The 142,916-nt window shown below is 45.1% G+C and overlaps 4 protein-coding genes across 10 annotated transcripts in view; 3 read left to right on the top strand and 1 right to left on the bottom strand.

The window, feature by feature from the left end:
- The first annotated feature begins 21,915 nt into the window (after positions 1 to 21,915).
- LOC105468808 (NADH:ubiquinone oxidoreductase subunit C2) lies at positions 21,916 to 32,157 on the top strand. The gene is made up of 3 exons (XM_011719186.2): positions 21,916 to 22,226; positions 28,890 to 29,033; positions 31,975 to 32,157. The coding sequence occupies exons 1-3, from the start codon at positions 22,061 to 22,063 to the stop codon at positions 32,022 to 32,024; spliced, it is 360 nt and encodes a 119-aa protein (XP_011717488.1). The 5' UTR covers positions 21,916 to 22,060; the 3' UTR covers positions 32,025 to 32,157.
- Positions 32,158 to 33,943: 1,786 nt separating this feature from the next.
- On the bottom strand, positions 33,944 to 38,853 carry THRS (thyroid hormone responsive). The gene is made up of 2 exons (XM_011719185.3): positions 38,291 to 38,853; positions 33,944 to 34,630 (listed from the first exon to the last, which is right to left on the bottom strand). The coding sequence occupies exon 1, from the start codon at positions 38,760 to 38,762 to the stop codon at positions 38,310 to 38,312; it is 453 nt and encodes a 150-aa protein (XP_011717487.2). The 5' UTR covers positions 38,763 to 38,853; the 3' UTR covers positions 33,944 to 34,630; positions 38,291 to 38,309.
- Positions 38,854 to 61,324: 22,471 nt separating this feature from the next.
- On the top strand, positions 61,325 to 93,838 carry LOC105468805 (potassium channel tetramerization domain containing 14). 4 transcript variants are annotated; one of them, XM_071075351.1, is made up of 6 exons: positions 66,489 to 66,600; positions 66,753 to 66,831; positions 76,841 to 76,938; positions 77,655 to 77,814; positions 85,556 to 85,752; positions 92,315 to 93,838. In XM_071075351.1, the coding sequence occupies exons 5-6, from the start codon at positions 85,663 to 85,665 to the stop codon at positions 92,990 to 92,992; spliced, it is 768 nt and encodes a 255-aa protein (XP_070931452.1). In that variant the 5' UTR covers positions 66,489 to 66,600; positions 66,753 to 66,831; positions 76,841 to 76,938; positions 77,655 to 77,814; positions 85,556 to 85,662; the 3' UTR covers positions 92,993 to 93,838. The 4 variants fall into 4 exon arrangements, with proteins under 4 accessions (XP_070931453.1, XP_070931451.1, XP_011717486.1 ...); XM_071075352.1 differs by lacking the exons at positions 66,489 to 66,600; positions 66,753 to 66,831; positions 76,841 to 76,938 and adding an exon at positions 61,325 to 61,367; XM_071075350.1 differs by lacking the exons at positions 66,753 to 66,831; positions 76,841 to 76,938 and having other exon boundaries at positions 66,449 to 66,600.
- Positions 93,839 to 115,459: 21,621 nt separating this feature from the next.
- LOC105468804 (integrator complex subunit 4) overlaps positions 115,460 to 142,916 on the top strand; it is a 111,774-nt gene continuing 84,317 nt past the window's right edge. Inside the window, exons 1-4 of one of the 4 annotated variants that reach the window (XM_011719181.2) lie at positions 115,460 to 115,648; positions 119,542 to 119,736; positions 128,321 to 128,438; positions 131,091 to 131,197. In XM_011719181.2, the coding sequence (XP_011717483.2) occupies positions 115,595 to 115,648; positions 119,542 to 119,736; positions 128,321 to 128,438; positions 131,091 to 131,197 (474 nt within the window). In that variant the 5' untranslated portion in view covers positions 115,460 to 115,594. Of the gene's footprint in view, positions 115,649 to 115,989; positions 116,268 to 119,541; positions 119,737 to 123,463; positions 123,534 to 126,402; positions 126,421 to 128,320; positions 128,439 to 131,090; positions 131,198 to 142,916 lie in introns of those variants that run through there. The other 3 variants (XM_011719182.3, XM_071075347.1, XM_071075346.1) reach the window with 3 other exon arrangements.

The raw sequence follows: 142,916 nt of genomic DNA, 5'->3' as shown, positions 1-142,916 counted from the left end.
CCAGACTGAAGAATACCTTGTTGTTACCAACACAGACTAGAATCTAGACTTCTTGTCTACAGCCCAGGATTCTTTTATTCTTTTCCAAGCACTATACTTTGTAATCATATTTTAAAACTTTACAGAGATATGGGTGGTTTTCAACAACAAATTCCTAAATTTCAGCAGTCAATAAAGGAACTGCTGGTGGCGTCTGGTGGCTCATAGCACTTTGGGATACCAAGGCAGGAGGATCACTGGAGTCCAGGAGTTCAAGACCAGCCTGGGCGACATAGTGAGACCGATCTCTACAAAAATAAAAATTAGCCAGGCGTGGTGGCCTGTGCCTGTAGTCTCAGCTACTCAGGACGCTGAAGTGGGAGAATCACTTGAGCCCAGGCAGTTGAGGCTGCAGTGAGCCATGATCCTGCCAATGCACTCCAGCCTGGGTGACAGAGCGAGACCCCATCTTAAAAAAAAAAAAGGAAATGCTGTTTCAAAATATTTTGAAATCTGGAATTAAGCAAAATTTAAGAACAAGATAATGTTATCAAAATGTAAACAAATAAGATACATAACTCATTTCTTACCTACTACTTAATGTATATGCAATGTGCCACAATTTAAGAAGATAAAAGAATAGGTGGTAGGACTTTGTGTTCTTGATCACTGTATCTTTCCTCAGGTGGAGGCATAGAGCCAGAACTGGGCAGGAACTATTGGGAGGATGTGCTGTCTTTCTAGCCCAACTCTGGTATAGTGTTTCTTGTTAATGACTTCCACCCTGAAACTTTGTGAAGGAAGCACTCAGTATCAGAATTGCCCCCTAGGCATAGCCCATGTGGCTTCTGTTTGCAGTTAATAGGAAAGAAAACATGCCAATAAAATAATGACCTTTGAAAAAGATGTGTTTATTTTTGATTAAAATGTCAATTTTGTGCACATATTTGATTTTAATTGCATCATGAGTCATCTGTTAAAAAGAGTTCGAACATTTGTTTTTAGATATATTTCTCTTTAAGATGTAATTACACTTATAGCATGCTGTTGGTTTTTTTAAAAATCCATCTATCCCTTTGTTTGTTCTCCAAAGAAATTGGCTACTGTGCTAATGGCAGCTGAGATTGGAACAATCATATAAACCTTAAAAAATTGAAGCAGTATAGCCATTCATTTCTCACAATGAAGTCCCATATTCAGCATCTCCATTTTATACAAAGGTCAATAAAGGTACTAATTTTTTTTTCAAACTATGGAGTCAGAAACAAAAACAATATACGTCGGGTGTGGTGGCTCATGCCTGTAATCCCAGTACTTTGGGAGGCTGAGGCGGGTGGATCACTTGAGATCAGGACCTTGAGACCAGCCTGGCCACTTGGTGAAACTCTATCTCTACTAAAAACACAAAAATTAGCCAGGTGAGGTAGTGGGTACCTGTAATCCCAGCTACTCAGGAGGCTGAGGCAGGAGAATTGCTTCAACCCGGAAGGCAGAGGTTGGAGTGAACTGAGATTGCACCACTGCACTCCAGCCTGGGTGACAGAGCTAGACTCTGTCTTTAAAAAGAAAAACAACAAAAATATTTGTACTGATAAAGTGACTATGAAAGGGACAACACTCAGTATACCTCTGTACAATACTCTCAAAAGAGACTTTATAAGAATTTCAGAGTCCTAGAAAGGCTTTCAGAAGAACATTCCACATATTTATTATTATTATTATTATTGTTTGAAGATGGAGTCTCACTCTGCAGCCCAGGCTGGAGTGCAGTGGCACAATCTCGGCTCACTGCAACCTCTGCCTCCTGGGTTCAAGCCTCAGCCTCCTGAGTAGCCGCCACGCCCAACTAATTTTTTGTATTTTAGTAGAGATGGGGTTTCACCATGTTGCCCAAGCTGGTCTCGAACTCCTGAGCCCAGGCAATCCACCTGCCTTGGCCCCCCAAACTGCTGGGATTACAGGCATGAGTCACCACACCTGGCCAGATTTATTAATTTTTTTGGTGATTTTCTGAAAAAGATAGTTGATTAAAGCAGGATGGGAGTGCTCACCTCTCAAAGCAGCCCCTCCCATATGTGCAGCTGTTTGTTAGGGCATTTTTAATGACGAATTAATATTTTTCCTTCTCTGACTTTGTCCTATCGGTTTCTGGAGCAGGACATACTGGGGGTCTACTCATATTTAAATAACAGCCCTTCAAGTGATACAGAAGGTAAACCCCATACTGTTATGTGCCAAGTACAGTACTAGACATTACATCTCTTAATCCCTACTAAAACTGCAAATGAAATCCATTATCACTTCACAAAAATATTTAATGAATTTTTATTGAGTGTTATGCATTGTGCTTAATGCTGGAGATCAAAAAGTGGACAAGAAAACCATATTGCTGTCCACAAGGAATTTATATTCTAGTGGCTCGAGGGTCCTAAGAGCAAAGAAGAGTGGAGAAATTGAAGTTGGAGAAGTAGGCAGCGCCCAAATCATGTGGGAATTTGATTTTAAGTCAAATGGGAACAAATGGGTTTCAGATTTTCTGAGTTATACTTTCATGTAGATGGAGCAAAATTCATGAGGTCCCCAGCTACCCAGTTCCCCTACCAAGAGGCAACCATTGTTACCAATGTTCTAATGTATCATTCCAGAGATGCCAGAGATATTCAATGCATAGACAAGTATTTTTATGTACATAAATAAAAACATTATACACACTTTTGACCTCACATTTTTTATTCTTTATTTTTTGACAGGGTCCTGCTTTGTTGCCCAAGCTAGTGTGCAGTGGTACAGTCTCGGTTCACTGCAGCCTCCACCTCACCCTCCCAAGTAGCTGGGATTACAGGAGGCATGACCAGGACCAGATAATTTTTGTATTTTTTGTAGAGATGGGCTTTCACCATTTTGCCCAGGCTAGTCTTGAGCTCCTGGCTCAAGCAGTCCACCCCTCCTCAGCCTCCCCAAGTGCTGGGATTACAGGTGTGAGCCACTGTGCCCGCTGACCTCACTTGTGTGTGTGTGTGTGTGTGTGTGTGTGTGCATGCTTAGTATGGAGTTTATTCTATTATCAGTACATACAGAACTGCATCATTCTTTTAAGAGCTACATATTATCTGTATTAGTTATCTATTGCTGTGTAACAACATAGTGGCTGAAAAAAACACATTTACTGTCTCACAGTTTCTGTAAGTCAGGAGTCTAGGCACAGCTTATCTAGGTCCTCTGCTTCAGGATCTCTCACAAGGCTGCAATCAAGGTGCCACCCAGAGTTGTGGTCTCATCCCAAGGTTTGACTGAGAAAAGATCTGTTTCCATGTTCACATGGTTATTGGCAGAATTCAATTCTCTATGGGTTATAGGACTGAGGGCCTCAGTTTCTTGTTGGCTTTTGGGTGGAAACCAACCCTCAATTCCTTGCCAATTGACCCTCTCCCTGGGGTAGTCAAAACATGGCAGCTAGCTTCATCAAAGACATCAAGGAAGGAAATTGGCTATCAAGATAGCTGTCATGATCTTGGCCAGGCGCAGTGACTAACGCCTATAATCCCAGCAATTTGGGAGACTGAGGCAGATGGATCCCTTGAGCTCATGAGTTTGAGACCAGCATGGGCAACATGGCAAAACACTGTTGCTACAGAATATACAAAAATTAGCCGGTCATGATAGTCCCAGCTACTCAGGAGGTTGAGGTGAGATGATGACTTGAAACTGGGAGGCGGAGGTTACAGTAAGCCAACATCGCACCACTGCACTCCAGCCTCGGCAATAGAGCCAGACCTTGTCTCAAAAAATAATAATAATATGTCATGATCTTGTGTAATATAATCATGAAAGTGACATCCTGTCACCTTTGCCACGTTGTGTTAGAAGAAGTTACATGTCCAACCCACACCTAATGGGAGGGGATTACTAGCATGAGTTCCAGGAAGCAGAGATAATTGGGACCATCTTAGAGTCTGTTCATTACAGTGTCTATTGTATAGATGGACCAGAATTTATTTAACAAGATTTCTCTTAATGGACATTTAAGTTGTTTAAATTTTTGACAGTATGAATAACACTGCAATCAATATCAGTATTCCATTCTGCATGTGTGCTAGGACTGCACATGTTGTTGAATTAAATTTCTAGAACTAGAATTTCTCTTTTTTTTTCACTCTCAGAATATGCTTAATAGAACTAGAATTTCTATGTTGAAGGCTATGCTCAGTTGTACTTTCGATAAATGTTGCCAAATTGGTGATAGAAGTTGCATCAGTTTATGTTTCACAGGTGGTGTATAAGGATGCCTATTCACACATTCGCCAACTTACTGTGTCATCAAGTTTTGCCAGTGACGTCTGTTATCTTCATTTGTATTTCTCTTATGAGAGAGGTTAGAAACTTCTTATATGTTTAAGAGCTATTTGTATTTTATTGATTGATTGAGACGGAGTCTTACTCCTCAAGTGGCACGATCTCAGCACACTGCAACCTCCACATCCCAGATTTTTCAAAAGATTCTCCTGCCTCAGCCACCTGAGTAGCTGGAACTACAGGCGTGCGCCATCACGCCCGGCTACTTTTTGTATTTTTAGTAGAGACAGGGTTCTACCATGTTGGCTAGGCTGGTCTTGAACTCTTGACCTCTGGTGATCCACCTGCCTTGGCCTCCCAAAGTGCTGGGATTACAGGCATGAGCTACCACACCTGGCCCTATTTTCATTATTTTTAAAATATAAATGGTTTACTAGATTGCCGAGGTTGGTCTTGAACTCCTGGGCTCAAACGATCCTTTCACCTCACCTCCCAAAGTGCTGGGATTACAGGTGTGAGCCACTGTGCTCAGCTTAGCCATTGTGTTTTCTCTTCTGAAAACTGTTGATATTCTTTGCCACCTTTTTTTTTTTTTTTTTTTTTTTTGAGATGGAATCTCGCTCTGTCAGCCACGCTGGAGTGCAGTGGTGCGGTCTCGGCTCACTGCAACCTCCACCTTCCAGGTTCAAGCAATTCTTCTGCCTCAGCTTCCCAAGTTGCTTGGATTACAGGCACAAGTCCTCACGCCCAGCTAATTTTTATATTTTTAGTAGAGACAGAGTTTCACCATGTTGGCCAGGTTGGTTCTGAACTCCTGACCTGAAGTGATCCACCTGCCTTGTCCTCCCAAAGTGCTGGGGTTACAAGCGTGAGCCACCAGGCCAGCCAGAAAGAATTTTTAAAGACACAGTATAAACCATAAAGAATAAGATTGGGGCCGGGCGCGGTGGCTCATGCCTGTAATCCCAGCACTTTTGGAGGTGGAGGCAGGTGGATCACAAGGTCAGGAGATCGAGACCATCCTGGCTAACATGGTGAAACCCCATCTCTACTAAAACTGCAAAAAATTAGCTGGGCGTGGTGGCGGGCACCTGTATTCCCAGCTACTAGGGAGGCTGAGGCAGGAGAATGGCGTGAACCCAGGAGGCGGAGCTTGCAGTGAGCCGAGATTGCGCCACTGCACTCCAGCCTGGGCGACTGAGCGAGACTCTGTCTCAAAAAAAAAAAAAAGAGTAAAATTGGCTGGGCATGGTGGCTGATTCCTGTAATCCCAGCACTTTGGGAGACTGAGGCGGTTGAATTGCTTGAGCCCAGGAGTTTGAGACCAGCCTAGGCAACATGGTGAAATCCCATCTCTACAAAAAAAATTAAAACATTTTTAAAAAATGGGTAAAAGATGAACAATGAATTCATTCATGGAAGAGGAAACTAGAAGAATCAATAAATATGAAAATATATTCAGCTTCACTAATAATAAAGGAAAAGCAAAACCATAATGAAGTAACATTTCTACTAGAAGACTGGCAAAAATTAAAGTTTGGCAATGGCAACAGACAACAGGCAAAGGTTGCCAAGGATATGGGGAAACCCAACAGAATCAAGTGGAAAACCATTGGAACTAATAGGAAAGTGTAGCAAAATTGCTGAATACAAGAGCAGCATTCTAATTAAGCAATTAGAAAAGATAATAGAATATAAAGATATTTGCAACAGTAACAAAAACTATAAATACCTAGAGACATACTAATTAAAATGTTCAAGAATTTTGTAGAGAAAATGCTAATGTTTTATTGAGGAATATAAAAGGAAATTTGAATAAATGCATAAATACATACCATGTTCATAGATCAGAAGACTCAGCATTTTAAATGTATCAGTTCTTTCCATTGGAGTCTATAAATTTAATGAAATTCTAATCAATACCCTAATGAGATTTTTCAAATAACTTGACGAGGTGATTTTAAAATCATAAGGAAGTCTAAAGATGTACAAATAGTAATAATAATAATTGCTAACATTTATTAGCTTTGAAAAAAAGTAGATGATACACCCTATCAGATATTAAAGAACACTTCAACACTATGATTATTAGATTGTATGCTATGGGTATAGTAATTGGTAAAAAGAACTGTGGAACAAAATAGATTTCAGAAGTAGACCATGGCATTTGTGAGAACGTGATATGTATTAAAGGAGGCATTAAATACTAGTGGGGAAAAGATGGACTTTAATAATAAATGATGTTGGGCCAGTTTTCATGTGTAATATTCCTCACACTCAACACAAAAACAAAAATTTGAATGGACTAAACATGGAAAGGTAAAACTTGGGAAGAAAATATCTGAGCATATCTTTATGATCTTAGAAAAAACAAAGCTTCTTAATAATATTAAAAACATAGACAACAAAGAAGAAATTGATACATTTTACTAAAACAATAGTTTACACTTTATGACAACCACCCCAGACTCCATAAATAACATTCAAATGCAAGCAGAATAGTTGGAAAAGCTATCTGCCATATATTTAACAAAAGGTTAGCATCAGAGTATATACATAAGGCCAGCACAGCGGCTCACACCTGTAATCCCAACGCTTTGGGAGGCCGAGGTGAAAGGATCGCTTGAGCCTAGGCGCTCAAGACCAGTCTGGACAACATAGCGAGGCCCCATCTCTACAAAAAATTTTAAAAATTAGCCAGCTGAAGGCCAGGCATGGTGGCTCACGCCTGTAATCCCAGCACTTTGGGAGTCTGAGGCAGGAGAATGGCATGAACCCGGGAGGCGGATCTTGCAGTGAGCCGAGATCACACCACTGCACTCCAGCCTGGGCGACAAAGTGAGACTCTGTCTCAAAAAAAAAACAAAAAAGTTAGGCAGCTGGGGTGGTGTAGGCCTGTAGCCCCAGCTACTTAGGAGGCTGAGGTAGGAGGATCTCTTGAGCCCAGGAGGTTGAGGCTGCAGTGAGCCACGATCATGCCACTGGACTCCAGTCTGCGCCAAAGAGTAAGACTGACTCAGAGAAAAAAAAAAAAAAAAGGCCAGGTGTGGTGACTCATGCCTGTAATCCTAGTACTTTGGCAGGCTGAGGGGTGGATCACTGTAGGAGTTTAGTCAGGGTGGCAGGAAAAGTTGTAAGAAAAAGTTATAGGGAAAGACGCAAACCTTCTTGGAAGGCCGGGAGGTTTTCCCAAAGCTTTGGAAGGTAATTATGGCTGAAGGCAGTCAAATTCTCTTATCTGGAGCCTGAGAGCAAAGGGCAGATAACAAGGGAATGTAAAGAAACTTACCTAGATAAATTTGTTTACTCCTATCTCCAGAAACCAACCTTTGATCATTTGAGCACAGGACTGCTCTCTACTTGGGGGGTCAACAATGTTTATTACCCACAAATTGTGTTTGCTCCAACCCTTTGTCATTAAATATGTACTAAATAAGCATGAGCAGGGCCAGCTTATTGGGACTGCACTCTCTCAGCGGCTGCTGCACTCTCTTGTCAGTGGTGCTGAGCCATGAGGTACCCTAGCTGTGCTGTCAGGCAAAATACCTGTGTCAGTGTACTTCTTTCATCCGTTGCTCAGCCAGAGTCTGCGGGACAGACTCAGCATATCACCAGGTCAGGAGATCGAGACCATCATCGCTAACACAGAGAAAACCCGCTTCTACTAAAATTACAAAAAAATTAGCCGGGTGTAGTCACACGCACCTGTAGTCCCAGCTACTTGGGAGGCTGAGGCAGGAGAATCGCTTGAACCGGGAGGTGGAGGTTGCAGTGAGCCAAGATCACACCACTGCACTCCAGCCTGGACAACAGAGCAGGACTCCATCTCAAAAAGGAAAAAAAAGAAAGATGGTATGGTACTGGTATACACACATAGATAAACCATTGTGTATATGGCCAAATGATCTTCATCAAGAGTGCCAAGACCACACATGGGGGAAAGGATAGTCTTTGTTGGGAAAACTGAATATCCACATGCAAAAGATGAAGTTGGAACCTTACCGTATACCCCATACAAAAATTAACTCAAAATGTTCAGGCGTGGTGGCTCATGCCTGTAATCCCAGCACTTTGGGAGGCCAAGGTGGGTGCATCACCTGAGGTCAGGAGTTCGTGACCAGCCTGGCCAACATGGTGAAAGAAACCCTGTCTTTATTAAAAATACAAAAATTAATCAGGCATGGTGGCAAGCACCTGTAATCTCAGCTACTTGGGAGGCTGAGGCAGGAGAATTGCTTGAACCCAGGAGGTGGAGGTTGCAGTGAACCGAGATTGTACCACTGCACTCCAGCCTGGGTGACAGAGTAAGACTCCGTCTCAAAAAAAAGAAAAGAAAAAAAAACCTCAAAATGGATTAAAGTCCTAACTATAAGGATCTAAAACTCCTAGAAGAAAATATAACTTCAGGCCAGGCGTGGTGGCTCATGCCTGTAATCCCAGCATTTTGAGAGGCCGAGGCAGGTGGATCACTTGAGGCCAGGAGTTTGAGACCAACCTGGCCAACATGGCAAAACCCTGTCTCTACTAAAAATACAAAAAAATTAACTGATGCGATCTCTCATGCCTATAATCGCACCTACTTGGGAAGCTGAGGTGAGAGAATCACTTGAACCTGGGAGGCAGATGTTGTAGTCAGCCAAGATTGTGCCATTGCACTCCAGCCTGGGCAACAGCGAGACCCTGTCTCGAAAAGAAAAAAAAAAAAGAAAAGAAAACATAGTTTCAGAACACTGGATTTTGCAATGATTTCTTGAATATGACACCAAAAATATACGCAACAAAAGCAACACTAGACAAATGGGAGTACATCAAACTTTTTTTTTTTTTTTTTTTGAGATGGAGTCTTGCTCTGTTGCCCAGGTTGGAGTGCAATGGCATGATCGCGGCTCACTGCAACCTCTGCCTCCTGGGTTCAAGTGATTCTCCTGCCTCAACCTCCTGAGTAGCTGGGATTACAGGCGCCCACCACCATGCCTGGCTAATTTTTTGTATTTTAGTAGAGACGGTGTTTCACCGCGTTGCCCAGGCTGGTCCCGACCTCCTGAGCTCAGGCAATCCACCTCCCTCAGCCTCCCAAAGTGCTAGAAGCATGAGCCACTGTGCCTGGCCAGGAATACATCAAACTTTAAAACTGTACATCAAAGGAAACACAGTGAAAATGCAGCTTACAGAATGGAAGAAAATATTTGCACATCATATATCTGGGCTGAGCGTGGTGGCTCACACCTGTAATCCCAGCACTTTGGGAGGCCAAGGCAGGTGGATCACTTGAGTTCAGGAGTTCGAGACCAGTCTGAAGAACATGGCAAACCCCATCTCTACAAAAAAATACAAAAATTAGCCTAGTGTGGTGGCATGTGCCTGTTGTCCCAGCTACTTGGGTAACTGAGGGTGAGAGGATTGCTTGAGCCTGGGAGGTGGAGGTTGCAGTGAGTTGTGATTGTGCCACTGCACTCCAGCTGGGGCAACAGAGCCATACCTTGTCTCAAAGAGGGAAAAAAAATTATATATATATGGGGTTAATATCCAGAATACATAAGGAACTTCCAGAACTCTACAACAGTAACAAAAACAATCCAGTTTAATAATGGACAAAATAACTTGAATAGACAATTTTCCAAAGAAGACATACAAATAACCAGCAAGCATGTAAAAAGATGCTCAAAAAAACTAATTGTAAGAGAAATGCAAACCGAAACCACAATAAGGTATCACCTCACACCTATTAGGATGGCAGTTATCAAAAGAACAAAAAAAAACATTGGTGAGGACATGGAGAAATTGGAATCTTTATATACTGCTAGTAGGAATTTAAAATAGTGAAGCTGGGCCGGGTGTGGTGGCTCATGCCTGTAATCCCAGCACTTTGGGAGGCCACAGCAGGCAGATCACAAGGTCAGGAGTTTGAGACCAGCTTGACCAACATGGTGAAACCCCCTCTCTACTAAAAATACAAAACTTAGCTGAGCATGGTGGCATGCGTCTGTAATCCTAGCTACTCAGGAGGCTGAGGCAGGAGAATCGCTTGAACCCGGGAGGCGGAGGTTGCAGTGAGCCGAGATCATGCCACTGCACTCCATCCTGGGTGACAGAGCAAGACTCCATCTCAAATAAATAAATTAATTAATTAAATTAAACGGTGCAGCTATTATGGAGAATAGTATGGAGGTTCCTCAAAAAATTAAAAATAGAATTACAGTATGATCCAGCAATCCCACTTCCGTGTATGTAACCAAAAGGATTCAAAGCAAGATCTTGAAGAGACATTTGAACTTATGTTCATTCCAGCATTATTCACAATAGCCAAGAGGTGAAAGAATCCGAATGTCCGTAAAAAATGAATAGATAAAGAAAATGTGGTATATACATACAGTGGAATATTATGCAGCTGTAAAAGGGAAGGAATTCCTGTCACAAGCTACAATCTGGATGAACCTTGAGGACATTAAGGTAAGTGAAATAAGCCAGTCACAAGAGGAAAAAGACTGTATGATTCTACTTATGTGAGGTATCTAAAATAGTCAAAATCATAGAAACAAAATGAAAAGGTGGTTGCCAAGGACTAGGGGAGAGGAAAGGCTGAATTAGTGTTTAACGAGTATAAAGTTTCAGTTCTTCAAGATAAAAAGTTCTAGAGATCTGTTGTACAACAATGTGAATATGGCCCGGCGTAGTGGCTCACACCTGTAATCCCAGCACTTTAGGAGGCCGAGGAGAGCAGATCACAAGGTCAGGAGATTGAGACCATCCTGGCTAACATGGTGAAACCCTGTACTGAAAATACAAAAAGTTAGCCGGGAATGGTGGCAGGCACCTGTAGTCCCAGCTACTCAGGAGGCTGAGGCAGGAGGATGGCGTGAACCCAGGAGGCGGAGCTTGCAGTGAGCTGAGATAGCGCTGCTGCACTCTAGCCCTGGCTACAGAGCAATAGTCTGTCTCAATAAATAAATAAATAAACAAATATTTAAAAATTGAATATACTTAACACTACCAAACTCTAAGGTAGGTTTGTTTTGTTTTGTTTTGTTGTTTGTTTTTCTGAGACAGTCTTGCTCTGTCGGCCAGGCTGGAGTGCAGTGGCATTAATCTCAGCTCACTGCAACCTCCGCCTCCAAGGCTCAAATGATCCTCCCACCTCAGCCTCCTGAGTAGCTGGGACTACAGGTGCACACCACTATGCCCAGCTAATTCCTTTGTATTTTTTTGGTAGAGACGGGGTTTCGTCATGTTGCCCAAGCTTGTCTCAAAATCCTTGGCTAAAGTGATCCTCTTCCCTCAGCCTCCCAAAGCGCTGGGATTACAGGCATGAGCTACCGTGCCCAGCCCCAAACTATATGCTTAAACATAGCTCAGATGGTAAATTTAATGTTCTGGTTTTTTACCACAATAAAAAGGTAATACTTTAATTTATCTAAAAATTATTATTGCATATATCATAAATCCAAAATTGTATAAAATGTATATGCATAAATAATAAAATATATATCCCTATACCCACCACGTAGCTTCACAATTGAATATCATTAATACCTTAGAGGTCTTATGCCTCTTCCTTTCCAGAGGTAACTATCCTGAACATTTGCCTTTAATTTTTCTGTTACTTTTCTTTAGGGTTTTATCACTAACATGTGTCTCTAAAAATATATTTTTGCCTAATATTGAATTCTGTATCAATGGAATCATAGTATGTTCTCTTGTAACTTGTCTCTTTTTCTTAAAGTTATGTTTTTAAGATTCATTGGCCAGACGTGGTGGGCACACCTCTAGACCCAGCTACTTGGGAGGTCGAGGTGGGAGGATTACCCAAGCCAGAGGAGATGGAGGCTGCAGTGAGCTGAGATTGCACTACTGCACTGCAACCTGGTGACATAGTAAGACCCTGTCTTAAAAAAAAAAAAAAAATTTTTTGGCCGGGTGCAGTGGCTCACACCACCGCACTTTGGAAGGCTGAGGCAGGCAGATCACCTGAGGTTGGGAGTTCGAGACCAGCCTGACCAACATGGAGAAACCCTGTCTCTACTAAAACACAAAATCAGCCAGGCGTGGTGGTGCATGCCTGTAATCCCAGCTACTCCCAAGTACACCCAGCTACTTGGGAGGCTGAGGCAGGAGAATCGCTTGTACCCAGGAGGTAGAGATTGTGGTGAGCCGAGATCACACCATTGCACTCTAGCCTAGGCAACAAGAACGAAACTCTGTCTCAAAAAAAACAAAACAAACAGCCGGGCACAGTGGCAGACGCCTGTAATCCCAGCACTTTGGGAGGCCGAGGAGGGCAGATCACAAGGTCAGGAGATGGAGACCATCCTGGCCAACACAGTGAAACCCCGTCTCTACTAAAAATACAAAAACAAAATTAGCTGGGTGTGGTGGTGGGCACCAGCTACTCAGAAGGCTGAGGCGGGAGATTGGCATGAACCCGAGGTGGAGCTTGCAGTGAGCTGATATCGTGCCACTGGACTCCAGCCTGGGCGACAGAGTGAGACTCCATCTTAAAAAAAAAAAAAAAATCCACGAAGCTAAACAAAAAAGGGCCGGATGCAGTAGCCCAAGCCTGTAATCCCAGCACTTTGGGAAGCCAAGGTGGGCATATCATTTGAGGTCAGAAGTTCGAGACCAGTCTGGCCAACAGGGTGACACTCCATCTTTATTAAAAATACAAAAATGAGCAGGGCATGGTGGCACACACCTGTAATCCCAGCTACTGGGGAGTCTGAGGCAGGAGAATTGCTTGAACCAGGGAGGCAGAGTTGCAGTTAACTGAGATCGCGCCACTGCACTCTAGCCTGGGCAACAGAGTGAACCTCTGTCTCATAAAAAAACAGACAAAAAACAGGCCCAGAAGATTGTGGGGGGTTATGTGTAGGGGAGCAGTGGGCTAGGCTTCTGTTATGGATCCCCTTACTCTGAGTTAGATTTTTTTTATAGAAGCTGAGCCTTGGCTGGGCGCGGTGGCTCAAGCCTGTAATCCCAGCACTTTGGGAGGCCGAGACGGGCGGATCACGAGGTCAGGAGGTCGAGACCATCCTGGCTAACACGGTGAAACCCCGTCTCTACTAAAAAATACAAAAAACTAGCCGGGCGAGGTGGCGGGCGCCTATAGTCCCAGCTACTCGGGAGGCTGAGGCAGGAGAATGGCGTAAACCCGGGGGGCGGAGCTTGCAGTGAGCTGAGATCCAGCCACTGCACTCCAGCCTGGGCAAAAGAGCGAGACTCCGTCTCAAAAAAAAAAAAAAAAAAGAAGCTGAGCCTTTGAATATCCAATGAATACACAAGTATTTCATCATGTTTTAAGAAAATCTGTAAACTTCATTTTAAGTGTTTGCCTAGTAGTTTATCTGGTATTCAGAATTTACATATTGCTTCTGAGGAACATTTTTGGTTGTTTTTATTCTTTTGATAACATTTTAAAAGAAACGTGGTTAAAAAAACAAACAAAAATTTGTGCAAAAAAGGTTTTTCATCCTATACTATTTTCAGAGGATAAGATTCCTAGATGTGTAATTATTGAGTTAAAGGGTGTGAACTTTTGAAACATTTGCTGCCTTTGAGGAAAGTTCTAATATACACTCCAGAAAAATCCTAATTTGGGCTGGGCAAGGTGGCTCACACCTGTAATCCCAGCACTTTGGGAGGCCAAGGCAGGAGGATCCCTTAAGCCCAGGAGCTCCAGACCGACCTGGGCAATATAGCAAGACCTTGTCTCTACAAAAAATTTAAAACCTAGCTGGCATGATCGCACCACTGCACTCCAGTCTGTGTGACAAATGAGACCCTGACTTGAGGGAAAAAAAAGCAAAATTCTAACTTGAAATATTGTCAGGTAGTGTTTTTTTCTGTAGAGATAAAAGGTCCATGCTTTATGTAATGACTCTTAGCTGGTATTTAAGTCTTCCACTCAGGAAATCACTATCTTTGATGCATATACCTTTGCATAAACCTCTGGTTTAATCAGCCTCGTTTGGATAAAATGTTGATTCTACTAATGAACGGACATGACAGGAAGACATTTTAGCTCAACATCAGGAACGGCTTTCTAAAGGGAACTGTTCAATCTGCAGTATTAGAGATGGGTGAGCAGATGTCACGCGTGTCCGTGTTAAGAGACCACCAACAGGCTTTGTGTGAACAAACGGCTGTTTATTCACTGCGTGCAAGTGGGCTGAGTCTGAAAAGAGAGTCAGCAAAGGGAAATAGGGAAGGGGTTGCTTTATAGGAGTTGGGTAGGTAATGAAAAATTACAGTAAAAGGTGATTATCTATTGTTAGCAGAGGAGGGGGTCACAAGATACATGGTGGGGAGATCATAAGACTCATTGTCCAGAAGAAGAATGTCACAAGGTCGATTGATCAGTTAAGGTAGGGCAGGGACAAGTCACAATGGTGGAATGGTGGAATGCTGGTTAATCCGTTAAGGCAGGAACTGGCTGTTTTACTTCTTTTGTGGTTTTTCAGCTGCCCCAGACTTCTTGGCTCCTGCAGGCCGTCTGGACACATATGTGCAAGTCACAGGGGTTACAATGGCTGAGCTTCGGCTCAGAAGCCTGACATTCATGTCTTTTTATTTATAAAATATAAAGTTATAAGAAAAGATAAAGAAAATAAAAGTTTTTACTGGGGATTATTGGGACAGGGGCGATGTTTTTCAGGGCTGCTTCAGGCATGACTTAGGGGCTGCATGAACACCTAAAGAAAATTTAATTTTATAGTGAGTTGGTCTAGAAAGTTTTTGGGTACAATTTTGTGTGGCTAACAAGGCATCAGTTAGCATATTTTTGAGCTTGGAATTGTCCTAATAGAATAAATTATCTAAAAATAGCAATTAAGCATAATAGCTTTAAGGTAGGTGGCAGTGAGTTTTTAGGCCAAGGTAGGAATAATGTTTTATATACCAAGGTCTTTTGTCCCCATTTTCCATCATGGACAAATAGGATCCCCTGGCATCGAGCCAAAAGTCTATTATATTACCTTTTTCCCAAAGGTGTGAGTGGTGTTTTGAATGGAAGAGTTCAATAGTCCTTATTGCAGACCTTATACAGGAAAAATAATAAGTACAATAGTCCCTGTCTCCTGAAATAAGTTGGGACTGGCCAAGAGAGAAATGTCCAAGGCCTTCTAACAACCAATGACAGACCATGTGTTGTCCTGGATGTTGACCTGAGTGCCAGATATGTGGAACTGGTTCTGTATATGCATATTGCTGGTCATTTCTATAACAGTAGGCCTGAGGACACCGTGAGCATGGATTTGACAGTGTTTTAGATTTTTAATTCAGAGGTCTTTGATTTTGGAGGTGGGGAAAATTTTGGAGGACAAGGCCTGAAGTAAGTTGTTTTTATAGACAGCAGGTCCTAAGAGATTATGGTTTAGAGGAACGGGTGAAGCAGGCCTGGAAGTATGTTTAGACAGCCGTTTGGAGGGGGTGCTGCATGGAAGGTTGGTCTTGTCCGGATGTTGCCAGGAGTTCATCATTGGCTTAGTCCTAAAGGTGAGAAGGAGTATAATAGGATGAGGAATAGAAGTTTAGGCTATAGGGAGATTTGGGGGCACAAGATAGTACCATGGGGTTGTTAGAAGCAGCAACTGCCATATGGAATGACTGGTGACGGCCTGGATGCGGTTTTGTATGAATTGAGAGGCTAAACGAAAGACAAAAGGCCTGAATAAGAGAAGGAGAAAAACAGGTACCAGGGGACTAAGAATAGGGAGGAGCCAAGACACCCGGTTAGAAAGTGCCCAGGTAGATCCAGCATAATTATTTGCCTGGCTGGTGAGTGTTTGGGTCCTATCTTTAAGCTTTTTTATGTCGTCATATACCAGGCTGGATTGATTTAAATAAAAACAACACTCTTCATTTAAAAATATGCAGAGTCCTCCTTTTTCAGCAGTGAGTGGTCAAGGCCTCGGTGATTTTGGAGGACAACTGCGGCTAAGGAATCGACCTGGTCCCAAAGGACTGATAAAGTTTGTGATAGATATGTAATGCTAGCAGGAAAGTCATTAGAAAGACTATGGAAGGTTGTGACAGAAGTTGAAATGCCAGGTGGATCACAGAGATACAGTCATGGGGGTCAGGTGTAGTATCAGGAATAATGTGGGTGGCTGGATTGAAGTCTGGGCCAGGAACAATGGTAATTGTGGGAGACTCAACAAAGAGTGAGTATAGCTGAAGGAGCTGGGGGAGGGGGCAGAGAGTGTATGTATCAGGTGTGAGGAAGAAAATAGATTTTGAAAGTTATGAGAACTGTAGAGAGTGAGTTGAGCATAGTTTGTGATTTTAAGGGCCTCTAAAAGTATTAGAGCAGTGGCAGGTGCCACACGCAAACAAGAGGGTCAGCATAAACAGTAACGTCAAGTTCTGACAAAAAGGCTACAGGGTGCAGTCCCAGTCCTTGTGTAAGAATTCCGACCATACAGCCCTGCACTTCGGCTGTGTATAATGAAAAGTATTGGGATGAGTCAGGGAGAGCTAGTGTGGGAGCAGTTTCTAGAGCTGTTTTCAAGGAACGGAAAGAGGAGTGGGGAAAGGATTTAGGATCTATGGGGTCAGCTAGGTTTCCCTTTGTGAGTTTATATAATGGTTTCAAGAATAAATGTTGAAGGAGTGGGAGGGTGTCTTGTTGAGAAGATTTAAAGGAGAGGCTACAAAGTAGAAAGTCATCAATATATTGAATAAGGTGAGAAGCAGAGGGGTGGAAAGAAAGTAAATCATGAGAAAGAGCTTGGCTGAAAGAATGAGGGCTGTCCCTGAAGCCTCGTGGCCGTACAGCCCAGGTAAGTCGCTGGGACTGATGGGTATCAGGGTCAGTCTAGGTAAAAGCAAAGAGAGGCTGGGACAAGGGGTGCAGGGGAATAGTGAAAAAAAGCATCTTTAAGATCAAGAACAGAATACTGAGTTGTGGAGGAAGGTACTGAGGACAAAAGAGTATATGGGTTGGGCACCACAGAGTGGATAGGCAAAACAATTTGGTTGATAAGGCACAGATCCTGAACTAACCTGTAAGACTTGTCCGGTTTTTGGACAGGTAAAATGGGGGAATGTTAAGAAGAGTTTGGAGGCTTTAGAAGCCCATACTGTAGCAGATGAGAGATAATAGGCTTTAGTCCCCTCAAAGCCTGTTGTGGGATGGGACACTGGTGCTGAGCGGGGTAAGGGTGATTAGGTTTTAATGGGATAGTAATGGGTGTGTGATCGGTTGCTAAGGAGGGAGTAGAGATATCCCATACTTGTGGGTTAAGGTTGGGGGATACAAGAGGAAGACGTGAAGGAGGCTTTGGGTTGGGAAGAAGGGTGGCGATGAGATGTGGCTCATCCAGGAATAGTCAGGGTGGCGGATAATTTTGTTAAAACATCTCAACCTAATAAGGGAACTGGGCAGGTGGGGATAACTAAAAAGGAGTGCTTATTAGCCAGGCAAGGAGGCGGGTGCCTGTAGTCCCAGCTACTTGGGAGGCTGAGGTGGGAGAATGGCATGAACCTCGGAGGCAGAGCTTGCAGTGAACCAAGATCATGCCACTGCACTCCAGCCTGGGTGACAGAGTGAGACTCCGTCTCAAAAAAAAAAAAAAAAAGTCCAAGTTGGCACCAAATTTGGAGAGTTTTAAGAGGTTTAGAAGCCTGGCCATCAATACCCACCATGGTTATGGGGGAAAGGGAAACAAGTGCTTGAAAATAAGGTAATGTGGAGTGGGGACAGACTTACCCTCCACTGTGAGAGTTACCCGAAGCTCGGCATCCATGATGGTCTAGGAGGCTTCCAAGGTGATCGGGCAACGTCAGTCTTCAGCTGCTAAGCTTAGCAGGTCTGATAAGGAGTCAGTCAGAGACCCTTGGGCCAGAGCTTTAGGGGCTCTGGGAGTGGCTGCCAGGTGAGCTGGGTAGTCTGATTTCCAGTGGGTCCCTGCTCAGATGGGACATGACTTGGGAGGAATCCTGGGCTGCAGGCATTCCTTGGCCCACTGGCCAGATTTCTGGCACTTGAAGCAAGATCCTGAGGGAGGAGGTCCTGTAGGAATGCCTGACCACTGCAGTTTAGGCGTTTTGAAGTTCTTGTGTGCTGGAGGTGCGGCTGGATTTTGTCTCACAGCAGAGGCAAATAACTCAGAAATGTGTTGCTGCTTGGCTGTCTGTTCTCTATTACTGTACACATTGAAGGCGAGGTTGATTAATTCCTGTTGTGGGGTTTGAGGGCCAGATTCAAATTTTTGAAGCCTTTTTCTAATGTCAGGAGCTGACCGGGTGATAAAAAGCATATTAAGAATAAGACAGCCTTCTGGCCCTTCAAGGTCTAGGGCTGTAAAGCGTCTAAGGGTTGCCGCCAAACAGGCCATGAACTGGGCTGGGTTTTTGTCTTTACCTTGGGTAGTTTCTTTAAGTTTGTCATAAATAACAGATTTGTATGCTGTCTTCTTAAGCCCTTCAACTAGGCAGGAAATCATGTAATGTCACCTAGCTATAACTGAGGAACCTGCCTGATAGTGCCATTGGGGATCTTCTTGGGGAACCACTCTAATGCCTTCCTGAAGGCCTGGCTCATGATGCCGGCGGGTGTCTGTGTGGGACTGGGCTAGAGAAAAAACTCTTTCCCTTTCATCTGGGGAGAGGGTAGAAATTAGAATGACATTTAAGTCACTCCAGGTTAAATTGTAAGACTGGATTAAATACTGGAATTCATGTATATATTTGGTGGGGGTCTGACGAGAAGGAGCCTAAGTGTTGATTAATTTGGGAAAGATCTGATAGAGAAAATTGAACATGCACTCTGACGATGCCCTCAGCTCCAGCCACCTCTTGAAGAGGAAATTATTGGGCAGATGGGGGAGTATTTGCCGCAGAACAAAACTGTAAGCCTGACCGGATGTGGGGAGGGGAGATGACAGAAGGGTTGTAGGGTGGGGAAGTGGAGGCTGAGGAAGAGTTGGAGCCTGATTCAGCCTGGCAGGGAGCGACCTGAGGAGGAGCAGTCTGGGGAGGAGGGGAGAAGTCAGATGGGTCGGTAGAAAAGGAATATTCAAAAGACTCACCGGTGCTTGGGATTGGGACTGAAGGGACAGGTGGGAGGGAAAGAAGGAAGATTTGGGATGAGTCGCACTGGGAACAGAGATTAGGGAGGGAATGAAGTGTGAAAAATGCCTGGATGTAGGGCACCTCAGACCATTTGCCCATTTTATGACAAAAATTATCTAGATCTTGTAGGATGGAGAAATCAAAAGTGCTCTTTTCTGGCCATTTAGAGCCATTATTAAGTTTGTATTGGGGCCAAGCGGTATTGCAGAAGAAAATAAGATGCTTAGGTTTTAGGTCAGGTGAGAGTTGAAGAGGTTTTAAGTTTTTAAGAACACAGGCTAAGGGGGAAGAAGAAGGAATGGAGGGCAGAAGGTTGCCCATAGTAAAAAGGTAAGTTTAAAGAAAAGAGATAGAGACATGGGGGGAGGGGGTGCGGTACTTGCCACCCAGGGGAAGTGGTACTTGCCACCAAGGTGGAAGATCAAGGCAGGCATCCCCGCAGTGATAGAACACCTCTGAAATGTGGGTGAATAATCAGGCAGGCATTCCTGCAGTGATTAAACACAAGGGAAGACTGTCTTCCAGAGTCCATGAGCAGCGCCGAAGTTTTGGGTCCACAGATAAAACGTGTCTCCTCTGTCTCTACCAGAAAGGGAACCAAAATTAAGGGAAAGGAGAGATTGAAGGGTGGCACCGAAATTGAAAGGAGAAAGACGTTGAGGGATAGCGAGAGAGGTTGGAGAAGAGAGTAGAAAGAGGTCACTTACCAGATTTAAAATTGATGAGATGGCCGGGCGCGGTGGCTCAAGCCTGTAATCCCAGCACTTTGGGAGGCCGAGACGGGTGGATCATGAGGTCAGGAGATCGAGACCATCCTGATAACACGGTGAAACCCCGTCTCTACTAAAAAATACAAAAAAACTAGCCGGGTGAGTTGGCGGGCGCCTGTAGTCCCAGCTACTCGGGAGGCTGAGGCAGGAGAATGGCGTAAACCCGGGAGGCGGAGCTTGCAGTGAGCTGAGATCTGGCCACTGCACTCCAGCCCGGGTGACAGAGCGAGACTCCGTCTCAAAAAAAAAAATAAATAAATAAAATAAAATAAAATTGATGAGATGTTCCTTGGGCTGATCTGAGGACTTGAGGTAGTAGGCGGATCCTCCTCACAGAGCAAAAAGTGGGAGGACAGGGGATTGATCTCCCAAGGGAGGTCCCCCGATCCAAGTCACAGCACCAAATGTCAAGTGCATCCATGTGAAGAGACCACCAACAGGCTTTGTGGGAGCAACAAGGTTGTTTATTCACTTGGGTGCAAGTGGGCTGAGTCCAAAAAGAGAATCAATGAAGAGAGATGGGGAAGGGGTTGCTTTGTAGGATTTGGGTAGGTAAAGGAAAATTACAGTAAAAGGAGGTTATCTACTGTTAGCAGAGGAGGGGGTCACAAGGTACATGGTGGGGAAATCATAAGACTTATTATCCAGAAGAAGAATGTCACAATGACTATTGATCAGTTAAGGTAGGGCAGGGACAAGTCACAATGGTGGAATGGTGTAATGTTGGTTAATCAGTTAAGGCCGGAACTGGCTGTTTTACTTCTTTTGTGGGTTTTTGGCTGCCCCAGACTTCTTGGCTCCTGCAGGCCATCTGAACGCATATGTGCAAATCACAGGGGTTACAATGGCTGAGCTTCATTCGGCTCAGAGGCCTGACAGCAGAGACTGGAAAATTGCTTAACAGAATTGTAAATTCCTTCTTTCATTTCTCAAACCTCTTTTTTTTTTTTTTTTTTTTTTTTGAGATGGAGTATTGCTCTGTTGCCCAGGCTGGAGTGCAGTGGCTGATCTCGGCTCACTGCAAGCTCCACCTCCCGGGTTCACACCATTCTCCTGCCTCAGCCTCCCGAGTAGCTGGGACTACAGGCATCTGCCACCACGCCCAGCTAATTTTTTGTATTTTTCATAAAGATGGGGTTTCACCATGTTGGCCAAGCTGGTCTTGAACTCCTGACCTTCAGGTGATCCACCAGCCTCCACCTTCCAAAGTGATGGGATTACAGGCCTGAGTGACGGCACCTGGCCTCATTACTCAAACCTTTAGGGAACACCTCCTCACTCAGCCATGTGCAAGGACGTGAAGACCCAGAGGTGAAACATTTTAGGGTGCTGCCTCCAAATCTGAATTTCAAGAAAAGACTACAACGATCCAGTCCTGGGCTTCTCTAAATTCTTTTGTTGCTGACCAGACCTTAATTTTAGCCTCTGGAGGATGTGTCTATGCGAATGAACGCCTGAAAACTCAGAAAACGAAAACTAGCTTTTATGGAATTTCAAGTAATTACGTTGTTCAAAACTATGCATCATGCTCATTTGTGGGCATTGGATGAAAAGATAAATCTTTCCAGAAAGGGCAGGGGAGGGAGAGGAAATTCTGGGTGCGGAAGTTGGCAGAAAAGAAAATCAGTGTCTCCTAGACTTTGCCCAGTTTGGCTCGTTTGGGGTACTCCTCCACCAAGCGTTACCAGGCCCGTGAAACCCACTCCCACCAGAGAATTAGCGCGGGCGGACGAGCGAATTGACACCTAGCAGTCCGGAACTTTGCGTGCGGGGTTCCGGCAGCAGCACGCATCGGGAAGCTTTTGGGCGCTGCACCGCACTGCGCCGTGGCCTTGAGTCCGGCGCGCAGAGGAGGAGGAGAAAGCTGACTCCTTAGTCCAGGGTAGTGGTCGTGGTGGTTTTCTTTGTAGTTCGTGGTCTGAGACCAGGCCTCGAGTGGGAACGGCGTCACCATGGTCCCACGGCGGAACCCAGAGCCCTTAAGGTTTCTGCCGGATGAGTCCCGGAGCCTGCCCCCGCCCAAGCTGACCGACCCGCGGCTTCTCTACGTCGGCTTCTTGGGATACTGCGCTGGCCTGGTTGATAACTTCATCCACCGGAGGCCGATCCGGTCGGCTGGTGAGTGCTGCGCGGTCGGGATCGGCTGGGAGGAGAGGGGGTCGCAGGGCTGCAGACCTGCCCCGCCGTAGGCCCTCCTGAGGTGCTCTGTTTTTCCGTGCCTTGTTGCCTAGCTGACCCCAGCTCGCCTTCCCGGGCGGTCCGCGCCCCGTTAGCTCTTTAGAATCGAGCAGAGCCAGTGTGTCATTTGGCACTTGAAGAAATTGAGGTGCAGTGAAGCCCGAACTGAGTCTGTGAAGGACCCGGGACTACTCTTCTCAGTTCGTGTTGTACTGTGTGCACAACTGAGCCGTGACTCCATGCCACGAGCTACTCACACTATGGGCATTATTGATAGCATGTAGGCCTTAAAACACTTTGTTAGGGATGTATTATTCACAACGAGGAAACCGAGCCTAACAGGTTAACAGCAGCTTGCCCAAGGTCATATGGCTATTACGTAGCAGAGCTTTTTTTTTTTTTTTTTTTTTTTTGACCTCTGAATGGATATGGGACACCGGTGCTTCTCAAACTTAATGTGCATACGAATAGCATAGGTGTCTTGTTAAAATCGGATTCTAGACTGGGCGCGGTGGCTCACACCTGTAATCCCAGCGCCTTGGGAGGCCGTGGCGGGCGGATCGCTTGAGCTCAGGAACTGTATACCAGTCTCGGCAACAGGGCGAAAGCCGGTCTCTACAAAAAACTAAAAAAGTTAGCCGGGCGTGGTGGTGCACGCCTGTGGTCCCAGGCTGAGGGAGGCTGAGGCAGGAGGGTCGTTTGAGCCTGGAAGGCAGAGGTTGCAGTAACCCGAGATTGCTCCATTGCACCCCAGCCTGGGCAACAAAGTGAGACCCTGTCTCAAAAAAAAAAAAAATTGCGGATTCTGATTCATGAGGTCTGGGGAGGAACTTGATGTTACCAACAAGTGCTCAAATACTGCTGCTGCTGGTCTGAGGACCACAGTTTGAATAGGAGGCTTTGAACCAGTGTGCTGTAATCCCATCAGAGACAGTGACTATTCTGATAATAACCACCACAGTAGCTTTGCTAAGCCCTATGGATTTCCAGAGGGAAAAGAGGAGAGGAACTTTGGAAGAGGGGCCTTTGAAGTTAACTTTGATTATCGGGCAGGACTGAGAGACAGACAGCTTTCTAGGCCCATGGGGCTAGTGGGAGCCAATGAGGGCAAGGACCTCTGAATGGAAGGTGTTTAATGATTGAGTGAGTGTTCAGGTTTAGGGTGATAAAACTACAAGGGAGATTTTAGCAGAGCTTGGCAATTTATTTTCTAGCCAACCAGGAACTTTGTAAGCTTTTGAGAGCTGCAGGGGTGCAGTGATGAGCTCTGTATTTTAAAAAGTCATCTTTGTCAGCAATGTGAGGCGTTGATTGGAACCAAGAAGCACAATCAGGAAAAAAGCTCAGGCAATGGTTCAGGCAATTAGGAGTCACCACACTTGTACATCTTTTGCCTTCTTACAGCTGTATGTCATGCCTGAAGGTCAGCTCCCAGCCATCAAATCCCAGCATTTCCAGTGCTCAAACAGTATTGAAATCCTATCTCCCTTGGACATGACTCCTCACTTCAGAAAGGAGTGATCTTTGTCCATTTATGCCTCTGAGGACTCGAGGCTTTCCCTTTTCATCACCACTTCACACTTGCCCAAGACTGTCACTTGGTGTAATGAAAAGAGCTCCACTTTGGAACTAAACAGACTTGCTCACCAGGCACAGGCACAGTGGTTCACACCTGTAATCTCAGCACTTTGGGAGACCAAGGCAGGAAGATCTCTTGAGGCCAGGAGTTCAAGACCAGCCTGGGCAACATAGTGAGACCCTGTCTCTACAAAAAATATAAGAAATTAGCTAGGCATGGTGATGTGCACTTGTAGTCCCAGGTACTCAGGAAGCTAAGGGAGGAGAATCACTTGAGCCCAGGAAGTTGAGGCTGCAGCAAGCCGTGATTGCACCACTGCACTACAGTCTGGGCAACAAAGTTGAGACCTTGTCACCAATAAATAAATAAATAAACAGACTTGCTCTACTGCTTTCCAGCTGTGTCAGTTTGGGCAAGTTACATGGTCAGGTCGATCAGAGCCAAAGTTTCCTCATCTATAAAATAAGAATAATTAATTTTTGCATATTTGTTGTGAGAATTGAGTGAGATTCTATAGGTAAAATGTCTGACATGTAAAAGGTGCTGGACAGAGTTCCCCTTCCTTAGCTCTTGTTATGCAAACAGTTTACCATACATTTGTAATTTGTTCATTTACTGAACCCCCCCTTTTTTTTTTGAGACAGGATCTCACTTGTCACCCAGGGTAGAGGGCAGTGGTGCAATCATGGGTCACTGCAGCCTCGACCTCTGGGCTCAGGCGATCCTCCTATCTTAGCCTTCTGAGTAGCTGGGACTACAGGTGCATACCACCAGGCCTGGCCAATTTTTAAATTTTTTGTAGAGATGGGGTCTTGACATCTTGGCCAGTCTGGTCTCGAACTTCTGGCCTTAAGTGATCCTGCCACCTCGGCCTCCCAGAGTGCTGGGGTTATAGGTGTGAGCTACTGTGCCTGGCCTTACTGAACTGTTTCTCTGTTATGTGCCCTATGGAGCTCCTAGTGAAATCAGGGAGACAAACAAACAGTCTGTTGCTGATCTTGGTATGATAGATACATGTTTTGATAGAGGTGGGTGAGCAGAAAGCACTTTAGGAGCACAAAGGAGATACAGATGGGAGGGAGAATGCTGTAGAGGAAGTAAAGGTTGACTGAAATGTGACATATGCACCACTTAATCTCATTGTTGTTAGTTTAGCAGTTTGTGCCTTTCTGGGAGACAGAAGAGTACAGCAGTTAAGAGCATATGCTTTGGGGTTTGACACCACCTCCACCCCACTAGTCATTTGTTTCTGGGGAAGTTCCCTATCTCAGGACTACATGAGATAATGAATATAAACTGTGTAGCCCAGGAGTCGGGATCAGACTTCCTGAGTTCCCAGAGCTTCCCTAAATTGCTTTGGAAGATTTAGATCCTAGGACTTTATTAAAATGGTTGTCCTCAGCAGCATTTACTGAATGCATATTGTGTTTATCTAGGTCAGTGTCTGATATCTATAGTAGGTGTTCAATAAGTATTGAGTGAGGCCAGGTGTTGTGGCTCATGCCTGTAATCCCAGTACTTCGGGAGGCTGAGGCAGGTGGATCACCTGAGGTCAAGAGTTCAAGACCAGCCTGACCAATATGGTGAAACCCCAAAGTTAGCCAGGCGTGTTGGCACATGCCAGTGATCCCAGCTACTCGGGAGGCTGAGGCTGGAGAATTGCTTGAACCTGGGAGGCGGAGATTGCAGTGAGCCGAGATTGCGCCATTGCACTCCAGCCTGGGCGACAGACTGAGACTCTGTCTTTAAAAAAAAAAAAAAAAAGGTAGTATTGAGTGAATAACTATATGTAGATTACAAGGAATATAAAACATGGTCCCAATCCTCCAAAGGTTTACAGACCAGATGGCCATATCCATTAAAAAGACAAATTGTGGTACAAGTTTGTGCATATAGGGTGAAGGTGTGTATCACATAAATGTTGTTTCTAAGAGAGTTGGAGGTGTAGTGAAAGAGATATGGTAGATTTTCAAAGCCCTGGAGAGTACCTGGCATTCTGTGAGTAATGGGATATTCTGGCTGGACACTGTGGCTCACACCTGTAATCCCAACACTTTGGAAGGCTGAGATGGGAGGATTGCTTGGTTTCAAGACCAGCCTGGGCAACATAGGAAAACTTTGTCTCTACAAAAGAAATTTTTTTAAGCTATCTGGACATGGTGGCATGCACCTGTGATCCCAGCTACTTGGGAGGCTGAAGTAAGAGGATCACTGAAGCCTGGGAGGTTGAGGCTGCAGTGAGTGTGATCATGCCTCTGTATTCCAGCCTAAGTGACAGAGCAAGATTCTGTCTCATAATAATGAATATGTCTCATAATAATGAATTTCTATCAATGAAATAAAATTGTGTAGCTCTTTTTCAAATTAGCAGGAAATGTTAAGAAGAATTTTTTAAGAATAAGACTTTAAAAATAAGTTGTACATATTTTGGGGGTACCTGTGATATTTTGATACATGCATACAATGTGTAATGTTGAAACTGGGGCAAACGGGCCATCCATCACCCCAAACATTCACCCCTTCTTTATGTTGGGAACATTCAAATTCCTCTCCTCCAGCAATTTTGAACTATACTACAAATTATTGTTAACTGTAGTCACCCTACTGTACTATCAATAAATAGAATTTTTTAATAAGTTTTTCTCATCATCTGTTTTTTTAAACTTAACCTTCTTGCTGGTTACCACTTAATGTGCCCTAAATTTAGAGGTAGTTGGTATTCTAAGTATAGCCCACAGAATTAAATATTTATTGATCTCTAGTTTAATATATCAGTAATTTATGATGTTCTGCAAAGAGCACAATAGCTGCTGGGGTTAGACTCACCGAGTAAAGAATGGGAAGATGATTGTAGACGGGGTGTGCAGGTAGTGAGAGGTAGACCACTCAGAGAGAATGAGGAGAGAGGTTAGGAAAACGGGGCCTTGGGAAGAGGCCAAGCCATGCCTTTAGGGCTGGGGTGCTGACATCATCATCTCAAACACTTATGGAGTTTTTCTGTGAGGAACATGGGTCAGCGTAGAGAGAGTCTGGTTCTGTGTGTCTCTGCAGTCCAGTGGCACATGGGAGAACATGCACTCTTTGGTTTGCTATATGGCGGGTAGCCCATTAGGGAAAGCAGTGGCTGTTTGGGGTAAGAGAGAGTGTTCTGCCCAGTTCTAGAACATAGGAATATTTTTCATTTTTATTGTTTTATACATTTTCCAAAATACTTTTACATGCATATGTCTTGTTTTATATGCTGCTACTATGAGAAAGATAGGATAGGCCTTTTTTTTTTTTTTTTTTTTTTGAGACAGTCTCATTCTGTCGCCCAGGCCAGAGTTCAGTGGTGCCATCTTGGCTCACTGCATTCTCCACCTCCCAGGTTCAAGCGATTCTCCAGCCTCAGCCTCCTGAGTAGCTGGTACTACAGGTGTGCGCTACCACGCCCGGCTAATTTTTGTATTTTTTTTTTGTATTTTTTTTTTTTTTTTGAGACGGAGTCTTGCTCTGTCACCCAGGCTGGAGTGCAGTGGCCGGATCTCAGCTCACTGCAAGCTCCTCCTCTCGGGTTCACGCCATTCTCCTGCCTCAGCCTCCCGAGTAGCTGGGACTACAGGCACCCGCCACTTCGCCCGGCTAGTTTTTTGTATTTTTAGTAGAGACGGGGTTTCACCTATGTTAACCAGGATGGTCTCGATCTCCTGACCTCGTGATCCGCCCGTCTCGGCCTCCCAAAGTGCTGGGATTACAGGCTTGAGCTACCGCGCCCGGCCTAATTTTTGTATTTTTAGTAGAGATGGGGTTTCACTGTGTTGGCCAGTCTGGTCTTGAACTCCTGACCTCAGGTGATCCACCCACCTCGGCCTCCCAAAGTGCTGGGATTACAGGTGTGAGCCACCACGCCCAGCCAGGGTAGGTCTTGTCTGTGTTTTAGAGGTAGTAAATTGAATTACCCAAGGCTGTTCATTCATTTATTAAATAAATATTAAGTGCTATATGCTAAAATATACATTACATGTAATATTTTAGATTCGCTAACCTTTAAAGAAGTGATAATGTGGGCTGAGTGGGGTGGCTCATTCCTGTAATCCCAACAGTTTGGGAGGCTGAGGCAGGGGGATCGCTTGAGCCCAGGAGTTCAAGACCAGTCTGGGAAACATAGCAAGACCCCTCTTAAAAAAAGTGGGCATGGTGGTTCACGCTTTTGGTCCCAGCTACTTGGGAAGCTGAGGTGAGAGGATTGCTTGAGCCTAGGAGGTTGAGGTTGCAGTAAGGTGTGACTGTGCCACTGCACTCCAGCCTGGGCAACAGAGCTAGACCTTGTCAAGGATCAAGGCTGTTTGTTCAGAGTACCTTTTTTTGTTTGTTTTTTGTTTTTTGAGACAGAGCCTCACTCTGTCCCCCAGGCTGGAGTGCAGTGGTGCGATCTCGGCTCACTGCAACCTCTGCCTCCCGGGTTCTAACGATTCTCCTGCCTCAGCCACCTGAGTAGTTGGGATTACAGGCGCCTACCACCCCGTCTGGCTGATTTTTGTATTTTTAGTAGAGACAGGGTTTCACCATGTGAACTGGTCTTGAACTCCTGACCTCAGGCGATCCACCTGCCTCAGCCTCCCAAAGTGTTGGGATTACAGGCATGAGCCACTGAGCCCAGCGCTTTTTTTATTTTTATTTTTTAAATAAATGCCATAACAGGCTGGGCACTTTGTCGACCAGGCTGGAGTGCGGTGGCGCAATCTCAGCTCACTGCAACCTCTGCCTCCCAGGTTCCAATGATTCTCCTGCCTCAGCCTCCCAAGTAGCTGGGACTACAGGCACCCACCACCACCCCTAGCCAAATTTTGTATTTTTAATAGAGACAGCGTTTCACCATGTTGGCCAGGCTGGTCTCGAACTCCTGACCTCAGGTGATCCACCCGTCTCGGCCTCCCAAAGTGCTGGGATTACAGGTGTGAGCCACTGCGTCCAGCCAAAAATGTAACTTTTAATACATATTGACTAATTTTTGCTTTCTTTGGGATTTGTCATTTGAATTTCAGGTTTGCATCGCCACCTTCTATATATTACGGCCTTTTATTTTGTTGGATATTATCTTGTAAAACGTGGAGACTACATGTATGCTGTGAGGGACCATGAAATGTTTGGATATATGAAATTACATCCAGAGGATTTTCCTGAAAAAGGTATTTCAAGTTAATTTTAGAGAATCTGTGTTTACTGTATTATTATTTTCCCTGGTTAATCTTATCCATGTCTATGGCTTTAGGTACCTTCTAAATTCTGTTGACTCCCACATCTTAGTCTATAGACCAAAATTATCTTGAATTAATATATCCAGTTTTTGCCTGACTACCTCTGTCTCCTTTGGACAGCAAACAAAACTCATGTCCCCTCTGCCTTCCCAAACCACCTGCTCCTCTGTGTCCTGCTTCAGGGAATGGCACTACTGTCCACCTGGACACTCAAGCCAGAAGCCTGAGAATTATCAAGTCTTTCTCTTTCACTTCCCATTAATCATCAAGTCTTATCAGTTCTACTTCCTAAATATTTCTCAACTTTGAACTCTCCTCTCCCTGCTTCAGGCCTTGATAATCTCTTGCTCGGACTGTTGCACTTGCCTGTTAACTCACCACTTGCTTTGGTCTTATTTCCAGTGACAGCAAATCTGATCACATCTGTTTAAAATAGTTTTCCGGCTGGGCGCAGTGGCTCACGCCTGTAATCCTAGCACTTTGGGAGGCCGAGGGGGGCGGATCACCTGCGGTCAGGAACTTGAGACCAGCCTGGCCAACATGGTGAAACCCCGTCTCTACTAGAAATACAAAAAGTAGCCGGCCATGATGGCGCGTGCCTGTAATCTCAGCTACTTGGGAAGCTGAGGCAGGAGAATTGCTTGAACCCAGGAGGCGGAGGTTTCAGTGAGCCAAGATCGCTCCATTGCACTCCAGCCTGGGCGTCACAGCGAGACTCTGTCTCAAAAAATAAAATTAAATTAAAATAAAATAAGTCATCCATTGCCCAGTGGATAAAATCCAGACTCCTTAGGATGGCTCATTTCCTCCAGCTTAGCTAATTGCGTGTCCTCTGGTAGAAACACTTTACCCACATTCTTATCTACCGTATGATATACACGTCTGTGTTCTTCATGGATTGTAGCTTTGTCTTTGTTTCCCAGCCTCTCGCATAGAGCCTACACATAGCAGGCACTAATGCATAATAGTGGATATGAATCATATGGAACACTTCCTCATTCCTCATCACTCATCATTTGCCTGGTGAAATGCTTTGTCCTGAGCCTGCCCTATATTGCTTTATACATGTTGTACCTTCTTCCTGCTATGTTATTCTTCCTCTTGCCCCTGTTTCCACCCCATCCACCTAGCAAATTTCTGCTTTCATTATCTCAGTGAAGCTTTCACCGAGCTACAGTCAGGCGTTCCCTCAGTGTGCTCTATATCTATTCTGCTATGAATCTATTAATAGTTGTAATATAACTTTTCTCACCTGTGTTTTACACACATACACACAACACATGTGCACATATATGAGTCTCTGTAGGCTGGGAGTTTAACTTACTAGGACAGTTTTTTTTTTTTTTGTCTCCCCAGGGGTTTGGCACACATGACCTTATTAAATGTGTAAATGAATGAGTATAGAAAAAATTTGAACTTGTAAACATATAAATAGATTTTCCCCAGTCTCAGCAACATAGTGAGACCTCATCTCCACAGAAAATTTAAAAATTAGCTGGGTGTGGCGGCACATGCGTATAGTCCCAGCTACTTGGGAGGCTGAGGCAGGAGGATTACTTGAGCCTGGGAGGTCAAGGTGCTGTGAGCTGTGATCACACCACTGCATTCCAGCCTAGGTGACAGAGTGAGATCCTGTCTCAAAAAAAAAAAAAAAAAGATTTTCCTGTTAATGTAAATGTGTGATATAAAACATTTAAATTTCATTAGACTGATCTCTAAGATCTTATTTAGCTCTAAAATTTTATTACTCTTTAATTTTCCCACAGCCTTCAGTCACTTATATATTTATGGTGGATCAGAAAGATACAGCTTCTTTTTTTGCCAAAGAAGAGCTTAAAGACTAGCACAAAGCATGAATAGTGGATGTATCGGGAATGCATAATACTCAGAACCATTAAATGTTAGAGCTGGAAGTCATCTTGGCTATATTGATTACTAGGAGTGACGCCCAGTGACTGAGCAGTCTTCAGTCCCAGACCTCTGGCTCTTTGCTTAGACATAGTTCCATGAGTTCACTGTGTCTGCAGGAGTGTGTATAGCTGCAGGGCTCATTCTGTTTCTGAGCTGCAGATTACTGGCAGTTGTGCCAAGAGCCTCATGCACGGACAGTGGGAGCCCGGAGAGCTTGACCACATTGGCTGCTGGCCTCTCCTGGCTGACCTGTGCCCTTCTGTGTTTATTTCTTCCTTCACCTCTTCAGTCAGGTTATTCCTGGCAGCACCTTGTCCCTCTTGGCAGCCATTTGGTTGTCATCACAGATTCCTCCAAAATTATTCTTCATTCAATGAAAGAAAATCCTTCAGTGATTACCAAGCCATAGTCGTGGACAAGAAAATAGGGAAATTCTTAGGGGTTTGTCTTAGTCCATTTGGCCTACTATAACAAAATGCCTTAAACTGGGTAATTAAAAAAATTTTTTTTTAACTTGGTTTTTCTTACCACCTGTATAATTGCAGAATAGACTGGGTAATATATAAATAATAGAAATTTATTGCTTGCAGTTCTGGAGGCTGGGAAGTCCAAGATCAGGGTACCAGCACAGTTGGTGTCTGCTAAGGGCCCACTCTGTGCTTCATAGATGATGCCATCTTGCTGTGTCCTCACATGGTAGAAGAGGCAAACAAGGTCCCCTAAGCCGATCCCACTCATGAGGACAGAGCCTTTGTGACCTAATCACCTCCCAAAGTCCTAACCTCGTAATATCATCATCTTGGGGGTTACATTTCAACTTACGAACTTCGGGGGGGCATGAACATTCAGACCACATCAGGATTTCAATCAGTAAGATTACTGAGTGTTAATTTTCCTTTAGGAAATACAATTTTTAAAACATACTTTTAAAATAAATCTTTTATGATCTTTCCTTTTATAGAGAAGAAAACATATGCTGAAATTTTTGAAAAATTCCATCCAATACGTTAAAGTCTTCAAAATACATGCTCCAGTTTCACTGATACCTGCTGTTTCTGAATTTGATGGAACATGTTTCTAATGACAGTTGAAGCTTATGCTTATCTGTGTGTTGACACCTTGTAATTAAAATAGTTACCATGAATATTCTGACTCTTTTTATTGTTGTAAGAAAAATAATTCATCAGAGAATGGTCAGTTTCCATTCACTCATCTGAAAGATTTTAAAATGAGGTTCAATTCTAGTTTAGAGTTAGCAGACTACAGCCTATGGGCCAAATCTGGCCCACTGCCAATAAAGTCTTATTGGAACACAGCCATGCTCATTTGTTTACATGTTGTTTGTGGCGACTGCCATGCTACAAGAGCAGAATTGAGTAGTTGCGATAGAGACCTATGGCCTGCAAAGCCTAATTAATATGTGGCCCTTTCAGAAAAGGTTTGCCTGTCCCATCCTAGTGCAAAGTGAATTTAGAGTGAGCCAGATTATGGAGGATTCTGTGACTCTTGCCAAATAGTTTTGACTTCATCCTGTAGGTATTTAAATTATACAGTCAGGTTTGTATTTCTGAGCTCTGTCTATAATGATATAGAAGGTGGTTTAGAAGGAGGAGACTCCAGACAAGGAAAACAGAAGTCTTACGCTGCAAAGGTGTCTTTGCTCTTAGGTGGATTATCCTGGAGAAAGTGGACTCAGGAGCTAATACTGTCTACAGTGGAGCTTGGTGCAATTAGAAGCAAAAGACTGTACCTAACTGGAATGAGGTTACTTTTTATGGCTTATCAAATGCTTGTCCTGGCCTGATGCTGTGGCTCGTGGCTAGAATCCCAGCACTTTGAGAGGCTGAGGCAGGGTAGATTGCTTGAGCACAGGAGTTTGAGACCAACCTGGGCAACATGGCAAAACACTGTCTCTACATAAAATACAAAAATTAGCCGGGCATGGTGGCACGTGCCTGTAGTCCCCGCTACTCATGAGGCTGAAATGGGAGGATCTATTGAGCCCTGGAGTTCGAGGATGCAGTTAACTGTGATTGTGTCACAGTTAACTGCAGCCTGGGTGACAAAGGAGACCCTGTCAAAAAAAAAAAAAAGTTGGCCGGGCGCGGTGGCTCACGCCTGTAATCCCAGCACTTTGGGAGGCCGAGACGGGCGGATCACGAGGTCAGGAGATCGAGACCATCCTGGCTAACACAGTGAAACCCCGTCTCTACTAAAAAAATACAAAAAACTAGCCGGGCGAGGTGGCGGGCGCCTGTAGTCCCAGCTAACTCGGGAGGCTGAGGCAGGAGAATGGCGTAAACCCGGGAGGCGGAGCTTGCAGTGAGCTGAGATCCGGCCACTGCACTCCAGCCTGGGCGACAGAGCGAGACTCCGTCTCAAAAAAAAAAAAAAAGGTACTTGTCTCAAAAGTTTTTGTTTCCTAGCTTAGAATTTATAATCAGATTAGGTTTGGGAGATAAAGTATATGTGATTTTTTTTTTTTTTTTTTTTTTTTTGAGACAGTCTTGCTCTGTCATCAGGCTGGAGTGCAGTGGTGCGATCTCAGCTCACTGCAACCTCCACCTCCTGGGTTCAAGCAATTCCCCTGCCTTAGCCTCCTGAGTAGCTGGGACTACAGGTGCATGCCACCATGCCCAGTTGATTTTTGTATTTTCAGTAGAGACAGGATTTCACCATGTTGACCAGGATGGTCTCGATCTCTTGACCTTGTGATCCACCTGCCTCGGCCTCCCAATGTGCTGGGATTACAGGCGTGAGCCACCACGCCTGGCCTATATGTGATTTCAAATTAGGTAGCCTTATAAATATAAGCAGATGGTTTCTGGGCAAAATCAAATGAATTCCGTCTTTATTTTCTTGAGTACCACTTGTAAAAACTGAAATTAGGTTGGAGAAAGTGCTTTAGAAATAATAAAGATGTACAAATACAAGGTTTTGGTTTTTTTAATTACTTCTGCAATAAATACGTTTATAGTTCACTTGTTGTTGGCCTCATCAGTGGTGGCCAAGTGAAAGAGGGTGAACCACTCATCCCAAGAGACTCTGTCTGCTACCTCTTAGCTCTGGAGGGTAAAAAGCAAGGACCAGAGCAAATACATAGGAGAGAGAGGGAGAAAAAAATATCAGGCTATTTTAATAGCCCTCACATGCCAAGTGCTTTTGATTCATCATGTTTAGTTTTCATCAGCTTGTGAGGTACATAATATTATCCCCATTTTATAGATGAGGGAATTTAGGCTCCAATGGGTTAAATAACTTGCATAAATACACACACTGAATGACTGCCATGAGGAGGGATGTGAATTTTGGTCACATGCCAACACCTACGCTCTTCCCACCATACCACACAGGACAAGTAACTGTCTAGTCCCTCCTGGTCACCTCCCCAAGCTGGTAAGAGGAGCGAGGGGAGCAGTAAACAATAGCAACAGACATTCTAAAGGTGAGCCAGTGACTGGAATCCAGGAATTGGTGCTCAGGAGTTAGAGAAGCATCCAGGAGAAGTGAGCCGCCTTCACTTCTGGCTGCAGGTCTAGGCCTTTCTGCTCTCATCATTGGCTGGTGAACTGCTCCGCCTGCCTCATCAGAGTCTGCCTTTTATCATGTGAAGGGACCTGTGGAGTGAAGAAGTTTTTAAAAGGCCAAGTGAGTATCAATTTAAACAACTAAAATACTGTCACATGCCCATTGAAGCAGGAATTAAAATGAAAAAACTCAATGCTGATGTTGCTGATGGAAAACTGGCAGTGCCTCAGCATTGTAAGGAGAATCCTAGGTTGTCAGAGCAGGAATAACTCATTTGATTTCTCTGCTATATTTTACTAACAGGGAAACTAAGATGCAGAAAGGTAAGATAAGTTGTCTAGGGCCAGGCTTGGTGACTCACGCCTGTAATCCCAGCACTTTGGGAGGCCAAGGTGGGTGGATCACTTGAGGTCAGGAATTCGAGACCAGTCTGGCCAACATGGTGAAACCTCATCTCTACTAAAAGTACAAAAATTAGCCGGGCGTGGTGGCGTGAGCCTGTAATCCCAGTTCCTCGGGAGGTTGAGGCAGGATACTTGCTTGAATCTGGGAGGCAGAGGTTGTAGTGAGCCAAGATCGCACCACCGCACTCCAGCCTGGACAACAAGAGCAAGACTCCATCTCAAAAAAAAAAAAAAAAAAAAAAAGGGAGGTTGGGCACGGTGGCTCACGCCTGTAATCCCAGCATTTTGGGAAGCCGAGTGGGGAGGATCACAAGGTCAGGAGATTGAGACCATCTTGGCCAACATGATGAAACCCCATCTCTACTAAAAATACAAAAAATTAGCTGGGCATGGTGGCGCGTGCCTATAGTCCCAACTACTTGAGAGACTGAGGCAGGAGAATTGCTTGAACCCGGGAGGTGGAGGTTCCAGTGAGCCGAGATCGCGCCACTGCACTCCAGCCTGGCGATGGAGTGAGACTCCATCTCAAAAATAAAAGTTGTCTAGGATAATACAGAAGTCAATGGAAGAGCCAGAACAAGAGCCCAGATTTTTAACTGTTGCTATACCATATTGCCTCTGAATGAAAATCAGGTTAGGGTGTGTTGAAATGTTATGGTGTAGAGTTGCTGCTCTGGCCTTTGAAGCTATTTGGTGAGTCAGAGTGTGGTTTCTACCCATTCTGCCATGCCCAGTTCCCACTTTGAGCCCACTCTGCAAAAGTCTAAGGCTCTAAGGAACACCACTGTAGAGGAAAATAATTAGACTAATTAGGCCAGGGTTCATATCTTGGCTCTGTCATTTACTGAGTAATGTTGGACTCATTTTACTTCTCAGGCCTCTGGTTTTTTCATCTGCAAAAGGGAATGATAGGCTGGGCGCGGTGGCTCATGCCTGCAATCCCAGCACTTTGGGAGGCCGAGGCAGGTGGATCACAAGGCCAGGAGTTCGAGACCAGCCTGGCCAACATGGTGAAAACCTGTCTCTACTAAAGATAAAAAAAAAATTAGCCGGGTGTGGTGGCACACGCCTGTAATCCCAGCTACTTGGGAGGCTGAGGAAAATCTCTTGAACCTGGGAGGCAGAGGTGGCAGTGAGCTAGGATGGCACCATTACACTCCAACCTGGATGACGGGGTGAGACTCCATCTCCAAAAAAAAAAAAAAAGGGAATGATAATTCCATTAGATAATGGATATGCAAAGTGATCTTAAAATTATTCAAATGCCAGTCATTAGTTTTACTACCACTGTTACTGTTCAGTGAAGAAGCTGAAACCCAGAGAAATGAAGTAGCTTGCCCAAGGCCCCACAGCTCATTAGTGATAGAATCAGAATGTGAACCCAGAGCTGTTGACACAGCCCAGTCTAATTCAAGAACCTCTGTGAGGCAACTCGGGGAGCCTCCAGGGGAGAGGGAAGAAGGGCTGAGGTTGACAGTTTGGGTTTGAAATGGGAGAAGGAAAAATGGCTGAGAAAATGCCTGGAGCAGAGATCTCCATAGGCTCTGTGTTTGGGGGTCTGCATTTATTCCCCATAATTACAGAGCAGCCTTCACACAGATTATGAAGATAACACAATATGGCAGACAGTGGGTATGAGGAAAGAACACTCAGCTCAAAGTTGAGGCCGGTCTTACTTTTGTCTCTTTACTGTGTGACTTTGGTGAGTCACTTCACCTCTCTGACTTCAATTCCCTTACTAGTAAAGTGGGGATGAGAATCTTTTCCTGCATAGCTGCATCAGATGGTTTTGAGATTGCAATGGACACGGATGTTGTTTACAACTAATGAGACCAGTTGGTGGGAGCAGGGCTGGCAGGTGGCACAGAATCAAAACTGGCAGCTACTGTGGTCCAATTTCTATTAATACTAGTCTTGATCCATGAGTGAACTAGTGATGACCATGCTAGGGACCCTTCCCACCTCCTACCGTCTGCCACCACCTGCTTGTCTAGCTTGCTGCTTATCCACACTCACCACCCCAGCCCCTCTGTGCATAGACATGTAGGCTCAGACTGGAACACATAATCACATGTACATACAACAGGGCTTCCCAACAGGCATGTCTGTACACTCCGGTTTGCCTAGAATGGATTAGAGTGCCATGACAGTGGTCCCTCAGCTTCCCGTTTGGTGGGTTCCAACCTGGGATGGTCAGAGTACCCCCAGCCTGTTGTAGGAGTACTGCAAGCAGACTCACCTATGTATCCCCATGTGCCATATAATTTTCCATGTTCTGTGACTTGAAAAAATGTGGGAAACACTGTCACACACACGGAATTCACAATGTTCACTTAAGTCAATATGCATGCCTTAGGTAAGTTTCTTTCTTTCTTCCTTCCTTCCTTCCTTTCCTTCCTTTCCTTCCTTTCCTTCCTTTCCTTCCTTTCCTTCCTTTCCTTCCTTTCCTTCCTTTCCTTCCTTTCCTTCCTTTCCTTCCTTTCCTTCCTTCCTTCCTTCCTTCCTTCCTTCCTTCTTCCTTCCTTCTTCCTTTCTTCTTTCTTTCTTTCTTTCTTTTCTTTCTTTCTTTCTTTTCCTTCCTTCCTTCCTTCCTTCCTTCCTTCCTTCCTTCCTTCCTTCCTTCCTTCCTTCTTTCTCTCTCTCTCTCTCTTTCTTTCTTTCTTTCCTTCTTTCTTTCTTTCTTTCTGTTTTTTGAGATGGAGTCTCCCTCTGTTGCCCAGGCTGGAGTGCAGTGGCACAATCTTGACTGACTGCAACCTCCGCCTCCCGGGTTCACGCCATTCTGCTACCTCAGCCTCCAGAGTAGCTGGGACTACAGGTGCCTGCCACCACGCCCAGTTAATTTTTGTATTTTTAGTAGAGACGGGGTTTCACCACATTGGCCAGGCTGGTCTCGAACTCCTGACCTCAGGCAATCCACCCGCCTTGGCCTCCCAAAGTGCTGGGATTTGGCGTGAGCCACCGCGCCCGGCCCCTCTTTAATCAAATTCTTAACAAAGTCGATGAGAACACACTCATTCAATTCACACATTTACAAGTATTCACATACAAAAAAATGCACACGTGCACAGACATATGTATGTGCATATGAGATATGCCCTTACAGGCCACTTTTCCTTCTATTTCCATATCACTTCATTGCAGTTGCCAATTTGAGGTCAGAAGGATAGTAACGCAGGCCTAGTCTTAGGCCCTCCTAGGTTGTGGTCCCAATACCCTGACGCAAGAGTGGCACTGTCTGAGAGCCAGGCTGTTCCTCTCCCACTGGGTTGCACCACTGCCCCCTCTCCTCTCCTGGAATGTCCCTTGGTAGACTCTGACACCCACCAGCATGGCCACCATTACCTTCCCTAGTGTCCAAGGTCTACCAAACTTGTCCCGTCATTTCCTGGTATTTCCTTGTCACCTCTTGGGCTTTCTTGGTGAGGTGTATAAGGATGTGATGGAGGCTGGAGAAGTGCAGGTGGAACTGGGCTTCCAGTTCCAGCTCTTCTGAGGCACTCTCGTCCTCGACTTCCTCTGTCTCTGCGGTTCCATTCTTAGCCTCCTCAGCTTCGCCGCCTGCCACCTTGGCCTGCCACTCCTCCCGCGGCAGCAGCCCATGTTCCACATCCACACAGATGGCCTTGAGCATGGTGAAGTAGGTGTAGAGATCAGGGGCCTCAGCCTGGGCCCGGCCCTCATGCCCACTCAGCTGCACGTCCCGCAGAAGGCTGGGGATCATCACCACCTGCTCCATGTTGTGCACCTCAGCCGAATACCGGTCCATGACGGTCAGCAGGCAGTTCTTGGGGTAACGCTTGGTTAGCACCTGCATGGTTGCTTCCTCTGACACACTGAACCCAGCAGACTGCCCCGCACTATTTCTAGGCTCTCGGCAGATTGACAGGATGCCAATGCTCAGCTGTTGGGTCAACATAGCCCTGTTTTGGGCCAATCCCAGGGCTCAGGCTCCAGCATCTGTATCAGGTGATCCATCTGCCCAGAGACAGGTCTGCCAGCCTTCTGCGTGTCATCCCAGCTCTGCATGACTGCCCCAGCAAGAACCCGACACTTCGTCTGTCAGCTTGCTGAGCCAGTTGGAAGGAAGCTTTTCCCTTTGGCAACTCGTACAGTGGACCTCAGGGCAATAAATAATTCTTTCAGGTCACTGGAGACCAAGCTGTCTCTTTGCTGCTTAGGGCAGCCTTCCAATGCACAGTTCACTCCTTCAGCCCAGGGTGACTGCATTGTGAAATGGAGAGGATTTGAAGTGAAACAGCTTGATGTGGGGCAAGGAATATTGAGGTTGGAGTCAGAAACCCAGTTCTGCAATTTCCTAGCTGAGATTTTTTTGTTTTTTGCTGGCTGATATTTATTGAGCACCTACTGCACATCAGGGTCTGCACTGAGCTTTCTTGTGAGTGATCTCATTTAATCTTCACCACAATCCTCATAAATGTTTTATTTATTTAATTTTTGTAGAGATGGGGTCTTGCTATGTTGCCCAGTCTGGTTTTGAACTCCTGGGATCAAGCAATCCTCCCACCTCAGCCTCCCAAAGTGCTGGAATTGCAGGTATGAACCACCAGTATTCCTGTTTTGCCAATGAGGAAATTTAGGTGAAGACAGCTAAAGTAACTTGCTCAAGGTTCCACTGGGACTGGGATTCCAGCCCAGGACCACCTCTACCCACCTCCAGGCAGTGCTCTGGACTGACATGAGGTTACATAGTCATACAAGTTAACCAGATCCATATTCTCTATAAATTTGAGGTGGTGTTGTGAGAATTGAATAAGACAAACCCATAAAAATGCTTTATATCAGTCCAGACAAGTGGCTGGGATCAAAAGAGGAAAAAAATGCTTTGTAAACCACAAAGCCCAATCCTCAGATGTATTATCTATGCAGATTCTAGATTATTGCTAAGGCTTCTCCCAAATCTAACCAGTCATTCCACAAGCTACAATGCTTCCACTTTATTAGTGACCTTTCCTTGGACCAGCAGTTTTGGAAGATAATAATCTTCTGCATGGTCATATTGTCATAGTTTACAAACTGCATTTGCTATATATTTTTTTATTAGATATTTAAGAAAATGAAGGCCTGGGGAAAGGCCCAAAACTGCACAACAAGTTAGTGGCAGAGTCAAGTGGAGAATAAGACCTGAGTTCTGGCTCAGGTACCTGCCCCCTCCACTGCCTCCGGTGAAATCTGCTGAATGGTGATACCTCCCACGCCTGCAGAAGAGGAGAGAGGAGGAGGGAGCACAGGAGGGGATGTGGGACTGAACAGGGCCTCAGTGTTGTCTCACCTAAGCCACCCTCACCTCCACCCTAGGGCAGGAGCCCTCTCTGCACCCTCCCAACTGACGATCATTCACTCCTCTGCTCCCTCCCACTACAGCCAGAGCTGTGAAAAAGCTTATCTTTAGATTGAACAAAATTCCACCTCCCAGCCCGGCATGGTGGCTCATGCCTGTAATCCCAGTAATTTGGAAGGTTGAGGCAGGAGGATCATTTGAGCCCAGTAGTTTGAGACCAGCGTGAACAACATATGAGACCCTATCTCTACAAAAAATTAATTTAAAAAAATTAGCTGGGTGTGATGGCACATATCTGAGGTCTCAGCTACTCAAGTGGCTGAGGTGGGAGGTGGGAGGATTGCTTGAACCCGGGAGGTTAAGGCTGCAGTGAACTGTGATGGCGCCACTGCACTCTGGCCTGGGTGACAGATCAAGATCCTATCTCAAAAAAAAAAAAAAAGAAAAAGAAAAAATATTCTACTTCCCCATAACCCCTCCGCCTTAAATTGTAATATTTACCCCACCCAGAGTTACTGGCCTTAACTACGCTTATGTTGGCACAGCAGAGTGGTGTGCAAAGTCCCATCCTTTAACTCAGTTCCCACAGGGGCCCTGAGACAGAAAAACATAAGTATCATGAGATAAAACTGAGACAAAACTGAGCCTCAGAAAAGGAGAGATACTTGCCCAAGGTCTCATAGCTCGGACATGACAGGAATAGGCGTGCCCTAGCTCCGTGAGACCTGAGAGGAAAGCAGTGATCATCCCTCTCGTCAAGTCCCCTTGGCAGGCTGGCTGCGCATAGCCACAGGTGACCTGAAGTCACCCTGTGTTGACAGTTGGCCTTGCTTCTCCAGGGCAGAACAAGCAGCCAAATCCAGGCCTGGGCCTGCTGCAGAGGGCAAAGCTTCCACCTTAATCCTCTGTGTACTGCAAGCGGTGGAGGGAAACAGAGAGCACCAGCCTCCCTGAGCCTCGGCTTCCTCATATGTTGTAATAATGATAAGGTCAAACATTAACTGAGGACATATTATTCTAAGCTAAGTGATATATGCAAAGTTCTTTTTTTTTTTTAAACCTCGAACGTTTTTTTTTTTTTTTTTTTTGAGACAGGGTGTTACTCTGTCGCTCAGGCTGGAGTGCAGTGGCATGATCTTGGCTCACTGCAACCTCCACCTCCTGGGTTCAAGCGATTCTCCTGCCTCAGCCTCCCAAATAGCTGGGGCTACAGGTGCCCTCCACCATGCCTGGATAATTTTTGTATTTTTAGTGGAGATGGGGTTTCACCATGATGGCCAGTGCTGGGATTACAGGTGCGAGCCACCGCGCCTGGCAATATACAAAGTTCTTAGAGCAGAACTCAATCCTCCCCACAATTGTACGTGGTAGGTAGACCCCATTTACAGATGAGGAAACTGAGGCCTGAGACCGTAAAGCAATAAGCCAAGGAACCCACATTATTCATTCGTTGGCAAAGAGGAGTTGGAATGTGTCCTGACTCTTCCCCACAGGTGTGAGGGGGTGAGAGATAATGTTTGTGAAATGCCTAGGAGACTGTGGGACTCAATAAGCAGATACTGGGTCAGGTGCAGTGACTCACACCTGTAATCCTAGCACTTTAGGAGGCCGAGGCAGGTGGATCACCTGAGGTCAGGAGTTCGAGACCAGCTGGCCAACATAGTGAAACCCCATGTCTACTAAAAATACAAAAAATTAGCCAGGCATGGTGGTGGGTGCCTGTAATCCCAACTACTCGGGAGGCTGAGGCAGGAGAATTGCTTGAGCCCGGGAGGTGGAGGTTGCAGTGAACCTAGATCACACTGCTGCACTCCAGCCTGGGCAACAGAGCAAGATTCTGTCTCAACAACAACAACAAAAAATTAAAATAAAAAAATAAAATAAGCAGGCACTGCCTTCTTTCTAGCTGATTTTGCCTTCCGACTCTGCGCCCTGCATCCCTCATTTATTTCTCCATGCCTGGACTTGCCACTCTACATTTCATCACTGCAAATGCTCAGTAAATATTGGCTGAATGATGACCATTAGATTTACTACTGTTTTTTTTGTTTGTTTGTTTTTTGTTTTTTTTGCTTTTTTGTTTTGTTTTGTTTTTTGTTTTTGAGGCAGGGTCTGGCTCTGTCACCCAGGCTGGAGTGCAGTGGCATGATTATGGCTCACTGCAGTCTCCACTTTTGGGCCCACGCAATCCTCCCACTTCAACCTCCCAGGTAACTGCAACCACAAATAGCCACCACATCTGGCTAGTTTTTTTTTTTTTTTTTTTTTTGAGATGGAGTCTTGCCTGTCACCCAGGCTGGAGTATAGTGGTGTGATCTTGGCTCACCACAACCTCCACCTCCTGGGTTCAGGCAGTTCTCCTGCCTCAGCCTCCTGAGTAGCTGGGATTACAGGCGAACGCCACCATACCCAGCTAATTTTTGTATTTTTAGTAGAGATGGTGTTTCACCATATTGGTCAGGCTGGTCTTGAACTCCTGACCTTGTGATCCACCTGCCTCGGCCTCCCAAAGTGCTGGGATTATAGGCATGAGCCACCATACCCAGCCTAGTTGTTTAAAAATTATTATTATTGCAGAGACAGGGTCTCCCTACGTTGCCCAGGCTGGTCTCAAACTCCTGAGTTCAAACCATCCTCCCACCTTGGCCTCCTGAAGTGCATTCCAGTGGATTACAGGCCTGAGCCTTTGCACTCAGCCTAGATTCACTTCTTAGTACATTCTAGGGTCTTTGTTTATAATGTCCAGTCACCTCAAAAAGCAGGTTCCCAGGCTGGACGTGGTAGCTCACGCCTGTAATCCCAGCATTTTGGGAGGCTGAGGCGGGTGGATCACTAGAGATCAGGAGTTCAAGACCAGCCTGGCCAACATGATGAAACCCCGTCTCCACTAAAAATACAAAAAAATTAGCCAGGCATGGTGGCACATGCCCGTAGTCCCAGCTACTCGGGAGGCTGAGGCAGGAGAATCGCTTGAACACGGGCAGCGGAGGTGGCAGTGAGCAGAGATCAAGCCACTGCACTCCAGCCTAGGTGACACAGCAAGGCTCTGTTTCAAAAACCAAAAGAAAAGGAAAGAAAGAAAAAGAAAAATAGTTACCCTGGCTTGGAGGGAGGCAGCAGTGAGGCCTCTGGGACAGCAAGGGACCCATGTGGCCACTGCCACATGTGGCCACCTAGGAGTTGTGTATAATGACAGGTGCTCAAAAATACTTCACAGGCCTGACTATAAGGTGAGGTTCTTTTCTGGAATTATTACTTAGAAAAGAAAAGATTGTGCCATACACACATCCTGACAATATTCATTATACAGGATGCTTTTCCTCTACTATAAGCAAGACGTAACAATCTAACATTACCTCAACCAGTCAGCAGAATGAAGAATTTGCATTAAAACTGTTTCCTAACCTACAAATGGAAAAAAGTAATTTTTCTAAATTAATGTATTAGGTTAAATAATGTAACCTGGCCAGGCATGGTGGCTCATGCCTGTAAGCCCAGCACTTTGGGAGGCCAAGGCAGGTGGATTGTTTGAGCCTAGGAGATTGTTGAGACTAACGTGGGCAACATGGCAAAACCCCATCTCTACAAAAAATTAAAAAAAAAAAAAATAGCCAGGTGTGGTGGCAAGCGCCTGTGGTCTCAGCTACCTGGGAGGCTGAGGTGGGAGGATCACTTGGGCCCAGAAGGTGGAGTCTGCAGTGAGCCATGATCATGCCACTGCACTCGCACTCCAGCCTAGGTGACAGAGGGAGACCCTGGTTCAAACATAAAAAATTTTTTTGATTTTTTTTTTTTTTGGAGACAGAATCTTGGCTCACTGTAACCTCCACCTCCCGGGTTCAAGCGATTCTTCTGCCTCAGCCTCCCAAGTAACTGAGATTATAGGCATGCGCCACCATACCTGGCTAATTTTTGTATTTTTAGTAGAGATGGGGTTTCACCATGTTGGCCAGCTGGTCTCGAACTCCTGACCTCAGGTGATCCGCCCGCCTGGGTCTCCCAAAGTGCTGGATTACAGGCATGAGCCACTGCGCCCAGCCTGATTAATTCATTTTTAGCCCTGTAACACTTTTTGTTTTTTTCTAACTTTATTGGGGGAAAAATTTGTTGAATTTGCTCTCCTCAAGAAACTGGGGTTTCCACTTTGGAGGCCAACGTGGGAAGATCACTTGAGGCCAGGAGTTTGAGACCAACCTGGGCAACACAGCAAGACCCTATCTCTATTTAAAAAGAAGGTGGGGGCTTCACTGGTATTCAAACATCCAGGATTGGTGAGCAATGGGCACAGTCAAAGACCACAAGGCTGGAGACTGTAACTGGGTTCTGGTGCTGCCTCCAGGCCACTTGCAAGCTGGCTCCCTGAGCTCCAGCATCCACGCTGTCAAGTGAGGAGTTTGGAGATTTCTGCACGAAGGCTCTTCCAGCCCCAGTTGTATAACTCCTGTATGCAGGTCCAGGTCCCTACGGGCATTACTCTCTGCCTTAGTTCTTGCATTTTGAACTTAGCCTCAGGGTCACCAACTCAGAACTGGAAAACATGATGTTCCATGCGTGGACAGGGCTGGGAGCACTGACTCTGGTGTGGTGGGCAGGCCAGGGTACCCCAAGAGTAGCTGCCTCCTGCTTCTTTTGCCCAGTGGTGTGGAGCAGACCTGGGCCCCCTGGGACTCACTGACCCCATCTAGATAGCCAAGAGGGCGACCTTTGTTAATTCCTCTCCAACTCAGACTTTGGGAAACTCCTGAGCACAGTGTCCTTGTGCCTTTCTGTGTTATTCTGCGTGTGTGTGTGGTTTTTGTTTGTTTTGTTTCGTTTTGTTTTTGAGACAGAGTCTCACTGTGTCACCTGGGCTGGAGTGCAGTGGTGTGATCTCGGCTCACTGCAAGCTCCGCCTCCTGGGTTCAAGTGATTCTGTCTCAGCCTCCCGAGTAGCTGCAATTACGGTACCCACCACCACACGTGGCCTTTTGTTTGTTTGTTTGTTTTGAGACGGAGTCTCACTCTGTTGCCCAGGCTGGAGTGCAGTGGCGTGATCTCGGCTCACTGCAAGCTCCGCCTCCCGGGTTCACGCCATTATCCTGCCTCAGCCTCTGGAGCAACTGGGACTACAGGTGCCTGCCACCACGCCCGGCTAAATTTTGTGGTTTTTTTTAGTAGAGACAGTGTTTCACCGAGCTAGCCAGGATGGTCTCAATCTCCTGACCTCGTGATCTGACCGCCTCGGCCTCCCAAAGTGTTGAGATTACAGGTGTCAGCCACTACGCCTGGCCATTTTTTTTTTTTCCTCGCTCTGTTGCCCAGGTTGGAGTGCAGTGTTGTGATCTCGGCTCACTGCAACTCCATCTCCCAGGTTCAAGTGATTCTCCTACCTCACCCTCCCGAGTAGCTGGGATTACAGGCGTGCACCACCATGCCCAGCTAATTTTTGTATTTTCAGTAGAGACAGGGTCTCACCATGTTGGGCAGGCTGGTCTTGAACTCCTCACCTCAAATGATCCACCTGCCTTGGCCTCCTAAAGTGCTGGGATTACAGGCATGAGCCACCACGCCCAGCCTTAATTTTTATATTTTTAGTAGACACAGGGTTTCACCATGTTGCAGGCTGGTCTCAAATTCCTGGCCTCAAGTGATCTGCCTGCTTCAGTTTCCTAAAGTGCTAGGATTATAGGCATGAGCCACTGTGCCTGGCTATGTGTGTATTTTAACCCCTTTTAAGGCAAGTCTATTGCCAGACATGTTCTTGGGCTTGAACTGGAGGGAATGACAGAAAGGAAGGGAGAACATGAGTGTGTTGGTGGAAAAGGTAGAGAGTGAATGAATTAGTATAATAATTGGGTGAAAAAAGGAGCCGTGTGAGTGACTGAGTGCAGAGCACATGAGGAGGCCTCCCTCCGTCATTCCCTCCCTCCCAGCAGGCTATGCACCCAGGCTGCCTCCATGTCTCCCTGGCAGACAGAAGGCCCAGATAAAATGCTGCTAGCCACGTGTCAGATTAGAAGACAGACAGAGTGTTCTAAGGGGACAGACATAGATGCAGGCAAGTTCTAGGAGTAGAGGGAGGCAGGAGGCAGAAAGGGGGAGACATAGGGTCTCTTTAAGAGATACAGTGAGACAGTGGTTCCACAGGGACTCAGTTCTTCCTGCTCAAAAATGCCACATCCAAGGGTTGACAGGTTATCTGGTCCACTCAAGCCATTGCAGATAGAAAATTCCAGCAAAGGGTCTGGGTGCAGTGGCTTATGCCTGTAATCCCAGCACTTTGGGAAGCCAAGGCAGGTAGATCACTTGAGGCCAGAAATTCAAGACCAGCCTGGCCAACATGGTGAAACCTCCTCTCTACTAAAAATATAAAAATTAGGCTGAGGCGGGTGGATCACCTAAGGTCAGGAGTTCGAGACCAGCCTGGTCAACATGGTGAAACCCCGTCTCTACTAAAAACACAAAAAATTAGCCGGTTGTGGTGGCAGGCGCCTGTAATCCCAGCTATTTGGGATGCTGAGGCAGGAGAATCGCTTGAACCTAGGAGGCAGTGGTTGCAGTGAGCTGAGATGGCACCACTGCACTCCAGCCTGAGTGACAGAGCAAGACCCTGTCTCAGAGAAAAAAAAAAAAAGAAATAAAATAAAATAAAATTCCAGCAAAGAAGGGAAGGGAAGTAGCAGAAGGGAAGTAGCCTGGACTAGACCTCAGGCTTCATTCAGTTTCTTAAGTCTTCCCTCCTGTCCTCTTGCAGGGAAACTGAGGCTGAATGAGGTGCTTACTGGAACGGGCTTGGCAGCGTTGCCTATGGCCTCCCCGCAGAGTATCTAGATGATCCAGATGCCCCAAGCTGGGCAAACTGAACTGGCCGCAGATGGACTGGGGTCAAGGCTCTCAAGGGACAGGCCAGGAACAGTGTGTGAATGTGGTGCAAGGGGCAAGATGAACAAGTGGTGCCTGAGGCCGCCAGATCCTAAGTAACCCTGACTGGGCTTGACCGCAGGAAGCTACAGAATGAATTCGGCCAAGGTTGGGGAAAGCTTAATTGATTGTCAAAATTTTTTTGAGATGGAGTCTTCCTCTGTTGCACAGGCTGGAGTGCAGTGGTGTGATCTCAGCTCACTGCAACCTCCGCCACCTGGGTTCAAGAGATTCTCCCACCTCAGCCTCCCAAGTAGCTGGGACTACAGGCACCGACTGCCACGCCTGGCTAATTTTTTGTATGTTTTGTAGACGTAAGGTTTCACCATGTTGCCCAGCCTGGTCTTGAACTCCCGAGCTCAAGTGATTCTCCTGCCTGGGAGACAATTTCATAACTATAGCCAATAAAATATCTTTTTTTTTTTTTTTTTGAGATAGAGTCTCACTCTGTTGCCCAGTCTGGAGTGCAGTGGTGCCATCTTGGCTCACTGCAACCTCCACCTCCTGGGTTCAAGCGATTCTCATGCCTCAGCCTCCCTAGTAGCTGGGATTACAGGCGTTCACCACCATGCTCAGCTAGATTTTGTGTTTTTAGTAGAGATGGGGTTTTGCCAGATTGGCCAGGCTGGTCTCAAACTCTTGACCTCAGGTGATCTGCCCACCTTGGCCTCCCAAAGCTGGGATTACAGGCATGAGCCACTGTGCCTGGCCTAAAAAAATGATTTTTATATATACACACATCACCTGATATCTATGGGCTTCAGGCTGTTTTTCTTTGCCTTGTCACACCAGTCTGCAACGACTGGGGTCAAGCATCAGGAGCTGGCCAGGTGCTGTGGCTCACATCTGTAATCTCACACTTTGGGAGGCTGAGGCAGGAGGACTGCTTGAGCCCAGGAGTTTGAGACCAGCCTGGGCAACATAGTGAGACCTTGTCTCTTAAAAAAAATTAATTATATATATATGTATGTATTATATATATAAAATACGCATACATAATTTATACATAATTTATATATAATATATAAGCTATATTATACATATATAATATACATATAAGCTATATTATACATATATAATATGTATATTTAAAGATTTTTAAAGAATCAGGGGCTGGCTGGGTGCAGTGGTGCATGCCTATAATCCAAGTACTTTGGGAGACTGAGGCAGGAGGACTGCTTAAGCCCAGGAGTTTGAGACCAGCTTGATCTCCTTTCTACAAAAAATAAACATAATTAGCCGGGTGTGGTGGCACATGCCTATAATTTGGGAGGCTGAAGTGGGAGGATCACTTGAGTCCAGGAGGTTGAGGCTGCTGTGAGCTATGATTGCGCCACTGCACTCGGCCTGGGCGACAGTGTGAGATTTTGTATCTTAAGAAAAAAAAAGAACAAGCTGGGTGCGGTGGCTCATGCCTGTCATCCCAGCACTTTAGGAGGCTGAGGCGGGCAGATCACCTGAGGTCGGGAGTTCGCGACCAGCCTGACTAACATGGAGAAACCCCGTCTCTACTAAAAATACAAAATTAGCCAGGCCTGGTGGCGCATGCCTGTAGTCCCAGTTACTCGGGAGGCTGAGGCAGAAGAATTGCCTGAACCTGAGAGGCGGAGGTTGTGGTGAGCCAAGATCACGCCATTGCACTCCAGCCTGGGCAACAAGAGCAAAACTCTGTCTCACACACACAGAAAAAAAAAAAGAAAGAAAAGAAAAACGAGAGCCTTATTTTCATGATCTGCCCCACTCTTGTCCCCAGGCACTCAGCCCCTGTTGTGTGCTTCAACCCTCCGCTTTGTCCCTCAGGGGAGTTCTTGTATTGGGAGCCCACTATGTGCCAACACTCTGCTGGGCCTGGGGATACAACAGGACATAAGGCAGGCATGGTCCCTGCACTCAGGGCAGCTTATAACTAGTTGAAAGAGAGCAATGACAAATAATGCACAGATCAATATGGGTAACATGACATTGTGACTTTTACTAGGAAGAAAATAAGGTAACAAGGCCAGGTGCAGTAGCTCACACCCAGCACTTTGGGAGGCCAAGGCAGGCGGATCACCTGAGGTCAGGAGTTCGAGACCAGCCTGGTCAACATGGTGAAACCCCATCTCTACTAAAGGTACAAAAAAAAAAAAAAAATTTGCTGGGCATGGTGGTGGACGCCTGTAATCCCAGCTACTTGGGAGGCTAAGGCAGGAGAATCACTTGAACCCGGTAGAGGTTACAATGAGCTGAGATTGCGCCACTGCACTCCAGCCTGGGCGACAGAGCAAGACTCCATCTCAAAAAAAATAGAAGAAGAAGAAAAGAAGACAACACATCTTACTACTCACTGTTACCTGCAGACCAGCCTCATCCATCAGGTTACCCCAGAGCTCATCAGGAATGCAGATTCTCAGGCCCCAGCCAGGACCTACTGAATTGGAAACTGCATTTCCACAAAATCCTCTGAAGATGCCCAATTCCAAACATGGTTATTATGCCCAGGAAGAAGAAACAGCTGTGCTAAGACCTGAATGTTCTCAGCTTTTGGAAGATCTGTTATCCAGGTAGAGGGAAGAACAAGTGCTACTGATCACAAAATATTCTCCTTAAAGATACAACTGGCCACCACAGTGGCTCACACCTGTATTCCTAGCACTTTGGGAGGCTGAGGCGGGCAGATCACTTGAGGCCAGGTGTTCAAGACCAGCCTGGCCAACATGGTGAGACCCCGCCTCTACTAAAAATCCAAAAATTAGCCTGGCATGGTGGCACGCACCTGTAATCCCAGCTACTTGGGAGGCTGAGGCAGAAGAATCACTTGAACAGGGGAGGCAGAGGTTGCAGTGAGCTGAGATCGCACTGCTGAATTCCAGCTTGGGCAACAGAGTGAGACTCTGTCTCAAAGAAAACAAAAACAAAAACACAACTAGCCAGCACAGTGGCTCACACCTGTAACCTCAGCAGTTTAGGAGGTCAAGGCAGGAGGATTGCTTGAGCCCAGGAGTTTGAGACCAGCCTAGACAACATAGTGAGACTTTGCCTCTACAAAAAAAAAAAAAAATTTAAACCAGGTGCAGTGTCTCATGCCTGTAATCCCAACACTTTGAGAGGCTGAGGCAGGTGGATCACTTGAGTCCAGGAGTTCAAGACCAGCCTGCGCAACATGATGAAACCCTGTCTCTATAAAAAATACAAAAATTAACTGGGGGTGGTGGTGCATGCCTGTAGTCCCAGCTACTTTGGAGGCTAAAGTAGGAGGATGGCTTGAGCCTGGGAAGTGGAGGCTGCAGTGAGCTGAGATCGCACTGCTACACTCCAGGTTGGGCGACAGAGCAAGACCTTGTCTCAAATAATAATAATAATAAAATAAAAAGGAGCCAGGCATGGTGGCACTCATCTGTAGTCTCAGCTACCCAGGAACCTGAGGTGGGAGGATTGCTTGAGCCCAGGAGGTTGAGGCTGCAGTGAGTCATGATTTTGCCACTGCACTCCAGCCTGGGTGACAGAGTGAGACTTTGTCTCAAAAAAATAAATTAAATAAATAAATAAAAGGACACAACTAACTTGGACATGATATTAAACAAGTGAGTCTGTCTCCTATCTGGAAAGTGCAGGATCTTCCAAGCTAAAAAACACAATTCCTCTGAATGGAGGGTTTTGAGGCATCATGAGCCAAACAATCAGCTAAGGAAAGCTATTTATTTGAGGAAGTGGTGGGGCCCCTTCTCTGGAGTCCTTAAATCATGCTAAGAGGCCCAGACCTTTCCTGCTTACTCTGGAAAACGGGTATCCCTGCTGTTCAGAGAATCTGCTGCGAACTCTACTGTTACAAAGGCACCTTGTGAAGGGCTGACCAGGGTGGACTAGGACATAGCAGGTCTCCCCGTCCAGCCCCACTCCCAACTTCCTCCCTGTCACACCCCTCCCCCAGTTCTGGGAAAACACAGCCCTTCCTCTAGCTGATGCAACTAGCCCTGGGGCCAACCTAAGGCCTTCTAGGTTTGCTGAGAGGTAGAAAGAGGGGCGATGTCAACAAAGCACCCCCTCATCAGCCAATCTCAAATGTCTGGGTTGTCAGAGCTCCAAGACTCCATAGTAATCCAGCAACCCAACCCCTACAATTCACCAATGAGGAAACTGAGACTCCAACTTATATTTCCAGTCATGCTTTGTTCCTTCCCCTGGGAGGACTTCTTCCTGGCCTTCCCATTCTTCTTTCTCTCTCTCTCTCTCTCTGTCTGTCTCTTTCTCTCTCTCTCTCTCTCATCTGGGAGCCCCTGGAGGCAAGAACAAGGTCTTTTTTTATTTTGAGAGACAGGGGTCTTGCTATGTTGCCTGGGTTGGTCTTGAACTCGGTCTCAAGCAATCCTCCAGCCTCGGCCTCCTAAAGTGCTAGGACTACAGGAGAGAGCCACCGTGCCCAGTCTAAGAACCAAGCCTTGAGTCTTCAGTTTGACTACTATACCCAAGGAGCTTAGGAAAGTGTCCTCAGTTTGCTGACTGAAAGGATGAATGAATGAAGACTGTGGAGTCTGTCTACCCACGGTGTGCTTCTCTCCTGCCTCCATTTTCTCAACCGACACATTTTTGCTGAGTTTTCCCCAAGGAAGTGCTGGCCACAGAGGGCGCTCAGCAGGGAGGCTGCCAATGTCAACCCCTGGACTCCAGCAAGCTCAGCTGCCTCCTTCTGCCATGGCCAGGTCGTGACAGAGGAGCTCCGGAGTCTCCCTCCCTCGGGCCACCTCTTGGTCTGCCTACAGGGTGGGCCCCCTGTCTGGGACCCAGGCCAGAGTCTAGGAAGTGTTTGAGGACCCAGTCCCCAGTCTGCACAGGTGCTGCGAGGGGGCTTTGCTAGAGAAGGAGGAGACATGCGTCAAGATCTACGAGTTCATCTGCAAAACTCAGCCAGTGAACGCCATTCTTCCCAGCCTTGTGAGGTTCCAGCTCTCAAGCCACCTGCTGCTATCCTTCGGGGGCGTCATCCCCTTTTCCCCTTTCCAGCCAGGTTCACAGTGACATGCTCCGGTTCTGGCTTCTCCATGATGCCTCCCTTCGTAACCAATCCTTCTGCAGTACAAAAAGAACCCCCCATCCATCTCTTACTCAAACACCTTCCATGACTCTGTTACAGTAGGGTGGCTGGTCAGACATGAGCAGGGCAGGAGAGGCCCCCATCTCTCAACCAGGAAGGTCAGGTGACCATCAGGTGAGGGTCAGGTGGTTGTTAAGCTGTTTCGCTTAAATAATAATTGGTTGCATCTGGCATCAGGGACAGGCAGTCTCCCAGTAGATAGGAAAAACCTGAAACTAGTGATAAGCTCTCAGGAACTGGGCAAGTGGGCCCCCACATTTATATTAAGAGGCAAAATGGTGGAGTTTAACTGGTAAATGACCTCCTAGGGACATTTGACTGGTAAGGGAAGAATGCCTTGAGTGAGCAGTGTACAACTCCAGGACACACACTGCGCAGCTCCCCTCCTAAGCGCTAGCAGGCCTCTGCGCATGCGGATAGCCAGCCCCAAGGGAAGAACAGGGGGAGAAGGGACACAAGACCCCGGAAGTTTGCCAATGTATAAAACCAAAAGTCAAAAGGTCAAACAGTGCACCTGGCTTGGCTTTCAACTCATTGGCTTGGCCCTCTTCCAAGTGTACTTTTTTTTGAGATGGAATTTTGCTCTGTCACCCAGTCTGGAGTACAGTGGCACGATCTCAGCTCACTGCAACCTCTGCCTCCTTGGTTCTGGCGATTCTCCTGCCTCAGCCTCCCGAGTAGGTGGGATTACAGGCACATGCCACCACACCCGATTGATTTTTGTGTTTTTAGTAGAGACTGGGTTTCACTATGCTGGCCAGGTTGGTCTGAACTCCTGACCTCACGTGATCTACCTGCTTTGGCCTCCCAAAGTGCTGGGATTACAGGCGTGAGCCACCACACTCAGCCCCTAGTGTACTTTCCTTCCTTTCCTGCTCTAAAGCTTTTAATAAACTTTCACTCCTGCTCTAAGACTTGCCTCTGTTTCTCCTTCTGCCTTATGTGCCTCAGTTGAATTCTTTCTACTGAGGAGGCAAGAACTGAGGTTGCTGCAGACCCATACAGATTTGCCGCCAGTGACACTCCTTTTGTCAATTTTGTATTGCTGCTGTAACAAATGAACACAAACATAGGGGCTTAAAGCAACGGACACTTATTACCTTACAATCCTGGAGGTCAGAAGTCCAACATGGGTCTCACCTGCGTAAAATCAAGGGGTCAGCAGGGCTGCCCTCCTTTCTGGAGGCTCTGGGGGAGAATTCGTTCCTTGTCTTTTCTGGCTTCTAGAGGCTGCCTGCCCTCTTGGGCTTGTAATTCTTTCCTCTGTGTTTAAAGCCAGGAACACCTTTTCATGCCGCCTCTCTCTGGTTCTCCCTCTTCGAGTTACATTGGGCACTGCTGGATAATTCAGGATGATCTTTCCATCTTAAGGTGAGCTGATTAGCAATCTTAACTCCATCTGCCCCCTTAATTTCCCTTTGCCATGTAACCTAACATTTACAGGTTCCAGGAATTAGGAAGGGGACATCTTTGGGGGCCATTAGTGTGCCTACCACACTCATTCCTTTCAATTTTGTTTTTACATGCCATGGTATTTTCTTCTTTCTTTTTTGAGATGAAGTCTCGTGATGTTGCCCAGGCTGGTCTCGAGCGCCAAGGCTCAAACCATCCTCCCGCCTCAGCTTCCTCATTAGCTGGGACTACAGGCACCTGCCAGTTCGCTCTGGTGCCTTGTATTTTTGTTTTGTTTTTATGTTATTTTATTATTTTACTTTTTTGTTTGCTTTTGGTTTTGAGATGGAATCTCACTGTCGCCCAGGCTGGAGTGCAGTGGCGCAATCTCAGCTCACTGCAACCTCTGCCTCCCGGGTTCAAGTGGTTCTCCTGACTCAGCCTCCTGAATAGCTGAGATTACAGGCATGAGCCATCACGCCCAGCTTATTTTTGTATTTTTAGTAGAGACAGGGGTTCACACGTTGGCCAGGCTGGTCTGGAACTCCTGATCTCAGGTGATCCACCCGTCTTGGCCTCCTAGTGTTGGGATTATAGGTGTGAGCCACTGTGCCTGGCCTGTTTTGTCTTGTTTTGTTTTGTTTTTTGTTTTTTGTTTTTTTTTTTGAGACAGAGTCTTGCTCTGTCGCCCAGGCTGGGGTGCAGTGGCCGGATCTCAGCTCACTGCAAGCTCCGCCTCCCGGGTTTAGACCATTCTCCTGCCTCAGCCTCCCGAGTAGCTGGGACTACAGGCGCCTGCCACCTCGCCCGGCTAGTTTTTTGTATTTTTTAGTAGAGACGGGGTTTCACCGTGTTAGCCAGGATGGTCTCGATCTCCTGACCTCGTGATCCGCCCGTCTCGGCCTCCCAAAGTGCTGGGATTACAGGCTTGAGCCACCGCGCCCGGCCTGTTTTGTTTTTTTGAGTCAAGATCTCACTCTGTTACCCAGGCTGGAGTACAGTGGCGTAATCACGGCTCGCTGTAGCCTCAACCTCCCAGGCTCAAAGGATTCTCCCACCTCAGCCTTCCAAGTAGCTGGGACTACAGGCATGTGCCACCACATCCAGCTAATTTTTGTATTTCTTGAGAGACAAGAAGTATAAGTTTCATCACATTGGCCAGGCTGGTCTTGAACTCCTGGCCTCAAGTGATCCCCCTATCTCGGCCTCCATAAGTGCTAGGATTACACCCGTGAGCCACCGTGCCTGGCCAGGATATAGCATATTTAATAAAATACATACCTATTAAAATGTTTCTGGCTGGGTATGGTGGGCTGTAATCCTAGCACTTTGGGAGGCCAAGGTGGGAGGATTGCTTGAGGCCACGAGTCTGACGCCAGCATGGGCGACATAGTGAGGGGCCTCATCTCTATTAAAAATATTTTTGCAACCTGGGTAGCATGATGAGACTCCATCTCTACAAAAAATGTAAACGTTAACTGGGTGTGGTGGCATGCGCCTATGGTCCCAGCTACTCAGGAGGCTGAGGCAGGAGGATTGCTTGTGCCCAGGAGGTCAAGGTTGCAGTGAGCCGTGATTGTGCCACAGCACTCTGGCATGGGCTACAGAGCAATGCCCTGTCTCAAAAAACTCCCCAAAATTATGATTTCATGTATCTATATATTCTTTATACATACATAGGTAGTAAACACAAACTTACGTAGGGATGAAAAACCAAATTGAAGGAGCCATCTGGGTGGAGGGAGGGGAAAAAGGGAAGTGTACATGAGTACTTTATATTCATTAGGTCTTATTTCCCAAGCTTAGTAATGGCCACATGAATATTTATATATTCATCATCTAATATTTTTGAATAGATTAAGTACTCATAACAACAGAAAAGGAAAAGTGAGAAATGTTTTCTAGGAAGAAATGCAAGCCTGAGCAAAAGTTCAGAGGCATGAAATAGCAAGATACCTACATACATATATACTGATGATTCTCCAGCATGCCCGCACTCTCTCCCAAACTCCACCATAACTTCCAAATCTTCACTCCCCTCTTCCTAACCTCGCCCGCTTAAGTCCAGCCTCAGCCCCCGCGCTGACATTTTCGACAGATCAGCCCCTTTCCCCTTTAGGTAGGCTCTCCTCTCATTGCAAGGTGCGCCTCTTATCGTGGTGGCTCAGTCCATGCATGTATGCCTGTCCCGAAAGAACTGCAGACTCCGGGAAGACTGGACCCCCAGCCCCAGGCTCAGGGCTCCGGTTCAGGCGGGGCGCCCGCCGTCGCGGCTCCGGCCAGCAGAGGGCGCCGCCGGGCAGGCCCAGGCCTGGAGTTGAGGGGACCCTGGCCTCCTGCCAGCGCGCTCAGACTCCGCCCGGGGGAAAGGGGGAAACACGCGAGCTTCTCGGCTCACAATTGTCAAATCCTCTCGTCTTTCCAAGACACCCTCACCACATAGGCAGCGTCAATGTTCTGTAGCTGGTTTACTAAAGGGGCTTGACTTAGCAGGGAAAAGCACTGAGCTGATCTCTTTCCTGCTCCTGCCCTTGCGAACTGATTCTGTGGACTCCTTTTTTTTGCTGTTTCTGGGTGAAATCTCGGCAGATCGCTCGCTTTTCTCAGAGTCCTCCCCCGTTTACTGTTAGGTAATTACAGCTTGTGTCTAAGTGCAGGCCCGTGTTCTGGCAAACGCCCCCTCCTGAGGTTGCCTCTAACTGGGACACCTGCTGACCAGGGAGAGGGCTGGCACCCGGCTCTTCTGCTCCTCCTGCCCCTCCGCGGACTGCCTTGGACTCTTCTGGGATCGGGTGGGGGAGAAGCGGTAGGGGCAGCAAGGTCTAAGGAGGACCTGAGTACTCCTTACCTGAGTACTCTGGTACTCAGTACTCAGTACTCAGGTACTGGGAGTACTGAGTACTCCCAATGCCCTCACTTGTCCCTTGGGAGCACGTTGATGGGCACTATGAAAACTCTCACATCTCTCCTCAGTAGCACCCTTATAAAGAGGGGCTGTCTCCCCCAGGGCTGCTTATGAAACTGCCTTTGCAAAAATTTTAACAGTAAGAAAATTAGGGCCGCAAAAGACATCTGATCTAACCAACCCTCATCTTGCCTTTAACCTCCAAATTGCCTTTGGTCAGTCCTGGGTTTAGGCCAAGCTAACTTTGGGAGACATTTAGTTTACAGTTTAAATGATATCTGCCCTTCTCCAAAACTCAACTGCCTTTGTAAAGCTAATGAAAGACCATCAGGTCAGGAGAATATTGAGCCTGAGTTCTGCTAAGGTGCCGACCTAAATGATTGCCAGCCACTATTCCAGAGGCAGAGGGAAGATAGGCAACTTCCCCAATTACTATTACTCCTGCAGATAACATCGCTATTGTAGAATCTAAAATTGGTACTTTGGGAGACCAAGGCAGGCAATTGCTTGAGCTCAGGAGTTCGAGACCAGTCTGGGCAACATGGCAAACCTTGTCTCTACAAAAAAAAAAAAATCAAAAAATTAGCCAGGCATGGTGGCATGTGCTGGTGGTCCCAGCCACTTGAGGGCAGAGGCAAGAGGATCGCTTGAGCCTGGGAGGTCAAGTCTGCAGTAAGCTGTGTTTGTGCCCTTGCCCTTTCAGCCTGGGTGACAAAGTGAGACCCTGTCTCAAGAAAAGATCTCAGGAGTTAGGTGAGTGGGCTTGAGCATTCACACCTACGAGGCAAAATGGCAGAGCTGAATTTGTGTGTGACCTTCCTCTAGGAACACTTGACTGGTAAGAGAAAAATGCCTGAAGTAAGCATGTGCAAACTTCAGTAAACACACTACACGTGCGGGCCCCTCCCAAGTGCTGGCAGGCCACTGAGCATGTGGACAGCCTGCACCAAGGAAATATCAAGGGAGGGGAGGTGCAAAACCCCGGAAACATGCCAAGGTATAAAGCCTCAGGTCCAATGTCAAACCGGACACAGATCTCTCAAGCCACCTGCTTGGTCCTTTTCCAAGTGTACTTTCCTTCCTTTTGTTCCTGCTCTAAAACTTTTTAATAAACTTTCACTCCTGCTCTAAAACTTGCCTCAGTCTATCCCTCTGCCTTATGCCTCTCTGACTAATTCTTTCCTCTGAGGAGGCAAGAATGGAGGTTACTACAGACCCGTACAGATTCACTACTGCTAACAATCTGAGTAATAATTCTGTCTCGTGTGTGGCATGGCTGGCCTTGTGGCAATTAAACTATATCTCTATTACAATGCTGCGTGGTCTCAGTGAATTGGTTTTGTCTGTGCCGTGGGTGGAAGAACCTACTGGGGGTTACACTCACTTACTGCCCCTCAGCTACTGCATCGCTCTTCACACCTGCAATCTCATTCTGCCGGAGTCCCCCCACCCCTAGATGGAAGCTTTCTTCCACCAGGTCCTTTTCAGGAAGATTCTTCTGTGGGGTCCACATGTGGGTCACAGGAAGCACGCAGCTGGCAGTACAGCCCCTGCCTACCAGCCCCTCCATGTCCTGCTAGGTGCCAGGCAGATTCCAGACCCCAGAGCCTCCACCTCCAAGACTCCCCAGATAGTTCTCCTAAAGCCTCGCTCACCCGGTTAGAGGTGAGGGAGAGCAGCCCCCTCTACGCCCTGTTTTGGGGTGTGGGCTGGGGAACAGGCTGAGGGAGCACATTGACAACTCTGTCCAGGGAATTTCCCCTCCAGCTTCTGGGGATGTCACCTCTCTTTGTGGTCAGGAAGTAGGTAAGGAGGTGGGTTTTAACCCTGTTCTCCCTTCCGGGGAATCCTAAGTGGGTGGTCCAGCCTCCCTTTAGGATCAGCAACTCTGGCCTTGTTTCTGCCTTTGGGGTCTCCGCTGAAATTCTGAGGCTACTGGAAAATCTTCGTTTACATCGTATTCGTTTCCAGACTTTGCCTGAGAGCTCTTCAGGGTGTCCGTCACCTCGAGCCAGAAGAGACCTCCTCAGAGGATCCACCCAAGACAAAGCTGCTCATCTGTCACCTGAGTGAAACTTCCGTCTCTGTCAGCCACGTGTGGGCTGCACCACTCTGCCCCACCTTCCACCAGAAGAATCCTGTCCCCACTTCTCCACTTGGCCAACACCTTTTGGTCTTAGAAGACCCGAGTCAAAATGTCACCTGCTCCAGGAGGCCTTGCCTAGCACCCCAAGAGCTGGTTCAGGGGGCCCTCCACTGTGCTTCTGCCACCCCTGTCATAAAGAGTTCTGTTGGCATTCCCTCTGTCTCAATATATCCCCTCACTTGATTCTGAGCTCTTTTCAAGCCAAGGATGGTATTTGTTTTATTGAGTATGTTTAACTGTTTCATATGAAAAGCGCACACGGGCTGGGTGCAGTGGCTCAAACCTGTAATCCCAGCACTACTAATCTACTTTTCGTTTCTCTGAATACCTCATTCTTTTTTAGTGATGACAGTTATTCCATAGCAAGAGACATCATCATTTTATCTAACCATTCTAATGAATGGATATTGAGTATATTCCAATTTTCTGGATAATACAAACAACATTGCAACAAATATCTTACTACATAATACACATGAGAGTATTTTGGTAGAAGAAAATGCCAGGGGTGGGGCTGCTGGAACATAGGGTGTATGCATTTAAAAGTGTAACAGAGGCCAGGCGTGGTGGCTCACTCCTGTAATCCCAGCACTTTGAGATGCCAAGATGGATGGATCACTTGAGGCCAGGAGTTCGAGATATGCCTGGCCAACACAGGGAAACCCCATCACTATTAAAAATAGAAAAATTATCTGGGCATGGTGGCACACACTTATAATCCCAGCTACTCGGGAGGCTGAGGCATGAGAATTGTTTGAACCTGGGAGGCGGAGGTTGCAGTGAGCTGAGAACGTGCCACTGCACTCCAGCCTGGGCAACAGAGAGAGACTCTGTCTCAAAAAAATAATAAATAATAAATAATAAGAGTGTAACAGGGCCAGGAGCCATGGCTCAAGCCAGTGATCCCAGCACTTTGGGAGGCCGAGGCAGGAGGATTGCCTGAGCCCAGGAGTTCAAGACCAGCCTGGGCAAGATGACAAGACTTCATCTCTACAAAAAAGTTTAAAATTAGCTGGCATGGTGGTGCTCAACTATAGTCCAAGCTACTTGGGAGGCTGAGACAGATCATTTGAGCCCAGGCTGCTGGGACCTACGATCATGTCACTGCACTCTAGTCTGGGTGACAGTGTGAGACCCTGTCTCAAAAAAAAAAGAAAGAAAAGAAAAAGAAAAAAGAAAAAATCCCAGGACTTTGGGAGAACAAAGCAGGAGGATTCCTTGAGTCCAGGAGTTTGAGACCAACCTGTGCAACAGAATGAGACCCTCATCTCTCCAAAAAAAAAAAAAAAAATTAGCCAGGGATGGTGGTGCATGCCTGTAGTCCCAGAGGCTGAGGTAGGAGGATCGCTTGAGGCCAGGAGTTGGAGTCTGCAGTGAGCTATGATTACACCACTGCACTCCAGCCTGAGCGACAGAGCAAGACCTTGTCTAAAAAAAAAATACATAAAAATAAATAAAAGTGTAACAGATATGTATGGGCCTGTGATCACAATCACCTTTAAAATGATTATTGATCCCTATTTTAGATATTCTGGTTTAATAGTGATGAATTGGGGCCCAGGAATCTGGATTTTTAAAACATTCTTACCTGATCATTGTGATGTGAGACCACACAATGAGAAACATGATTGCAGTTTCTTCCTGCCCGCTGAACAAACAAAAGCGACCCACCAAGACCATGGCATTGCAGTAAAAAAAGGGTTTAATTGACACTGACACAGGAGCTAGAAAGAAATGATTTAGGCAGATAGTGAGGGTAAGAGAGTCTTTGGTAAGGCTTTCTTTTAATAAAAAGCAGCCCCCGAATAATTTCTTGTCTAACAAAAAGCAGGCTGCAAAATCAAGCTGCACGCATAGATAAGCAAGCTAAAAGCTTGCATAGGTAAATGCTGGCAGCTGTGCCAATAGAAAAGGGATGCCTGGAAGCCAGGTATATTCAACATGGAGGTTCCCTCTTCCCCCCTCTTTTTTTTTTTTTGTCTGAGACAGAGTCTTGCTCTGTTGCCGAGGCTGGAATACAGTTGCCCAATCCTGGCTCACTGCAACCTTTGCCTCCTGGGTTCAAGTGGTCCTCAGCCTCCTGAGGAACGGGGACTACATGCATGCGCCACCATGCCCAGCAAATTTTTGTGTTTTTAGCAGAGATGGGGTTTCACCATGTTGGCCAGGCTGGTCTTGAACTCCTGGCCTCAAGTAATCTGCCCGCCTCAGCCTCCCAAAATGCTGGGATTACAGGTCTGAGCCACTTCCCTTTTCTTTGTCAACCACGTGTGCAGTAAAGAAGCAGGCAACATGGCACCAGCCAGGTAGGGAAATCATTTGCACAATAAAACATTAGGGTGGGGTGGTCAGCTTCGTCGCAAACTATATGAATGGCACACTGGGTCTGACCAATCTCTTGGGCCCTATGTAAATCAGATACCACCTCCTCAAGCTCATGTAGAAAACGCCGTGCATTTCACCACAGAACCAGGAGACCCACTCGGGAGCCTTTCTCTCTGCAGGAGAGAGAACTTTTTCCTTTCCCTTGCCTATTAAACTTCTCTCTTAAACTCACTCCTTGTGTGAGTCAGTGTCCTTGATTTCTTTGGCATGAGGCAATGAACCTTAGGTATTTACCCCAGACAATCACGCTGCTTCAACACAGAGGTGGCCATGCCATGTAGGAGACGGAGTTATTACTCAAATCAATCTTGTCCAAAGCACGTAAGTTAGGGATTTTTCTTTTCTCTTTTTTTTTTTTTAATTATACTTTAAGTTCTAGGGTACACGTGCACAACATGCAGGTTTGTTACATATGTATACATGTGCCATGTTGATGTGCTGCACCCATTAACTCACATTTACATTAGGTATATCTCCTAATGCTATCCCTCCCCCCACCCCCTCCCCTCAATAGGACCTGGTGTGTGATGCTCCCCTTCCTGTATCCAAGTGATCTCATTGTTCAATTCCCACCTATGAGTGAGAACCCGTGGTATTTGGTTTTCTGTTCTTGCAATAGTTTGCTGAGAATGATGGTTTCCAGCCGCATCCATGTCCCTACAAAGGACACAAATTCATCCTTTTTTATGGCTGCATAGTATTCCATGGTGTGTATGTGCCACATTTTCTTAATCCAGTCTGTCACTGATGGACATTTGGGTTGATTCCAAGTCTTTGCTATTGTGAATAGTGCTGCAGTAAACATACATGTGCATGTGTCTTTATAGCAGCATGACTTATATCCTTTGGGTATATCCCCAGTAATGGGATGGCTGGGTCGAATGGTATTTCTAGTTCTAGATCCTTGAGGAATCGCCAGACTGTTTTCCACAATGGTTGAACTAGTTTACAGTCCCACCAACAGTGTAAAAGTGTTCCTATTTCTCCACATCTTCTCCATCACCTGTTGTTTCCTGATTTTTTAATGATTACCATTCTAATTGGTGTGAGATAGTATCTCATTGTGGTTTTGATTGGCATTTCTCTGATGGCGAGTGATGATGAGCATTTTTTCATGTGTCTGTTGGCTATATGAATGTCTTCTTTTGAGAAGTGTCTGTTCATATCCTTTGCCCTCTTTTTGATGGGGTTGTTTGTTTTTTTCTTGTAAATTTGATTGAGTTCTTTATAAGTTCTGGATATTAGCCCTTTTTTTTTGTTGTTAAGATAGTCTCGCTCTGTTGCCTAGGCTGGAGTGTAGCGGCAGGATTTTGGCTCACTGAAACCTCTGCCTCCCAGGTTCAAGCAATTCTCATGCTTCAGGCTCCTGAGTAGCTGGGACTATAGACATCTGCCACCACGCCTGGCTAATTTTTGTATTTTTCATAGAGATGGATTTTCACCATGTTGACCGGGCTGGTCTTGGCCTCCCAAAGTGCTGGGATTCCAGGTGTGAGCCACCATGCCCAACTCCAGGTTAGGGGTTTTTCAAAGGTAGTTTGGTGGGCAGAAGGATAAGATGGGGGCGTGCTGATTGGTTGAGTTGGAGATTAAATCATAGGGAATCAAAGCTGTCCTCTTGCTCTGAGTCAGTTCCTGTGTGGGGGCAAAACCTGGAAAGACATCTCGAAAGGTCAATCTTTCTTTCTTTTTTCTTTTCTTTTTTTTTGAGACAGAGTCTCACTCTGCCACCCAGGCTGGAGTGCAGTGGCGAGATCTCAGTTCACTGTAAGCTCTGCCTCCCGGGTTCACACGATTCTCCTGCCTCAGCCTCCTGAGTAGCTGGGACTACAGGCGCCCGCCACCACGCCCGGCTAACTTTTTGTATTTTTAGTAGAGACGGGGGTGTCACTGTGTTAGCCAGGATGGTCTTGATCTCCTGACCTCGTGATCTGCCCGCCTCGGCCTCCCAAAGTGCTAGGATTACAGGCATAAGCTGCTGCGCCCAGCCAATCTTTCTTTCTTTTTTTGTTTTTTTGAGACAGAGTCTCACTCTGTCACCCAGGCTGGAGTGCAGTGGCACGATCTTGGCTCACTGCAACCTCCACTTCCCAGGCTCAAGAGATTCTTCTGCCTCAGCCTCCCGAATAGATGGGATTACAGGCATGTGCCACCACATCAGGCTAATTTTTGTGTTTTTTAGTAGAGATGAGGTTTCACCATGTTGGTGAGGCTGGTCTTGAACTCCTGGCCTCAAGTGATCTGCCTGCCTCAGTCTCTCAAAGTGCTGGGATTACAGGTGTGAGCCACCACACTCAGCCACGTCAACCTTTCTTTGGCTCTACAATAGTGATGTCTTCTGCAAGTGTAATTGGGGAAGTTGCAAATCTTATGATCTCTGCAATAAAGGCTGGTAATTATTTAGAATTCAAGCCCTTCTCATCCTCCTAACTTGGTGGCCTCTTATTAGTTTTACAAGAACAGTTTAGTTTCGGGGAAAGGCTATTATCTTTTTTGAGACAGAGTCTCGGTCTGTCACCCAGGCTGGAGTGCAATGGTGCGATCTTGGCTCACTGCAACCTCTGCTTCCCAGGTTCAAGTGATTCTCCCACCTCAGCCTCCCAGGTAGGTGGGATTACAGGCGCCTGCCACTATGCCCAGCTAATTTTTTTGTTTTAGTAGAGATGGGGTTTCACAACGTTGACAAGGCTGGTCTGGAATTCCTGACCTCAGGTGATCCACCCCGCTTGGCCTCCCAAAGTGCTAGGATTACAGGCATGAGCCACAGTGCCCAGCCATTATCATTTAAACTATGAACTAAATTCCTCCCAAAGTTAGCTTGGCACATGCCCAGGAATGAGCAAAGACAGTCAACCTGTGATGCTGGAAGCAAGATGGAGTCAGCCATGTCAGATTCCTCTCACTGTGATAATTTTGCGAAGGTGGTTTCATGCAGACTGGGTCTGCTATGTTCTTGGGTCTCCAGCATCCAGCCCTGAGCCCGCCCACACACAGTAGGTTTGCTCCCTGTAGCAACATCATAAACTCCAGTGCCCCTACCTACATCCTGCTGCCACCGTGCTAATGCCGCCCTGGTAAGTCATCAGGCCCAGTGTGCTGGCCCCTGGGGTGATAGAGCCTCTACTGGAAGCTTGACAGACTGTGTGTCTCCCAATCCTTGAAGCCCAGAGTGCCTGGGTCACCCTGGTTTACCAGGCAGCTCCCACTTCGGGGATCTGTTAGCTTTGTCCTTTGTGGGAGGCAAAATCACCTTCCATTCAAATTAAGTCCTAGTGGCCAGACGTGGTGGCTCACGCCTATAATCCCAGCACCTTGGGAGGCCGAGGCGGGTGGGTCACCTGAGGTCAGGAGTTAGAGACCAGCTTGGCCAACATGGTGAAACCCCATTTCTACTAAAAATATAAAAATCAGCCAGGAGTGGTGATGCGCACCTGTAATCCTAGCTACTCGGGAGGCTGAGGTGGAAGAATTGCTCGAACCCGGGAGGCAGAGGTTGCAGTGAGCTGAGATCGCGCCATTGCACTCCAGCCTGGGTGACAAGAGTGAAATTCTGTCTGAAAAATAAATAAATAAATAAAAATGAAAAATCAAGGCCTAGCAAGGAGTATGTTAGCTGCCTTCTCTCCCTGGGGAAGGGATGACTCACAGAACAGGAGTGGTGAATGGAGGACAGACATCCACTGAAGAGACAGAGAAAAGACACAGAAATGAGGCTAGATTCCAGGGGGAGAAAATTAAAAGGTGCAGAAAAAAGGCAAAAGAGGAAGAAAACAGCAGAGAGACACACAAAGAGAAAAGAGCCAGAGAGAAAGAGGAGCAGAGTTAAAGAGAGAAGAGACACAGGAAGAAGTGGAGGGAGAAAGAGGAAACAGAAAGGAAAGAAAGAAAGAAGAAAGAAAGAGAAAATAGGGAAGAGAGAAGAAGGAGAAGACAGGAGAAAGGAAAAAGAACATGGAGCAGGAAGTGAGTTTCTGAGGGTACTTTGAATCAGCCAGATAAAATCCCCGTGCTTCAGATTCCAGGAAGACACGGGAAACAGGGGCAACCTTGGCTTGGTTCTCAGCTCCTGGCCAGCAGCCAGCTCTGGTTTCAGCCGTTGCCTGCAGCCCCGGAATTCTGTTGGTGGTCAGACTCTGAACATGGGGCAAAAACATAAGTAGGGCAGCCACACCCTGTGTGCCTGGATGGTGGGCACAGCTTTCTTAGTAATGTGGAAACACGGAATAAGAGATCAAAAAAGTGCCTACTCTTTGCACAGTGCCTTAGCTGTCAAGGATGCTCACTGCAGCGCTGTTACAGTAGAGAAAGAGAGAAAAAATACAGAAGGAAGGAGAGAAGAAATAAAATGTGGCTTAGTAGATTTATGATACATTCATACAACACAATGCTATGTCGCCATTTTAAAAAGTGGTACAGAAGAGCCCTTCATATAGGGGAAATCTTCAGGATACCAGACGAAAAAAATGAGTAATTTTTTTTTTTTGAGATAGGGTCTCACTCTGTCTCCCAGACCGGCTCACTGCAGCCTCAACCACCCATGCTCAAGTGATCCTCCCACTTCAGTCTCCTGATCACCTGGGGCTAGAGGTACGCATCAACATGCCTAGTTTTTTTTTTTTTTTTTTTTTTTTGTAGAGACAAGGTTTCACCATGTTGCCCCAGGCTCACACATGTTTAAATAAATCTTTTTTTTTTTTTTTTGTGAGACAGAGTCTTGCTCTGTCACCCAGGCTGGAGTACAGTGGCGAGATCATGGCTCACTGCAGCCTCAACTACTGGGGCTCAAGCAATCCCCCCACCTCAGCCCCCTGAGTAGCTGGGATTACAGGAGCACATCACCACACTTGGCTAATTTTTTTTTTTTTTTTTTGTATATTTTTTAGAGATGGGATCTCTCCACATTGTCCAGGCTGGTCTTGAACTCCTGGGCTCAAGCAATCTGCCTGCCTCGGCCCCTCAAAGTACTGGGATTACAGGCATGAGCTGCCGCACCTGGCCTGGTTAAATAAATATTTTAAATGGCATGATTCAAGGTTTGTTAGTGGATATTTATGTAGTAGGGGTGGCACCAACCCTGTCCTAGTTCAAGGTCCTCTTGAAATTCATTTCAGCCCAACCCTGTGGTCAGAGACAGCTGTTTTTTTTGTTTTGTTTTTGTAATCTAAAGTCCAGACCCTACTCCTTCCCTCTTGGCCCCATACTCTCCCTTCTGGGGAAATTCCCATGAGTTTTAGGCAGAGTGCCAATTCCTGGCCCTTGCTCCCACTACAGAATCCCTTGCAAGAGATGGGATTCTTCTGCTAGCAGCCCCACCAGGCCTGACCGTGACCACAGCAGCAGTAGCCATCCAGTTCTGCAGTGCCGCTCTAGTCAGGCTCCTGGCCTGGGCCCTCTGAGTGCCTGGTCTCCGTCCTTTGTGAACACTGATAGTCTTCTAAGAAACTCTCTTTCTGTTTCAGGGGGTGACATTGGCCTCTGTTGCTTGTCCCCAGGATCCCTGTCTGACACCCCTGCTGTATTCGCTGTGGGAAGTTCTGCTACCACCACCCACTAGGTATGCAGGTCGCCCCCTTCTCTTGGAGGTGTTCAGGCTGTGTGAGACGGTGGAGAAGCTGTTCACTTGGGGTAACCAGCTGGGGCCTACACGCTTGGGCTGGGGAACCAGTGAGTGGGGAACCGGATGGGGTGCGGTTAATTCCTTTCCAGGAACCCAAGGAGGACAAGCTGGGAGAGGTCCTGAGTCCAGGCCATGGAAGATGCCCTTCTGAGTGACAGTGCACAGTTGGTAAACAATAGTTGTTTGCACATGGTCCTGGGCACCAGAAAATTGGCCCTGCAGGCCAGAGGCCATCAGTATGGCCTAAGAAAGAGGTTTGGGGTAAGAATAGGGAAAGGATCCGAGAACCTCTCACTCGAACTGGATCATGGAGAGGTCTATGGGGCTCCAAGAGATGTCTCAGAGAAGGTGGGAGGAGCTGTCCACCAGGAGCAGGACACCCGAGGTCCCAAGACTTGGGATGCTGCTCATGTTGGCTACTTTGTTCTGTCCTGTCTTTGCTGGCCAATTTTCAGTCAGAAACCCTTAGATGGGAAGGACCTCTGGATATGTTTGGGGAAGTGGCGAGAAAGGATGGTGTGATGGGGCAGGGTGCCTTAATGCATGCTGGTCTGGTGGGGAAGCCTGGGGCAAGAGTCAGGTAGCACAGATTTTTTTTTTTTTTTGGTCAACTTTTTATTGAAATGTAACTTACACACAGAGGAACGCACCTAAGTTAATATTCACAAAGCGAGCACACGTGTGGAACCAGCACCTAGTTCACGAAAAAGAACTTTATTCGGCATCCCAGAAGCCTCCCATTAGGGGGCAATGATTTTATTTATTTATTTATTTTTGAAACAGAGTCTCGCTCTTGTTGCCCAGGCTGGAGTGCAATGGTGCAATCTTGGCTCATTGCAACCTCTGCCTCCCGGGTTCAAGAGATTCTCGTGCCTCAGCCTCCCGAGCAGCTGGGATTACAGGCATGTGCCACCACGCCCGGCTAATTTTTGTATTTTTAGTAGAGACGGGGTTTCACCATGTTAGCCAAGCTGGCTGGAGGCAATGATTTTAAAGTGGAACATGGGCAGAGTCTGAGAGCAAAGGGAGGAGGAAGGAAAAGGTCCTCCCATGTGTCAGCCTGGGTTGAGTATAGTTCTGGAGGCTCAGCAGGAGGCACCTTCTTTATTGGCATCAGCTGGTGAACTGGCCTACTCGCAGGGCTCAGGGGTGCACCAGTCCCTGGTGCTCAGGGCCTTGGAGCTGGCCCTTGGTAGCTTGGAGAGCAAGTTATCAGCCATAAGTAGCCCTGCAAAGAGAGGCCAGGAACAGTGTTTGTGGAGGTCACAGAATGGGTGGAGCTGGGCCTAGAGCCTGAGGGCAAACAGGGAAGAGGATGTGTCCTGGCTGGGCTGGGAGGGTGTGTGCCCATGAGGTCTGGGAGTGGCCAGCCCCGGGGGAGTGGTTGCAGCAGACACTATTTGCTCCCCAGTTTCTGTTTGTCCAGGAATGATTCACATGAGTTTTACGGATTGGCCCCTCTGCCTCTCACTCTGTGGTGGACACCTGAGTAGAGGACAGAGGGCACCATGGAACGAGCACAGCTGTGGCATCAGAGGGACCTGGTTTTGAACCCTGGCTCGTGGCTCTGTGACTTTGGGAAAGTCATATTCTTTCTTTGGCCTTGGTTTCCTCATTAGCAAAATGGGACAACAGCAGGTACTTCCTAAGACAAACTGTGTAAAACGCCTGGCGTTGGGCAGGCACTTAATAAATGTCTGTTCCTTTCCTTTGCCATGTTTTCACTTAGCAGCGATTTATCCGGGGCCTAGCATGTAGCAGCCACGTGTGCTCAGCACCGGGATCACAGTGGTGAACAAAACCACAGATATGGAGACTGGCTGCTCTCATGGAGCTTGGGACAGGCATTCAGTAAACAAAGGCATGTCCTGAAGGAAAAGTAGTGTCTTACTAAAAAGAATCAGTGACAGCCTTCAAATAGAGTGGTCACAGAAGGCCTCTCGGGAAAGGTAACATTTAAGCGGAGATCTAAAGTATGAGAATGAGCCAGGCATTTGGGAAAGCAGTGCCCGGAGGAGGCTAAAGGACACAGGCTTTAGAGCCAGATATGTATGGGTTTCGAATCCTGCTTCCTCTATTTATTTAGCTGTGGGACTTTAGGAGAGTGTCTTCACCTCTCTGGGCCTTGGTTTTATCTTTTGTGAAATGTGGCTAAAAATATCTACTTTATAGAATTGTGAGGATGAAACTCAATCGTGCATATAAAGTGCCCTGCATGGAGTCTGGCACATGGTGAGCACCTGTGAAAATCAGCCCCTTCTTGTCCCAGTTTGAGATTGTCAAGTGAACAGCACAGACACAATGCATGCACATGTGTGCACACACACACTCACACTCAAAAACACTTATAGATATACTGGCATTCAGTAAACAAAGGCATGTCCTGGGTATTTCAGGAGACTTTCATAAAGGGACTTTTTTTTTTTTAAGACAATATCATTCTGTCATACAGTTTTGTTGTTGTTGTTGTTGTTTGTTTGTTTGTTTTTGAGACAGAGTCTCATTCTGTCATGCAGGCTGGAGTGCAGTGGTGTGATCTCTGCTCAATGCAACCTCCTCCTCCTGGGTTCAAGCGATTCTTCTGCCTCAGCTTCCCAAGTAGCTGGGATTACAGGCACCCACCACCACACCCAGCTAATTTTTGTATTTTAGTAGAGACGGGGTTTTACCATGTTGGCCAGGCTGGTCTCGAACTCCTGACCTCAAGTGATCTGTCTGCCTTGGCCTCCCAAAGTGCTGGGCTTACAGGCGTGAGCCACCGTGCTCAGCCATAAAGGGACTTTTTGTTTTCGTTTTTTTTTGTTTTTGTCTTTTGTTTTTTTTTTTGAGATGGAGTCTTGCTCTGTCACCCAGGCTGGAGTGTGGTGGCACGATCTCAGCTCACTGCAACCTCTGCCTTCCGCATTCAAAGGATTCTTCTGCCTCAGTCTCCCACGTAGTTGGGATTACAGGTGCGCACCACAATGGCCAGCTGATTTTTGGTATTTTTAGTAGACAGGGTTTCACCATGATGGCTGAGCTGGTTTCGAACTCCTGACCCCAAGTGATCCACCCACCACGGCCTCCCAAAGTGCTCCCAGGCGTGAGCCACCGTGCCTGGCCCATAAAGGGACTCTTTACAAAGAGTCCCTTTGGCAGGGTTTGGGGAAAGCAACAAGTGATAGTGCAGACCCTCAGGGTTAGTAACAGGGTGAGGAAGGGGGCAGTTAGCACAACTTGAGATGATAGCTGTGTGGAGAGGGTCCCTGACACGGGCTGGGACCTTCAGAAGAGGGATGCAGCCAATATACAGGAGCTCGACAGGGAGAGGGCCCGGGAAGAAATATTCTGGCTTCTGCCTCCTCTTGCCTCTGATCTCCTGCTAAGCTCCCATTGGCCAAACTCAGTTGGAAGCCGGGGTGCATGGGAGCCTGTGGATGCACCACATAAGGATCAGCCTCCCAGAGTAGAAAAGGCTGGAGTGGATCTGGAGAGACAAATAGAAGAGATACAGCATGCTCTCTACTCCCACTGGCCTCTTTAGAATGCCAGAAGTGACGGATACACCCATTGTAAAGTGGTTTAAGTCAAAAAGGAAAACCCTCGGTCACTTAACTGAACACTCCAGGGGTAGGGCCTTAGGCAGAGCTGCATCAGTGTTCAGGTTCTCATCAACTCTTAGTTCTATTTTCCTTTGCAGCTTAACTTCAAGTTCAGGCTACATATGGTAGCAAGATGGTGGCAGTAGAGAGTAAAGAAGGGGGTGGCCCCCGAAGGAAAGCTGTGGTTCTTTACAAAGGAGAGTGAGTAAAAGCAGGGTGGAAAGTTACACGTGTTCACTACAGTTTACCTCGGAGTGCTCATGGCCCATAAACTCAGGCAACAGGGATTGAGACCACTGAGGCTGTGGTGAGCAGGTCCCCTGCTTGGCTAGAGTCTGTTTGGGGATGACTCAGACTGTCTTGAAAACACATGGGCTGTCTGTTTCCACCTCCGCACTGAAGGGACCAGAAAGATTACGTAGCCCAGCAAAAAGATGAGATTTGTACAAGACCATGTAGTTAATGTCAAGGTGAGGACTTGAACCTAGGTCACACAAGCTGTCCTCTATACGTGACTTTAAAAAAAAAAAAAAAAAGAAAGAAGGAAACACCCATACAGAGTGTTTGGGTGAAAAACAGAGGGAGGGGAGAGGCGGGGAGAGAGAGAGAGAGAGAGAGAGAAAGAAAAATTAAGACAGTATAAAATAAGAAACAATGGAAAGTAATTTTCCTCCAGGCACAGTGGCTCACGCCTGTAATTCCAGCATTTTGGAAGGCCAAGGCAGGAGAATTGCTTGAACCCAGGAGTTCAGCCCGGGCAACATAGGAAATCCCCGTCTCTACAAAAAATTTTAAAACTAGCCAGTCATGGTATTGTGCACCTGTAGTTCCTGCTACTCAGGAGGCTGAGGTCGGGGGATCTCTTGAGTTCAGGAGGTTGAGGCTGTGGTGAACCGTGATTGTGGCACCCCTGCACTCCAGACTGGGTGACAGAGTGCGACCCTTTTTGCTGGGCTACGTAATCTTTCAGGTCCCTTCAGTGCAGAGGTGGAAACAGACAGCCCATGTGTTTTCAAGACAGTCTGAGTCATCCCCAAACAGACTCTAGAGCAAGACCCTGTTTCAGAAACAAAAAAGTAATTTTTGTCCCATGGCGTATTCCTGGTCCTCTTTCCAGAGGTAATGATGGCTAAGTCTCCTTTATAACCTTCCAGAAATTACCAATGCAAATGCAATGGTGTGCATATATATATTATATATAATGTGTATATATATATACACACTTAACTATTATTGTCTTTGTTATCTTTCTTTTTTTTTTTTTTTTTTTTGAGATGGAGTCTTACTCTGTCACCCAGGCTGGAGTGCAGTGGTGTGATCTCGGCTCACTGCAACCTCTGCCTCCAGTTTGAGCAATCCTTGTGCCTCAGCCTCCCAAGTAGCTGGGATTAAAGGCATGTGCCACAACGCCTGGCAAATTTGTTTTAGTTTTTTCCATTTTTGAGAAGGAGTCTTGCTCTGTTGCCCAGGCTAGAGTACAGTGGTGTGATCTCAGCTCACTGCAACCTCTGCCTCTCGGGTTCAAGTGATTCTCCTGCCTCAGCCTCCTGAGTAGCTGGGACTACAGGTACCTGCCACCATGCCCGGCTAATTTTTGTATTTTTAGTAGAGACAGGGTTTCACCATGTTGGCCAGGTTGGTCTCGAACTCCTGACCTAAAGTGATCCACCCACCTCGGCCTCCCAAAGCACTGGGATTACAGGTGTGAGCCATTGTGCTCTTTGTTATCTTGGTGACCTTCCTATATTAGCCACAGAGATTCAACTCATTTTTGATAATAGAAGAGTGTTCTACTATATGGATATATTCTTATTTAACCAGTCCCCAAATGATAGACATTTAGGCTGCTCCTGGTCTTTTGCTTTTGCAAACAATGGTGCAGTGAACATTCTTGTGTATGTAGTGTCTTTGCACATGTGTGCTCTAGGGGCTAATCCTAAGAATGGAAATGGTACCTCATGCCTTTCAAGGGCTTATGCTGACACCACTTACGCTAGAAAGAACAAAGATTGATAGTGTTAGAAGGGATCTTAACCATATCAAGCCTAACTGTTCCCTCCTCATTTTGCAGATGAGGAAACCGAGGCCCCAGGTCTGACAGCAGCCTAGTGGTAGATTTGAAGTAGACTATGGTTGGGCATCATGGGATAGGCCTATAATCCGAGCACTTTGGAAGCCCAAAGTGGGAGGATGATTTGAACTCAGGAGTTTGAGACCAGCCTGGGCAACATAGTGAGACCCCCAGCTCTATAAAAAATTAAAAAATTAGCTGGGCATGGTGCTGTATCGGTTGGGGGTGGCATGGTTGAACCTGGGAGGTTGAGACTGCATTAAGCCATCTTTGCACCACTGTACTCCAGACTGGGTGACAAATTGAGATCCTGTCTCAAAAAAAAAAAAAAAAAGAAGTAGACCACTTTATTTTCTCCCAGAGAAGATGTGGAGGAAAGAGGGCAAAGCTGGGAGCAGGGCAGTGCTGGCCTTGTGTCCTGGTCTGGAAGGGCAGGGTGTGGACAACAGAGCAGTTCCTGGAGCCTGACTGCCTGAATTTGAATCCTGGTTTAGCAAAATAGGCTTTCTAAGCTTCAATTTCATCACCTGGAAAATGGGGGTGATTTTAATCTTCCTTTAGTCTTCCTTATAGGGTTGTTGTGAAGATTAAATGAGATAATGCCTGTGAAACAAAGGTTACCTTTTATTACCATTCCCTAGCCTAGGCATCTTGACTCCTGCACCTTGCAAGAGGCATTTTTGGGGTTAAAAGGCCCATGAGCTGGTGAACTAGGGGCATGCCTGGTTTCCAGCCATGCTCTCTGTTCTTCCAGTCAAGGCTGAAACTGAACAGGTTCTAACCTTATGCAGAAGCTCTGGCTGCCTGCTCCCTCCGGAAAGGAGCTTGCTGGGGCTGGGACCCAATCAAGTGGAGTGGTTTGAAGGCAACCCAGCCGTACTTCCTCCCAGCCATACTTCCTCCCTGTGCCTGCCTATGCCTGGCACTGATGGTACAGGGCCTCCCAGATTCCTCCCAGAAACAGTCGGGGCATCACAACTCCCATTTTTTAACTAAGGAATATGAGGCTCCCAGAGTTCAGGGGGCTTGCTTCTAAATAAAGAATTCCCTGGGTGGGGTGGGGGACTTCCCAAAGGGAAAGGAGGACACATTGGTTTACCATTATCTGTGATCCACCATTACCTATGGGCTCTTTAGCATATCTGTCCATATCTATAGCTTCTTCTGCTTTCTTCTCAGAGCACTGCTCACACTGTGAAACCAGATATTCGTTTCTGTGGTTATTCAATTACAGCTGAGAATGGGCCCCATGAGGTCAGCTCTTGTCCCCTGGTTCACTGCTCTTTCCCCAGTGCCTGGTGCCATGATTGACGCATAGTAGGCAAATACGTGTTCCTCCTCTCTAAAAAGGGATTACAGGCTGGGTGCAGTGGCTCACGCCCATAATCCCAGCCCTTTGGGAGGCCGAGGTGGGCAGATCACTAGAGATCAGGAGTTTGAGACCAGCTTGACCAACATGGTGAAACCCCATCTCTACTGAAAAAAAAAAATACAAAAATTAGCCTGGCATGATGGCTGGTGCCTGTAATCCCAGCTACTCGAGAGGCTGAGGCAGGAGAATTGCTTGAACCCTGGAGGCGAAGGTTGCAGTGAGCCAAGATCACACCACTGCACTCCAACCTGGGCAACAGAGCAAGACCCTGTCTCAAAAAAATAAAAATAAATAAATAAAATTTTTAAAAATAAACAAATAAATAAAAAGAGATTGTAGGCATGGTGGCTCATACCTGTAATCTCAGTACTTTGGGAGGCTGAGGTGGAAGGATTGCTTGAGCCCAGGGGTTTGAGACCAGCCTGGGCAACATAGTGAGACATCATCTCTACAAAAAAGTAAAAAAATTTAGCTGAGCATTAGCTATAATCCCAGCTACTTGGGAGGCTGAGGCAGGAGGGTTGTTTGAGTCCAGGATGTCAAGTCTGCAGTGAGCTGTGTTAGTGACGCTGCGCTCCAGCCTAGAGTCTGGGTGACAGAGTGAGATTCTGTCTCAAAAAAAAAAAAAAAAAAAAAAAAAAAGCATTACTTACTATCAGCATTATTCTGAAGTCAATGGGATAAAGCTCTCCAAAGTGCCTGGCACAGTCAGGTCAACCTGATGTAGTCCTGGACCATTCTCTACAGACTTCGATATTTCTCAAGCAGGTATGGAACAGAGGGAGGGGAAGAGGATCCTTGTGGGTTGGCAGGGGTCTCCCTCTCTGCAGACTCACAAAGGGAACCTTGTATGGGAGCGGGTGGACAGGATGCCTCGTGGCACAGCTGAGCCCCAGACTGCCAAGCCTGGGCTGGGCTAGGCTGGGCACTCTGCCACAAGCAGCCTTCTGAGGACCCTTTCATCTGAGTCCCAGCTGCCATTTGGCTGGCTGGCCTGAAGCCCAGCCGCCTGGAGGGGGAGAGGGGCTGGCCGGGTTGTCTCCGGAAGAACAGAGGGGAATGAGTGAGGGGAGGGCAGAAGGAAGCAGTGCTTGCTCTTGGAGTCAGGCCAAAGGGAAACAAGATCCAATGATAGACAATAGCAAGGGGCTGTTTGAATTCTTTTGTTGCCCTAGTATCAAGCAAGACAGGATCACAGAGACCATCTCAGAAAATACACAAACCCCCACCATATTATAGGTGGAGAACGAGGCCCAGAGAGGGGCAGGGACTTGTCTAAGGCGATACTGCAAACTGGTGGCAGAGCCAAAACTAGAGCCCTGCTCTCTTCTCTCCTGGCCAGACTGACTCTGAAAGAGGTGCTTCATCTCTGGGAGCCTTGGGGTCCTCAAACAGAAAATGGAGGTGCTAATGCCTATTTTGAACTGCCAGGGTCAAATGTGCTAATGTAGCTGGAAAACTGAGTTTTTTTTCCTACTTTGCATTGGTGGCAAAGAAAGAACATGCAATTGGGAAAAAAAAAAAAAAAAAAGCAAGCAGATTTTATATTCCTGTCCAGGAATAGAGACAGAGAGAGCTCTTGCTCTAAAGAAATTTTCTCACTGAAGGGCCGGGCATGGTGGCTCACACCTGTAATCCCAGGACTTTGGGAGGCTGAGGCGGGTGGATCACGAGGTCAGGAGATCGAGACTATCCTGGCTAACACGGTGAAAGCCCGTCTCTACTAAAAAATAGAAAAAAAAATTAACCGGGTGTGGTGGTGGGCACCTGTGGTCCCAGCTACTTGGGAGGCTGAGGCAGGAGAATGATGTGAACCTGGGAGGCGGAGCTACCAGGGAGCCAAGATCTCGCCACTGTACTCCAGCCTGGGCGACAGAGCGAGACTCTGACTCAAAAAGAAAAAAAGAAAAGAAAAGAAAAGAAAAGAAATTTTCTCACTGAACTGTGGAAAACTGGGGAGTTTTAAAGAGTTAGAGGTGGGGCAAAGAAGTATGTAAACACATTCAGGGAGGAACTCCAGATGCACAGGTGCACATCATAAACATGCCTTTTCATACATATGGTCAGAAAATGGTGGTGATTTTCTTCTCTGGATGGAGATTTTAGCATGATAATGATATGTTGATGATCTACAGGTAACAAGGGGTCACTGGTTCTGATTAGCACAGGGCTTATCTTCCTCTGGTAATTGGTGCAGGGTCCTGAAGCTCCTGCGGCCTCCTGGGCTATCTGGAGTTTTTGTTTGTTTGTTTGTTTGTTTGTTTGTTTGTTTTTATGAGACAGAGTCTTGCTCTGTTGCCCAGGCTGGAGTGTAGTGGTGCCATCTCGGCTCACTGTAGCCTCACACTTCTAGGTTGAAGAGATTCTCCTGCCTCAGCCTCCCAAGAAGCTGGGACCACAGGCATAAGTCACTATACTCAGCTAATTTTTGTATTTTTTATAGACACAGAGTTTCACCATATTGCCTAGGCTGGTCTCAAACTCCTGGACTCAAGAGATCCTCCCGCCTCAGCCTCCAAAGTGCTGGGATTACAGATGTCCGCCACCTTGCCCGGCTCTTGAAGTTAAGCAAGGCCACTTATAGATAAAGAGACTAGAAAACGCTGGGTGCAGTTGCTCATGCCTATAACCCCAGTACTTTGGGAAACTTTTAGTTCAAGTGACTTTAATCTTTGGGAAATAAAAACAGTTTTAATGATAATTGGTAAAATACAAATGTCTTCAAAATGTAAATATGTGATCTAAATTATGCGGGTCAGATACTAGGTTTGCTAAATGTTTTAAGATTGTAAACTGCTTCTTTAGCCTTTGAGAACTGCTTGACTTGACTGCTTTACAATTTGGTAAGGCCTGGGGACATATGGAATTAACCACACCCCTAACTTTTGGATACTACAGAGGGCCCCTGGAGCATCCAAAAAGAGAGGTAACCAGGATTATTTGACATGTTTAGTTACATGCGATTGCCAAAATCAAAATAATGTTTAACCTGCTTCCAGCTATATTTTAGTGAATAATATTAATACATGTTCCAAATTGTATAGGATTTCTAAAACTCTCTCTGAGTATGTGCTATCAATCATAATTAAGGTTATTATGTTGTGTTTTTTTTTTTTTTTTTTTTCAAGACAGAATTTTGCTCTTGTTGCCCAGGCTGGAGTGCAATGGCGTGATCTTGGCTCACCACAACTTCCATCTCCCGGGTTCAAGTGATTCTCCTGCCTCAGCCTCCCAAGTAGCTGGGATTACAGGTATCCGCCACCATACCCAGCTAATTTTGTATTTTAAGTAGAGATGGGGTTTCTCCATGTTGGTCAGGCTAGTCTGGAACTCCCGACCTCAGGTGATTGCCTGCCTCTGCCTCCCAAAGTGCTGGGATTACAGGCATGGACCACCACACCCCGCCTGTGTTAAGTTACTGTAGGCCATGGAAATAACCAAATTTCTTTTTCAATCATGTTTTTTACTATAACTACCCTGGATATTTTGCCATTCACAGACAATTGTTGTCTTGCTTTGATTCTTTTCAAAAGATGGTTTATAATCAGCTATAGAACTTTGATAGGTGCTCTTAAATGCAGGTTTCTGATATCTTTGGAGATGTGACATTGGAATAAAGGAAAAATGTACAGGACTCATGAAGAGCTGAAATGTTAGTGAATATCAAGCAGAACAACTGTTAACAGAATGAACTGAAGTAATAGAAAACTGAAGTAATCTTTTAAACTTTTTGCTTAAAACATTGGTGGTCCTTGTTTTGTTTTTCAGAGTCAAGGAAACTTATTTTGAGCTATTTACAACCTTTAAAAATTGAGTAGGGTATACTCCTATGAACAAACTTAGGAACATATTTGTCTCTCTCTGCCTGGTTTCTCTAGAATTTGGAAACTATTTGTGAATATTCTTAACTTATGGCAATGTGGTTGTTTGCATCAGTCCAATAAGAATGCATTTTCTTTTGCAACAGGACACATTGGAGAAACTGATTGATATACCAAGACTTTGACTGGAAGGGTGTGCTTCACTTTGAGGAATCAAGCTCGACTTGCAGAGCCAATAAAAGCCCCTTGGGAAAACTGGCCTCATACCTTGTCTACACAGTTCCCATACAGGGTTTCTAACCTGTGGTGAGTAAAGAATGTCACTTTCTTTTTTTTTTTTTTTTTTTTTTTTTTTGAGACGAGGTCTCACTTTGTCTCCCAGGCTAGAGTGCAGTGGCACAGTCTTGGCTCACTGCAACCTCTGTCTCCTGGATTCAAGCAATTATCTGCCTCAACCTCCCAAGTAGCTGAGTTTACAGGCACTCACCACCATGCCCGGCTAATTTTTTGTATTTTTTTTTTTTTTTTTTTTTTTTTTAGACGGAGTCTCGCTCTGCCACCCAGGCTGGAGTGCAGTGGCCGGATCTCAGCTCACTGCAAGCTCCGCCTCCCGGGTTTACGCCATTCTCCTGCCTCAGCCTCCCAAGTAGCTGGGACTACAGGCGCCCGCCACCTCGCCCGGCTAGTTTTTTGTATTTTTTAGTAGAGACGGGGTTTCACCGTGTTAGCCAGGATGGTCTCGATCTCCTGACCTCGTGATCCGCCCGTCTCGGCCTCCCAAAGTGCTGGGATTACAGGCTTGAGCCACCGCGCCCGGCCTAATTTTTTGTATTTTTAGTAGAGATGGGGTTTCACCATCTTGGCTAGGCTGGTCTTGAACTCCTGACCTTGTGATCCACCTGCCTTGGCCTCCCAAAGTGCTGGGATTACAGGCATGAGCCACCGCACCTGGCCCAAAAATGTCACTTTCTAACACAACCAAGAGCCCCACGTTCTTTGGACCTCAAGAAGGGAGGAATTTACCCAACTCATAGGTATTTGAGGGTACAAACCCATGGCTGGGCTCAGCTTTAAAAAGTCTTATCTGAGATTCCTTGTGGAACTGAGTTCCATCAAAACCTATTTAAAAATCCTAGTAAAAATAATTATTCTGGCTGAACTTTATGCAAATAATCAGGCCAACCATAAGACTAAAGTTTATTTTGCAAAAAACTCAGTCCTATCATGATCTGTTTTTGACAAAAGTGAGAACTGGAGAGAGAAAAATTAAGTTTCAAAACTTATCATACACTTGACATTACATTCCAGTTTCATTAATTGTTTTTAAGTTTTTGCCTACATTTTAAATTAACCCTGCGTATTCCTGTGAACCAACCAGTGACTTCTGGGTAAAAACAGAAAATCTGGATCAATATACTAGTTCTGGGGAATTACCCTGCAAATACTGTCAGGTGATAAGAGTAAATAGGGTGCCCATAACTGGGAGGTTTCTTTGTTTGGTAAAATAAGACCAAGGGAGCTAACCAAAGCCAAGCCCCATGCACCCAAATCTTAGCAGGCATAACTATAGTCACTAGTTTTCTCGGTGTGTCAGCAACTTCAGGATTTCTAAGCTGTCCTTACCCCTTGTTTCGTTTTTATACATATCTCTTTTTTTTTTTTGAAACGGAGTCTTGCTCTGTTGCTCAGGCTGGAGTGCAGTGGCGTGATCTCGGCTCACTGCAACCTCTGCCTCCCAGGTTCAAGCGATTCTCACGCCTAAGCCTCCCCAGTAGCTAGGATTACAAGTGTGCACCACCATGCCCAACTAATTTTTGTTTTTTTAGTAGAGATGGGTTTTCACCATGTTGGTCAGGCTGGTCTCAGACTCCTGATCTGAAGTGATCTGCCCACCTTGGCCTCCCAAAGTGCTGGGATTATAGGTGTGAGCCACTGCGTTTTTATGAATGTCTTTTAATAACCCGGTTTGTCTCTTCTCACCTCCCAGGATCAAGTGATCCTTCTACCTTACCCTCCTGAGTAGCTGGGACTACACATGTGTGCCACCATACCCAGTTAATTTTTATATTTTCTGTAGAGATGGGTTTTGCCATGTTTCCCAGGCTGGTCTCAAACTCCTGGGCTCAACTGATCTGTCGACCTCAGTCTTTCAAAGTGCTGCGATCACAGGTGTGAGTCACCACGCCTGGCTCCACGTTACAATATGCTTGTCATGTCCCCTTAGGATGCTATATATATATATATATATATATATATATGTATATATATATATATTTTTTTTTTAGATGGACACTCGCTCTATTGCCAAAGCTGGAACGCAGTGGTGTGATCTGGGCTCACCGCAACCTCCGCCTCCTGGGTTCAAGCAATTCTCCTGCCTCAGCCTCCCGAGTAGCTGGGACTATAGGCGCACGCCACCTTGTCCAGCTAATTTTGTATTTTTGGTAGATACAGGGTTTCACTATGTTGGCCAAGCTGGTCTCGAACTCTTGACCTCATGATACACCCACCTCAGCCTCCAAAAGTGCTGAGATTACAGGCATGAGCCACTGTGCCTGGCCCCTTAGGATGCTCTTGACTGTGACAGTTTCTCAGATTTTTCCTCTTTTGGGTGACTTTGATAGTTTTGAGGAGTACTGGTCAGTTATATTATAGGATGTTCATCTATTGAAATTTCTCTGATGCTTTTCTCAAGATTGAACTGAGGTTATGAGTTTTGGGGAGGAAGATCATTTTCCTCACATCACATCAAGGGTATATACTCAGTACTATAAACAAAAAATAAAATTCTTAGCCCCCCAACCATCTGAAAGGACCCCTCTTCCCCGCCAAAGGCATTCCAAAGTTAACCTGAAAAACTAGTTCAGGCCATGACTGGAAGGGGGTCAGACATGCCTCATTATGCCCTTCCCCCTTTTGGAATTCGGCACAGCTGACCAGTATTACCATCAAAACAGAGACCTTAAGTCTGTCAGTCTGTCAGTCATGCACAAAGTCTGTCAGCCTTTAAGTCTGATAAGAAATATTTGCAATCTATTCTCTCTGAAGCCTGCTACCTGGAGGCTTCATCTGTATGATAAAACCTTGGTCAGGCCGGGCGCGGTGGCTCAAGCCTGTAATCCCAGCACTTTGGGAGGCCGAGACGGGCGGATCACGAGGTCAGGAGATCGAGACCATCCTGGCTAACACGATGAAACCCCGTCTCTACTAAAAAATACAAAAAACTAGCCGGGCGACATGGTGGGCGCCTATAGTCCCAGCTACTCAGGAGGCTGAGGCAGGAGAATGGCGTGAACCTGGGAGGTGGAGCTTGCAGTGAGCTGAGATCCGGCCACTGCACTCCATCCTGGGCGACAGAGCAAGACTCTGTCTCAAAAAAAAAAAAAAAGCCTTGGTCTACACCACCCTTTATAGTAACCCAGGCATCCCTTTCTATTGATCTCAGGTCTTTAGATAATAACCCACTGACAAGCAGAAAATCCTTGCTTTTTAATTTTCATCTTTTAAAAATAGAGATGGGGTCTGGCTGGGCGTGGTGGCTCACGCCTGTAATCCTAGCACCTTGGGAGGCCAAGGCAGGCAGATCATGAGGTTAGGAGATCGAGACCATCCTGGTCAATATGGTGAAACCCCATTTCTACTAAAAATACAAACATGAGCTGGTTGTGGTGGTACATGCCTGTAATCCCAGCTACTTGGGAGGCTGAGGCAGGAGAATTGCTTGAACCTGGGAGGCGGAGATTGCAGTGAGCCAAGATTGCACCACAGTACTTCAGCCTGGTGACGGAGCCAGATTCCGCCTCAAAAAAAATCCAAAAAGATACCAGGTCTTGCTATGCTGCCCAGGTTGGTCCCCAACTCCTGGGCTCAAGCTATATGTCTACCTTAGCTTCCCAAAGTGCTATAATTATATGCATGAGTTTCCACACCTGCCCACCAATCAGAAAATCATTGAATCTTCTCATGACCTGGAAGCCCCACATCCCCTTCCAGCTGTCCAGTCTTTTCGGACCTAACCAATGCATATCATACATGTATTAATTGGTATCTTCATTTTTATTACATGTTAATTAATTATCTTTTTTTTTTTTTTTTTTTGAGACAGAATCTCGCTCTGTTGCCCAGGCTAGAGTGCAGTGGTATAATCTCAGCTCACTGCAACCTCCACCTCCCAGGATCAAGCAATTCTCCTGCCTCAGCCTCCTGAGTAGCTGGGACTACAGGCACATGCCACCACGCCAGCTAATTTTTTGTCCTATTAGTAGAGTTGGGGTTTGACCATGTTCGCCAGGTTAGTGCCGAACTCCTGACCTCAAATGATCTGCCCACGTTGGCCTCTCAAAGTGCTGGGATTACAGGTGTGAGCCACTACACCTGGCCTTATTTATTTATTTATAATCTCTAGTCCAACAGAGATACCTCCCAGGCTCAAGAGATCCTCTTACCTCAGCCTCCCAAGTAGCTGAGACTACAGGCACATGCCACCGTGCCTGACTAAGTTTTGTACTTTTTGTAGACATAGGGTGTCACCATGTTGCCCAGGCTGGACTTGAACTCCTGGGGTCAAGTGATCCTCCCATCTTGGCCTCCCGGATCCTCTCCCTTGGGATTACAGACTGAGCCATTGATGCCTAGCCAATTCATGTCTTTTCTTTTTTCTCTCTTTTTTATTTTTTTATTTTGGGATGGAGTCTTACTCTGTCTCCCAGGCTGGAGTGCAATGGTGCGATCTCAGCTCACTGCAACATCTGCCTCCCAGATTCAAGTGATTTTCCTGCCTCAGCCTCCTGAGTAGCTGGAGTTACAGGCACACACCACCATGCCTGGCTAATTTTTACATTTTTAGTAGAGATGGGGTTTCACCATGTTGGCCAGGCTGGTCTCAAATTCCTGACTTCAAATGATCCACCTGCCTTGGCCTCCCAAAGTGGTGAGATTACAGGCATGAGCCACCATGCACGGCCCTAATGTCTTATGTCTGCTTGAATACATAAAACCAAGTTGTAGCCTGACCACCTTGGGTACATGACCTGAGGACATCCTGAGGTTGTATTGTGGGCATGTTCTTAACCTTGGCAAAATAAACTTCTAAATTGGTTGAGACTTGTCTCAGATACTTTTTGGTTTACAGCAAGCACGCACTGTCGTCATGATCAATAACTGTTGGCACTGACTTTGGTCACCTGGCTAGAGTAGTATTGATCAGTTTCCCCAATGTAAAGTTTCTTCTCTTTTTCCTCCTTCCCATATTGTACTCGTTGGAAGAAGTCCCAATGCATAACCCACACTTAAGGAGTGGGAAATTATGCTCCCTCTCCTTTAGAGTTATATTTTAACTCTAGGAAAACAACCCCACAAAACAGATACCTAACTCTTTTCACCATTGGGCATGCTTTGTACTCCAAGCAGCTGCCTTGGGCTGGCTAAATAGTCTACACTGGCCACTGTTAAAGTAAATTAAAATGGAGATCAGGCCTGAAGAATCCCTGGCCAGACAATGCTAGTTAGGCCTCATAAAGGAACTCAGACTTGCTTGATTTGCAAACATAAGCAAAACTTAACTTGGGTCATTGTGATGGTTAATACTGAGTGTCAACTTGATTGGATTGAAGGACACAAAGTATTGATCCTGGGTGTGTCTGTGAGGGTGTTCCCAAAGGAGATTAACATTTGAGTCAGAGGGCTGGGAAAGGCCGACCCACCTTTAATCTGGGTGGGCACAATCTAAGCAGCTGCCAGTGTGGCTAGAATATAAACAGGCAGAAAAATGTGAAAAGAGAGACTGGCCTAGCCTCCCAGCCTACATCTTTTTCCCTTGCTGGATGCTTCCTTCCCTCGAACATCAGACTCCAAGTTCTTCACTTTTGGAATTCGGACTGGCTCTCCTTGCTTCTTAGCCTGCCAATGGCCTGTTGTGGGACCTTGGGTTCGTGTGAGTTAATACTTAATAAACTCCCCTTTATATATATATACACATATATGTGTGTGTGTGTATATATATACACATATATGTATATATATATAAAGCAGAGTTTAAAAAGTAATGGAATATATGTATACACACATATATGTATGTGTGTGTGTATGTGTATATATATATACCATTAGTTTTTTTGTTTTTTTGTTTTTTTTGAGATGGGATTACATTCTTGTTGCCCAGGCTGGAGTGCAATGGCTTGATCTGGGCTTACTGCAACCTCCACCACCTAGGTTCAAGTGATTCTTCTGCCTTAGCCTCCCAAGTAGCTGGGATTAAAGGTGCCCACCACCACGCCCAGCTAATTTTTTGTATTTTGTAGACATGGGGTTTCACCATGTTGGTCAGGCTAGTCTTGAACTCCTAACCTCAGGTGATCCACCTGCCTTGGCCTCCCAAAGTGCTGAGATTACAGGTGTGGGCCACCGTGCCCAGCCCCATTCCATTAGTTCTGTCCCTCTAAAGAACCCTGACTAATACAGTCATTTCTGGTAAATGCTAATGTTAGACAGAAACAAAACTTAACATTAGCCAATCACAAGCAACCAACTAACATATAATTAAGTAACTAGGGACTTTTCAACAAAGGAAACCAAAAAAGGTGATTTCGTAACTGTAACCAATGAAATATATGTGTGTGTGTGTGTGTGTGTGTGTGTGTGTATATATATATATATATATATATTTTTTTTTTTTTCCCCCTGAGAGGGAATCTTACTTTGTTGCCCAGGCTGGAGTTCAGTGGTGCAATCTTTGATCACTGCAAGCTCTGCCTCCCATGTTCCAGCAATTCTCCTGGTTCAGAGTCCCAAGTATCTGGGATTACAGGCACGCACCACCACACCCAGCTAATTTTTGTATTTTTAGTAGAGACAAGGTTTCACCATTTTGGTCAGGCTGGTCTCGAACTTCTGACCTCAAATGATCTGTCTGCCTTGGCCTCCCAAAGTGCTAGAATTACAGGCATGAGCCACCGTGCCTGTCCCCAGTAAAATATCTTGTTTCCACATTCTCCCCATAAATATTTGCCTCTGATGCATTGTCATGGGAACATTCAACCTTTTTCCATCTGGTGTTTCCCAATTCAAGAATTGCCTGTTATCCAAGTACACTCTTAAAAAAGTTTTGTTGAGCCTCAGATTTTACATTTTAACACCACCCTACCTCCTAGGGTGCTGGTTTTCTGATCTGTAAAATGGTGTTGACGATATTTCACTCCCTAGGACTGTAGGGAATAGAAAGTCTCTAGCTGTCAATGTCAGTCAATGTCAACTCCCTCTGCCTCCCCCATTTCACTCCTGGGAACTCTGAGGCCCAGAGAGGGGCATTAACTAGTGTCAACTTTAATAACGGGATTCAGGCAATACGTTTAAATAATTTATTTAAGCGTAAAGTTTGAGAATGGCCAAGCGGGGGACACAGGCTCCAATAAGCTGGGTTCAGTGCTCTTGAGTAGAGTGGTTTGAGGGTCATTCATTTATATAAGCAAGGTCTGGGGAATAATAAGCAATAATAATAATAAGAAGAAGAAGCAAGGTCTGGGGAAGCTTAACAGAATTTTAACATTTTCCATATTAGTTAAGTGTATAGTTACAGCAATTTAATTGATTCTAGGCAGTGTTTCTGTTTGAGAAAGGTACATTTAACATTCCACATTAAGATGTAATATTCAAACGGTCTTTTATCTCAGTCATGGGGTCTTTCATCTCAGGTGCCATCTGATCTAAGCCGCAAAAGAAAATATAGGAAGAGGCAAGGTGCTGTGGCTCAGGCCTGTAATCCCACCACTTTGGGAGGCTGAGGTAGGAGGATCACTTGAGCCCGGGAGGTTGAGGCTGCAGTGAGCCTGATCTGCCACTGCACTTCAGCCTGGGCGACAGAGTGAGACCCTGTCTCTGGGGAAAAAAAAAAAAAAAGAAAGAAAAGGAAGGAAATTAATCTATATCAAAAGGTCAGTACTTAAAGGGTCTGCTCCATTTCTCAGTCTCCAAAGTCAGCCCTCCTCAGGGTCTAACAACTTTTAAAAGCCCTAAATAGACAGACTGTTCATTTCCTTCTGCACTTGGCCAGGTCTCACTAAAAGCCACGCCTGTCCCAGCCCCGTCCCGCCTTGAGCCTCGGTGTCCCCACCTAGGGGCGGGCAGCCAGGGGCACTTCCGCTGGCCCAAGTGATCTGCATGTGGCAGGGCTGCGCAGTGGAGCGGCCAGCGGCCAGGATGACGAGCCAGACCCCTCTGCCCCAGTCCCCCCGGCCCGGGCGGCTGACGGTAAGTGCGAGGCTAGCTGAGTCCCCGCGCCTCTGCCCTCCCTTCCAGTTTCTCCCGCCCGTCCGTCGCAGCCGGCCGAGCCCCCTACTTCTGGCGCACTGTCTCCCTGCACCTCGGGCTGGTCGCTCTCTTCTGTCTTTGCTATCCCTCCTGCTCGGATGGCTCTCCTTTCGCGCCTCGGTGTCCCTTTCTGGTTTGGCTCTGTCCAGCCTCTCCTTTTTGCCCTTTTGCTTCCTCCCTCTGCATTCGGTCTTTAGTTCCACTCCCTTCTCTCTTCCCCCGGGCTTGTCCTAGTCCAGGGCTTCTCCTCTGCTCCTCCTTCTCCCCTGCTCCCCGTGGGAGAAGCCCATCCAACCAGCTTAGCCAGAGGATCTTTCCCTCACCCGCAGCCCTCTCCAACCTGCCCCTGCCCCTGCCCTCTGGCTGGGACCCGAATCCCTCTGCTTGCCTGCCTGGTCCCCGGGCTTGGGTGAGGGGAGTTGGGGAGGAGGATGGGGAAAAGGCTGGCTGCACTCTAGAAGCAGAACACTCGGGTTCTCTCCTGCACTGAGAATCATCCTGAAGACCTGGAGGGAGGGAAAGCAGATCCAGCAGCAGGTCAGCGTGGCTCTCTCTAATAGGGCCATGGTCACGTCATTGCTGTTGGCTATTGACAAAGTCACATGCCTAGTGCCAGGATCACCCTAGGTGCTCAATAAATGCCTGCATGAATTACTGGGGAAGTGTAACGCACTGTGCATGATGCCAGGTAGGGCAAGATTGGGGAACAGAACACTAGATGCTCCTGTAAATCAGAGGATATTCCCCTCCCTTAGGAGCCTCACAGCCTTCTTGTTTGTTTGTTTGTTTGTTTGTTTTTGTTAAAATAGAGACAGGGTCTTGCCATGTTGGTGAGACCCAGGTTGGTCTTGAACTCCTGGTTGAAACCCCAGACTGGACTCAAACTCTTAGGCTCAGGCAATCCTCCTACCTCAGTCTCCCAAAGTGCTGGGATTACATGCGTGAAACACAGCACTTGGCCAGGAACCTTGCAATCAATGAACAAACAGGGAATTATAAGGGAAGAACTGCCAGGCCAGTGGAAGTATAGTAGTGTAGGACTTTCTGGGACCACAATGAGACAACCCACCCCGAAGGACTCCCAGAGGAATTCATCTGAAGGATGAGTAGGGTCAGAGAAAGGAGTGTGGATGGCAAGTGAGTGAGCTTCTGGAGGTGAGGGGGCCTGGCTTGCTCCGGATTGGAGGGGTGGGGAGCAACCGGCGGTTCTGGTAGCTGATTGCGAGGGGTGAAGTAGCAGCCCAGTTGCAAAGGGCCTCTAAACCTTGTTATGGAGTCTGGAGTTTATCGGGAAGGGAATGAAAAGTTGCTCAAGTGTTTAATGCAGGGAGTGATAGGATCAGATTTGTACTTCAGAAAAGGTACTCTCAGCCAGGCGTGGTAGCTCATGCCTGTAGTCCCAGCACTTTGGGAGGCAGAGCGGGTGGATCACCTAGCTCCGGAGTTTGAGACCAGCCTGGCCAACATGGCGAAATCCTGTCTCTATAAAAAATACAGAAATTAGCTGGACATAGTGGCACACGCTTGTAGTCCCAGCCACTCTGGAGGCTGATACAGGAGAAACGCTTCAGCCTCGGAGGTGGAGGTTGCAGTGAGTCGAGATTGTACCACTGCACTCCAGCCTGGGCAAGAGTGAGACCTTGTCTCAAAACAAAAAACAAACAAAAACAAAAAACAAAAAGGAGCTTAGGAACAGGGCTGAGGTCTTGTTTGATAAAGAAATGGAGCTGAAGATGTCCGCACAGGAAACTTTTTTTCTTTGAGACAGGGTCTCCCTCTGTCACCCAGGCTGGAGTGCAGTGGCGCAGTCTTGGCTCACTGCAACCTCTGTCTTCCGGGTTCAAGCAATTATCCTGCCTCAGCCTCCCAAGTAGCTGGGATTACAGGTGTGCGCCACCAGGGCCCAGCTAATTTTTTGTATTTTTAGTAGAGATGGGGTTTTGCCATGTTGGCCATGCTGCTCTTGAACTCTTGGCCTCAAGTGATCCTCCCACCTGGGCCTCCCAAAGTGTTGGGATTATAGGCGTGGGCCACTGCACCCAGCCTATTTTTTGAAGCATCTGGAAATTAGCTTCAGAAAGGACATTGGATGTGATTGGATCTGTTAGACTTTCAGAGCTGGGGGAGCTTAGAGTTCTCTTGGTCCATTTTACCTTCCTGTTTCACAGATAATAAGCTTAGGCCCAGAGAAGGAAAGCAAAGGGCCCTGGGCACATATCTAAGTATTGGCAGTAGTGGGGCAGGATGTTGGGAAGGATGGGAGTGAGGCACCCATATTGTGTTGGAGTCATGCTGATACAGGTTTCATCTCAGCTCCAACTTCATCACATCCTAGCTGTGTGACTTCTCTCTGAACTTTCCTTGCCTGTAATATGGGGATATTAGGAGGGCCTGGGAGCTTTCAGCAATGTAGGAGTAATGAGAACATATTGGTCCATTCAAGGGGTAAAGTCTGCAAGTTGGCATTTAACTGGGTGCTTTACAGAGGTGACCTCAGGGTTAACCAAATAGTCCTGCCAAGGGGCCTTGAGGTTTTTGGGAGAAAGAGTCAGAGGTTCTGGGCTTATTTTTCTCAGCTCTATTGTTTGGCTGCTGTCAAGATGCATCCTCTCCTCTGCCTTCTCCCTTCCAGTAAGCAGAACTGTCCCCTGGTAGGAGATGTTGTCATGGCAATCAGATTTCTCCAGTAGTTCAGTTGCCTTTCTCTCTCTCTCTTTTTTTTTTTTTTTTTTTTGGTTTTGAGACAGCCTCGCTTTGTCGCTCAGGCTGGAGTGCAGTGGCCGGATCTCGGCTCACTGCAAGCTCCACCTCCCGAGTTTACGCCATTCTCCTGCCTCAGCTTCCCTAGTAGCTGGGACTACAGGCGCCCGCCACCGCGCCCGGCTATAGTTTTTTTGTATTTTTTAGTAGAGACGGGGTTTCACCGTGTTAGCCAGGATGGTCTCGATCTCCTGACATCGTGATCCGCCCGTCTCGGCCTCCCAAAGTGCTGGGATTACAGGCTTGAGCCACCGCGCCCGGCCTGCCTTTGGCTCTCTTAACTCCAGTACTTTAATCTTAGAAGGAGAGCCCACAGACCAGTTGAGAATGAGGACACACCTAAATCAGACTGAGTGACATTCCTGAGCCCTGTCCCCATCTCCACTCTTGTGGTAAAATCTTCAGGTTGGAAATCCAGCCTTCCCTCTAACACCACGCATCTATTCCGCAGCAGCAGTCGTCACATCCCTTAGGAAACCTTCTCTGACAGCCTCCGATACACATCCACAAAAAGACCTGACCCCTCCTACCTTTGAGTCTTCCCTCTCAGCACCTACGTGCTTAAGCCATCTGTTTCCCTCTCCCCTGTGAGTTTCTTGAAAGCAGGGACTGTGTCCTGTTCTGTTTGGCACAAGGTTTGCATGTAATAGGCCCAACATACATTTTGTTGAATGAATGAGTCACTAAAGGAATGAAGAGTGAAGGTATTGGAAGACTGAAGGTAATTTATGTAATGACTAAGAGCTCCAGCTTGAAGTAAAATGGACCTGAATTCAAATTTTGACATCATCACTTAATAGCCAGTCTCAGGCAACTTTCTTCATCTCTTTAAGCCTTAGTTTCTTCTTCTGTAAAATGGAGATTTAATATGTTCTTCATGGAAGTGTTGTGAGGGCTGAATTAGATAATCCATTTAAAGCACTACACAGAGTTACTAGACTGTCTGTTTCCATATCCCTCTTCCCACCAACCTTCCCACTAGGCATACATTTTGTTGAATGAATGAGTCACTAAGGGAATGAAGAGTGAAGGTATTGGAAGACTGAAGGTAATTCATTTATGTAATCACTAAGAGCTCAAGCTTGGAGTAAAACGGACCTGAGTTCAAATTCTGACATCATCACTTAATAACCAGTCTTAGTGCTCAGCCCAGGGTCTGGCACAGAGAGGTGGCCTCTAAAAGTTCTGTTGAACAACTAAACTTAACTTGCATTTGCACTGCACTTCACAGTTCATGACGCAGTTTTACACCCACAATATGTAGAGTTACTGGCCTTTTCATTACCAAGAATATTCCTGTTATTATTGGAGTCCCATGGGACCATATTTGGAAAAACATTCATCAAACAAATTCTATTTATGCTGGGCGTGGTGGCTTGCACCTGTAATCCCACAAGCTTGGGAGGCTCAGGCAGGAGGAAGCCTTGAAGCCAGGAGTTCAAGACCAGCCTGGGCAACACAGTAAGACCCATCTCTAAAAAAAAAAATTTTTAAGTAGCCAGATACAGTGTTGAATGTCCTGTAGTCCCATTTACTTGGGAGGCTGAGGCAGGAGGATGACCTGAGCCCAAGTTCAAGGCTGCAGTAAGTTATGATCATGCCACTGCACCTGCAGCCTCGGCAACAACAGAGCAAGATCCCATCTGTTAAAAAAAATTCAATTTTCTGGCCAGGCACTATGGCTAACGCCTGTAACCCCAACACTTTGGGAGGCCGAGGTGGGCAGATTGGGGTCAGGAGTTTGAGACCAGCCTGGCCTACATGGTGAAACCCAGTCTCTACTAAAAATACAAAAATTAGCCTGGCTTGGTCGTGCACTGTACATCTGTAATCCCAGCTACAGGGTGGCCATCCCAGCTCCCAGGCTGAGGCACGAGAATTGCTTGAGCCTGGGAGGCTGAGGTTGTAGTGAGCCAAGATCACATCACTGTACTCTAGACTGGGCGACAGAGTGAGACTCTGTTTCAAAAAAAAAAAAAGAAAGAAAAAAAGAAAAAATCCCATTTTAAAATCAATCAAGGTCATGCCAACTGTTAACCAGAACTTCTGATCTACGTGAAATAAGAATTTTTGTCCCCAACTCCCAGCACAGGATGTGGATACATAGTAAATACCCAAGAAATGCTTCCCAAATGAACACATGTATGGTTTCTTTCGTCTTTCTGAAATGTTGGAAGTGTCCCTCCTCCCTTACCCCTGGCTTTTATTATATCTTAGATCAGAGCTGAGCATCCCAGGTTGGGAACTCTTGACTTCGTAACAACTCCATGTCCCCATTTTACTTCCTATTTTTTTTTTTGGAGTTGGACTCTCATTCTGTCGCCCAGGCTGGAGTGCAGTGGCACGATCTCAGCTCATTGTAACCTCTGCCTCCTGGGTTCAAGTGATTCTCCTGCCTCAGCCTCCCGAGCAGTTGGGACTGTAGGCGTGTGCTACCATGCCCGGCTAATTACTGTATTTTTAGTAGAGATGGGGTTTCACCATGTTAGCCAGGCTGGTTTTGAACTCCTGGTCTCAAGTGATCCACTCACCTTGGTCTCCCAAAGTACCGGGATTATAGGCGTGAGGCATCATGCCTGGCCTTTACTTTAAAAAAATTTTTTTCCCTTAAACCTATTTAAAAAAAATAGAGATGGAGTCTCGCTATGTTGCCCAGGCTGGTTTCCAACTCCTGGCCACAAGTGATCGTCCTGCCATGGCCTCCCAAAGTGTTGGGATTACAGGCATGAGCCACCATGCCCAGCCAATATCCCCATTTTATAGATGAGGAGACTGAGGCCTTAAGAGGGAAAAAGGCTTGCCGAAGGCCACAGACTTTGGAAGTATCATTGCTGAGACTTCCTTCCATGGCAGCCTCTTCCCATAACATTCTTCTGCTTTTGTAAGACAGAGTCCAGAGTCTTACAATATTACAATATGTATTGACAGAGTCTTACTCTGTCACCCAGGCTGGAGGGCAGTGGGGTGATCTTGGCTCACTGCAGCCTCCGCCTCCCAGGTTCAGGTGATTCTCGTGTCTCAGCCTCCCGAGCAGCTGGGATTACAGGCACGTGCCACCACACCTGGCTAATTTTTGTATTTTTAGTAAAGACAGGGTTTCACCAAGTCGGCCAGGCTTGTCTCGAACTCCTGACCTCAGATGATCTGCCTGCCTCAGCCTCCCAAAGTGCTGGGATTACAGGCGTGTGCTACCGTGCCTGGCCTCCTCCCATAACATTCTATGACCTAAAATTAAGATGCTTGAATGGGTATTCTTTTTTCAAACAGAAACCTTTCTTCCTCCTTAAAATGCCCACCCTTGGCCGGGCACTGTGGGAGGCTGAGACAGGCGGATCGTGTAAGGTCAGGAGTTTGAGAACGGCCTAGCAAACATGGCAAAACCTCGTCTTTACTAAAAATACAAAACTTAGTCAGGCATGATGGCGGGCGCCTGTAGTCCCAGCTACTAGGGAGGCTGAGGCAGAAGAGTTGCTTTAATCGAGGTGGAAGTTGCAGTGAGCCGAGATTGTGCCTCTGCACTCCAGCCTGGGCGACAGAGCGAGACTCTGTCTAAAAAAAAAAAGCCACCCCCTGGAGCAACACAGCATCAATACAACCCTCTTTAGTAAGATGGGCCTTTCACTAGCCGAAGCCAAACATTATGGCTCCCCTAAGTTTTTAATCCAGTTATTCTTTGGATAAAAATAAGTCATGAGCTCAGGGGAGACGGCGTGTTGGTTTACTCTGCCTCTTGTGCCCCCAGATGTCTACGGTTGTGGAGCTGAACGTGGGGGGTGAGTTCCACACGACCACCCTGGGTACCCTGAGGAAATTTCCGGGCTCAAAGTTGGCAGAGATGTTCTCTAGCTCAGCCAAGGCCTCCATGGATGCAGAGGGCCGCTTCTTCATCGACCGCCCCAGCACCTATTTCAGACCCATCCTGGACTACCTGCGCACTGGGCAAGTGCCCACACAGCACATCCCTGAAGTGTACCGTGAGGCTCAGTTCTATGAAATCAAGCCTTTAGTCAAGCTGCTGGAGGACATGCCGCAGATCTTTGGTGAGCAGGTGTCTCGGAAGCAGTTTCTCCTGCAAGTGCCGGGCTATGGCGAGAACCTGGAGCTCATGGTGCGCCTGGCGCGTGCAGAGGCCATAACAGCGCGGAAGTCCAGCGTGCTTGTGTGCCTGGTGGAAACGGAGGAGCAGGATGCATATTATTCAGAGGTCCTGTGTTTTCTGCAGGATAAGAAGATGTTCAAGTCCGTTGTCAAGTTTGGGCCCTGGAAGGCAGTCCTAGACAACAGTGACCTCATGCACTGCCTGGAGATGGACATTAAGGCCCAGGGGTACAAGGTATTCTCCAAGTTCTACCTGACGTACCCCACCAAAAGAAACGAATTCCATTTTAACATTTATTCATTCACCTTCACCTGGTGGTGATCCTCAGGAGCAGAGACCGTTACGAGTTCTGGCATGGCTTATGAAATTAAAAGTTGCCATCAATGCCATTTCCCTTTAATTTCACAAATATCAGGCAATTTCCAGGGTTGGTCTAGAGCCTTGCCCCTAAATATTGATCTCCCATTTAAGGACTTTCCACTCTATTGCAACTGACACCACTATATTTGCCTAGCAACTTGCAGCTGCTTCCTCTTCAAAGCCTCATGTATCTTTAAGAATGTTTCAACAATGCGTTGGCAAGAGATGTGGGATGACAACAGGAACATACAAGATACTGTGAATCTAGATGTTCTGACCTAAAGATGTAGTCTACCTAGCCCCAGCTTGTGGTCCAATCCATCTGTCTCTGGCATGTGCCCTCATGTAGCGGGTGCTTTGCTGGTCCCCTTTGTGAGATGCTGTGGGTGCTAAAACCTCAGAGCTGTCCTCTTCTCTAGAGTGGAGGTTTTCAAAGTGCATCATCAGCATTACCTGTGAACTTGCTGGAAATACAAATTCTCAGACCCCACCCCAGACCTACCGAATCAGAATTTCCAGGGGTTGGCACAGCATTCTGATTTACCAAACCCTCCAAGTGATTTTGATGTATTCTAATTTTGAGACCATCTCTAGAAAAGAATTGCTACCTCTTGTATGGAGGTACAAAAGACTGACCTCTTACATCGAGGAACTTCCTTTCCCAGAGCTCCTCATGGAATCAGGCTGAAGTCAGTCTTCTTCTGAGAGCACATTCTTACTTAATTTTTTTTTTTTTTCCTGTTCTACGCTGCTTCCCTCACTCCCCTTCTCCTAAGAGCACTCCATCAATAAACCACTTGCATGAGAGTCTCAGTTTTGGTTCTGCTTCTCAGCCAAATACAGGACTCATCCTCTAAAGGAGGATACATGTCGACGTTCATTCTTCTCCAAGTCCAGGTCTGAGATAGATGACCCCCTTCCCTGTGTAGTAGCTTGATCAGCTATTGTGGGTTGTCTGGAACTTTCTTGGGACATAGGGTTTCTTTCTTGGGACCAAAGGGTTTCTTGGGATACAGGACTTCCAGTATAAAAACTTGGAAGTCTCATCGGGTGCAGCGGCTCACAGCCTATAATCCCAGCACTTTGGGAGGCTGAGGTGGGTGGAGAACTTGAGGTCAGGGGTTCAAGACCAGCCTGGCCAACATTGTGAAACCCTAATCTGTATTAGTCTGTTTTCACACTGCTGATAAAGACATACCTGAGACTGGGCAATTTACAGAAGAAAGAGTTTTAATGGACTTACAGTTCCACATGGCTGGGGAAGCCTCACAATCATGGTGGAAATGTATATCTCACATGGCAACAGACAAGAGAGAGCAAGTGTAGGGAAACTCCCCTTTTTAAAACCATCAGCTCTCATGAGACTTACTCACTATCACGAGAACAACACAGGAAAGACCTGCCTCCATGATTCAGTTACCTCCCACAAGGTCCCTCCCACAACATGTGGGAATTCAAGATGAGATCTGGGTGGGGACACAGCCAAACCATATCACTGTCTCTACTAAAAAAAAAAGTTAGCCAGTCATGGTGGCACATGCCTGTAGTCCCAGCTACTCGGAGGCTGAGGCATGAGAATCGCTTGAACCTGGGAGGCAAACGTTGCAGTGAGCCAAGGTCTCGCCACTGCACTCCAGCCTAGGTGACACAGGGAGACCCTGTCTCAATAAATAAATAAATAAATAAATAAATAAATAAATAAATAAATAAATAAAACTTGGAAGTCCCAGGCAAGCTAGAATGAGTACTGCCTACCCAATTCTCTCTCACTTTGTTTATTTTTCCTTTGGGACACCTCTTCTGTGGTGACAGATCTGGAAGTGACCTCTATTCAAGAGAGACCATGTGTACCTATAAGAACCTGGCTTTGCCCCCTAATGGGATAACCACTGTCTCCATCCAGACCTTTCACAAACCAATGAATTTTTCCCCTTATGATACCTTCCCCTCCTGCAGTGTCATGTATATTTCAATCAATGTCCAGAAGCTTTTCTTTTGGGTTAGAATCTGACTCCTTGAGGATATTTTCAGTTTTCTGTTCCTTGCCATTTCTTCAAAAGCCTGAGCAGCTATCTCTAATACTTAGAACCGACAGCGGTAATTCATCCCATCCCTTTGAGAGCTCCAGGTTTGGGGCTGTTGGGTTGCTCCTATGCCCAAGTATTTTAAACATATTGTCCCTTGCCCTTGAGAAAAAAGGCCTAGTCTCCATGGTATGAGAACTTTCTAGGCCAGGCATGGTGGCTCACACCTGTAATCCTAGCACTTTGGGAGGCTGAGGCAGGAGGATTGCTTGAGCCCAGGAATTCAAGACCAGCCTGGGCAACATAGTGAGAATCTGTCCCTATTTTTAAATTTTAAAATTAAAAAAATAGAAGAACTTTCTGGCTCCTCCTATTGCTAGAATCTCTCTGAGTCTCAAGTGATAATAAAAAAGTCTCTTCCAACTCTGGTAAAACCACATACCTGTTCTCCCTGAGAACTTTACCAATCCCTTTATAGTTGTCCAGGTTGTATAAGGCAGTATGAAGAGCAATGGTTCTCAACTTTGGCTGCACAGTAATTAGAATCACCTGGGATGAGTTAAAACACTCCAATATAGGGCATACCCTGACAACACCTGAAACAAATCAGAATCTCTAGAGGTGGGGCCCAGGAAAGAATATTTTTTAAAGCTCCTTCAGATGATTTCATTGTGCAGTTAAGGCTGACAACTGCTGCAGAGTCTCATTAACTTCAGGCCAATAACAGTTCACGGGTCGACCCAAACCAGGGGTGACCACTCCTCTTCATTGGTATGGACCCCATTCTACTTACCAACTTGTTCTAATCTATGGTGCGTATGAGGGCCAGGGCTACGTTTCTCACTGGCCTCACTTCAGTCTTGCATTGGTGCAGATATACATGATTACATGAGTTTTAATAATCTCAGATGGGGAATGTGCAGTGGCTCATGCCTATAATCCCAGCACTTTGGGAGGCCGAGGCAGGTGGATCACTTGAGGTCAGGAATTCAAGACCCACCTGGCCAACATGGTGAAACTAAATTTCTACTAAAATACTCTACTAAAAATACAAAAAAATTAGCCAGGTGTGGTGGTACACGCCTGTAATCCCAGTTACTTGGGAGGTTGAGGCAGGATAATCACTTGAACCCAGGAGACAGAGGTTGCAGTGAGCTGAGATCATCCCACTGCACTCCAGCCTGGGCCACAGAGTGACACTTTGTTTCGGAAAAAAAAAAAAATCTCGGATGGGACTCCAAGAGGGATTTCAGCTGCTTATGAGTACAGGTGTTCATATGTTAATTCCCCAAATAACTTTTCCCAAACTTTTTATTTGGAAAGTTTTCATATATACAGAAAAGGTAAAAGAGTGGTATATTGAATTTTTTTCTTTTTTGAGACAGGGTCTCACTGTGTCACCCAGGCTGGAGTGCAATGGCACCATCTCAGCTCACTGCAACCTCCGCCTCTTGGGTTGAAGTGATTCTCCTGCCTTGGCCTCCCAGATAGGTGGAACTACAAGTATGTGCCACCACGCCGGGCTAATTTTTTAATTTTTAGTAAAGATGGGGTTTCACCATGTAGGCCAGTCTGGTCTCGAACTCCTGACCTTAGGTGATCTGCCCACCTTGGCCTCTCAGAGTCCTATGATTACAGGCATGAGCCGCCGCACCTGGCCCATAGTAAACTTTGTACCTAGCTCCACCAGTTACTACTATTTTGACACATTTATGTGATCTGTTTCTCTATACACATGCATATATACACGTATAATCGTTTGCAGAACAATTTGAAGATAAGTTGCAGACATTAACATCCCTCCACCTAAATACTTCAGTTTACAGCTCCTAAGAATAACACATGATTATCATTATTTCTTTTTTTCCCTTTCCTTTCCTTTCTCCTTCCTTCCTTCCTTCCTTCCTTCCTTCCTTCCTTCCTTCCTTCCTTCCTTCCTTCCTTCCTTCCTTCCTTCCTCCCTCCCTCCCTCTCTCTCTCTCTCTTTCTTGTCAGGGTCTTACTCTGTCACCCAGGCTGGAGTGCAGTGGGACAATCACAGCTCACTCGAGCTTCGACCTCCTGAGCTCAAGCAATCCTCCCACCTCAGCCTCCACAGTAGCTGGGACTACAGGTGTGTACCACCATGCGTAGCTGATTTTTAAAATTTTTTGTAGAGGTGGGGTCTCCTTATGTTGCCCATGGTGGTCTCCAACTCCTGGGCTCAAGTGAGCCTCCCACCTCGGCCTTCCAGTGTTAGGATGACAGGTGTGAGCCACCACACTCAGCCCACATTATCACTTCTTTAAAAATTAATAAATCTAGGCTGGGCATGGTGGCTCACACCTGTCATCCCAGCACTTTGGGAGGCCGAGGCAGGTGGATCACTTGAGGTCAGGAGTTTGAGACTAGCCTTGCCAATATAGTGAAACCCCGTCTCTACTAAAAATACAAAAATTAGCCAGGCATGGTGCTGTGTGCCTGTAGTTCCCTCTACTCGGGAGACTGAGGCAGGAGAATTGCTTGAACCTGGGAGGTGGAGGTTGCAGTGAGCTGAAATCGTGCCATTGCACTCCAACCTGGACAACAGAGAGAGACTCTGTCTCAAAAAAAGAAAAAAAAATTAACAAATCTAAAATATTACATGTAATGTATTATCTATTCTGACAATTGTTCAATAAATGTATTTTATGGTATTTTTTAAAAATCCAATAAAAGTTCATGCATTACACTTGATTGTTAGGTTTTCTTCAGTTCAGAAATTCTCACCTTGGCCACATTTTAGAATCAGTCGGTCAGGTAGCCTTAAGAAATATGGGCTCCATCCCTAGAGATCGTAATTTAACTGTTTTGGGTGTGGTCTGACCATTGGGTTTTAAAAATCTTCCTCAGGCATTTCTAAAATTCATCAAAATTTGAGAAAAACAGCTTTAGTCTCTTTTAGTCTACAACAGTTTCCCTTTTTTACTTTGACAATGATCCAAACTTACGTGATGCACTAAGTCCTTATCTACTTGGCCTAAGAACTTTGACTTCCCTCTCCATCCAAGTCTTTTTCAGCTGCTTCTGGGAGTCCTTGGGATTGGTGGTGGTGCACTTGTAGTGTGAATCATTCCTTGTTCCAGCCTTTTTTTTTTTTTTTTAAATCATTACCTTGCTCCAGGCTAATCAGCACCACTTGGCCCATTGTTCAAATTGCTGTGTTTCCTGGATCATGATTTTCCTAGGGTCTATGTAGAACTACCATCAATGGACCTTACTGGTGAGATTTATTACTTTGGTCTGAGCATGGACACACCATGCTAATGCCAGGGATAATATGCATCAACATTTAGCTAAAGGCTTGGGGATTGTATATAGAAAAGTTCCCAACTTGCTACTCTATGTGATTGCTCCGAGCACAAGACCTTTGGTATGTCCTAAAGGGGTCCCATATTGAGCAAGTAGTGTTACAACTACTTCCAGGCTTACCAAAAAGCTACCTCCTTCACCAGCTCCAGGGTTGCCTCCACACCTGGCGACATGAATGCCTCCCAGAGTGGCTGTAGGCTGCTTCACTGCTCAATGATAGAATTACATAGCCCTCTCCCACATTGACTTTGGGCTAGGTGATGTGACTTGTTTGCCAGTGGGACATCAACAAATATGACACAAGCCAAGGCTTCATAAACATTTGTGCATGGGGCTTGCTCTCTTGGAATGCTTCCACTGCCATAAAAGAAAACCAGGCAATTCCACCAGAGAGGTGATGAGAAGGGGAATAGAGGAGGCCATCAAGCCCTAAATGAGCTACCAGATGACCCAGCTGAGTGAGTGACCCCAGGACTGCTCAGTGGAGACCTGCCCAAATTGTAGAATCATAAGTAAATAATGATGTTTTAAACCTCTCTGCTCTATTGATGATTGTAGTTTGAAACAGAAAAATGAAAAATAAATACGTAAAACTCCTCTGTGTTTTGGAGTGGTGTGTCATTCACTAATAGAAAATGGATACACTTCATTTTAAGGGACTTCCCCAGAAGTCCCAGCCAATGACATCTGTTTACATTTTGTTGGTTAGAATTGTGACATATGGCCACACCTCTACAGAGTATGCAAGAGAGACCAGAAAATGTAATTGCTTTTGTGTGTGTGTGTGTGTGTGTGTGTGTGTGTGTGTGTGCTGGGCACAACACCATCTCCAGACAGTTGTCTTCTTTAAGAGAGAAGGAGAAAGTGAATATTGGAGATGTAACCAGCAAGCTCTGCCATACCTATACAGAGGTTCAAATCAGCTGTTTTGCTTTTTTAAGTAGCTTACTTTTTGTGTGTGTGTGTGTGTCAGGATCTTACTCTGTCACCCCGGCTGTAGTGCAGTGGCATGTTCTTGGCTCACTGCAACCTCTGCCTCCTGGACTCAGGTGATCCTCCCACTTCAGCCTCCCAAGTGACTGCGACTACAGGTGTGTACCCAGCTAATTTTCCTATTTTTAGTAGAAACGGGGTTTTGTCATGTTGCCTAGGCTGGTCTTGACCTCCTGGGCTCAAGCGATCTGCCACGTCAGCCTCCCAAAGTGCTGGGATTATAGGCATGAGCCACTGTGCTCAGCCAAGAGACAGACATTTGAAGAAAGCTTGTAATGTTAAAATTAGGAACAAACAAATTGTCAGGCATGGTGGCACATGCCTGTGGTCCCAGCTACTGGGAAGCCTGAGCCACGAGGATTGCTTGAGCCCAGGAGGTGGAGGTTGCAGTGAGCTGAGATTACGCCACTGCACTCCAGCTTGGGTGACAGAGTGAGATCCTGTCTCAAAAATAAATAAATAAATAAATTAAATTAAATAAAAAGAAGAAGAAGAAACAAAAATAACAGAATGTTTCTTGGAGGAAAGAGAATATGGAGAGCAGAACTTCGAAGCAACTGTGATAAATATCCCTAGAGATGCCTCTTTTTGGACAAAATGGAGTAACAGGCACTGGATTTACCCTTCTACCTGAAACAACGCAAAACTGGACAAAATATGTGAAACAATGGATCTCGACATATTGTACATTAGGCAACTAAGGACAAGGAACTCAGAGACAGGGAGCAAATGAGATAGGTCCCATGATTACCCCAGCTTGCTGACTGCAGAAGATATTCAGGGCCTGGTGCAGAGAGGGGAACCCAGGCAGAGACTGGGAGTTACCTTGAATTGAGGAGAATGATCTGGGAATCCCAGGAAGCCAAACAGCAAGAGTTTCAAGGCAGAGTATCAGAGAGGAGAGGACTCCACAGAGAGAAGACTCTGGAGACCTGCCTGAGGTCCCTCTTGAGTATTCAGTGCCGTACTCATCAGTGAACATATGTGAGGAAACCACCCAAGGCTGGGTAGAGAAAAGATTAGTGGGAACAGTGTCCAGAGATCAGGACCAGGAAAAGTGTATATTCCCAATAGCCAGAGAGAAAGACCTTACAACTCACAAGGCCTCAGTTAGAGTAAAAAGGTCTTGCATTCGTATTGGAGAAAATTTACCCTAAATTAAATACTGTTCTGGTTTTACTTAAAGCTTAAAAGCAAGCAGGGCCGGGCGTGGTGACTCATACCTGTAATCCCAGCACTTTGGGAGGCTGAGGTGGGCAGATCATTTGAGGTCAGGAGTCTGAGACCAGCCTGGCCAACATAGTGAAACACCATCTCTACTAAAAATACAAAAAATTAGCCGGGAGTGGTGGCGCATTCCTGTAACCTCAGTTACCTGGCAGGCAGTGAAATAATCAAACTTTTCAAGTTACTTAACCATGCCTATAAAAAAACACTGAGGAGTTTGTCTAGGACTATAATGCTTGCAAAAAAGTGGAAAAATACAGCCCACAGGAGGAAAAGAATCAATCAGTAGAAACTGATCCAAAAATTATGATGATAGATGATAAACAAAACCAGAGATGGTAGAAATAGTAGGCAAAGACTTAAAACAGTGGTTATAACCATATTGTATGTGTTAAAGAAGCTAGCAGAAAGATTGAACATATGGAACAAGGACATGGAGATATTTTTAAAAGACCTGGCAAGGCATGGTGGCTCATGCCTGTAATCCCAGAGCTTTGGGAGGCCTAGGTGGGCAGATCACTTGAGTTCAAATTCACTATTATTATGTTGCCTGGGCAACAGAATAAGACCCTGGCTCTACAAAAAAATTTAAATTAGCCAGGCATGGTGGTACTGGCCTGTAGTCCCAGCTACTCGGGGGACTGAGGTGGGAGGATGGCTTGAGCCCAGAAGGTTGAGGCTGCAGTGAGCTGTGATCACACCACTGTACTCCAGCCTATGCAACAAAGTGAGACATCGTCTCAAAAAAAAAAAAAAAAAAAAGAAAAAGAAAAAGGGCCAGATATAGTGGCTCACGCCTGTAATCCCAGCACTTTGGGAGGCCAAGGCGGGTGGATCACTTGAGGCCAGGAGTTTGAGACCAGCCTGGGCAACGTGGAGAAGAAACCCTGTCTTTACTAAAAAATACAAAAAAAAATTAGCTGGGTGTGGTGTCGGGCACCTGTAATCCCAGCTACTCAGGAAGCTAAGGCAGGAGAATCACTTGAACCTGGGAGGCAGAGATTGCAGTGAGATGAGATTGCACCACTGCACTCCAACCTGGGCAACAAAGTGAGACTCACTCTCAAAAATAAATAAATAAATAAATGAAATGGAATAAAAAGTACTTGTGGCAGCACCTGGGACATAGAAAAAGCTCAATCAACATTGGATATTAGTACAGGCATACCTCACAGATACTGTGAGTTCAGTTTTAGACCATCACAATAAAGGGTATATCACAATAAAGTAAGGCACATGAAGTTTTTGGTTTCTTATTGCCTACAAAAGTTATGTTTACACTATACTGTAGTCACTGAGGCTGAAGTATAGTGGCTTGGGGTTCATGGCTCACTGCAGCCTCAACCTCCTGGGCTCAGGTGATTCTTCCACCTCAGCACCCCCAGTAGCTGGGACTACAGATGCAAGCCACCATGCCCAGCTAGTTTTTTGATTTTTGGAGAGACGAGGTCTCATTATGATGCCCAGGCTGGTCTTGAGCTCCTGGGTTCAAGCAACCTTCCCGCCTTGGCCTCCCAAAGTGTTGGGATTACAGGCCACTGGACCCAGCCTACACTATAATCTATTAAGTGCACAGTGGCATTGTGTCTAAAAAACAATGCATGTACCTTAATTTAAGAATACTTCATTGCTAAAAATGCTAACTATCATCTGAACCTTCACTGAGTCATAATCTTCTTGCTGGTGGAGGGTCTTGCCTCCATGTCGATGGCTACTGAGTGATCAGGATGGTGGTTGCTGAAGGTTGGAGTGACTGTGGCAATTTCGTAAAATAAAGCAACGGAGAAGTTTGCCACATCAATCGATTCTTCCTTTCTTTCTTTCATTTTTACATATTTTTTGAGACAGGGTCTTGCCCTGTTGCTCAGGCTGGAGTACAGTGGTGCAATCATGGCTCACTGCAGCCTCAACCTCCTGGGCTCAAGTCATCCTCCCACTTCAACCTCCTGAGTAGCTGGGACCACAGGTGTCTGTCACCACACCCAACTAATTTTTAAAATTTTGTAGAGACAGAGTCCTGCCTTGTTTGCCAGGCTGGTCTCCAACTCCTGGGCTCAAGTAGACCTCCCACCTTGGCTTCCCAAAATGTTGGGATTATAGGCATGAGCCACCGCATCCGGCCAATCATTTCCAACTTTTGATTTAAAATAGGAGATGTGGGACTCTTCCTTTGTTTATTTTTATTTTTTTGGAGATGGGGCTCTGCTTTGTTGCCCAGGCTGTAGTGCAATGGTGCAATCTCAGCTTACTATAGCCTCAACTTCTTGGGCTCACGTGATCCTCCCACCTCAATCTCCCAAGTAGCTGGGACCACAGGCATGTGCCACCATGCCCAGCTAATTTTATTTTTTGTCTCACTATGTTGCCCAGGCTGGTCCAAACTCCTGAACTCAAGCAATCCTTCAGTCTTAGCCTCCCAAAGTGCTGATATTTCAGGTGCAAGACATCATGCCTGACCTGGGACTCTTCCTTTCACTTGAGCACTTAGAGACCATTATGTAGGGCTATTAACTGTTCAATATTATTTTGTGTCAAGGAATTTCAATATTGTTGTATCTCAAGGAATAGGGAGGCCTGAAGAGAGGGAGGGAGACAGGGCATTGCCAGTCAGTGGGACAGTCAGAACACACACATTTATTTATTGCGTTTTCTGTCTTATATGGATGCTGTTTGTGGTGGCCCCAAATAATTAGAATAGTGACATCAAAAATCACTGATCACTGATCACCATAACAGATATAAAGTCTTGATTTTATGTATAAAAAAGTTGAAATATTGTGAAAATTACCAAAATGTGACACAGACTTCGAGTGAGCACATGTTACTGGAACAATCGCCCCTATAGACTTCCTCAACACACGGTTGCCACAAACTTTCCATTTATCAAATAGGCAATATCTGTGAAGCACAATAAAGCAAATGCAATAAAATGAGGTGTGTCCACATTGTTACTGTTCTATGGCGATGTCAACAAAGTGTGGCATAATTGAAGGAACACTGGAATTCGACCATAGACCTTACTTTGCTTTTTTTGAGACGGAGTCTCGCTCTGTCACTCAGGCTGGAGTGCAGTGGCATGATCTCGGCTCACTGCAACCTCCACCTCTCAAACTCAAGTGATTCTCATGCCTCAGCCTCCCGAGTAGCTGGGATTACAGGCACCTGCCACCACGCCCGGCTAATATTTTTATGTATTTTTAGTAGAGATAGGGTTTCACCATGTTCGCCAGGCTGGTCTCGAACTCCTGACCTCAGGTGATCCGCCTGCCTCGGCCTCCCAAAGTGCTGGGATTACAGGTGTGAGCCACTGTGACCGTCCGAGACCTTACTTTGAATGGCAGCTCATCAATTACAGTGTTCTTAAGCAAGAAACTCTGGGGGAGTTCTTTAAAGGGGATCTGCTCCACAAGGTTGTGAGAGTGCAGTGGGTTGAATGGTGGTCCCCCAAATGCTATGTCCACCTCATAATCCCCAGAATCTATAGATGTCACCTTATTTGGAAAAAGAGTTTTTGTGGATGTAATTAAGTTAAAGATTTGAAGATGAGGAGATTCTTCTGTATTATCTGGATGGATCCTAAATCCAGTGACAATCTTTCCTTATAAATCCTTATAAGAGGCACACAGAAGAGAAGATAATGTAAAGAAGGGGTGATATGACCATAAGCGGCCAGGTGCAGTGGCTCACACCTGTATCTGAACACTTTGCGAGGCTGAGGGGGAGGATCACTTGCATCTAGGAATTCGAGACTAGCCTAAGCAACACAGCGAGATCCCATCTCTACTAATAAATAGCCAGGCGTGGTGGCACACAACTGTAGTCCCAGCTACTCGGGAGGCTGAGGTGGGAGGATTGCATTAGCCTGGAAGTTCGAGGCTGCGGTGAGCCATGATCACACCACTGCACTCAGCCTGGGTGACAGAGTGAGATCCTGCCTCAAAAAATTAAAAAATTAAATAAATAAAAATGACCACAAGCTCAGGAATGCTGTGGCAGCAGCCAGAAGCCATAAGGGGCAAGGAACAGATTCTCTCCTACAGCCTCCAGAGAGAGGACAGTTCTGCCAATAACTTAATTTTGGAATTCTAGCCTCCAGAACTGTGAGAGAATAAATGTTTGCTGTTTTAAGCTACCAAGTTTGTGGTTGGCAGCCTCAGGAAACTAATACAGAGAGTAAAATCAAGTAATGTATTTAAAAATATCCAGCACATTTTAGGGCTCTGATATTGCCGAGTCAAAATTTCAAGCCTAAAAGCAATGTAGGGCAAGGGCAAGGCCAAGGTCATGGTGTCTCTTACAGACTCTCCTGAGAAGTAGTAGGGCTGTACATCCTTCACATCTTTAAACAGAGAGAGCAGCCACTACTTCCATCATTTTGTAGAGCAAATGTTTAACCTGAAGCCACATGAGATGGATCATAGCATACATAAAGTTCCCTTGTGACTGTTTGGAATTTCTTTTTCGATTCTTCATTTTACTATGAGGTCCAAAGGTTTAGTTTTCTGTTTTTCGATGTTTTAGTTTGTTTTCTTTTGAGACAGAGTCTCGCTCTGTCACCTAGGATGAAGTGCAGTGGTGCAATCATGGCTTAATGAAGCCTTGACCTCCCTGGACTCCGGTGATCTTCCTGCCTTAGCAGCCCAAGTAGCTGGGACCACAGGGGTACACCACCACAACGGGCTAATTTTTGTATATTTTGTAGAGAAGGGGTTTCACCACATTGCTCAGGCTGGTCTCGAACTCCCAGGCTCAAGCACTCCTCCTGCCTTGGCCTCCCCAGTGCTGGGATTACAGGTGTGAGCCACCGTGCCTGGCCATGATTTGTGATTTTTGTAAGTACAGTATATATTATAAAGCCTGTCATGATCCATAGCTACTTGAGAGATTTACTTTGACAGTTACCTATCTTTCTTGTCAGACTTAAAATATTTTTCGACTTGACATCAGAGACAACTGTTTAAGTATTTACGGTATTGTTAACTTTTGAGGTTTAAGGAATTAATACGTAGGGAGTTTCAATCACAAAATTGTTCAGAACAGTCATTTTCAAAGAACATTACAACTCAGGAATCACGTCTGTTTGTAAATGTTTTTCTTGTTTTCAAGGTTGGTCTATGGTTTCCTTTCTTGGTTTTTTTTTTTTTTTTTTTTGAGACGGAGTCTGGCTCTGTGGCCCAGGCTGGAGTGCAGTGGCCGGATCTCAGCTCACTGCAAGCTCCGCCTCCCGGGTTTATGCCATTCTCCTGCCTCAGCCTCCCGAGTAGCTGGGACTAAAGGCGCCCGCCACCTCGCCCGGCTAGTTTTTTTTTTTTGTATTTTTTTAGTAGAGACGAGGTTTCACCGGGTTAGCCAGGATGGTCTCCATCTCCTGACCTCGTGATCCGCCCGTCTCAGCCTCCCAAAGTGCTGGGATTACAGGCATGAGCCACTGTGCCCGGCCACCTTTCTTGGTTTTAATATGGCTGACAATTTAGGGTGGACATTCTTGAATGTCTACTTAATCTTCTTCATGAAGAAACTCAACATTATCAAGAGCCTGGGGAAAAGAGTTCATACTTTGATCAGTAATTAACCTATGATATTAGATTCCAAGGCAGTACTTAAGAGATTCAGATATTTTTGTCACCCGCATTTTCACCGGAGACATCCTCCTCCTTAAGATCTAAACAGGTTTGCTTAACATCTCAATTTCATGAGTTACGGAAAGGTAATGTCCTCCCTAAGGTTTCTGCACATTCCTGGAGTGCTTGTGTTCTCATGGTCTGTTCTGGTCTTCCACTTCTGCGCCTCATCTGGGTGTCTTATACCCATTGTTACTGTTCTACACAATGCTCACCAGATTTAACACACAGGTCTTTAATTTTTTTTTTTTTTTATAAATGCCACTTCCATTACCTATTTGTGCACACAGCTGACGGTGGAAAATATAGGCAATTAAGGGGAGAGGATTTATAATACAGAACCACAATTCCCAGTTGAGTATTGGACATATTTATTCTTAACAGTGTGCCAGTCATCCCATCACTGGGGACTTCTTACTAGTAGATTGTATTTGTTAACTATTCTCTCTTCTTTCCATTTTCTTGCCATGCTCCACTGTGGGTGGGGCTATCCCTCCCTTCTCCACTAACTTACGCCAGCCAGTGGAATATGTGTGGAAATGACAGTGTGCCAGTTCCAAATCAAGGCTTTAGAAACATGACAATTCTCCACGAGCCCTCTCGTGTTCCTTCTATTTGCAAAGAGAAGACCATGCTCCAGTTTAGCTACCTCCTTTGTTGCTTGGTTCTAGATTGCATGCATGTTCTTAAGGTATGACTCTCCTTCTAAGCAACTTCCAAACTATTTTATTAAACAAAGGCAATTCCAATATCTCCTCAACTCTCAATTCATAATACAGTTAAGATGACATACTATTGACCAGGCACTGTGGCTCACACCTGTAATCCCAGCACTTTATGAGGCCAAGACAGGTGGATCTCTTGAGGTCAGAAGTTCATTTGACCAGCCTGGCCAACATGATGAAACCCTGTCTCTACTAAAAATACAAAAATTAGCCGGGCATGGTGATGCACACCTGTAATTCCAGTTACTTGTTGGACTGAGGCAGGAGAATTCCATGAACCCAGGAGGTGGAGGTTGCAGTGAGCCAAGATTGCACCATTCCACTCCATCCTGGGCGACAGAGCAAGACTCCATCTCAAAAAACAAAACAAAATGAAACAAAAAACAAAACATATTTTTATGTCACGATAGCAAAACTTTTGGAAATAAGTAGTATTTTTTCTTTTAATACCCTATTCTGAGAAGCAACAAATAGTTTTAAGTAATTATATTATGTCTGAATAATGTAATGTTATACTGCTATTAAAATTACATTTATGGATGGCTTAAAATTAAGGTGAGGAGAATGCTCATTTAATTCAATGTAATTTAATTAAATATTTGCTCCAAAAAGGATTTAAGGTAGAGGGACTTACAAGACTGTACAAAAAAGAAATATCCAAAAAGATATAAATTATAAGTACACGGCCAGGCATGGTGGCTAATGCCTATAATCCCAGCACTTTGGGAGGTCAAGGCGGGTGGATCACCTGAGGTCAGGGGTTTGTGACCAGCCTGGCCAACATGGTGAAACCCCATCTCTACTAAAAATACAAAATTAGCCAGGCATGGTGGCAGGTGCCTGTAATCCCAGCTACTTGGGAGGCTAAGGCAGAATAACTTGAACCCGGGAGGTGGAGGTTGCAGTGAGCAGAGATCACACCATTGCCTGCCAGCCTGAGAGAGTGAAGCTCCAACTCAAAAAAAAAAAAAAAAAAAAGCCAGGCGCGGTGGTTCACGCCTGTAATCCCAGCACTTTGGGAGGCCGAGGCAGGCGGATCACAAGGTCAGGAGATCGAGACTATCCTGGCTAACATGGTGAAACCCCGTCTCTACTAAAAATGCAAAAAATTAGCCAGGCGTGGCGACGGGTGCCTGTAGTCCCAGCTACTTGGGAGGCTGAGGCAGGAGAAGGGCGTGAACCTGGGAGGTGGAGCTTGCAGTGAGCTGAGATCGCGCCACTGCACTCCAGCCTGGGCAACTGAGCGAGACTCCGTCTCAAAAAAAAAAGAAAAGAAAAGAAAAGAAAAGAAAACTATATATATATAGATATATTAGGCACGTGGCTCACACCTGTAATCCTAGCACTTTGGGAGGCTGAGGCGGGAGGATCACTTGAGGACAGGAGTTTAAAACCAACCTTTTAGTGAGACCCTGCCTCTACAAAAAACAAATAAATAAATAAATAAAACAATTAACCAGGTGTGGTGGCACAAGCCTGCTGTCCTAGCTTTTCAGGATGCTGAGGTGGGAGGATCACTTGAGCCTGGAAGGTTAAGACTGCAGCAAGCCATGATCGTGTCACTGCACTCCAGCCTGGGTGACAGAGCGAGACACTGTCTCATATACACAAAAATTACAAGTACATAAATTATAAGAACATTGTTGGTTGCCTACTCATTAATACCATCTCCTCCCTTCCTCCTTCCTAACAGAAAGGACAAAATAGCAGGCCAGGCGCGATGGCTCACGACTGTAATCCCAGCATTTTGGGAGGCCGAGGCAGGTGGATCACCTGAAGTCAGGAGTTCGAGACCAACCTGGCCAATATGGTGAAATCTTGTCTCTACTAAAAATACAAACATTAGCCAGGTGTGGTGGCAGGCACCTGTAATCCCAGCTACTCAGGAGGCTGAGGCAGGAGAATTGCTTGAACTCGGGAGGCGGAGGTTGCAGTGAGCCGAGATCGCACCATTGCACTCCAGCCTGGGTGACAAGGGCAAGAATCTGTTTCAAACAACAACAACAACAACAAAAACCCAAAATAGCAATGATAGTAATCATGTTCAAAAGGCAATCTCTGTTTCATTTGTATGAATATCTGAGACTTCTTAGATCTGTTGAGACTAACCAAAGAAAATTACAGAGTCACAAGAGAAAATCTTAAAACCATATGCTAAACGTAACTGTCATCATAATCCAAAGGAAAAATACAAAGAAAGGTGACAACCTTTGTAGGTTACCCTCATGAAGGTACCCTAGTTCATAGCACTGCATCAGGTTTTCAGTTCTACATTTTCTCTTAGGGTACCTTTTGTGTGTGTGTGTGTGTGTGTGTGTGGTGTTGTTGTTGTTGTTGTTTGTTTTTAATTCTCTACTTATTCCCTCATCTTCCCCTGCATTCCCCCAACCACCACTCATTATCTGCTCTTTTCTGCTGTGCTTAGTGTCCTGGGAGGCTGATTGTTAGGTCCTTACGTACTGCATGCCCAGGGCCCATTCCTGGTTGGGCCAGAGACTTGGCAAGTTCAAGAGTGAAAGATGGGTAAAATCCTGGGAAGAAGATGGGCCTAAGAAAGATGGGAAGAAAGCTGGGGAAACTGGTATAGGTGAAAATGTGAATGTCCTTGTGAATGCCCACCAGAGTGCACCCATTCTAGAAGAGGGTCTCAAAAATCAAGGGCATAATGATCCAACCTTTCGATGTCAGCCAGTCTCTTTCGCCAGCTCCTCAGTGCTTGCTCGATGGAGACATGAACAAAGTGGCCATAATGGCAGGGATAGAGGCTATTCATGTGCTGTACAGTATAGAATTCCTCCCCGTAAAGCTAACCTAGCCACTGATGTATGTCCAACCTGCCAACAGTAGAGAGAGACCAACACTGAGCCCCCGATATGGTATTATTCTCAGAGGGTACCATGCACTTCTTGGTGGGAGGTTTATTGCACTGCAAATCAATTAAGAAACTGTTGGGGAAAATTCTGGTGTTTCTGAGCAAATGGCATCAAAAGCTTTGTTTGAGGATGTTTGCAAAGCTGCTTAGGAGCAGGGAACAGATTTACTTATATTCCAGGGTAATAAAGCTAATATGGTCCTCAAATCCTGGAAACATTTCAGAGTGATAAAAAAATGTCCCCCATGGGTTGGAAGGCAGATTTCTTTCCTGACCAGTATAATAAAGTCTCTCTCCAGAGGGCAAGTTTCTCAGCAGTCTTCTTTTAAGAATGGGAGGTTCCTAAGCTCAGTGTTTTCAGCTGTTACAGATCTATTGTGTGCATGGACATTCACCTGTAGAACTGCCATGATGTTTGTTTGGCAAGAACTGAAACAAATTTGGAGTTCATGCCACCTGCTATGCTGTGAATAATCAACTGCCTAAATCATCTGGGCTTGTTGTCTCCTTACCAGATGAAGCCATGAAGTGTGGCAAGTTAACTTAGCGCTTAGGGAGTGCCTGACTGTGTGACAATTTCCTACCACCAAATGTAATGACTTAAGACTACAGCCATTAATTATTTCTCACAGGTTGGGCAGTTCTGGTCTCAGCTGGAATAACGCATACATCTGTAGTCAGCTGGTGGATTAGCTGGGGTGGAGCTGGTCTCAGATGGCTTCAGGTAGGTCAACATGCCTGTGTTCCATGTGGTCACTCACTCTTCAGCAGGCCAGGTTGGATTTGCTGTCATGGCAATGGTGGGGCTCCAAAATCAAACAAAAGGTCTGGGAAATCGCATGTGGGTGGGCCTTGAGGCTTAGACTCAAAATTAGCACACTGTCACTTCTAGCACATTGTATTGGCCTGTCACAAGGCCAGCACAAATTCAAAGGGTGATAATATAGATTTCATCTCTTAATAAAAGCACCTTCAAAGTCACATTTCAAGGGGTATACATACTGAGAGGGGGAGATTTGGGGCTGTTTTTGCAATCATTCAGCTACATACTAGATCCTTTCCATCATGGAAGGAGCAGTGATTTGTCCTCACAGGAATAGATTCGTATTCCAAATTCAGATTTGACTTCCCTACCGGCAATATTGCTGCCAGCTCCATCATCTACGGATGCCTAATTCATTATCATAGTATTCCACACGTTGCTTCTGATTAAGGAGCTTATTTTATGCTGAGAAAATTGTAGTGAAGAAACTCCTTGGTCTTGCCAGGAATCCTATCACTCAGATGTAGGTGCTATAATAAAGCAGCATAACCTTTTGGAGATTCAGTTATAGTGCTAATCAAGAGCCAACACATTGTGAGTTTGGGCTGCTGTTTATGGTATATGCCTTATACCAACAGCTAAAATATAGTACTGCTTCTCCCACAGTTAGAACATTGGTCTGGGTATCAAAAGGTGGAGGTAGGAGCAGTTTCTCTCTCTTTTACACCTAATAATTCATTTATGAATTCTTGGGCTCAGTAGGTTTGGAATACTTAGTCCCCAAGGGAGAAACAGTTGCCCTAGAGAACACAGTCATTGTTCATTACATTAGACATGTAATGAGACTGTCCCCAGACCACTGGGGCTCTTGTTGCTGAACCAATAGGCAGAGAAGAAGTTACTAAATTGGGCTGCTGTTATGCAAGAGACAGAGAAGACTGAAGCTTCATAGATTCATTCACAGGGGAACCTTGACATATTCTCATAAGTAATAATAAAAGTCAAAGGAAAATGGCATCAATACAATAAAGACAGTTTTTCAAGTCAACATTAAAAAATGTGTGTTCTTGTTTCTATACCAATCTAGTTCATTGAGAAGTTGGCTATACTAACTTCTCAAATTTATTTATTTATAATTTAAAAAAATTATATAGCCAGGCATGGTGGCTCATGCCTGTAATCCCAGCACTTTGGGAGGCCGAGGTGGGCAGATCACTTGAAGTCAGGAGTTTGAGACCAGCCTCGGCAACATGGTGAGACCCTATCTCTACTAAAAATGCAAAAAGATTAGCTCGGTGTGGTGGTGCATGCCTGTAATCTCAGCTACTCATGAGGCTGAGGCAGGAGAATCGCCTGAACCTGGGAGGTCGAGGCTGCAGTGAGCCATGATCGTGCCCCTGCACTGCAGCTTGGGTGACAGTGCTAAACTCCATATAATTTTGTTTTCCTTTAATATAGAGACAAGGTCTCTTTCTGTTGCACTGGCTGGTCTGGAACTCCTGAGCTCAAGTGATCCTCCCACCTACCACTTCCCAAAGTACTGGGATTACAGGTGTGAGGCACGGTGCCTGGCCTCAACTTTATTTTTATTGCTTCTTCCTGTTCCTTGCACGCACTTTACTTTCAACATAAACTGAAGTTCCTTTGGTTTTTGGAATGCACCAAACTCCTTCCTAAAGCCATTTATTTATTTATTTATTATTTTGAGACGGGGTCTCATTCTGTCACCCAGGCTGGAGTGCAGTGGTGCGATCTCAGCTACTGCAACCTCTGCCCAGCGGGCTCAAGCAAACTTCCTACCTCAGCCTCCCAAGTAGCTGGCACTACAGGCATACGCCATCACACCCAGCTAATTTTTTGTTTTTTTGGTAGAGATGGGTTTTCACCATGTTGCCCAGGCTGTCTCCAACTCCTGAGCTCAAGCTATCTCTTTACCTTGGTCTTCCAAAGTGCTGGGATTACAGGTGTGAGCCACCACACCTAGCCACCATGTATTTAATAACAACGATAATACTCGTATCATTGATACTATGATGCACATTTAATGTCTCTAAAATCAGGAGACGTTGGCCAGTTGCTCCTATGTAGATTGAGTCGTAGAAGTTCATAGTGTTATCGCTTCAACTGAGCTCTGTGCAATTTTGGTACTACATGTGTTATTTTAAATTACTATTTAATATATCTCCAAATAGATTATCCTAAAATTTGTCATTAAAAAGTTTTTATGTGCACAGAAAGACATGGAAACAGCAGTGTGATGTAAGATACAAATCTATGTCTAAATAAGTTTAAAAGAGCTGTTTCTGTAAGCATACATAACAAATCCAAGCAATTAGAAACCATTGTTTTTAATTTCAGCATTTCTTTTCTTAACATAAATAAAATATTGATTTTATAATTGCTGGCAGCTTAGATTTGATAGAATATGATAATGGTAATAATAGCAGCTAAGCTTTATCAAAGGTATTGTTTGCTAAATGTTTTTCATTTCCCTTGACATATTTGTATATCTTATCTCGGCGGTCTGGGATGCCTTTGTTTCTGGAAAAACTCATTCTTTTAAAGCCTCATTAGAAATAGTTTCCTTCTCAAGCCTGTAATCCCAGCACTTTGGGAGGCCGAGGCGGGCGGATCACAAGGTCAGGAGATCGAGACCACAGTGAAACCCCGTCTCTACTAAAAATACAAAAAATTAGCCGGGCGCGGTGGCGGGCGCCTGTAGTCCCAGCTACTCAGGAGGCTGAGGCAGGAGAATGGCGGGAACCCGGGAGGCGGAGCTTGCAGTGAGCCGAGATCGCGCCACTGCACTCCAGCCTGGGCAACAGCGTGAGACTCCGTCTCAAAAAAAAAAAAAAAGAAATAGTTTCCTTTTTTTTTTTTTTCTTTTTTTTGAGACAGTCTTGTTCTGTTGCCCAGGCTGGAGTACCATGGCCCGAACTCGGCGCACTGCAGCCGCTGCCTCCTGGGTTCAAGCGATTCTCCTGCCTCAGCCTCCCGAGTAGCTAGGATTACAGGCACCCACCCCGACGCCTGGCTAGTTTTTGTATTTTTAGGAGAGACGGGGTTTCACCATGTTGGCCAGGCTGGTCTCGAACTCCCGACCTCAGGTAATCCGCCCGCCTCGGCCTCCCAAAGTGCTGGAATTACAGGGGTGAGCCACCGCGCCCAGGCTTTTTTCTTTTTCTTTTTCTTTTTTTTTTTGAGACAGGGTCTCACTTCGTTGCCCAGGCTGGAGTGCAGTGGCTCGATGTCGGCACACTGCAACCTCCACATCCCAGGCCCAAGCGATTTTCCCACCTCAGCCTCCGGAGTACCTGGGACTTCGGGCATGGGACACCATCATGCCCTGCTAAATTTTGTATTTTTTTAGTAGATTTCGCCATGTTGCCCGGGCTGGTCTCAAAACTTCTGAGCTAGGTGATCCGCCCGCGTTGGCCTCTCGAAGTGCTGGGATTACAGGCGTGAGACACCACACCCAGTTTCCTCTAATTTTAGGAAAGCCTTCCCTAAGGCACTCTAAGGAAATTAGGTCTGTTTGAACTACATTCATTCCCGTTACCCAGCACATTTCAGTTGCACTCTCACCATCAGTTTGGGTGTCTGTCTTCTCAGACTGTAGGACCTTGAGGATAAATACTATCTTTTGTTTATTTTTGGGTCCTCTGTATCCACCTATCCACCTCAGCCTCCTGCTTTTTTTTTTTTTTTTTTTTTTTTTTTTACTATCCCTCTCTTTCTTTCCTTCTCCTTCCTTCCTTCCTTCCCTTTTTCTTTCTCTCTCGCTCTCTCTTTCTTCTCTCTCTCTCTTTCTTTCTTGATACGGAGTCTAGCTTTGTTGCCCAGGCTGGAGTGCAGTGGCGTGATCTCGGCTCACTGCAACCTCCGCCTCCCAGGTTCAAGTGATTCTCCTGCCTCAACCTCCCAAGAGTCTGGGATTACAGGTGTGTGCCACCATGCCCTGGCTAATTTTTATATTTTTAGTAGAGATGGGGTTTCACCATGTTGGCCAGGCAGGTCTCGAACTTCTGACCTCAAGTGATCCACCCGCTTCGGCCTCCCAAAGTGTTGGCATTACAGGCATGAGCCACCGTGCCTGGCCCACATTAATTCTTTTGAAAGACCAAAACAATGAACAGCTAATTTCACGTAGGTTGTAAAACTTGACCTTGGATTTACTGACACTAACATGTGCACTACACCTTACAGTCTATAAAATGTTCCTGCATTATTTCACTCCACCGTCACATCTTTGTCAGGTTATTATAAATGCATTTGTAGTTGAGCCATTTGCTTAAGAACCAGAACTGTCGTCTGTAGCTTCGTTGCTTTATCCTTGGTCTCAGATGTCTTTCTACTGTACTATAGCTATCAGAGCAGGGACTGATGCCTCAAAGGATGGCAGCTTTTGCAAAATTGGAATAAGGGAGTATGGAAAGGCACCCCAAAACAGGAGAGGGGTGGCGCACAGCTTGAACAAAGGCAGTGCTCAGGAAACCTATAAGCCACATCGTGTACAGAAAAGGATGATGGGAATGTCAGCTGTGCCTCTTTAAATCCTTTTACTAGTCAAACCCCTTACAGGGCTCCGGGTTTTGCCTCTAGCTCTGGATCGCCCCGCCTCTGCCCTTTAACCTATACTTCCTCCCTCCCTTCGCGCTGCACCGCGCAAGTCTCTTAGCCACTCCAAGGCCACCAGCCAGCCTCCCAAAGCTCCCATTGGGTTGCCCACCCTTTCAATCTCGGCTCCTCCCACCAGAGGCCACGCCTCCCACAAGCGGCGCTCTTGTTTGCGTTCTTCCGGCGCAGGAGGCTTAGGCCGCCAAATCAGGCCGTGCAGTGGCGGTGCAGTCGAGCAACAAGAAGCGGTCGCTCTTTCCCCAAACCCCACTGCCTTGTGGGATCTCGGCAAGTCATCCACCCACCCCCGCGCCTAGACAAGTTTTCCGGATCCGTCCACCCCCCCTCCTCCCTCCTAGTGTACGGAAGCAGAGAGGGCCCGCAGGCAGGCATGGCGGCGCACCTTAAGAAGCGGGTTTATGAGGAATTCACGAAAGTGGTTCAGGTAAGCTCTGGCGGGAAAGATCCAGAACCGATCCGGACCAGGGTAGATTATCCAAAACCCATGCACTTTGCCAGAACAGAACAGGCTCCATACGCCCGTGTTAAGTGCAGACTTGATAATCTCTAATATTGCACGTTAGTGGGCGTGTTAGTTTGCAGCCGCTGTTGTCATTAATATGTGAAGTCTGACAGAATTTTAAAAAAATTATTAGGAGAGACAGTGTTTTTTAATTTGTGAAACTGTCTTATCCGTTATCTCATTTTATTCTCTCACACAACTTTGCTACATCGCGTTATATTAGCATCCTCGTTTTCCACATGTGGACATTGAGCCTTCCGGGGGGATACGAGGATTCACCAGTTAGCAGCAGAGACCCTTCTAGCCTCCCCACCCCCACGTTCCAAAAAAAAGCTCTCAGGGACCAGTTGGAATATACACAAGGTTCTAAGGGGCTGAAAGAAGGGTCTGTAGAATTCCTTCAGGCGCAGTCTAAGCAGGCGGGAGTCACAGACTTCATAGGGCAAGAGCTCTCCATTGGTGGAACGGCTCACCTAGGAAGGAGGACAGTACCTTTCTCACCATGAAGTTGTGACAGGTGGACAGAGCCCATGTCAGAGCGGTCAGTGATGCTCCGTGTGTCTCCATGTAGATGTTGCTAGGGTTGATCCCAAATCATCCTAATGTCTTATTTCTCAGATTTTCACCTGGGGACGTTGTTCAAATGTCGATTCTATTTGATAAGTCAAGCAGAGGAGGTGAGGCAAGATTCTGCATTCCTGACATGCCCCCAAATTCATGCCAATGCATCGATTGCATTCTTAGATCCTTAGACTTGTAGAGTGGCAAGACAGAGCATCCAGCAGGATACTGATCCTTAAACATAACATTGATTCATTCATCCAGCAGTAAAATATGTTAATACATAATATAAAATATGTTAATACATAATATAAAATTTAGAATTTTAACAATTTTAAGTGTAAAGTTCAGTGGCATTAAGAACATTAGTACTGTAATACTGTTGCGCAATGTAATTTCCTTTCTTCCCAACATTCTGTTGTTCCCATTTCCTGAGACTGCTCACCCCTCTTCCACCCATCCTCACATGACCAGATATGCCATGTGTTCATGTGTCTGCATATCTCCAAACTCTTGCACTGGTTGTCTCTTTTATACAGAATACATGCTATTCTTCCCTTTCTTTTTGTTCTCCACCCAGTGGACTTAACATTTGTGCTGCAAGACCCAACTGAAACCTCGTAAAGAGCTTAGTCTCTTCTTCACCTGTTTCTGTAGCATTCTGTGGTACTAATCTTTTTGTACTTTTCGTTCAATGCTACTGTAATTACCAGTGTACCTATCTTCCCACCAGTATGAGGTCCTTGATGGCAGAGGTAATGCCTGGTTCGTCTCCATGTCCTGGAGATGGACAACAGGGCCTGGCTCACTAAAGTGTTACTAGTGGTTGAATGACAGTTGATATTGGTTGTCCTCTCCCTTACATAATACTTAGGGAAAAAATTCCTAGCTTTTGACCTAACTACAGCTTTGATAAGACTGAAAACTGAGTTTGAGAGGAATAGGATAGAAATGGCTAAGAATTTTAAGGGAAGAGCTAATTTCTTCACTTAATTTTTCATCAGTTGTTAACATAGAGTGATTAAATGAGATCTTAGTGCTTCTGTTCTTTTTTCTCCGCTGAAAAGATGAGGAAGGAGAACTGATATGTGCCTAGCACTTACGTATATGTATAATAAAGTTATGTTTAGTAACTTAGATTTATCGAATAACTCTGTGATACTAAAGTATTGGTATGCCCTCCTATAAAAGAAGGTCTTCCCTAGCTAGTAAGTTGTTATTGAATATAAATTCCTCTGACTCCAAAGCCCTTGTTCTTTTTGTCATGTCATACTGTGTTCTTGTCTAGAATAATTCTAGTCTCTTTTCTATGGAAATGTGGATTTGTAAGGAGGTGATTGCTCAGTACATAAAAATGCACTGTTAAGGAAATTTATTTTATTTTATTGTTATTATTATTATTATTATTATTATTTTTTTTTTTGAGACGGAGTCTCACGCTGTTGCCCAGGCTGGAGTGCAGTGGCGCGATCTCGGCTCACTGCAAGCTCCGCCTCCTGGGTTCACGCCATTCTCCTGCCTCAGCCTCCTGAGTAGCTAGGACTACAGGCGCCCGCCACCGCGCCCGGCTAATTTTTTGTATTTTTAGTAGAGACGCGGTTTCACTGTGGTCTCGATCTTCTGACCTTGTGATCCGCCCGCCTCGGCCTCCCAAAGTGCTGGGATTACAGGCTTGAGCCACCGCGCCCGGCTATTATTATTTTTTAAATAGAGACAGGGTTTCACCATGTTGCCCAGGCTGGTCTCGAACTCCTGGGCTCAAGGGATCCTCCTGCCTTAGCCTCTCAAAGTGCTAGGATTACAGGTGTAAGCTGCTACGCCCATCCGATATTTGTTTCCTTTTCTTTTGTTTTGAGATGGGATTTTGCCCTTTTCGTGCAAACTGGTGTGCAGTTGCACGATCCTGGCTCACTGTAACTTCTGCCTCCTGGGTTCACACGTTCCTCAGCCTTCTGCATAGCTGGGACTGCAGGCATACACCACTACCCCCAGCTAATTTTTGTATTTTTAGTAGAGACAGGGTTTTGCCATGTTGGCCAGGCTGGTCTTGAACTCCTGGCCCCAAGTGATCCGCCTGCCTCAGCCTCTCAGAGTGCTGGGATTACAGGCGTGAGCCACTACGCCCTGTCTGATATTTGTTTTCTAATAAAGAATGGACTTTGAGAGACTGAAACAGAGGGATCACTTGAGGCCAGGAGTTTGAAACCAGCCTGGGTAACATGGAAAAACCTGTCTCTACTAAAAATACAAAAATTAGCTGGGTGTGGTGACACGCATCTGTAATCACAGCTAGCTGGGAGTCAGGGAGGTGAATTGCTTGAACCTAGTAGGTGGAGGTGGCACATACCTACAATCCCAGCGTGTTGGGTGTCAGTCAGATAATTATTTGAACCTAGGAGGTGGAGATCGTAGCAAGCCAAGATTGCACCATTGCACTCCCGCCTGCGCGACAGTGTCTTGCTCTGTCTCAAAAAAATGGAGTAGATCCTTCGTGTTACCTCTAAACCCAAAGGCTACCACAATCCTCAGAGATAGGTAGAGCAAAATGTTGGTGTAAGGCTGGGCATGGTGGCTCGTGCTTGTAATCTCAGCACTTTGGGAGGCTGAGGTGCGAGGATTGCGTGAGCCCAGGAGTTAGAGACCAGCCTGGGCAACATAGAGAGACCCCATCTCTAAGAAAAAATAAAGTATACCTATTTTACAGAGAAATAAACTGAGACTTGGAGAAATTAAATGACTTGCCTAAAGTCATAGGAGCTAATAAAGGCAAAATTGAGACTCATGACCTTGTCACCAACCGGGTACTCTTTTTTTTTTTTTTTTTGAGATGGAGTCTCGCTCTGTCGCCCAGGCTGGAGTACAGTGGCCAGATCTCAGCTCACTGCAAGCTCCGCCTCCCGGGTTCACGCCATTCTCCTGCCTCAGCCTCCCAAGTAGCTGGGACTACAGGCGCCCGCCACCTCGCCCGGCTAGTTTTTTGTACTTTTTAGTAGAGATGGGGTTTCACTGTATTAACCAGGATGGTCTCGATCTCCTGACCTCGCGATCCGCCCGTCTCGGCCTCCTGAAGTGCTGGGATTACAGGCTTGAGCCACTGCGCCCGGCCCCGGGTACTCTTTCGAGTTTATAACACTGTATTTTCCTAAGTCTGTCAGCTAAATATATTATTTGGTATAATGGAAAATTATTTCCACCAAATGAGGCAAAGTTATATTTGCAGATTCTGTGTTTTCAGTTTTCTCTACCCCTTGCAGCAACAACAGGAGGAAATTGCTACTAAGAAACTCCGACTAACAAAACCAAGTAAATCTGCAGCACTCCACATAGATCTGTGTAAAGCTACCTCCCCAGCAGATGCTTTGCAATACCTGCTCCAATTTGCCAGGAAGCCTGTCGAGGCAGAAAGCGTAGAGGGAGTAGTCAGGATTCTCTTGGAACATTATTACAAGGTAAGAAAATCTTGAGGATCTGATGGGAGTATATCATGGGAGTTGTATCATGTCTGCGGAATGGTTAATATTACAAATAAATAAGGTATTCATTAGCAAGCTTTTACTGAGTGTCTTCCATGTGCTAGGTACTATGGATACAGAGATAAAAAAGATGCAGATCTTGTCCTCAGAAAGTTACAGTATAGTAGATGGAAATAAAACGTGTCAATGATAAAGTGCATCATACTGCTGAAGTTACTGTGAGTGCAATATGTGCAGAGTGCAGTGGAAGCACAAAAGAGGAGTTAACATCAATCATGACCCGTTCATCTCTGGAATGTGGTCCCCTTAACATCCTGCTGTTCCTGTCCTAATTCATGGCCCTCATATCTAATTGCAGTAGCCCTCTTTTTTAATGAAAAATAATTTTTTTTTTTTTGAGACAGAGTCTCACTCTTGCCCAGGCTGGAGTGCAGTGGTGCAATCTTGGCTCACTGCAACCTCTGCCTCGTGGGTTCAAGCAATTCTCTTGCCTCAACCTGCTTAGTAGCTGGGATTACAGGCAAGTGCCACCATGCCCTAATTTTTGTATTTTTAGTAGAGATGGGGTTTTGCCATGTTGGCCAGGCTGGTCTCGAACTCCTGACCTCAAGTGATCTGCCTGCCTCAGCCTCCCAGGCGTGAGCCACTGCGCCTGGCCAAAAAAATTTTCTTTGAGACAGAGGCTCACTGTCACCCATCCTAGAATTCAGTGGCACCGTCATAGCTCACTGTAGCCTGGAACTCCTGGCTTAAGTGATTCTCCTGGCTCAGCCTTCCAAGTAGGTGGGACTACAGACATGTGCCACTACTCCAGGCTAAGTTTTGCTTTTTTTTTTTTTTTTGAGACTGAGTCTTGGTCTGTTGCCCAGGCTGGAGTGTAGTGGCGCAATCTTGGCTCAGTGCCACCTCCGCCTCCTCGGTTTAAGTGATTCTCCTGCCTCAGCCTCCAGAGTGGCTAGGACCACAGGTGTGCAACACCACACCCAGCTAATTTTTTTTGTATTTTTAGTAGAGATGGGGTTTTGCTGTGTTGGCCAGGCTGGTCTCATACTCCAGATCTCAAGTGATCCATGCACCCTGGCCTCCCAAAGTGCTGAGATTACAAGCGTGAGCTACCATGCCCAGCCCAAAAATCATTATTATTATTACTATTATTATTTTTGAGACAGGCTCTTGCTTTCTCTCCCAGGTGGGAGTGCAGTGGTGCTATCACAGCTCACTGTACCCTCGACCTCCAAGGTTTAATTGATCCTCCTGTCTCAGCCTTCTGAGTAGCTGGGACTACAGGCATGTACAGCATGCCCGGCTAATTTTTTTTTTTTTTGTAGAGACAGGGCTTTCTATGTTGCACAGGCTGATCCCGAACTCCTGAGCTCTAGCAATCCACCCACCTTGGGCTCCCAAATTCCTGGGATTACAGGTGTGAACCACGACACCCAGCCCCCAAATTATTAAGCTTATGGAAAAGTAGATAAAATACTGTAGTCACCTACCAAATACCCATTCCTAGAATTTAACAGTTATTAGTAATTTTGCCAAATTTGCTCTATTTGTTTCGCTGAATTTTATTTTATTTTATTATTGTTTTTTTGAGATAAGTCTCACTCGGTTGCCCAGGCTGGAGTGCAGTAGCACCGTCTGGGCTCACTGCAACTTCCGCCTCTTGGGTTCAAGCAATTCTCCTGCCTCAGCCTCCCGAGTAGCTGGGACTACAGGCGAATGCCATCACGCTCAACTAATTTTGTATTTTTAGTAGAGACAGGATTTCACCATGTAAGCCAGGCTGATCTCGATTCCAGACCTCAGGTGATCCACCTGCCTCGGCCTCCCAGAGTGCTGGGATTACAGGCGTGAGCCACCGCACCCAGCCTTGTTTTGATGCATTTTTAAAAGATATGTCATTTTTTTTCTAATTATCTCATTACATATCTATTAAAAAGGGATATCTTTTTGTTGTTTTCTTTTTTTTTTTTTTTTTTTTGAGACGGAGTCTCGCTCTGTCACCCAGGCTGGAGTGCAGTGGCCGGATTTCAGCTCACTGCAAGCTCCGCCTCCCGGGTTCACTCCATTCTCCTGCCTCAGCCTCCGGAGTAGCTGGGACTACAGGCGCCCGCCACCTCGCCCAGCTAGTTTTTTGTATTTTTTAGTAGAGACGGGGTTTCACCGTGTTAGCCAGGATGGTCTCGATCTCCTGACCTTGTGATCCGCCCGTCTCGGCCTCCCAAAGTGCTGGGATTACAGGCTTGAGCCACCGCGCCCGGCCTGTTGTTTTCTTTTCTTTTTTTTTCTCACTGCTGTGAGAAAGTAGAGGGACTTTTTATTTTTTAACATAACCACCTAACCATAATGAATAAAGTTAAGTAATTCTTTAATGTCATCTAAGAATTAGTTGATATTTAGATTTTTTTAGTTGTTCCCCCAATATCTTTTTATAGTTGATGTGTTCAAATCAAAAGGCAAACCAGGTCCCCACATGGCATTTAGTCTTTTTAAAAAACCTACAACAGTTACTATTTTGGTGACATTGATTTGATGAATAAACTGAGACAGTTCTTTTGTAAAATGTCTTGTTTTCTGAATTCATTTACTTTTTTGAGGATTAGCTTGTCCTCTGTTCTCTGTATTTACTATGAACTGAAAGTTAGACCTGTAGGCTTTGTTATATTTAGGTTAAGCATATCTTTGACAATTTTAAGACTGTGTTATAAATGGTGAGTTGTACTTCATATTGCAGCTATCAGCATGCAAATGTCACCGTTACACTGAGGTCTTCCTTTACCCTTCTGTTTCATATCGAAACTGCCTATCGCCACCCAGCACTTCCTAGTCCCCTTCCTTGATTTTGTTTTCTCCATGGGACTTACCATCTTCTAATATTCTGTATAATTTCTTGTTAATTATGTTCCTTGTCCATTTCCCCGTACAGGAACATAAGCTTGCCTTGAGCAGGGATTTTTATTTTTTTTAATTGTTGTTTCTGCAGAATCAAGAACAGTGCCTGGTAAAATAAATATTTGTTGAATGAATAAATGAATTGACACTTTTTACTCAGCAAATAGATATCAGACGTTCTGGGCACTGGACAGTGTCCTATTAGCACAATTATTAAGTTTTATGCTTTGCAATTGTTTGTCATATGTGTTTATCTCCTTCAGACTTTGAGCTCCTTAAATTCAGAGGCTGCAGATCCATTAATCTCTATCCCAGTGCCTGGCAGGTTCCTTGGAACATTGAAGGGACATTATAAATGTTTCACTTATGTTTTACATGAATAAAATCAGGCTTTCTTTTTTTGTTGTTCTTTCTTTTCTTTAAAAAAATTTTTTAAAAATCATATCTATCTATCTAGAGACTGGGTTATGAGACTGGCTAAAGTTTTGTAGTTTTGATAGAGTTGGGGTTTCACCATGTTGCCAAGGCTGGTCTCAAACTCCTGGGCTCAAGCGATTCACCTGCCTCTGCCTCCCAAAGTGCTGGGATTACAGGCATGAACCACTGTGCCTGGCATCTGTTTGAGTGTTGCTGTTTCTCAGTCTAGAGTGCAATGGCGCGGTCACTGCTCACTGCAGTCTGGACTCCCAGGCTCAAGCCATCCTCCTAACTCAGCCTCCTGAGGAGCTGGGACTACAGGCACATGCCACTACTCCCAGCTAATTTTTTCTTTTTAATTTTTTTTGTAGAGATGGAGTCTCTCTGTGTTGCCCAGGCTGGTCTCGAATTCCTGAGCTCAAGCAACCCTCCTGCTTGGCCCTCCCAAAGGATTGAGATTACAGGTGTGAGCCACCACATCTGGCCAAAATCAGGATTTCTGTTCTCAAGAAGTTTTCAATCTCTCAGTGATCTATTTTCCGTTAGTCTTTTTCTTAGCAATATCTACCATTATTATTATATTAAAGTTCTATTACCAATGATAATCTATAATAATACTTCTAAGAGCAGTTAACATTTAGTTTGCTTGTTAGAGTTTGTAAAGCACTTTCCATATGTAATATTTTATTTAATCCTGATGACAGCACCATTGTTATCTCTAAATTCCAGATAATGGAACTAAGCTTAGCGCTGTTTAGTATTCAAGGTCACCCAGCTAGTAAATGGAAGGTATAGATTTGAACTTCGGTTTTTAAAAAAAAAAAAAAAAAAACCTTTTGTTATGGAACATTTCAAATATATACTATGTAAGTAGAGAGAATAGTTTAATTAATTCCCATGTACCCGTTACCCAGCTTCAAAATTTATCATTTTGTGGCCAAACTTGTTTCATTTTCCCTCTTCCCTCCAATCCACTTCTACTTCTTTACCCTCACCTTCTCCACCAGATTCTTATGAAAATAAATTCCTGGCATCATATTATTTTAATCATAAATTTCGATTTATATCTTTAAATGGTGAAGACTTTTTTTATTATACTTCAAGTTCTAGGGTACATGTGCACAACGTGCAGGTTTTTTACATAGGTATACATGTGCCATGTTGGTTTGCTGCACCCATCAACTCATCATTTACATTAGATATTTCTCCTAATGCTATCCCTCCCCCAGCCTCCCACTCTCCGATAGGCCCTGGTGTGTGATGTTCTCCACCATGTGTCCAAGTGTTCTCACTGTTCAGTTCCCACCTATGAGTGAGAACATGTGGTGTTTGGTTTTCTGTCCTTGTGATAGTTTGCTGAGAATGGTGGTTTCCAGCTTCATCCATGTCCCTGCAAAGGACATAAACTCATCTTTTTTTATGGCTGCATAGTATTCCATGGTGTATATGTACCACATTTTCTTAATCCAGTCTATCGTTGGTGGACGTTTGGGTTAGTTCCAAGTCTTTGCTATCATGAATAGTGCTACAATAAACATATGTGTGCATGTATCTTTATAGTAGCATGATTTATAATCCTTTGGGTATATACCAGTAATGGGATGGCCGAGTCAAATGGTATTTCTAGTTCTAGATCCTTGAGGAATTGCCACACTGTCTTCCACAATGGTTGAACTAATTTATGCTCCCACCAACAATGTAAAAGCTTTCCTATTTCTCCACATCCTTTCCAGCATCTGTTGTTTCCTGACTTTTTAGTGATCACCATTCTAACTGGTATGAGATGGTATCTCATTGTGGTTTTGATTTGCATTTCTCTAATGACCAGTGATGATGAGCATTTTTTCATGTGTCTGTTGGCTGCATAAATGTGGTGAAGACTCTTAAAAAACAATCTTTTGTCATGTCTAAAAGCAAAATTTAACTCAGGTGTTCTGAAGTCAGCTCTCAAGCACTTTAATCAGTCCTTGCTGCGTGCATTAATCAAGTGGACCCTAGCTCCAAAAGAAATGAAGAGGGATGCCAGATGGACCCAGTTCTAGATTGACGACCATAGTGTTTTTTATCCTTTCTTTTGTTCTGTCCAGAAATGTGGTATCTTATATTAATATTTTAGTGGATAAAACTACTCTGGCTTCTGCTTTTTCCTACTTTTTTTTTTTTGTGATCAGGCAGTAGTATCTGAACTTATTTCACACATTGATTCTTCACTTATGCTACTGTGCTAGTAGCTATGGAGGATGCAGAGCTATGAGACATGTTCCTTGTCCTTTAGGGGCTAGCAGTGTAGTCAGCAGACCATATATGTAGTATGTAGATAGTAAGTGCTAAAGTTTTCCATTTGCTCATTTTTTCATTTGCTCAGCATGTCTGAATACTTATTCTGTGCCAAACTTTGTGCTTTATGTTGGTAATAGAGATGTATCTGATGTAATCCCTGATCTGAGTCTTGAGTAAATAAGAAATGAATTAATAATATACTGTTTCAGGTCTTCTGAAAGGGGTAGGTTATGATATGGCCTCAGAGAAGGGGGTGATTAATTTTTGGAAGCAGTGTTCCAGAAATGCATTTTAGAGTGGTAGTGATGCTTGAGAAAAGTCCTAAAAATAGATTTTGGCCAGTTGGAAAACAGGGGGAAAGACATTTTAGTTGTGAGCAACCGTAACATGGGCATGGAGATGTGAGACACGCTATCACATTAGAAGAAATGCAACTAGTTTGGCTGGTGCAGATTTTAGGTTGGGAGCTCATCAAGAGATAAGACCAGGAGATTTGGAAGGGATCCAATTCTAAAGGGCCTTGTATTCTACCTTGTCAGTTTTTGTTTTAGAAATGTCACTCTGAGGGAAAGTATGGAGGATAAAGGAATTGGATGACTGGAGTTAGAGTGACCAATTAGAAGACTCTAAGTTTGGAGAAAGGTGATGCAAGCCTGAACCAGGACAGTTTTAATGGTCAGAAGAAACAATTATTAGAGAAGGCTTCCCTGGAGGTAATTCTGTTTTTAGCTCAGGTGTGAAGGAGATCATTTATGTGTCATAGTAGAAGGAGTGCTAAGGGATTATTTCAGAAAGTAAAAGAACTTGAGTAAAGTATCCAGATGGATAAGGAATATCACTAGGTCAGATGCTCTCTTATCTCTTTTTTTTTTTTCATTTTCATTTATTTTCTCCTCCCTCCCCTCTTTTTTTTCTCACAAGGTCTCACTCCAGACTGGAGTGCAGTGGTGCGATCACGGCTCACTGAAACCTCCACCTCCCAGGCTTATGCAATCCTCTCACCTCAGCCTCCCAAGTAGCTGGAACTATAGGCATGTGCCACCATGCCTGGCTAATCATTTCTTAGTTGTGGTAACAATTAAAATTTATTTTCTTAACCATTTTAAGTGTGCAGTTCATGTGTATTAAGTACATTCATATTGTTATGCAGCCATCACCACCGTCCATCTCCAGAACTCTTTTCATCTTGTAAAACTGAAACTGAAACTCTTTCCCATTAAACAGTAATCCTCCATTGCACCCCCTCCAGCCCCTGGCAACCACCACCATTCTACCATTTTTTTTTTCTTTTTTTTTAGACAGAGTCTCAATCTGTCGCCCAGGCTGGAGTGCAGTGGCGTGATCTCGGCTCACTGCAACTTCTGCCTCCTGAGTTCAAGTGATTCTTCTGCCTCAGCCTTCTGAGTAGCTGGGACTATAGGTGTGCGCCACCATGCCCGGCTAAGTTTTGTATTTTTAGTAGAGACAGGGTTTTTCCATGTTGGCCAGTCTGGTCTCAAACTTCCTGACATAGGTGATCTGCCCGCCTCGGCCTCCCAAAGTGTTGGAATTATGAGCCACTGTGCCCGGTCTCATTCTACATTTTGTCTCTGTTATATGCATAATAAGTGGCATAGCATGCCAACGCTGTATCTGTTGCCCCTTCCTCTGCTTTACGCCTCCTTATTGTGCCTGGTGACCTCCTTAGAAACTGAATATAGGAGGTGGGGAGTTGGTCTTATTTGAAAAGTACCTCATCCTTTCAGCATACACTTAATTAGTTTTGTCTTTAGTATAGAAAGATGATCTATTCTCAGCACCGGCAAGGTACTTTTTTTCGCCTCTCATTTCATATATATTTATTGATCTTTTTAGTGTCAGGTATTGTGCTATATTGAGATATGGCAGTGAACAAGAGAGCATTCCTTTTTGTCTTTGGAAGAAATTTCTTACCACAGGAATTTTGGTGCCCATTGGAAACCACCTCTCACTCTCTAAGCTAAAACAGTCAGACAATTTCTTTGTCAGTCTCCCCTGCAGCTCGGGCCCAGGCACAAGACTTATACTCAGACAGTCACACTTGCCTCCTCCAGACTTTTAATCAGGATCTGGTGATTCAAAAAAGCAGGTAGGACTGAGCACGGTGGCTCACACCTGTAATTCCAGAACTTTGGGAAGCCGAGGCAGGAGGATTGCTTGAGCTCAGAAGTTTGAGACCAACCTGGGCAGCAAAGCAAAAGCTCATCTCTACTAAAAATTAAAAAAAAGTGGCTAGGTGTGGTAGCATGTACCTGTAGTCCTAGCTACTTGGGAGGCAGAGGTTGGAGGTTCACTTGAGCCCAGGAGGTTAAGGTTCTAGTTAGCCATGATTGCGCCACTGCATTGTGACCTGGGAGACAGTGAGACCCTGTCTCAAAAAAAAAAAGAGGTAGAATGAAAGATTCTTTCTGGTGATAGCAGTAGTAGCTGCCACACTCACCTTCCAGGGACTCCAAGAGCAGTGGTGCTGGCAGCAGTGTTGTATCCCCAGTGTTGTTGGTGCAAGTTGCTGTGACTTGTGTCTATCTAACATGACTACTCAGTGGAGGTCAGGTACTTTTAATGCCAACAGCACATTTTTTATTAGAAGTTAGTGACATCAGAATGGCATAGAAAAGTTCTCATTCACTTTGCAACATTTGGATGTAATGTATCAACTGAGAAAGCCATCTCCCTGGCAGAGGTTGACAGTGAGCCAAGATTGCGCACTGCACTCCAGCCTGGGCAACAGAGTAAAACTCCATCTCAATAAATAAATAAATAAATAAATAAATAAATAAATAAATAAATAAGTAGCTGTCTCTCCAGAAGTATATAAAATTAATTTTTCAGGAATGATGCCATAGAATACTTGGATCATTGAATCTCTTTTGGGATGTTAATTTTCCATATTCCTGTTTGTTGGTTAGCTAAGTGTAAAGCATCAAAGTGATAATTGCTTCTTTTTTTCCAGGAGAATGATCCATCTGTGAGACTGAAAATTGCATCATTGTTGGGTTTATTATCAAAGACAGCAGGATTTTCACCAGACTGCATTATGGATGATGCTATTAACATCCTGCAGAATGAAAGTAAGTTGCAATTTAAAAGCTCTATAGTCAGAGCAGAAATCTTTAGTTCTTTCTTATAGAAGTTAGGACAAAATTTTGTTATGTTGGTTGTTGTTGAAAAGGAATTTGAGGATAATTTAATGAAACCATGTATATATATTTACATTAGAGTAGAAGTACAGTTTCTCTCTTAATAACTCATTTATTGGCCAAGTACCATATATTTGAGGTAGTTTACATATGATATAGATATTATTGTCCCTTTTTTTTTTGCTTGTTTGTTTTTTATTTTGCGGCAGGGCCTTGATATGTTGAACAGCCTGACTCCAGGCCGGAGTCCGGAAGTCCAAACATGTTAATGACCCTTGCTATGTATTACCCTATTGCTTTCTAAAAAGATTATTTCAGCTTACAATGAAACCTGTAACTGAACATGTAGTACTCGTTTCATCAAGAAACGTTCTTTTTTTTTTTTTGACGGAGTCTCACTCTGTCTCCCAGGCTGGAGTGCAGTGGCACGATCTCGGCTCACTGCAAGCTCTGCCTCCTGGGTTCATGCCATTCTCCTGCCTCAACTTCTGGAGTAGCTGGGACTACAGGTGCCCGCCACCACACCCGGCTGATTTTTTGTATTTTTAGTAGAGACAGGGTTTCACTATGTTAGCCAGGATGGTCTCAATCTCCTGACCTTGTGATTCTCTCGCTTCGGCCTGCCAAAGTGTTGGGATTACAGGCATGAGCCACCGCACCCGGCCAAGACATATTTTTAAAAGCACTAAAACAGGCTAGGCACAGGTTAGGCTAGGCCTGTAATCCCAAAACGTTGGGAGGTCGAAGTGAAAGGATCCCTTGAGCCCGGGAATTTGAGACCAGTCTGGGCAACATAATTAAATCTTGTCTCTACAAAATAATAAAAAATTAGCCAAACCTGGTTGCTCACACCTTTATCCCAGCTGCTTGGGAGGCTAAAGTGGGAGGACCGCTTCGACCTAGGAGATTGAGGCTGCAGTAAGCCATGATCATGCCACTGTATTTCAGCCTGGGTAACAGAGTGAGACCCTGTCTCAAAAAATAAATTCAAATAAAATAAAATAAATACAAGCACCAAAAGAATAACATTGCTTCAGTACAGAAGTATCATTTTTTCCCATGGAAAATTCTTATGGTAGCTATGTGAGAAGTGACATTTTAAGGATAACTAGACTGGGCGCGGTGGCTCACGCCTGTGATCCCAACACTTTGGGTGGCCGAGGCGGGTGGATCACGAGGTCAGGAGATCGAGACCATCCTGGCTAACATGGTGAAACACCGTCTCTACTAAAAAGACAAAAAATTGGCTGGGCGTGGTGGCGGGCACCTATAGACCCAGCTGCTTGGGAGGCTGAGGCAGGAGAATGGAGTGAACCCGGGAGGTGAAGCTTGCAGTTAACAGAGATTGTGCCACTGCACTCCAGCCTGGGTGACAGAGCAAGACTCCGTCTCAAGGAAAAAAAAGAAAAAAAAGGGATAACTAGGTGTTCAGTGGGGAGTGGGGTCAAGAATGGAGTCAGGTGTGGGGGAAGGCATTCTATGTTGAGAAGTTAGCCTGAGCAAAGATAGGGGGACATGGAATTTTAAGTAGCTGGAAAAAAGAGTGTTAAAGGAGACCTGAAAGAGATGAAGCTAGAAAGACAGGCAAGGGTAAACATCATGGAAGGCCTGGTGTGTATGTATTATATGCCTTCTAGGATATTTGGACTTTATCTTGAAGGCAATGGAAAACGTTTTTTTCTTCCTTTTTTTTTTTTTTGAGACAGAGTCTTGCTCTGTCACCCAGGCTGGAGTGCAGTGGAGCGATCTCGGCTCACTGCAACCTCTGCCTCCAGGGTTCAAGCCATTCTCCTGCCTCAGCCCCCTGAGTAGCTGGGATTACAGGTGCGTGCCACCATGCCTGGCTATTTTTTGTATTTTTAGTAGAGACGGTGTTTCACCATGTTGGTCAGGCTGGTCTTGAATTCCTGACCTCGTGATCTGCCTGCCTCGGCCTCCCAAAGTCCTGGGATTACAGGCATAAACCACCGCGCCTGGCCTTTTTTTTTCTGTTTCTTAGTGTGAAAAAACTCCTTGAATCAATCCAGCACTAAACATTTTTGGAGCGCACTATGTATATAGAACTGTACTCAATCCTGTGGAGAACTCAGACATTTAAACATGATCCCTTTAGGAATTTTTAGGAAATTAGCTTTTAGTTGAGGGCATGAAGGATCACACAGTAGAACCCAGTTGACAAAAGTCTACTTTTTTTTTCTTCTGTTTTTTTTAAGACTGGGTCTTGCTCTGTTTCCCCAGCTGGAGTGCTGTGGCGCAATTACGGCTCACTGCTGCCTTGATCTCCCAGGCTCAAGCGGTCCTCCTACCTCGGCCTCCTGAGTAGCTGGGACTCTGGGTGCACACCACCTGGCTGACTCACTTTTTCAGATTTATTTTTGTAGAAACAGAGTCTCTCTATGTTGCCCAGGCTGGTCTTGAACTCCTGGGCTCAAGGGATTCTCCTGCCTTAACTTCTCAAAGTGCTGGGATTACAGTTGTGAGTCACTGCACCTAGCCAATCTACATTCTTTACCCAAGTAAATTAGTTTATATAGTTATCCCCTTTTGAAATTTTCTAAGCCAACTTTCCATCTCCCTCTCTAGAGTCTCATCAAGTCCTAGCTCAACTGCTGGATACTTTGCTTGCAATTGGCACTAAGCTACCAGAGAATCAAGCTATCCAGATGCGATTAGTGGATGTGGCCTGCAAGGTAAGAGTATAATGCTCTTCTTTCTTGAACTGCTTTGCATTACTGGAAAGGTGGTAAGAGCTATAAAATCTACTCAGATCTATCCTAAACCGGTAACTGAGGACTGCTAAGGACCTTTAATGGTTTTAAGAGCTACCTCATTTTTTCATCTCTTGGTGTTGGATTAGGAATAAAGTTAAGTATACTTGTTATAAAATGAATTTCCTCATCCTTTCAAGACAAGTGAAAATAATTACAGTACATAGTTACTGTGTGTATTGTGCCTAATAATGCACTCTGCTTGTTATGGTGCTTTGTATTCAGTTTTCCATTTCATCCTCACAATCCTTCAGGTAAGTACTGTTATTTCTGTTTTACAGAGGTGAAAATTAAGATTTATGGAGTCTGATTTGTCTAGGTTTGCACAGCTAGGAGGTTGCAGTACCAGGGTATAAACTCTGTTTTTTCTGACCCCAAACTTGTTTTGTTTTTATTATGCCTTTTGCTTCAATAAACAGGCAAACTATACACAAGTAAATGTATGGGAAAAGTTTTGTACATTCTTTTTTTCTGATTTTAAAATAAATACATGTATTAATACATTAATTGTGCCTTTTGATTTAATTTGGAGGTTAATTAGCCTCTTTTTATGTATACACAGTAACCCTTAGAACCTTGTATAATTGATTTTACTTTGTATCTTTTTGATAACTTTGAGAATATAAAAAAGTCAAATGCATTTGAATTGTGTTAGAGTATTATATTCTTGAAATTAGAAAGCTATTTCAGAGTCCCAGGAAAGACTACTTGATTTATCGTAAAAAAGCAAATATACATAAAAACAAAAACTCTTTGACAAGTACGATACAAAAAGCTTAAATAGGGCCAGGTGTGCTGGCTCACACCTGTAATCCCAGCACTTTGGTAGGCTGAGGTGGGCGGATCCTTTGAGATCAGGAGTTTGAAACCAGCCTGACCAACGTGGTAAAACCCAACCTCTACTAAAAATACAAAAAAAATTAGCCGGGCACGGTGATGCACGCCTGTAATCCCAGCTACTAGGGAGGCTGAGGCAGGAGAATTGCTTGAACCTGGGAGACAGAGGTTATATGAGTGGAGATTGCGCCACTGCACTCCAGTCTGAGTGGTAGAGTGAGACTCTGTCTTTCAAAAAAAAGGAAAAACTAGGGATTATGTGTGTGGGAGAGTGAGTACATCTCCCCTGTGAGAGAAAATATATATCTGTGAAGTTTGCTTTGGAGAGTTGTCATAATGAGTGGGTTGTGATATCTGCAGTAACTCTTTCTTAAATCTGCTTTAAATATATTTTTAACTATAAGATTTTATATTATTATATACTTAAATGTATTTTTTAAGAATTTGTACTGATAGAAAATTTGGAAAGATATTGAAAACTATAAAGAAAAATGCATTCATAATTCACTACCCAAAGGTAATCATTATTTGTCTTTTGATATATGGCTTTCTGATTTTTTTCTGTATGCAAATCATTTGCTGTTGTTTTTTCTTTAAACACATTGCTGTAATCATGTAATTTTGCTCCTTTTTTGCTAACATAAGTCTTTTTCTTATATGTGTTTTATAAACATAATTTGTAATGGCTGTGTAATATTATATCCAATAATTAAGCCATACTTTTTACTTAACTTCACCTATTACTGAATTTACATTGCAGCCATTTATTTAATTGGAAGTAATACTGCAGGGAATATTGCTAGTCTAAAATATTTTCTGTATTTAAAATTATATCTGAAACACAGACTATCAAAAGTAGAATTACTGAATTACTAATTGAAAACATTTAGAATTTATTTTACATTTTTTTTTAAAATTTTTAGAAGAATAGAGTCTGGGTCTCATTGTGTTGCCTAGGCTGCTCTCGTACTCCTGGACACAAGTGATCCCCCAGCTTTGACCTCCTGAAGTGCTGGGATCACAGGCATGAGCCACAGTGCCTGGCCTAGAATTTTTTTTAAGGCTGTGTTCTTTATTTTTTTGAATAAAAGACAAGGATCTTGCTATGTTGCCCGAGATTACGTGCGTGAACTACTGTGCCCAGCTAAGGCTCTTAATACTTTTTGTCAAATTGCTTTCCAAAGTGTTCCAATTTGTATGCCCACAGGCAGTATATGAGAGTGCCTAGTTTCACTGCTTTATTCTAGCATTAGATATTAATGTTTAAAAATCAAAGATAAACCTGTTAATTTGGTATGTGGAAAATGATACTTCATTTTTAAAAAATCTCTTTTTTGAAGAGACTGCTAATGAGGTTTCTTTTTCATGTTTTTCCTTTATTTGTATTTCCTCTCATGGGAATTAACTTTTTATGTCCTTTGCCAGTTAAGCATATAGAGTTTGTGTGTGTGTGTTTTTTAAATCATTTGTAGAGGTTCCTTTTTTTTCTTGAGACAGAGTCTCTCTCTGTTGCCCAGGCTGGAGTGCAGTGACATGATCTCGGCTCACTGCGACCTCCGCCTCCTGGGTTCAGGCAATTCTCCTGCCTCAGCTTCCTGAGTAACTGGGACTACAGGCACGTGCCACCGTGCCCAGCTAATTTTTGTATTTTTAGTAGAGACGGGATTTCACCGTGTTAGCCAAGATGGTCTCGATCACCTGACCTCGTGATCTGCCCACTTCGGCCTTGCAAAGTGCTGGGATTACAGGTGTGAGCCACTGCACCCAGCCTGTAGAGGTTCTTAATAGGATAAAAATTGGAACTGTTTGTCAATGGCAAATCTGTCACAAGCTTTTTCAGACTACAGTAATGAAGGCTATCTATGATTCATAACTACAACCACTGTTTCTATTGCCAAATGCCATTTTGGTTTATGACTTTATCATACAATGTGCCTAAAAATTTTTGTTTTGTAATTGAGATGTAATTTATATACACATATTTACTCTTGATAGAAAAGATACAAAGTATGTTTTCTGACCACAGTGGGATGAAATTATAAATTTTTTTTTTTTTTTTTTTTTTTTTTGAGACGGAGTCTTGCTCTGTCGCCCAGGCTGGGGTGCAGTGGCCGGATCTCAGCTCACTGCAAGCTCCACCTCCCGGGTTTACACCATTCTCCTGCCTCAGCCTCCTGAGTAGCTGGGACTACAGGCGCCCGCCACCTCGCCCGGCTAGTTTTTTGTATTTTTTAGTAGAGATGGGGTTTCACCGTGTTAGCCAGGATGGTCTCGATCTCCTGACCTCGTGATCCACCCGTCTCGGCCTCCCAAAGTGCTGGGATTACAGGCGAAATTATAAATTAATGGGAAGAAATTTAGTAAACCCACAAACATGTGGAAATTAAACAACATACTTTTCTGTGTAACTAATGAGTCAACGAAGAAATCAAAAGGGAAATTAGAAAATACTTTGAGATGAATAAAATAGAAAATGATGCAGCTAAAGCAGTGCTTATAGAAGTTTATAGTTGTAAGTGCCCATCTTAAATAACAAAGAATAAGGATCTAAAATCAGTAACCTAACCTTCCAGCTTAAGACCCCGGAAAAAGAAGCGCCCATTAAACTTAAAGCATGTGAAGGAAGGGGATACTAAAGATTAGAGTAGAAATTAATGAAACAGAGAATAGAAAAACAACAGATAATCAACAAAACCAAATTTGCTTTTCTGAAAAGATCAACAAATTTGACAAACCTTTAGTTATATTGACCAAGAAAGAGAGAGAAGACTCAAATTACTAGACTCAGAAATGAGAGGACCAGAAGATGGACATATTAGGGGAAAAAAAGGAAAAGCGAGGATACTGTCTAGGGCGGTGCTTATGTCTGTAATCCCGCAGTTTGAGAGGTCAAGGCAGGAGGGTCACTTGAGCCCAAGAGTTGAAGAACAGCCTGGGTCACATAGGGAGACCCATATCTATAAAAAACAAAAAAATTAGCCGGGTGTGGTGGCTTGTACCTATAGTCCCAGCTACTTGGGAAGCTGAGATGGGAGGATTGCTGTGCCTGGGAGGTTGAGGCTGCAGTGAGCTGTGATTGTGCCACTGCACTCCAGCCTGGGTGGTAGAGCAAGACCTTGGCTCAAAAAAAAAAAAAAAAGACATTATTACAGACCTGACAGAACTAAAAAGGATTATAAGTTAATATTATGAAAAATCGTAGGCTGGGTGCAGTGGCCCACGCCTGTAATCCCAGCACTTTGGGAAGCTGAGGTGGGCAGATCAGGAGGTCAGGAGTTTGAGACCAGCCTGACCAACATGGTGAAACCCTGTCTCTACTAAAAATACAAAAATTAGCCAGGTATAGTGGTGCATGCTTGTAATCCCAGCTACTCAGGAGGCTGAGGCAGGAGAAACCTGGGAGGCGGGGGTTGCAGTGAGCTGAGATTGTGCCATTGCTCTCCAGCCTGGGCGACAGAGCGAGACTCCATCTCAAAAAAAAAAAGAAAAGAAATATTGTATACCAATAAATTGGATAACTTAGTTGAAGTGGACAAATTATTAGAAAGACAAAAACTACTGAAAATGACTAAAGAAATAGACAATCTGAATAGATCTATGACAAGGAAAGTAATTAAACTAGTGATTAAGAAAAACAACTAAACAAATCTCTACAAAGAAAAGCTCAGGCCTCGATGGCTTCACTGGTGAATTTTACCAAATATTGAAATAAGAATTAATGAAAATTCTTTACAAACTCTCCCAAGAAATAGAGCAGGAGAGAACACTTCCAAACTCATTCTATGAGTTACCAGAAACAGACAAAAGACATCACAAGAAACGAAAGCTACAGACCAGTGACTCTTACGAATGTGGATCCAAATATCTTTAACAAAATACTAGCAAATCAACTCCAGCAACATGCAAGTAGGAGTATATACCATAATCAAGTGGGATTTATTCCAGGAATGCAAGGTTGGTTTAGTATCTGAAAATAAATGAATGTAATACACTATCGAGGATAAAAAACATGACCATAACAATAAATGAAGAAAAAGTATTTAACAAACTCTTAACACCCTTGTATTGTAAGAACGCATAAAATATCTTGTAATATTTTTAGGCTTTTAGTGTAGTATAGGTCAGGAATAGACTGGAACTTCCTGACCCTCATAAATAGAATCTAAAAAGAAAAAATACTGACAGGAAACATCATACTTAATTTGAACGGATTTAATGCTTTTCCCCTAAAATGAGAAACAAAATAAATAGGTCATTATATTTCTCTTCACTTCTGTTTAACATTGTGCTAAAGGTTCTTGTCAGGTGTATTAGGCATAGAAAAGAAATAAAAGGCCTCTGTGTTGGAAAGGAAAAAGTAAAATTATCTCCTCATATTCACAGGTGACATAACCTTGTATGTAGAAAATCCTAGGGAATCCACTAAAAAACTGTTTGAAGTAATAAATGAGTTTAGCAAGTTTGCAGGATACAAAATCAGCCTACAAAATATAAATTGTATTTATATACACTTGCAGTGAATAATATGAAAATGAAATCAGGAAAACAATTCAATTACAGTAGCATCAAAAATAATACTTATGGCTGGGTGTGGTAGTGCCTCTTGCCTGTAATCCCAGCACTTTGGGAGGTTGAGACAATAGAATCTTTTGAGCTCAGGAACTGGAGACCAGCCTGGGCAACTCAGTGAGGTCTCATCTCTACTAAAAAGGGAAAAAATTAGTCGGGTATGGTGGCACATGCCTGTAGTCACAGCTATTTGGGAAGCTGAAGAGAGAGTTGTTTGAACACAGGAAGACAAGGCTGCAGTGAGCCTTATAAGCCTTGATTATGCCACTCCACTAAGCCTGGGCAGCAGAACGAGACCCTATCTCTATTAAAAACAAAAACAAAAACAAAACAAAACAAAAAGCACTTATGAATAAATCTAGCAAAAGAAGCACCAGTAATATCTAGATACTATGGTACTATATGAAGGTATATGTAAAGATAAATGGAATAAAATTGAGAGTCAAGGCCAGGCATGGTGGCTCACACCTGTAATCCTAGCACTTTGGAAAGCTGTGGTAGGCAGATCACTTGAGGTCAAGGGTTTGAGACCAGCCTTGCCAACATGGTGAAACCCTGTCTCTACTAAAAATTCAAAATTAGCCAGGTGTGATGGCACACGCCTGTAATCCCAGCTACTGGGGAGTCTGAGGCAGGAAAATCGCTTGAACCCGGGAGATGGAGGTTGCAGCAGTGATCTGTGATCGCACCACTACATTCCAACCTGGGCGACAGAGTGAGACTCTGTCTCAAAATAAAAAAAAAAGTAAAAAAAAAAAAAAAAAAAAAAGAATTGAGAGTCAAGAAATTGGCCAGGTGTGGTGGCTCACACCTGTAATCCCACTACTTTGGGAGGCTGAGGTGAGCAGGTCACTTGAGCCCAGGAGTTTGAGACCAGCCTGGGCAACATGGCAAAACCCCATCTCTACAAAAAATATAAAAACTAGCCAGGAATGGTGGTGTGCGCCTGTAGTCTCAGCTACTCGGGAGGCTGAAATGGGAGGATTGCTTGAGCCTGGGAAGTTGAGGCTGCCAGTGAGCCGAGACTGTGCTACTGCAGTCCAGCCTGAGTGACACAGCAAGACCCTGTCTCTAACGAAAAAAGAAGAAGAAGGAGAAGAAATAAACTCATGTGTCTTTGGTCAACTGATTTTCTATATGGATGCCAGTACTATTCAGTGGAGAAAAAAATTGTCTTTTCAATGCATGGTGTTGGGACATGTAAAAGAAAGAAGCTGGAAACTTCCCGCACACCATGCAAAAATTAGCTCAAAATGAATCAAAGACCTGAATATATGTGAGCTAAAATTATAAACCCCTAAGAAGAAAATATAGTGGTAAATTTTCATTTCTTTGGATTTGGCAGTGGATTATTAGATGTAACAAAAGCACATGTAATAAAAGAAAAAAGTTAATAAATTGGGTTTCACTAAAACTGAAAACTTGTTTTTCAGAGAAAAGACAACCCATGGAATAGGAAAAAATACTTGTAAATCATATATATAATGAGGTAATTGTATTTTTTTTTTTTTTTTTTTTTTTTGAGTCAGAGTCTCACTTTGTCATCCAGGCTGGAGTGCTGTGGTGGCTTGACCTCAGCTCACTGCAACCTCTGCCTCCCAGGTTCAAGTGGTTCTCCTGCTTCAGCCTCCTGAGTAGCTGGGATTACAGGCGTGTGCCCAGCTGTTTTTTGTATTTTTGGTAGAGATGGGGTTTCACTATGTTGGTCAGGCTGACCTCAAACTCCTGACCTCAAGTGATCTACCCACCTTGGCTTCCCAAAGTGCTGGGATTACAGGTGTGAACCACCTCACCTGGCTGGTAATTGTATTTAGACTATCTAAGGAACCCTTACAACCCAATAATAAAAATTCACATAACCCAATTAAAAACATGACAGAGAAGGGAAAGTGGCAAATTAAAAAAAAAAAAAGTATTAAACTAACATGGGCAAAAGATCTGAATAGGTATTTCTCCAAAGTCTTGATACACAAAAGAGATAAACAACACAAAAGCTTAACATCACTTGTCACTAGGGAAATGCATATCAAAACCACAATGAGCTGGGTGCTGTGGCTCACGCCTGTAATCCCAGCACTGTAGGAGGCCAAGACGGGTGGATCACTTGAGGTCAGGAGTTCGAGACTGGCCTGGCCAACATGGTGAAACCCTGTCTCTACTAAAAATACAAAAATTAGCCACGTGTGGTGGTGGGCGCCTGTAATCCCAGCTATTCGGGAGGTTGAGGCATGAGGCTCGAACCTGGGAGGCGGAGGTTGCAGTGAGCCAAGATCTTCCCATTGCATTCCAGCCTGGGTGACAGAGCAAGAGTCTGTCTGAAAACAAAGAACAAAAAACCCACAATTAGATGCCATCTCACATTTCTAGGATGTCTGTAATAAAACTGCCTCCCAGGCTCAAGTGATCCTCCTGCCTCAGCCTCCCAAGTAGCTGGGACTACAGGTGCATGCCACCACGCCTGGATAATTTTTGTATTTTTTGTAGAGATGGGGTTTTGGCGTGTTACCCAGACTGGTCTTGAACTCCTGAGCTCAAGAGATCTGTCTGTCTCAGCCTCCCAAAGTGCTAGGATTACAGGAGTGAGCCACTGCGCCTAGTGTTCACTCAGCTGCTTTCAAAAACAGTGTGGCAGTTCCTCAAAAAATTAAAAATAGCCTTACCATAGGACCCAGCTGTTCTACTTGTAGATACCTGCCAACAAACTACTGAAACATATTAACTCGGAAGTTTGTATATGAATTTTTTTTTTTTTTCCCCAAATGGAGTCTCACTCTGTTGCCCAAGCTGGAGTGCAGTGGTGTGATCTTGGCTCACTGCAACCTCTGCCTCCTGGGTTCAAGCAATTCTCCTGCCTCTGTGTCCTGAGTAGCTGGGACTACAGGTGCTCGCCACTACGCCTGGCTAATTTTTTTGTATTTTTAGTAGAGACGGGGTTTCACCGTGTTGGACTGACTGGTCTCGAACTCTTGACCTCAGGTGATCTGCCCGCCTCAGCCCCCCAAAGTGCTGGGATGACAGGCGTGAGCCACTGCACCTGGCCCTATGGATGTTTGCAGCAGCAGCATTCACAATAGTCAAAGGTGGGAGCAAGTCAAATGACCATCAACTGATGAATTGATAAATAATGCACATTAGAATATTATTTGGCCATTAAAAAGAATAAAATACCAATACATTCTACAATTTCGTCGGACTTTGACAACGTTATGCTAAGTGAAAGAAGCCAGACACAAAAGACCACCTATTACATGATTCAGTTTATATTAAATTTCCATAATAGGTTAAGTCTATAGAGACAGAAAGTACATTAGTGGTTGGTTAGGACTTAGGCAAACAGAGAGATGGGAATTGATAGCTAGAGGGTACAGAATGGCTTTTTTTTTTTTTTTTTTTTTTTTGCAGGAGGGGGATCTTTCTGTAATGATAATGTTTGAAAACTGACCGTGGTGATAGTTGTGCATATATGTGCAATACTGAAAGCATTGAATTGGCCAGGTGCAGTAGCTCATGCCTGTAATCCTAATGCTTCCCAAGGTGGGAAGCTCGCTTGAGTGCAGGTGTTCAAGATCAGCTAGAGCAACACAATGAGACCTCATCTGTGCAAAAGAACTAGCCGGTGTGATGGTGCACATCTGTAGCTTCAGCTACTTTGGGAGGCTGAGGCAAGAGGCTTGCTTGAGCCCAGGAGGTCCAGGCTGCAGTGAGCTATGATGACATCACTGCGTTCCACCCTGGGCGACAGAGTGAGGCGCTGTCATTTATTCATTCATTCATAAATACATACATACATATACATACATACTGTTGAATTGTACGTGTTGTCTGGGAGAATTGCATATGTTCTCTGGGAGAATTGCATGGTATGCGTATTATATCTTATCACAACTATTAAAAATTTATACTTCAGGCCTGGCGTGGTGGCTCACACTTGTAATCCCAGCACTTTGGGAGGCCAAAGCAGGCAGATCACTTGAGGCCAGGAGTTTGACACCAGCCTGGCCAACATGGTGATAACCCTGTCTCTACTGAAAATATAAAAATTAGCTGGGTGTGGTGGTAATCCCAGCTACCCTGATGGCTGAGGCATGAAAATCACTTGAACCAGGGAGGCAGAGGCTGCAGTGATCTGAGATCACGCTGCTGCACCCCAGCCTGGGTGACAGAGTGAGACTCTGTCTCAAAATAAATAAATATAAGGAAAAAAATTATACTTCACTGAATTTTGGTGAATTTATCAACATTTACATTTTTTTCCACGTTTTGGCTGATTTGAATAATGCTGCTATGAATATTCACTTTCAAGTTTTTTGCTTAATATGTGTTTTCAGTTCTCTTGGATGTATACTAAGAATATTCACTTACAAATTTTTGCTTACTACATGTTTTCAATTCTCTTGGATGAATACTAAGGAGCAGAATTTTGGGGTCATATGGTAATTAAGTGTTTAAGTTTTTAATAAAATTGTCATAAAATAGAGATAATATAAAATTTACTATGTCAGCCATTTTAAAACATACTGTTTAGTGACATTAAGTATATTCACAGAGTTTTGTGATCATCACCACCTTTCACTGACAGAGCTCTTTTTGTTTTGCAGAAGTGAAACTCTATACCCATTAAACAATAACTCCCCATCCCCTAGTCCCTAACAACCACCATTCTATATACTGTTTTTATAAATTTTTCTACTGTAGGGATTTCATGTAAGTGGAATCATGCAATATTTGTCCTTTTGTGCCTAGCTTATTTTACTTAGCATAATGTCCTCAAAGTTCATCCACATTGTAACATGTGTCAGGATTTTCTTCCTTTTTACAGCTGAATAATGTACCATTTAAGTAAATTGGAGAAATCATGCCCTTTTTCCACCGAAGTAAATGCTTCATATGTATTTTTTAAGGGTATCAATTACAGCATGCATCACTTAATAATGACATTTCAGTCAAGGATGGACTGCATATACGACAATGTAATGTATATTAGTATATATAGTATAACAGTAATATTATAACGTAAGGTTATATTTTTACTGTACTACTTTCTCTATGTGTAGATATGTTTAGATTACACAAATACTTACCATTATGTTACAGTTGCCTACAATATTCAGTACAGTAACATGTTGTACAGGTTTATAGCTTAGGAGCATTAGGCTATATCATGTAGCCTAGATGTAGTAGGCTTTACAATCTAGGTTTGGGTAAGAACACTCTTGATGTTGGCACAGTGATGAAATCACCTAATGATGCATTTATCAGAATGTATCCTTTTTGGTAATTGATGCATGACTATACTTAGTTTTCATGTCTCTTTTGTTTTCCTTAATCTGAAAAGATCACTCAACCTTTCTTTGTCTTTCATTACCTTGACATTTTTGAGAAGTGTAGGGCATTTATTTTGTAAAATGTCTTGCAATCTGGTTTTATCTGATATTTTCAGTTTAGATTCAGCCAATGCATTTTGACAAGAATATAACAAATAATTTTGTGTCCCTCACAATGTGTCATATCATGAGGCACATACGTTTGACTCGTTGATGATGTTGCCTTTGATACTTGGCTAAGGTGGTGTCTGCCAGGTTTTGATTATAGAGTTATTTGATCCCCAAAATTAAAAATAGAATTGCCATATGATCCAGCAATTCACTTCTGGGATATACCTCTCTAAGGGCTGCCATAACAAAATGCCACAGGCTGGATGGCTTAAACAACAGAAATTGCTCATGTTTCTGAAGTCTAGAATCTAAGATCAAGGTGCTGGCAAATTCAGTTCCTAGTGAGGGCTCTCTACCTGGCTTGAAGACAACTGCCTACTCGCTGTGTTCTCTTATGGCCTCTCCCCTGTACATGAGGAGAGAGAGCTCTCATAAGGACACCAGTCCTGTCGGATTAGAGTCCCATCCTTATGACCTCATTTAACCTTAATTACCTCCCGAAAGGCCCCATCTCCAAACGCAGTTATAATGTGTTGCATTTCTTTTGTAACTATGACTATTGGGTCATGAGTTCCTTAAGGAAACTTACTTTTCCAAAGAAGACATATAGATGGCCAATAAGCCAATAAGAAAAGATGCTTAATATCACTAATCATTAATCATTAGGGAAAGAAAGTCAAAACCACAGTGTGGTATCACTTCATACCCATTAGGATAGCTATTGCCAAAAAGAAAAAAGTATTGGCAAGGATTGGAACCCTTGTGCATTGATAGTAGTAGTGCAAAATAGTGCAGCCATT

Source organism: Macaca nemestrina, chromosome 12, assembly GCF_043159975.1.
Source record: "Macaca nemestrina isolate mMacNem1 chromosome 12, mMacNem.hap1, whole genome shotgun sequence".
NCBI lineage: Eukaryota > Metazoa > Chordata > Mammalia > Primates > Cercopithecidae > Macaca > Macaca nemestrina.
The sequence above is the reverse complement of the archived record's forward strand: the minus strand, read 5'-3'. Positions and strand labels throughout refer to the sequence as shown.

Bases quoted from the DNA above. Each gene is read 5' to 3' on its own strand.
- THRS (XM_011719185.3), bottom strand. From the start codon at position 38,762: ATGCAGGTGCTAACCAAGCGTTACCCCAAGAACTGCCTGCTGACCGTC.
- LOC105468805 (XM_071075352.1), top strand. From the start codon at position 85,663: ATGTGGCAGGGCTGCGCAGTGGAGCGGCCAGCGGCCAGGATGACGAGC. The intron at 85,753-92,314 runs GTAAGTGCGAGG...TTGTGCCCCCAG, and splicing joins CCCGGCCCGGGCGGCTGACG to ATGTCTACGGTTGTGGAGCT.
- LOC105468808 (XM_011719186.2), top strand. From the start codon at position 22,061: ATGGTCCCACGGCGGAACCCAGAGCCCTTAAGGTTTCTGCCGGATGAG. The intron at 22,227-28,889 runs GTGAGTGCTGCG...TTTGAATTTCAG, and splicing joins GAGGCCGATCCGGTCGGCTG to GTTTGCATCGCCACCTTCTA. The intron at 29,034-31,974 runs GTATTTCAAGTT...TTCCTTTTATAG, and splicing joins AGAGGATTTTCCTGAAAAAG to AGAAGAAAACATATGCTGAA.